Below are 144179 nucleotides of genomic sequence, written 5' to 3' on the forward strand. Positions count from 1 at the left end.
CGGATCGAGCTGAGATTTGGGAGTTTTAGAGACCATCCCTTCCCGACCATGGCCAAGGTAGCCTTTTTCTAAATAGTGGGCCCCACACACGTGCGGCCGGGATCACACGCACGTCCGTCTGGTCATTATTGTTGTCCACACACGGGATCATCTTTTAGGTCAGGTTTTTATCCTCTCATAGCCATTTTTCATGAATCTTAATTCTAGATTACATTTTTCCTAAGTTATTTGCCAATTTTCTTACCCTAGGGTTCCCCAAATTGAAATTTCTAAATCCCTTAGACTAGAGACTGAGTACTATTCATGCGTGGATGATTATTTCTTATCTTTGAGTATTGTTTGGTTCATAATTTTTATTGATCCAGCCCTATCATGTGTAGGCCTGGACCCACATAGATTCCCCTTAATTGAATGTTTGGACTTTCATGTGGGATATGGAATTTGTGTAATTGTTTCTGAACTAACGTGATCTTAAGCCTGAAATCTCGCATATCGTATTTAATTTTCATGTCCTGCATCCCCTTCACTGATGATATTCCACAGTTTGAGTCCCTATTGTTGTGATCCATCCTGTTCCAAGTCCAGTAAGAAATGAAGGTATTCTTATTTCTCTTGATGTGGGCTCATCTGTTCTGCATTTTTTCAGCTAAGACACATCATTCGTTCTCCGTCTTACAATTAGGATACAAAGATACTCCAAATAGTTAACATATTTGCATTGTATATCATCCTATACTTCAATTTCAAGTGTAAATATGAAACTCATGGCATATCAATGTTGCAAGTGGTACAATAGACCGGCCGGTGCCGTGTGTGAGGTTCCAAAGGGAGCCACATGGGTTGTTCAATGATTGATGCTATGCATTTCGGCAGTTGGCAGTTTCTTTCCAGCTGGCAACCAATCATGTCCAGAAAGCACTTGAATTTTTAATTGATTGTTTTGTTTGCTTCTCCAACTGGAAATTGGCACTGTTTATGGTCATCAATCATTATATAGCCCATGTTGCCATTAACACTTAAAGAAAGAAGGCAAATGGAATGCTTCAGTTTTGTCTGCTTCCCTAACTTTCAAAAAATGTTTGTGAATGAAGAGGCTCTAATCTTAAATGAAGGCAAATGCTCTGCTATGAAAAAATGCCACACAGTTTATGTGCAACTAAATTCATGGGCTTTTGTAGATTTTCTAAATTGATTATGTTTTTTTTTTTAATCTTCAGATTGTTTCTCTATTGCTTGAGGCTGGTGTTGATATTAATCTTAGGAATTATCGTGGGCAGGTAATATCAATCTCTGCTATTTCTGTAAATTACATGATTTTCTTTTCTATTTTTTCAATTTATTCTTTGTCAGTATGAAGTACTTAGAAGTAACCCTTCAACAACAACAAAAAAAAAAGTAAAAAAGAAAAGAAGAACGTAGAAGTTGGAACTAAAAATATTTCAGCATCAATTGATACTTCATTTTGAATTGCCCATCACCTACATTTTCAACTCGTCAATCTGTAATAAGAGGATTTCTACTATGACAAACAGTTCATGGACCATAATAATTATGCATACATCAAAATCTCTTCACTGTACCCATAACACATTTGTACAGTGATCAGGAACATTGACTTTCCGGGCCACCATGTGGCTAGCCATAGCCCAAAAATCAAGGTGATTGGACTTTGGTATCCATCCAACACTGGCTACAAATGGAAGGTAACTCGAGGTTGAGAAAAAAATGAGCAAATGTCCACATGCAACAGGCAGAATTTGTAATAAGCAGATGCTTGGGAACTTACAATCGCTGTAACGGCTATAGTCCATCCACATGGTGGTCCCAACAACTATAGCCATTTGCCACAGTTTGTAGTACTTCCTTGAAGTTGGTTTTGTAACCACATCTACATGCTACATGAAAGGAAGAACCTCTCTCTACATATATCTAATCTCTTCTAAAATCTACCTCTCATTTGTAGGGATATGAAGATATATATCAAGTGAAGAGGAATGCCAGAGCGTCCAATTAAGGTTGGTTTCTCAATTTTTTTGTTTTTTGTTTTTGTTTTTGTTTCAGGCAAGCATTCAGCATTCCATGCTAAGCGTCACTTTAGGTGGTCCCCACATTGTAAGGATTTTATTAGACTTTTGGCATGCAACTGGATGATGAATAGCATGACTTGGCTGTAACTTGGAACCAAATCTTTTGGTAGATGCAATTCTGACTGTATATGCACCTTTAGCCCACTTTGAACCATCTTGATAGTTTTGGAAGAAGTGGGCATCACACACATGTCGAAGGAAATGAACATAGAGAACTTTAAATTAAGAGCAATGCGACATTCAAAACTGTTCTTGTTGAATTTTCTTTATAACATGCAGAAAATGAAGAAATGATCACTCTTTAGATTTGGATGTTGAAATGCTTCATATTCTAATTGATGCAAACATCAATTTCTTTAGGATTAGACATGTCTCCATCTTCCTCCAATGGCTCAACTGCTTTATGAAACTTAGTTAATAAAGCAGGATTAGAAGGTACAATAGAGACAAGTATCCCTAGTGAAGAGAGGTCGATGTCGACCATGGCAATTGGTCTGATGATTCGCATCCTTCACCCTAGATTTGACAATCATTGTGTATCAATGGACTTTGTCATCTTCAGAGTAGAATGCTTATCCTTGAGCTAGTAAAACCATGCCGTGAGGACCATGGAAGAGGTACAAAGAGGGAATTAGAAATGTGGAGATACTTTTGTTATTAGGAAAGACTCTAGGAAACCAGATTGGAACCAGGTTGTAATTGAATGAATGAATGATTATGCAGGTGGTAATTAAATGAATGAATGATTATAATATTTTTTTAATGTAGGCAATAGCTACGGATATTGACCATAGCTGTTATTAAATTCGGCATATTGCTACGGATCCAACATTACTTTTAGCTACCAATACTATTCGTAGCTATAGGTACTTTTAGCTACAGAAATAGTTGCTACGGATTATATCTCTAGCTATTGTAATCTATGGCTACGGATTAAATCTATAGCCATAGGTTTTAGACCTATTGGCTCGGATCTTACGACAACGGTCGTGCTGCAGACAAAAACTGTAGTCATATGTGTATGGCTACAGATTAAATTCGTAACGTTTGCCCAATTTTCTGGTAGTATATGATGCTCCAGAGATGAGCTAGATTGATATGTAGATTGGTGTGCATGAGCTGCATCTTGCATATGACATTGGTTATGTAGGCCTTGCATCGTATGGCCTTGGTATGGACGATAGCATTCATGTCTTGCATTGCATGGCCTTGGTATGGCCGATAGCATTCATGCCTTACATTGTATAACCTTGGTACAACTGTTAGCATTCATGGACTTAACTAGCATATTTTCTCATTACTCTGATATTGTATTCTTGCATTGATACCTTGCACACACACTTTCACCACCCTCTAAAGCTTTCTATAAGCTTATGAATGATTGATGCATGCAGGTGACGTCAGGATGTCACAGCAGCATTGAGCTAGGAGTGTGCCGTAGAGCTTCAGGAGTTTTTGTTATTATTATCATAGTGGATTTTGTGATGGTATTCTTGTTATTATTCATGTGTTATGCTTTATGATTATGCTTATTATAGAACAAATTTACATTGAAAATGCTCCTTATAGGATCTCAGGATCGGAACCAGGTACATGGGTGCAAGGAGCCGAGAATGGGGTACTACAGAGGCTGTTAGCGCCAAATTCGAAGTTCAACATAAACTTGAATTTTGTGAACCCGGTTTTCGAGTTTGGGGCGTGACCAAAAAGTTTTTAATTAATAAAGATAAAAAACTAAGGATCCAGGAATTCACTTATAACAATTTTAATATTAATCTACTTGATTCAACGATAACTCGATTGAAATCAAAGTTCTATCCAATTGGATGATGGAGCAGTTAAATTAGAATCTGAACTTTCATTTGTTTAGTTTCCTCATAAAGTACCAATGCAATGATCGTAGGGAATTCTAGTATCTACCATGCCCATAGATGATGGTAGATCTCAAATTTTATAAACCACATAATTGCAAATCAGGTAAGAAGATATCAAAAGCTTCTCGAGCATCTACTATAATTGAAGTCATAATAAATCATAAATACCGAAAAATATTCCTTCATTCAAACTAATAATAATGCAAGTTCAACATAAACTTGAATCAAGGATTCATCCCTTATCTTTAGATAAGAGATTACTTAGTCATAACTAACTCAAAAATAAAAGAAAAACTAAAAAGATTTACTATAACCCGTGAAGAAATCAAAGAAGAAGAACATTGTCGACACTTCACATAGGCCTTCTCTCCCTTTCCAAACCCTAGAAGATTATTTGGAATAACTCATGGACTCATTTAAATAGTTTTGCAACTCAATCTTTTGCACCAGCTTGAAAAAGTTTGCAAACCACCTTTGAATTTAAGCAGGTACCACGTCTTTGATGGCACCTTTGATGACATCGAAACACCTTCGATGACATCAAAGCTCCTTCGATGTCATAGAAGATCGTCCAAAACTATCCAGCAAGTTAAGCTCAAAATTCTTGAAATTATTGATGTCATCGAAATGGCTTCTATGTCATTGAAGTCTGTTTCTAAAATTATTTCAAGACTGTCTTTTTAGCCCTGGAATTTCTGAATATGATTTTTCTGGCCAATTTTCAGGATTCCTTTTTCTCATTTTAAATCTTCGACTCTCTTCATTCCTCACTTGGTTTCCTTAGATCTTTGGCATGTGAATTCTTCATTAATTACTTCTAAATCTCTAATACTTCATGATCTTCTTTTGAGCTTGTTTCAAATAAGAAACAAATGCATTTGATTTGGGAAATTATCTTATTAGAACATAACAAAGAAAGAATACCCAGAACAATCATTGTATTAATAATACATAGTTCATTTATATCCTCTAATATCCCTTGATTCTAGGATAAATCATTTGAAATACATAAATTGACAAAGTTCGAATGTCGAATCTCCAATTCGGAAGTATTTCGACTTGTGCTTCAATCATCTCCTTAGGAGGAATGTTATGCGAGTTTGATCATTTGATCTTTCCCCTTTTTGATCTTGTCCCTTATACAAAAGGAGAGCTTAAAGTGACGAAAGTCGAACTTGGTGATTTCGATAGAACCTTGGCCCCTTTCATTACTGGCCATACAATAGCCTGGTTGCGCGACCCGCGTAACCAACTTGCCACTGCTCTCACTCACCTTCAATCTTCCTCTGAAGCGCTGCTCTTCTTCCGAAATTCTTCTCTCTTAAATGAGAGGGGGAGTGGGGTATTTATAGGCCTCCACACGTGCGAACCCTCCATCTTTGTACGATGGGACCTACCTTGCATCAGATCTAATTGTCCATAATAAACTACCACTGATCTTAGTTGCGCGACCCGTGCAATGGAGGAAGTCGATTGCACGGCTCGCACAACCAATTACTGGTTGCGTGACCTGCACAACCACTGAATAGGATACTTGATTTTCTTCTTTCTTTCTTATTTCTCCAATTCCCTTTTGATCTTCTACCCTTTCAATCTTTCTTCATTATTTTTATGCGCCAACAGATGTCCCCTTGATCCTTTCTTTATTTATTGGAATCAAAGAATTAGGATCAATCATGTTTAATTTCTGATCCCTGAACGTGTTGCGCGAACCACGTAGCAACCACCCTAGCACCGTATTTGGCCTAATTTTCAATAAATAGCTGGTCTCAACTCATTTCTTCACTTCCATTCCTTGCAGCGAAGCTCCGTCTCGCTTTTTCGTCCCCTCGCAACGAACATCGGTTGCGCAACCCACGCAACGACTTTCTATTCGCGTAAGTCAGAATTGCATTTCGCTACCCATGCAACAAGATATCAGTTGCGCGACCCGCGCAACTGACCCTTAGCCGATTTTCTAAACTTAGCCGATTTTATGAACTCTTGCATTTTTGCCACTATGGCCCACACGAAAAGAACCTACATTCCCGTAAATCCTGCCACTGATCATCCTTCTCACCAAGAATTGCCAAACCCTGCACCTTTTCAAGCTGCAGAATCTCCATCATCCTGTATCCAGCCTTCACGTAAGCACTTTAAGACAACCACTAAGTGCCCTGGTTACATCAAGGAGCCAGTACTTCTTACTTTCAACTTCACCGAATGCATCAACACGCTTCTATTCCCCATCCACAGAGCCATTGCCATAGGCGATCTTGAAAGACCTCCTAAACATGTTCATGAATACGACTAGGAGCAATGACTGAAATCAACAACGCATCATCAGACCATTAGCCAGAAACCTCCTGCCAAGGAAGACACTCCACCCCCTTCCCGACCGAAGAAGACTCGCCAGAATAAGGCTCAAGAATTCCAGGAGAAAATTAAGGAGCACAACCGGAAGAAACTATAGAACTCTTGGGAGTCAGTTCGCGCGATCGAGGGTGTCATAAAATTTGACAACCTTTATAAGCAAGGTATCATGGTGATTCCAGTCAACCTCCATCGTCACCAGTCATTTTTGAACTGCGAGCTTAGTGATCATTTGGATGGAAAAAGGCTAGCTGGAAGGCATTTTGCAACTGACGAAACCGAGACAGCAAACCGGCGATATTCATTCTATGATCTTTCTCACCCCATCTTACGATCCCCACAACCTGTATCCAACTTATTTTTACGAGACGCTCCAACAGCGTTTCAGTGAACATCGACTCATCCGGAGTCCTGAAGAATTCAGAACAAGGGGTCTCTTGACTCCTCACAATTATTATTCTGAATAGGCCACGACAATTCTGGCGAAGCACAGCAAGATCTTATCCCAGAAAGATATCTACACCGTGATTGAAGCAACATCACGTCCTGTCTATAAGGAGTCTTCCATTCTGAAGGCCTTCCTCAATTACTGGTGCCCTTCCACCAATTCTTTCCATTTACCCGAAGGCGAAATGAGCATTATGCTCTGGGATATTCACAGAATTGTCGGTCTACCGATAACCGAAAAATTCTTCGATGAATTTGTCCCCACCAATGACGAATTAGCCTTTGTCTCTTCGCCCGACTATATCGCCTCTATTTCAGAAATGACCACTGAACTCTTCAAAGAGATGTCCAAGTTTCCAAATATTCACAAAATCCACCCTATGCAATGGCTAGCCCATTTTAGCAGAGCTCTTCGGTAACCTTTCTTCTTTTCAAATTAGCATTTTATTGCGTCTTGATACATATTAATCTTGGTTTCACCTACCTCTCCTTTTCTTCCAGGTTTAATGGTAATCACTCGCGTGAGCTGGAAGGCCTTCGTAAGAACATAAAAGAGCGCGTTGAATTTTCTCTTTATGGAGAAATCGCAACATTTATCGCTTACTGGCTAAGCATAGTAGCTTTTCCCCGCTCCAAGTTAATAGATGCTATTCGCCCCTCACTATTTGTAGTAGCCGGTGCCATGGCCGAAGGGGTCAAGTACTCCCTTGCTCCTCTTGCTTTATATTCAATTTATAGAGCTTTCGGAGATATCGCTTCTCACATAAAAAGTCCCTCCATCAGCTCTGCTTCTGCCTACATGCCATGACACTACTTCATCGACTGGCTCGGCGTATATTTCCCTTGGACCTTCGAAGTTCCAGGGAAAGCTTATGTTCATCCTTCTCAGATTCCCCTCTGGTTCTTTCAAAAGAGAGCCATGGCGAAGAGGTCCTATGACTGGGTGAAAGATGCCATCTCTTCCAATGCCAAGATTAATTATTTTCATTTCTGCCTCCCCCGCTATACAACAGACACGGACAAGTCAGACACATGGTCACTTACTCTAGGAGAAAGGGCATTCTTTTTGTCGATTAGATCATGTAGTCTCCCGTTGAGGGAGGGAATAGAATTTTGGAGAGAATCGTACTATCCTACTCGTTTTGCTCATCAATTCGGCTTTGATCAGGAAGTTCTTGAAGATTACGGATTAGTGACCCGAAGGATGCAAAGTTATGGTACCGGTCCATTTAATTGGGCGATGGTATGGAAACAATTGCTAGGTTGCTGAGTTAATTCTTCTTTCATTATCCCGGGCGGCAACCGTATTCCTCGGGCTTCATATAATCACATGAGATGGTGGGTTCACCAGTCTTATCTGGTAAGGAAAGGTCTACCAGTAGCTAAGCCCATCTGGCTTCCACCACCAAGGCTTAGGGGTCGTACAATAGAAGAGGGAGTAGGCTTCATAGCGGAGACCAGTCATGCCCCTTTTGTTGGTCATCTTTGTGTCAAAATATCCGTAGATGAACCTATTTGTGAGAAGAAGCCTAATAATACCCTAGAAGGGTGGATAGCTTACAGTGTCATTCATGAGTTTGAAAAAGTTCCCCAATGCCGTTCGAAAAAAGAGGGAATCACAGAGGCTGCTTCCCCTATGCCAGAGAACGTTGTCAATCTTTAAGACCGGCCAACCTCTTCTACTCATCTTCAAAATAATTCGATCTCTTCTCCTGCCCCCAGGGCTGTTCACCCCAGTCCTTCTTCACCAATGACAAGATCTCGAACGCATGCCCAAGCTTCTCTCCCTTGACCTCAAGAAGGGATTGTTGCTTCTGCTTCTCCGACTTTAATTAGCGCAGATCCTCAACCAGGAAGCAGCCGGTCTCTTCTTTCTAAAGGGAAACAGGTTGTCATTGAAAAAGTCAGCGAAGGAGATTCGGAGAGTGAAGGTTCAACTTCCTCGTCTGGAAATACTGTTTCTGATGAATATGAGGTAGAAAGAGAGGATCAAGATGATGACTATGAGGAGGGGGAAGTTGATATTAGCGGCGAAGAAGACATCATTGCAGAAGATGTTCCTGCTGATGAAGAACATATCCCTTTGATCTCTGAGGCTGTTCCTGCAAAAACTTCACCCATAGTGGGGGAAGAAGAAGATGAACCCCTAGACTACGGGGAATATGGTTACTCACCATGTAAGAAAATCTTACTATTTTGTTTCCTTTCATTCTTTTCTCCTTCTCTATCTTACATATTTTTATTCCGGGTGATCATGTTGTCAATACTGGGGCAGATAGTATTTCCCCTATAGATTTACCTCCTATTATACCAGCGGCTTCACTGAGATTCTCTCTGGCCCCACGGGCAGTGGCGTGCAAATTTATTTTTTCGGTAGAATCAACTGATCTACTAACTCCCACCACCACTGATTCAAGCACTGAAGCTAGGGCTCCATCTTTTGCTGAAATGGTGGAACCTGATCCCGCTCTCAGTAGAGATATGCAATCTCCCACTATTCTTTTCCTCATTTATACTTTCCATATTATCTGCACTTATGGTTTTGCTATAACTTTAACCCTTTTATTTCTTAATAGGGAACTTACCTCAAAGTGGCACGGCGAGTACTGGTTCTGTTGCGACTTTACCAGATGTGTTATCTTTTGAGAAGATTTCTGCGTATAAATTGGCGTTGATAAGGAGCCCCGTGTTAGCCATTGTTGAGATGTTTAAAGACCTTGATCAATGGTCAGATCTAGCTATTGCTCTAGATGTTCTAGACAGTGTTGCACGGATGGCTAAAGTCAACGTTTCTTATGTTCGCAATGCTCTCCTAAGATTCCATATTTCAATAATCGCTTTGAAATCAACTGAAACTCTGATTGTCCCGCCCGAGATTTTGGAGTATGGGAAGTAACTTGCATACTCTAGAGAAAAGGTTTCTCAGCTTGCTCCCATCATTTCTCATCATGATCAAGAACAACTATATTTGCGAAAACAACTAAAGACGTGCTGATAATAAGGTGACTATCCAGAGTTGTATTGCCCTTTTAAAGCAAGAAATCGTTCAGCTGGAGAAGCAGGATGTAGAGGAAGATCTTAACATTAAAAGAGTATAGGAAAATAGACAATATAGCCTTCATTCTGTGGATGCCGTGTAACGCCCCGTACTTTCGGTACTTGGGTGCTACCAAGTAACCCTACCTAGTATAAGTACGAACCTAGCTCAAGTAAATGTTCACATGCATTCCAGTCAAAATCCAACCGTTGAAGAACGGTTCCCATCCATATGTCAGGCTATCCATCCATTATTCCTCCCTTAGGATTCTAATTTGATTGGTAAACATGTCCATCCAACCATTGTAGATAGCTTGGGGACACTTAGAAGATCGATGAAAATATCAGAAAGCAAATGGGTGCGCTTGAGATTAATACTGGAATTTATCCGATCAGCAAATTGGTCATCCAATTCAGGATGTGCAAATGTAATATATATATATATATATATATATATATATATACATAACTTAGTATATGTTACATGATCTAACTGTTTAAATAAATACTAAAATACAATCTAAATACATACACTACAAAATGTTACTTATACACTTCATAAATATTTAAAATTTCATAATAAGTTAATATGTAATCACAATCCATATTATAAGTATACACTTGTGACATTATTTACATGAATTTCAATCATAAAAATCTATATTACATAAATTAATAAAATTTATAATAAATAACATATGTCAAGTAATTTAAGATTTTATATAAAATTTAAAACTTAAAACATATATAACCACACAAATAATATACAAAAATAATAAAAATTATATTAATACTAGCATTGGTTAGTAACATATGATGAAAGCCTTATAAATGGCCCATTAGGACCTTTTAACCATTGACGACCGAGTTCGGGATGACTCGACCGTCCGATTGACGTGAATCCATAAATAGGACCCAAAATCAAGATATGAGGCCCACCTAAACTTTAGATCTGCTTGATATTTGGTTAAAGGCCTAAGTGGACCCCTAGAGCCTAATGGACGGAGTGGATTTCATCCAAACATCATGGTGGACCCCACACACATGTTGCATGTGCACCAGGGGCGTGCACTCGCAGCGCACTGAGCTGAGAAGCTCGGTCTGACTGCACTGACCCGTGCCTCTCAAAAAAAGAGAGAAATTCTCTCTCCCTCTGTTTCCAGCGGCCGAAGGACGGACGTCCGTTTGAGACGTCCATGGCCCACCATGTGGGACCATCTCAATGATCCAAACCGTCTATCTGATTTAGGGGGCAGGCTCAACGAAAACCCAACTATCAAAACTGGATTTCATGCACGTGTGGGCACACGAGAACCTGCGCAAAACAGCCCCAAAAAACACAAAAATTCCGAAAATGGAAACTGTCCATTGCCAGGTGAGCAATCCGCGTGCGCCCTCATCCTTGGATCTCAGTCGTCCATGGGAAGAAGATCCTATCCGTCCAATGCCAGCTGATCCAGCTGTGGGAATAAAAGAAAAGAAAAAAAAAGAAAAAAAAGAAAAGAAAAGAGAGAATGAGAGAGAGAAAGGAGCTGTTTCCCTTCATCGTCCGAACCCACCACTCGAACCACCTCCAAGCTGCGTGGGAGATCGTTGGAAAGCTCTCTAGGGCCGTCACAGACGGCCTGATGGAGTTGGATTCGAATCAGGGGTGGTGGTGGTGAAGACGCCATTAATGGCAGCCACCTCCTCCGCCGTCCAAGCTGAGTCCAGACCATAGCGAGATGGATTGGCGTCCTCTGAGGGACATTCCTACCTGGAAAGAAAGAAAAGAACAAAGAGAGGAGTGAGGGAGAGAAAGCAGAAGAGAATGAGGGGGAAGAAAACAGGGGGAAATCAGGGTGAGTGCAGCCGTTGCACTCATCACCGAGTCGACCGCGACCTGGGTGCAGGTCGAGTTCAGAACTGTTGCTGGGCGTTCCAAGAAGAAAAACAGAAAGAGAAAATGAGAAGAGAAGGAAGAAAGAATCGGAGAGAGAGAGAGAGAGAGAGAGAGAGAGAGAGAGAGAGAGAGAGAGAGAGAGAGAGAGAGAGAGAGAATGAATGCGGGTGGTGTGGCTGCACTCTGCGGCAACTGCTCAAACCGAACCGAGTCCGGGGCTGAGTCAGGCCGGGTTGGGCGGTCACAGCTAAATATTTCCAGCAGCAACAACAGAAAAAAAAAAGGGGGGGGAAGAAAGAAGAAAGGAAAAGAAGTAGACAGAGAGAGAAAGTCATTGCCGAGTTGACTCGCCAGCCGGACTGAAAATCCAGCGAGCTGCTGGTCACTTTGTCAGCAGTTTATGGGGTTGAATAGAGGAGGGAAGAAAGGAAGGAAAGAGGAAGAAGAAGGAGAGGAAGATAGGGCAGAGGCCGAGCCAACTCAGCTGGAACCGAGTCAACTCGGTTGAGATCCGAGTTCAGCTGATGCTTGGGCCTGGTCCGGGCCGTGCTGAAGTCGAATGGTGCATAGTTGGATCGATGTTATGAAGGAGATCGAGTTGGACCACCTAGTCGGGTAAGATGCGCTCGCATTCTCCTCCCAGGTTGAATTTATTTCAATTACGATCATAATTGTCACCACTATTATCATTAACTAGGGTTAGTAGTAGCCATTAGTTAATTACATATAATGATATCGATTATTACATACGGATTTCAATGATTGAATAAAAGCATTTTATTCTTCATTTTTAAAAATCATCATTAATAGTAGAGCATAGTATTTACTTCCATTACAATGGTTATTAACGTCATGTTAGTTTATAATATTCATATATCGCTAGTATCAATGGCCATCTTTGTGAATATTAATATTAGTAGAATTGTGATTAATTGTACAATCATTTGACATATTAAACCCTATGATCTAGCCTAGACCTAGACTCTAAGATAAAATTCTGGACCCAAGTAACTTAAACCCTAGGCCTATACTTAAGACATAAATGGTAAGTTAAAGTATGAATGTAATTGTAGAAATTCAAAATAATGGTAGAACATAATACCTATCATTATGACTAAATCCACTATTGATAGCTACTATTATTATTATTATTATTATTATCATTAGAAAATATTTATCGTTCTCCTTGTGGGATTAGTATAATCCTTGTTAATATGATTATAAGTGTAAATCCTTATTATATTAGTGTTAGTAAAGAAATTCTATTATTAGTACTTGCCCCATTAATCATTACAAGAATAATGGATAACATTGGTATGTTTAGATATGAACTTGTGCACCTTCATCATTAATACGAATGGATTGATACTCCGATCATGAATATTATTGGTTATGGTACAATGATAATAATAATAATGACATTAACAATAATCTAGGACTCAAATCATAGAAACTAAGCATTTAACTAAACTCTAGGATAAGACCCTAATTCTACACTAAAAACCTAAAGATAAGTAATTTAAAACCCTAAGCTATAATCTTAAACCCTAGGCAGTTTGTAGGTCTTGGATCTAATCGTACGAGTTCCTGATTTATGGTAAGACTTGATTTTAAGGGCACACGCTTCCTAGCATCCTTAGTTGGCATTGGCGGTTCGACTAGTCAGGTGATGATTTTTCCCCTTGAGCTTTCCATCTTCTCATTACCTTAAGTTATAGTTTGTATTTTAATTTATATCTTCCTTTATAATCACATGTGTTATCTGATAGAAATTGAATTCCTATATTACCTGCTTAATGTTCAACCTGTATATCTGTCCATGCTTGTGGATTAATTGTGGATTGCTTATGGAATTTAAACTGGTACATTAGTGGAAAACCCCCACTTATAAATGTACACCCATACTTGGGATGTAACTCGATTGACGGTGATTGCAATAGACCTTCGATCTAGTGGTTATTGAGTGGTGGTCTAGAAGGATCATCGATGTGGGCCTACCATCCAGGGTTGTTGTGTCTAAGTGGTTTTCAAGGATGATCTTTTATTGCATGGTTTTGATACTTGCCCTATATGGCTTATTTTGATATTTGCCTTATGTGGTTTGTTTCAATATCGCCTTATGTGGTTTTCTTCTGGCATTTTCCCTGTATGGGTTCGATGTTTTATACTGTACAACCATACGATGGTAAGCCCCATATATTGTAATATGATTGGCCACTAGTCGATGGGGTTCCATTAAACATCCTAAGATGGTAGTGTCATGAGCCGGGGATGGTGGTATGGGACCTATGCCAGAGCTGTCGGCCTACGCTGGTGACAAGCCCCCGTAGTGACCTTGAACTTATTTAAATTGGCTGATTGTAACTGGACTAATAATGGTTTGGCTAATCATGCATCCATAGCATATTGCGATTATGGGTGGTTAATTCTAGATGTTATAGCACGTGCCCTTAGGGTCATTGGGGTATCATTTCGCTAGCTCCTAAATCACCGACTATCGATTTGTTCCGACTTGATGAGTATTCCCAAGTCGATGATTGCATGGGTGACGAGCCCAAGTTCCAACTGGATGAGCATCCCCAGGTCGATGTGCATTCACGCATCCATGCATTTAAAAAGATTGCATCATGTGTTGTTTTGATTGTCTTGTTGTTTTATAACTATGCTTACCTAATGCGGCGGTGTATAATCTTGAGGAAAATCCACACTGAGTTGGCCACTCATCCATCAAATATATAACTGTACAGGTAGCACAGGTGGCTTAAGTAATTTTCAGGTTCAGACTAATGAGGAGCCGTTATAGTGGTCATGGACACGTGGTTGTACTTGTCAAGGAAGCTGCACGATCTTGCGGCTTTCGTTTATGTTTCATATGCTTTTAAATTTCTCATGTGTGTAATCTTGTATTTGTTATTGTGGAGACATTGGTTTGTATAAGTCATTATGGGCAACCTCTGTATATTTTAAATGTAGTTGCAATTTTTTCTTTATGCTTACTTGTCCATTCTACGCTCATTTGCTTACTCTGATAAATATAAAGAAAAAAATGTATACTCGAATTTGACCATCATTTGAGGTTAACACTTGGGTTTTTGAAAAACGGGTCAAATACTCGGGTCCTGAAAACATGGGGCGTTACAGTTGGTATCAGAGTATAGTTTGGACAAACTTGGCCTTGGGAAATGATCTTATACAAATTTTAAATGTCTCAAATTTGGATGTTTGGAATTAGAAATTGAACTTAAGTGAATCTCCCCGAGGCTTAGAGAATTTTTGAAGAATGTAGAAATGTAAACTTAGTTTCCCCTCATAAATAATTAAGATAGTCAGTTGAAATGATGTGGAATTCCTTATATGTAGAAGGAATTGAGAATACAGGAACCCAAAACTTTAGGTCCCGTAGATATTTATTTGGAGGACTGAAGAACTTAGGTCCCCCTTAGAAATTATTAGAATAACCATTTGAACTCATTTGAACTTCCCCTATAGTTAGGAGAAATTGAGAATATAGAAATTCCAGATCTTAGGTCCCTAGCACATTGTTTGGATAATCTTAGGACTTAGAAATGGAGCTTAGATTCCCTTGAAAATTTCATGTTTAGTCATTTGAACTGGAAATTAAACTTAGGTACCATGGGAGGATAAGTTCTCACTAGGATATACGTAAGAACAAACAAGAACATTCTCTAGACTTGACTCCCAAGAAACGATTCTTAGAGACCTAGAGTTTGAACTCTTCTAGAAATTTCATTAGCTAGAAATAACATTGTTACAATATTTAGCAAATGAAATGAACCTAGGCATTATAGGAAAACCTTTACTCACCTTGGTGCGCGTTAGATCAAACATAAGCGCTCCCTAAGCCTAAGAAATCGTTGCAGGGATCGCAATTTAAGTTTCCTAATATGTATCCATACCTAGGAATAATGTTTTCCATAAATTCCAGTACATAGGAATTGAAGTATAAATTTTGAGGTAACTTTTCAACCCTATGTGAGCCTAGGAGGACTAGATTTCAGAATTGGGGCAGAATCTAACGAATTTGAACTTGGATTTCATGAAGAGAATATCGGCCCTAAAAATTTCAGATAGTGCATTTAGGTAATCTGAATGCGCATTAGAAGCATGACACTCATCTGGGCTGCTTCAATTGGATTTCAAGCACTCGTGTTGTGAGATTAGCAGATTATGTAATATTTCCCCAAGAGTCTAGAATCATCGGGATCACGGGTTGATGGAACCATATGTGAATGAAGTTACGTTGTCCAAATTCTATATCCTAGAAAATTCCAATGATCTCAATGCCCTGATCAGGCAGAAGATCTAGATTTACCAGGATTAGGAAATGATACAGTAAGTCCTCTGTTCTGCGCAGACAAAGGACCCATGCATCGGGCTCAAACCCACTGCAACCACCTACCCGTGGCAGTTCGAACACTGAAAAACCAAGAAAAAAATTATATTATGCTTTAGACGGTAGGGAACTATCACCCAAAATAAAGGAAAACATAGAAAGATGAAATAACATTATTAGCCACCTAAGCGAACTTGAAACTTTAGTAAATCTTAAAATAAATTCTGATGTTGATAGGCATTAGAATATTTCCCTAGATTTGGTTGATACTGGAATAGTTCCTAACTTTTAGTAAAATCCATATGCATTGCTTGATCTGCTAGACCATAGAGGACTGTGGCAATTTTAGTCTTTTGCGATTTCACACTTAGACATAAATGAGACGGTGTACTCCACTAGGACAAACCCCCTACTGGTAACAGTAATAACTAGGATGAGTGTTAACAAATCCCAAAGATAAAACCTTCTTTAAGGGGGGTGGAATGTAATGACCCTCGTTCTAGTAGTAAGACATGAGCGCTTGCTTGTACAAACAGATTTAGAGTAGAGAACTAGCGGATGCATATGGATAACATAAGATAGGTTGATGTCCATACTCATAATCGAAGTGCGGAATTTCGGGAGCGAAATTCTCTTTAAGGGGGGTAGATTGTAACGCCTCGTACTTTCAGTACTCAAGTGCTACCGAGTAACCCTACCTAGTATAAGTACGAACCTAGCTCATGCAAACGTTCACATGCATTCCAATCAAAATCCAACCGTTGAAGAACGGTTCCCATCCATATGTCAGGTTATCCATCTATTATTCCTCCCTTAGGATTCTAATTTGATTGGTAAACATGTCCATCCAACCATTGTAGATAACTTGGGGACACTTAGAAGCATCGATGAAAATATCAGAAAGCAAATGGGTGCGCTTGAGATTAATACTGGAATTTATCCGATCAGAAAATTGGACATCCAATTCAGGATGTGCAAATGTGTGTGTGTGTGTGTGTGTGTGTGTGTGTGCTCGACCTCACGAGTCCGTCCCATGAGGTCAAGCTGTGTGGGCCCCACCGTGATGCGTTTCGAACATCTAACCCATCAGTTAGATGCACCATTCCATCGTGGGCCTAGGTCTCAAATATCAAGTTAATCCGTGACTTGTGTGGGCCACACCACATACAGAAGTGGGGACGGGCCGTGCACCATTAAAACATTCATAATCAGTTTTTTGGGCCCACAGAGATGTGGTTTGCAAATCTAACCCATCCATTATGTGTGTCCCACTTGCATGCAGGTTCAGACCAAGTTTCAGCAGAATTCAAAACTCAGGTGGGCCCCACCAAGTGCTTTTATATGTTTTAACGATGTTTCACATGATTTTAGATGGTATGGCCCACCTGAGTTCCGTATACGGCTGATTTTTGGGATATCCCATAATTTAGAGGGTACCCATCAAATGCACGGTGTTGATGGTCGACACGCATCACGGTGGGGCCCACACAGCTCGACCTCACGGGAGCTAATCGTGAGGTCGAGTGCATAGTACCTTTTCCATATATATATATATATATATATATATATATATATATATATATATATATGTTACATGATCTAACTGCTTAAATAAATACTATAATACAATCTAAATACATACACTACCAAATGTTACTTGTACACTTCATAAATATTTAAAATTGCATAATATGTTAATATGTAATTACAATCCATATTATAAGTATACACTTGTAACATTATTTACATAAATTTCAATCATAAAAATCTATATTACATAAATTAATAAAATTTATAATAAATAACATATTTCATGCAATTTGAGATTTTATATAAAATTTAAAACTTAAAACATATATAACCACACAAATAATATACAAAAATAATAAAAATTATATTAATATTAGCATTGGTTAGTAACATATGATGAAAGCCTTACAAATGGCCCATTAGGACCTTTTAACCATTGAAAACCGAGTTCGGGATGACTTGACCGTCCGATCGATGTGAATCCATAAATAGGACCCAAAATCAAGATATGGGGCCCACCTAGACTTTAGATCTGCTTGATATTTGGCTAAAGGTCCTAAGTGGACTCCTAGAGCCTAATGGACGGAGTGGATTTCATCCAAACATCATGGTGGACCCCATACACATGTTGCATGTGCACCAGGGGCGTGCACTCGCAGCGCAGTGAGCTGAGAAGCTCGGTTAGACTACTGACCCGTGCCTCTCCAAAAAAAGAGAGAAATTCTCTCCCCCTCTGTTTCCAGCGGCCGACGGACGGACGTCCGTTTGAGACGTCCATGGCCCACCATGTGGGATCATATCAATGATCCAAACCGTCTATCTGATTTAGGGGGCAGACTCGACCAAAAATAAACTATCAAAACTGAATTTCATGCACGTGTGGGCACACGAGAACCGACGCAAAACAGCCCCAAAAAACACAAAAATTCCGAAAATGGAAACTGTCCGTTGCCAGGTGAGCAATCCGCGTGCGCCCTCATCCTTGGATCTCAGTCGTCCATGGGAAGAAGATCCAGGCCGTCCAATGGCAGCTGATCCAGCTGTGGGAATAAAAGAAAAGAAAAAAAAAAAACAAGAAAAAAGAAAAGAGAGAATGAGAGAGAGAAAGGAACTGTTTCCCTTCATCGTCCGAACCCACCACTCGAACCACCTCCAAGATTCGTGGGAGTTCGTTGGAAAGCTCTTTAGGGCCCTCACAGATGGCCTGATGGAGTTGGATTCGAAGAAGGGGTGGTGGTGGTGAAGACGCCATTAATGGCAGCCACCTCCTCCACCGTCCAAGCTGAGTCTGGACCATAGCGAGCTGGATTAGCGTCCTCTGAGGGACGTTTCTACCTGGAAAGAAAGAAAAGAGAAAAGAGAGGAGTGAGCGAGAGAAAGCAGAAGAGGGGGAAAATCAGGGTGAGTGCAGCCGTTGCACTCATCACCGAGTCGACCGCGACCTGGGTGCAGGTCGAGTTCAGAACTGTTGCTGGACGTTCCAAGAAGAAAAACAGAAAGAGAAAATGAGAAGAGAAGGAAGAAAGAATCGGAGAGAGAGAGAGAGAGAGAGAGAGAGAGAGAGAGAATGCGGGTGGTGTGGCTGCACTCTATGGCAACTGCTCAAACCGAACCGAGTCCAGGGCTGATTCAGGCGGGGTTAGGCGGTCACAGTTGGATATTTCCAGCAGCAACAAAAGAAAAAAAAACGGGGAGGGGGGGGGGGGGGCGGGAAGAAAGAAGAAAGGAAAAGAAGTAGACAGATAGAGAAAGTCATTGCCGAGTTGACTCGCCAGCCGGACTGAAAATCCAGCGAGTTGCTGGTCACTTTGTCGGCAGTTTATGGGGTTGAATAGAGGAGGGAAGAAAGGAAGGAAAGAGGAAGAAGAAGGAGAGGAAGATAGGGCAGAGGCCGAGCCAACTCAGCTGGAACCGAGTCAACTCGGTTGAGATCCGAGTTCAGCTGATGCTTGGGCCTGGTCTAAGCCGTGCTGAAGTCGAATGGTGCATAGTTGGATCTACGTTATGAAGGAGATCGAGTTGGACCACCTAGTCAGGTAAGATGTGCTCACATTCTCCTCCCAGGTTGAATTTATTTCAATTACGATCATAATTGTCACCACTATTATCATTAACTAGGGTTAGTAGTATCCTTTAGTAAATTACATATAATGATATCGATTATTACATACGGATTTCAATGATTGAATAAAAGCATTTTATTCTTCATTTTTAAAAATCATCATTAATAGTAGAGCATACTATTTACTTCCATTACAATGATTATTAGCATCATGTTAGCTAATAATAGTCATATATCACTAGTATCAATGGCCGTCTTTGTGAATATTAATATTAGTTCGAATTGTGATTAATCGTACAATCAATTGGCATATTAAATCCTATGATCTAGCCTAGACCTAGACTCTAAGATAAAATTTTAGACCTAAGTAACTTAAACTCTAGGCCTATACTTAAGACATAAATGGTAAGTTAAAGTATGAATCTAATTGTAGAAATTCAAAATAATGGTAGAACATAATACCTATCATTATGACTAAATCCACTATGGATAGCTACTATTATTATTATTATTATCATTAGAAAATATTTATCGTTCTCCTTGTGAGATTAGTATAATCCTTGTTAATATGATTATAAGTGTAAATCCTTATTATTTTAGTGTTAGTAAAGAAATCATATTATTAGTACTTGCCCCATTAATCATTACAAGAATAATGGATAACAATGGTATATTTAGATATGAACTTGTGCACCTTCATCATTAATACGGATGGATTGATACTCCGATCACGAATATTATTGGTCATGGTACAATAATGATAATAATAATGACATTAACAATAATCTAGGACTCAAATCCTAGAACCTAAGCGTTTAACTAAACTCTAGGATAAGACCCTAATTCTACACTAAAAACCTAAAGATAAGTAATTTAAAACCCTAGGCTATGATCTTAAACCCTAGGCAGTTTGTAGGACTTGGATCTAATCGTACGAGTTCCTGATTTATGGTAGGACTTGATTTTAAGGGCACGCGCTTCCTAGCAGCCTTAGTTGGCATTGGCGGTTCGACTAGTCAGGTGATGATTTTTCCCCTTGCGCTTTCCATCTTCTCATTAGCTTAAGTTATAGTTTGTATTTTAATTTATATCTTCCTTTATAATCACATGTGTAAACTGGTAGAAATTGAATTGCTATATTACCTGCTTAATGTTCATCTTGTATATTTGTTCATGCTTGTGGATTAATTGTGGATTGCTTATGGAATTTAAACTAGTACATTAGTGGAAAACCCCCACTTATAAATGTACACCCATACTTGGGATGTAACTCGATTGATGGTGATTGCAATGGACCTTCGATCTAGTGGTTACTGAGTGGTGGTCTAGATGGATCATCGATGTGGGCCTACTATCCAGGGATGTGGTGTCTAAGTGGTTTTCAAAGATGGTCTTTTATCGCATAGTTTTGATACTTGTCCTATGTGGCTTATTTTGATATTTGTCATATGTGGTTTATTTTGATATCGCCCTATGTGGTTTTATTCTGGCATTTTTCTTATATGGGTTCGATGTTTTATACCGTTCAACCATGTGATGGTAAGCCCCATATATTGTAATATGATTGGCCTCTAGTCGACAGGATTCCATTAAACATCCTAAGATGGTAGTCTCATGAGTAGGGGATGGTGGTATGGGACCTATGCCCGAGCTGTCGGCCTATGTTGGTGACGAGCCCCCATAGTGACCTTGAGCTTATTTAAATTGGCTAATTGTAACTGGACTAATAATGGTTTGGCTAATCATGCATCCATAGCATATTACGATGACGGGTGGCTAATTCTGGATGTTGTAGCACGTGCCCTTAGGGTCATTGGGGTATCGTTTCGCTAGCTCTCAGACCACCGACTATCGATTTGTTCCGACTGGATGAGTATTCCTAGGTCGATGATTGCATGGGTGACGAGCCCAAGTTCCGACTGGATGAGCATCCCCAGGTTGATGTGCATTCACGCATCCATGCATTTAAAAAGATTGCATCATGTGTTGTTTTGATTGTCTTGTTATTTTATAACTATGCTTACCTAATGCGGCGGTGTATAATATTGAGGGGAATTCACACTGAGTTGGCCGCTCATCTATCAAATATATAACCGTACGGGTAGCACATGTGACTTAAGTGTTTTTCAGGTTCAGACTGATGAGGAGCCGTTATGGTGGTCATGGACACGTGGTTGTACCTGTCAAGGAAGCTGCGCGATCTTGCGGCTTTCGTTTGTGTTTCATATGCTTTTAAATTTCTCATGTGTGTAATCTTGTATTTGTTATTATGGAGACATTGGTTTGTATAAGTCATTATGGGCAACCTTTGTATGTTTTAAATGTAGTTGCAATTTTTCCTTTATGCTTACTTATCCATTCTACACTCATCTGCTTACTCTGATAAATATAAAGTAAAAAAAAACGTATACTCGAATTTGACCATCCTTTAAGGTTAACACTCGGGTTTTTGGGAAACGGGTCATATACTCGGGTCCTAAAAACACAGGGTGTTACATGCCGAAAGATCTGAACTGGCTAAGAATGAAGAATTAATTGCCTCCTTGGAAGAAAAGTTAGCTGGTATCCCGAATCCTACCAGAATCATCTCAAATGCTAAACTGGAACACGTAGCTGCTCAGGTTAATCTTTAAGAAAATTTTCAAAAATACTTAGCGGTATTAGGCATAGCAGGAGAACTATGAGATATAAAAATTTGACATACTTTCTTTTGTCATTACATGTACTCTTGGAATTGTGGGTTATATAAGTATTTTGCGATGTTCTTGATAATGGTTCTCTTGTATGTTTCTGCAATGTTTTGATTAATGTATTACACCCCCCCCCCCCCCTGTTAAGCATCTCTTATGACTTGTTAATAAGGGATTTCCTATATGATTTTTTTTAGTTGGCGGTGCTAAGTTTTAGTTTAGTCAGATAATCATACACAGTTTATCCTCTTGAGTAGTGGAGCCACGCAGTTTTTTAGACTCTTGAGTAGTGGAGTCGGGTCTCACCTGATAGTCTCTGTAACTCTTAGGAGTTCACTAAACTTCTCACAGTCTGGTGAGTTCACAAACCGCGATCCATTAGAGGGACCCAATAAAGCTACCGGGGCCATAAACTCGGTTGGATGTACGCACAGGGTTTGTCACAATAACTCTTTAGAGTACACGGGGCGCACAAGGCGACCTTTGGGGTACCAAATCTAAGGCCGTCAGTCCATTAATGAGTAGGTTTAGCCCTTCCTTAGAGTTACTGAAAAGGTCGAGCTATACGTCTTAGAAGGGGGTGAATAGGACTATGTCAAATTAAAAAATAAATGCGAAATTTAAAACAAGATAGCACAATCAAATAATACAGAAGCACAAGTAAATAACAACCTCAAATATACTAGTATTGAGAGGTTGATACAAACTTAGTTCTAAGGACAACCTACCACCAAAAACCAAATGCTTATGGCAGGACAACCTTACTAAAATGTTTGTAAGTATCAAAAATTCAAACTAATAAAGAGGCAAAGGAAATAAACTAAGTTATTACAACATTCTCACAAGTGCATAAAATAAATTACACCATTCACCACAAGTGCTGAAAATAAATTACAACATTTACACACAGACACATTCAATCATCCACCACAACACCAGAAATTATAGTAGTTTGCTTGGGTGTACATCAACTATTAGAAAATAGCCACACAACTACTCCACTCCTAATATCCACTCCCTTGGGATATTTGTGTTCACTATGAACAAGGTTTTCAAAGGTTCACCTTAAAACCTTCACGATTGTGTCTTTGATTGGGCTTACACAATTCCAAAAATCCCACACTCTAAGATTTCTTAGATCACCTCAGACAAACCAAAAGAGATATACAAAATGTAAATGTACTTATCTAGAAATTCTCCTTCAAAGAAGCCCAGTAGAACCGATCCAATGAAGACAAAGATGTTCAATGTCTAATCTCACAGATGACAAGGTGAGTTCTAAATGATTTTTAATTAAATCAACCTGGGCTAGCGTGATTTGATTTTGATCTCAAGAAAGGGGAAAACACAAATCCCTTCTTAAAGTAAGATTGGAATAAAGATCTCAAAATCAAATAACAAAAGCTAATTAAAGAGAATATTAAATGAGTACAAAATAGCTTTTAAATATCACAAACTTATCTCTCAGAGTGGTGTCTTAATTTTGCTTTATGAATGAATAAACTCTGAAATTCGTGCTCTATTTATAGGTGAAAATATTATTCACTCTACTGGTCTAAGAGTCGATTTGATTGGCCAAAGGACCAACAAAATTTTAAAATTTCTGGCGCGATAAGATAAGGTCGTTACTCGACTGGTCGAGTAGCCTGCTCGATTGGTCAAGCCATGCACTCGACTGGTCGAGTGGGACCCAAAAATGTTGCTGGACTTTGAGTCGAGCCTGCATGACCGGTCGAGCACTGTTCACTCGACTGGTTGAGTAGTCTCCAGGACTGGTCGAGAGTCCAACAGAAAATTCTGAAAATTCACAACAAACCTTAGACTGGTCAAGAAAACTCTTAGAGTAGTCGAGCCAATACTTAGACTAGTCGAATAAGGTTTAAGTCTAGTCGAGAAAATGACCTATAAACATATGAAATGAACCACAAAGAATATGAAATGAATATGACACAACCTAGGGTCAATCTAGGGTCATCCAAATCTATTTGTGAGTAGGAACTCTTGAAACATCATTCGCTTCAAATTCTTGAATACATGTGATACTTGAAGCTTGAGTTCGATCTCTTGAACTTGAGCTTGAGTTACACTTCAGTTCTTGAATCTTTAGCAGTTAAACTTCAAACTTGAACTTGAGTTCTTAAATTTGATATTGAAAACATGAATTTCAACACGCTTCGCTTCAACTTGAAGATATAGGCTATTTCGATGGAGATTCACAGAACTTAAAAATGTACAAACCTAATCACTTCAACTCAAAGCATGATGTAAGTACTAAATGGTTTGGCATAACAAAATTTGACAATACAACGAGTGCTCGGTTTACACAATAGCATTTACAATCTCCCCCTTTGTCAAATTTGTGACAAAACCAAATAATGAGAATCATGCACAATAAAGAATCATGCACCATACATGCTCAATAAAGAATCATGCACCATTTGAGTAATAAATGATCAACAAACATATCTCCACATCTCCCCACATTCCATTACTCCCCCTCAATTCAGAAGATGTAATCTACAAAACTTGAAAAAATTTCATATACATACTCCACATTCCACAATCACACAACTCAACAAATTCTCCCCATTTTTGTCATAAAAAGACAAAGGAAGGAAAGATAAATATAAGAGAAGTAAATGAAATGAGATAGGAAATAGTATCACCATGATAATCAAAATAACAATGGAATGCACAATATCATGTCTACATAAAAAGTAAAATCATGTCTAGAAATATCTCAACACACATGAACCCAACCCAAATCCAAGAGTAGAAAATAATAATACATGTCCAGAAAGAAATAAACATGTAATCAGATCCAGATGGAGCATGAATAGAAGGATCTAACAGATGTAGTCTGTCACGCCCCAAATCCGGGGACGGACAGCTTCCGTGATGCCCCGAATTCGGCACTCGACTTCCATACACCAAGTCCCGAGTTCGGTGCACCACAAGAAAGATTTTTGACTGAATTATATATATATATATATATATATATATATATATATATATATATATATATATACATAGTAATACCTGAGCATAAAGATCCATGATCAAATTACCAAGCAACACTCTCCAATAGAAATCCTGATTATTACAAGTACAATGTTTTTCAAAGGTACACAACGTCAACATTGCCAAATCGAAAAATAGATGCAATGCATCGAGAAAGCAAAGTCTTCCAAGCTACTCCAGCCTTGAAAAAAATGGGAAATAAGAGGCTTAGGCAAAAAGCCTAGTGAGTACACACGTGTGTGCAGTGTGTCCTACCTACAAGCAAGATAAATATGCTACAAGAAAATCATACCACAGCCATAACTATATTACATACATCCGTAATCACATCATCATCATCGTATTGTCATGCCATAATTATACAATATCGAAAATACTGACAAGTCCATGAGTCATACAATATCAGAGTACGCAATATAAATCAACTATGTAAATGAAGAGTTATAAAGAGCCAAATATCAGATGTCGAGGATGCAATGCAATATACAGTTCCGGATGAGTTCATGAATACCGTCAGCCGTATCTAAATACTGAAACATAGTAACCTAAAATGCTAAATGTTACTAATGTAATGCAATATGTGGTGCGAATGAAATGACTATGCTAGTTTGAAGTCGGGATGATAGTACGTAGTATCACAGACTATGGGATCTATCACAAAGGACTTCTATCCAAACTAGTCTCATACCTAATTTGGATAGTCAGACTCAATGTGGTAAACTCCTGATCTCAGGTTAGTCGCGCGCCCCAACCGAAATCCTGGCCATTACAAAGGTACACGTAACAATAGTTGCGCACCACCAGCCCGAGTGGACCGTGAATGAATGAATGAATGAATGAGTATGCAACTCCTACTCAATAAGTCTACATATTAGTACAGTTCATTTCTGGGATCATCACCGGGGTCTATTACACTCTACACCAGCTTGCCGCCCCTATCCGAGCGCACAACTGGGTAAGTGGAAGAGATCTCACTATCTGCCTGCCAATATCGGGCCCGGCTCGTCAATAGCGGACCCATTCCTGAAGCTGGTCAAACTCAACCTAGACATTGCCCCCTCACTCAGGCGGGTAAGGTCACAACCCTTCCCAACCGACCACGACACAGTGGGAAACGCGGCCTACTGATATATGGCCCTCATGCGCTCATATATCCACTCGGTCTCGACGTTGGGGCGTCTCCTGGCCACAGAGGTTTAGGAATTTTCACCCAGGGACATCTATGGCGCCCGTATGCTAGAACCAAACATTTTCGGTGTCCCATTTGGCCATCCACGATATGCCTGTGGAGGCTACGGCCTTGATGTTGCTAGGGCATATAGTAATCATAATGTGAGATGCATGAGTCATACAATCTAGTTATGCATCAATCCTACGCATACCGCGTGCTCAAGTGAAATAACCTCCGCCTATCAGGGAGTCTCATAACAACATGCTCGATGACATATGCAATGATCAATCACATCTCATAACCAACATACAGATGATGCGTATGGGCATGTATCATGATGTTATGCTGTCACATACTCATAATCAGTATCAATAACCGACCTCAATAATCGGCTTCGACAATGTGGACATTTAACCAACAAAGCCCCAAAGGAATGGCTCACATAAACATCAATACATACATTATGGTGAAATCACACATCACATCGGTCCTCAGATACATCGCTTTGGGTCTCACACAAGGGCCGCACATTCATCGCATTGGGCTTCACTCATGGGCCGCATATACATCACATTGGGTTGTATCATATGTGCAGTACACATCGCAATGGGCCTCGGCTTATAGGCCATGAATACACCACATCAGGCTTCACGATCCATGGGCTTCAAATACACAATAGGTGGGCCCTACACATGGGCCTCAAATACATCACAATGAGCCTTGTCATATGGGTCGAAAATATATCTCAATGGGCCTATGATCAATCTGTCATAAGTCCTAAGTTCATGTACCCAGGAAGTTACACCATCGGCATAGTCCATGAGTCTGAGTGATCACACAATTTCTCATATGCCCACATGGTCTTATGGTCACTCCATTATCAGAAGTCCGTATGGTTGAGTAGCCACACAAATGTTACTCTACTTTGACATAATAAGGGACTTAAGGTGAGATAGTTACTTATTATTATTATTATTATTATACCATATTTCGTATAATGGGGCAACCGCCTTACTAAATTTTCACGTAGGCGGGCGGCCAGTACCACAATTTCACATAGTTTAGTAATCACCAAAGCACTACTTGATCATATGGTTGGGCTACACATTCCCCACATAGCCACATGATTTACGGCTATCCACATCACGCATGATCACAAGATTTATGAGCTACATATTTAGCACCATTTTGTCAAATCTAGTTATCACTCATCCCGTCAGTGATCATATGGTTAATGGCCATAACAATCATAAATCTACTTAAACAAGTAGTCACACGATTGCCCCAATTTTCATACAGTTAGGTGGGCTATAAAAATCAAGCACTCACATGTGGTGGTCCACACAACTTCCACCAATCCACACTACTAGTTGGGTCACCCAAGATCCCAAATTCTTATAGTGTAGTGATCCACATGATTCCTACCAACTGGCGGACTAAATGAGAAATAACTATTACAATAGGCACCATGAAAACGACTTAGATTGCCGTAAATAAATAGGTAGCCTCACACTCTAAAATGATCTAATCAAAACAGATGAATGGCTGGTAAAACATGTATATTAGGTGGTCCATGATCGATTAAAAGGAATAGATGGATAGATTTCTCACCAACATTACTGTAACTCTAGGAAATATTTAACGGTGGACAAGTGATCAATATTGCTCCCGTGGCATGAGATTTGGATCTGACTAGTCTATGGAACCATACCCTAAAATGATGAGGATAAACCGATGAAAGGCATAGATCTACATCATACTACAAAGTGGAGTCCATGGCCAAGGAAGCATCCCAACATATAAGGGCATACTAGAGCATAAGAATTTCCAATGGTTATTACACTGTTTCTACTTGTGGCATGGCCTGGCCCACCTAAAATTGAGTTCTACTTCATCTTGTGTCCACGGGCACGAGGTGGGCTCACTTCCTAAGTGACTGGAAAATATATAGGCAGTGTGGGTATACAACATATGCACCTAGGTGGGCTTCACATGCATCACATTATGTCCAGGGAAGCTTTCATTGGTAAGCATGCAATTCCCTTTCCTTATTATTATTATTATTATATTTTGTATAATTGTGGGTCTCATTGACATGGTGGGGTTCACCCCATGAACAGTTCATATAACAAACAACATCATAGCTGATACCACCCACTAGATGAATGACATGGATATAAGGTACATACGTTGAGTGGGGCTCATAACACATGGATGGTCTAAATGATGGACGACTGGGATGTAAAATACATGTAACGAGTTGGCTCCATGATCTAATGGCTAACTCAACTTTTGTGGCAGTCACATATCACAGTAGAACTCAAATGATTTAATAGTAGGAATTTTTTATTCCTACTGTTTCTTATAGTGTGGTCCACCTAAGTTGTAGATCTGCTTCATTCTTTTACTCATGACTTAAAATGGTCTGAAGGAGTGAATGAATGGCCCAGATATACCTTTCATCACCAAGGTGGGCCCCAAAAAAAAATCTAAGTATTTTGTGTACAATTTTCACTGTCCAAGTGGCATGGCCTACATGAACTTCTAATTGGCCTGATTTTTGGGACCATACAATAAATGGTGCTAGTAAGATGGATGAATGGTGTGGATTTAGCACATACATCATGGTGTGGCCATGATCAGCCTACAAAATTTTACCCCAAATGTGGACGTCCAGTGAGGACGTCACTTCCTCACACCATTATTTTATTTTGATATATTATTATTATTATTTGTATATTTTCTCATCAAGGTAGTCACTTGAGAGATCCAGTCCATCCATTGTGTGTGTCCCACTTGGTGGAGGGGTCAGTCCAAGTTTCAAATGCATCAAAGTTTCAGGTGGGCCCCAGCAAGTACTTCGGTATATTTTAGTATGTCTTTACATGATTTTGTATGGTGTGGGCCACTTGAGTTCCGTGTATGGCTAAAATTTGGGGTTGAGCCATTTTTAAAGGGGACCTATCAAATGCACGGTGCTGATGTTTGACATACATCAAGGTGGGACCTGTGGTGGGGCCACATTCTTCCAGCGTCCAGCAGTAGACGCTGCTTGCTGTCAGCGTCATATTTTGACGCTGACAGCAACAGCGTCAGGTGTTGCCTTTTTTCTTCTTTTTTTTTTAAATCAAAGTTTTTCAAGTATGGGGCCCACAATAGGACAATCCAGTCCGTCTGTTATGTGTATCCTACGTGGTGGATGGGTCAGTCTAAGTTTCAAATACATAAAAATTCCAAGTGGGCCCCCAACAAGTACTTTTATATATTTTAGCATGTCTTCACTTGATTTTTAATGGTGTGGCCTACCAGAGAACTGGATTAGTTCCATTTTTTGGCTCAACGCCTAAAATGAGCTGGAAAATTGGATGGACGGTGTGGATTAAATACATACATTATGAGTGGGGCCCGTTGTGGACCCACAGCCCCTGCCCCTTTTACAATGCGGCTAGGACGCTGCTTGCTGCAGCATCCGCCGGACGCTGGCAGTAGCGTCTCACTCCCTCTATATAGTTTTTTTAAAAAAAATTCATTCATTTATTTATTTTCTTTTATATATATATATATATATATATATATTTATTTATTTATTTTTTTGTGCACATGTGTGCATGGGGGTGTGTGTATGAGAGTGTGTGGCCAGCCTAATGGGCCACACTTGGATGATTTGAATGTCATGCAAACATTTTTTTGTGGGGCCCACTATCAATGGGTCCCACATGAACTCTATAATAAATTAATTTTATTTTTTTAATATATTTTCTCCTATCCATCCTCACCATCAATAACATCATCATCATTATTACAATTTTCTTTACCATCAATCATACTATTTTCATCATCCACACCATTCCTAACATTTATTGCAATTATCATCACCATCAATCATACTATCTTCATCATCCACACTATTAATCACATTATTATGATCAACATCATCTCCACCATACAAAAATACAACAAAACAAAATAAGAATGAGTAGGGTGGGTGTACTCACTTTCATGAATTAGATGAGTGGTTGAGATAGATGGAAGGGATAGGATTGATGGAGTTGATGGCCCACTAAGATCACTCCTCTCTCTCTCTCTCTCTCTCTCTCTCCATGGAAAATGGTGAAATGCTAAGGGATAGAGGGGTATTTATAAAGAAATGGATAAAATATGGTTAAGTTAGGCTAATGTGATTAATCTTACTTTATGCTAGGATTATGGTAATTAATTCATGCTTTGTAATTAATGTTGGATTAAAGGGGAATGGGATGGCATGGTGTGATGATGTCATACATGAGGTGTAACATGGAAGAGAGTTGACTTTTCATGCATATGAGAGATGAGAGGTATGGGTGTGTGACATCACACACATGGGTAGAGATTCTCTCACCCATGTGTGGCATGTGCATGTGTGTATGACATGTGTTGTGCATATGTGTGGAGGGGAGTACATGGCACCATGCGCACATGATACACTTATTATTCTTCACGGCGTATCTCACAAGCAGAGTATCGTACAAACGCACGGGTTGTACCTCCATGATTGCGGCGACGGGGCGGTCGATATGAGATAGGTTTCGAGGTCTCGGGATTCTAGTCAGTTGGGTGTGTACTATGAACGGCCAATTCATGTCTAGCTAAGGGCATCGATCATCATGTACATAAGCATAGAAAGTCGTACGGAATAGACGGGGTCTTATATAGTCCCTTGTTAATAAGCCTAAGATATTTGCGCATGTATTTAAATTGAGTTTCTTGGGACACATGCAAACCCTCTACTTTTTTCTCAAGGGATGGAAAACGTTCATCAAAATCAGAATCAGCCACAGAGTCTGACTAAATCTCATCAAATAAATCATCCATATTGACATCATCTGGAAGCAAAGCATCCTCCTCTTCAGTTGCTTCAGTAGCTCCACCAACACCCACATCAACTTGGCCAGGAGCCAACCTTAGATTCATTTTATTTATGTTCGAGTTGTTAAATGGAAGATGGTTAATGAGAGCTTCTCCAATAGGCATAGCCACTAGACTATGGGTGGCTAAGACAGTCATAAGATAGGCAAATGGAATATCACTATGATCCGGATGAAGACGAGACTGAATAATGATGTAACAAATAAGAGATGGAAGACATACAGAGACACCAGTAATAGTAGAGTGAAGGATGTGAGCCATGAAAGTAGTGAGCTCAGTCTTGTTACCAAACCTAGGATAGACATTAGAAATAAAAATACGATAGAAAATCCTGTATCTAGGTAACATAAATTTGGAACTAAGCGCATTTTCGGAACTTCATTCTGCATTCATGTTACATAACACTCTAGTGAGCATTCTTTTTTCAAACTCAGATGGTTTTGCTACAAAAGTAGAAATAGGAATATTGTCATCATTAACTGGAAGATCCATCAATCCTGAAATTAAGTGACGTTCCACATAAATTGGACCTTCTCTGGTTGTAATGGTCAACTTCAAATTCTCAGTAGAGAAGTCACTAATGCAAGTAAACATGACCTGTGCAATGGAACGGTATGTCAGACCACCCTAATTTAAAATATTATCTCATCCTACAGATTGAAGGAGTGAAATAATACCAAAAGGTGTCAAATGATCAGAGTTGACCGACCGTTCAACAATCACGTTGCGTAAACGAATATCCTGCACATACTCGGGATCTTCTTCAGGTGACTGAAGATGGCACACCGTGATTGGAGCAGAACGAGAAGAAGAAGGACTACGAGAACCTTTCTCCTTATTTCTACTCTCCATTGCAACAAGAAAGATAAGGAATACAAGCAATGCAAGAGAGGAAAGAAAGGTTTTAAGTAAATCAATTTTTTAGCTAGAAAACCCAATAAATCACCATAAACCTTGAAATAAACTAAAAAAATAAGGAAATCAAAGTGCAAAGAACTCAAATCTATAAGGAAATCGAAAAAGATGCACTAACCATGGAGGAATCGAAGGTGGGTTCGACCAGTCGTGCTAGGGTTGGTTGGGGAAGATGAAGCAAATGAAAAAAGAATGCTTTTAAGGCAATAAAAACCCCCAAACTCGAGCGGGTCGAGTGGTCGAGTACATACTCGACTAGTCGAGCCACGACTGATCGAGTGTGTATTCGACTGATTGTGCACCTCAAAAATTTTACAATTTTCATATTTTTGAAAATTAAAAAATTTACAAAAATAAAATAAAATAAAAATATGCAATATAGTACAAATAAACACGCGCAATTTAGATCCTATTTTACATGCCCATATCCAATTTCAACTTAGCAAACCTGTTTTTGTCAAGCGGTTTTGTAAATATGTTTGCAAGTTGATTTTCAGTATGAATATAATCCACAGAAATAATCTTATCTTCTACCAAATCACGAATATAATGATATCTAATGTTAATATGCTTAGTTCGTGAATGTTGAATTGGATTTTTAGAAATGTTAATTGTACTAGAATTATCACAATACAAAACCATAGTATCTTGCACAAATCCGTAATCACTTAACATCCTTTTCATCCACATAAGCTGGGTGCAAGCATTACTGGCTGCAATATACTTAGCCTCAGCTGTAGAAAGATATATAGAACTCCGTTTCTTACTACGCCATGAAACCAGACAGTTCCTAACATAAAAACATCTACTGCTAGTTAATTTGCAGTCATCAATATTACTAGCCCAATCAACATCCAAATAACTGGCTAATTGAACATTAGTATCATGAGGATACCAAAGGCCAAGTTCAGCCGAGCTTGCGACATATCGCAAAATGCACTTTACAGTAGTCAGGTGGGACTCTTTAGGGTTCGATTGATATCTAGCACAGATTCTTACATTGAATGCAATATCAGGTCGACTCGTAGTTAAATATAATAAACTACCTATCATGCTGTGATACAACTTAGGATCTACACTTTTACCTGTTGAATCCTTAGAGAGTTTAAGTGTCGTACTCATATGAGTATCATAATTTTTTCTGCTCCCAAAGCTAAATTTTTAACCAAATTTAGAGCGTATTTGGTTTGAGAGATAAAGAACCCATCAGGAAGTTGTTTTACTTGCAACCCTAAGAAATAGTTCAGTTCTCCAACCATGCTCATTTCAAATTTGGACTTCATTAAATCTCCAAACTAAATAGTCATGTCAGAACAGGTAGATCTATAGATAATGTCATCAACATAAATCTGTACTATCAGTATGTGATCATTGTGTTTCTTTATAAACAATATCTTATCAACACTTCCCATTATAAAGTTATGACTTAGTAAAAACTTAGTCAATTTCTCATACCATGCCCTGGGAGCTTGTTTCAATCTATAGATTGCCTTTTTCAGGCAATCAACATGATCAGTATGTGTAAGGTCTTCAAAACCCTTAAGCCATTCAACATATACTTCCTCATGTAAATCACCATTCAAGAACGCACTCTTAACATCCATTTGATAGATTTTGAACTTTTTGTAACAAGCAATGGATATAAACAGTCTGATAGATTCAAGATGAGCTACTGGGGCAAAGGTTTCATCAAAATCAATGCCTCTATCTGAGTGTACCCTTGTACAACCAATCTAGCCTTGTTTCTTATAATATTACCAAGTTCATCAAACTTATTTTTAAAGATCCATTTAGTTCCAATAATGTGTTTATCTTTGGTCTGGAAACTAAATACCATACATCATTCCTTATGAATTGATTAAGTTCATCTTGCATAACAACAATCCAGTTTTCATCAACAAAGGCTTCTTTCACATTGGCTGGCATAATCTGGGCTGTGAAGCACACATAATTACAAATATTTTCTAATTGTCTACGAGTGTGTACACCAGTGAGAGGATTCTCAAGAATTTGATTAGTTAGATGATCTTTAACTGACTGTAGTTCAGTGTCATTTTGACTAGATGAAGAGTCAGGTTTATCAAATAAATGGACTTCATCATCTTCTGAACTTGAGACAGGTGTATTTAAGTGATCATTTATAACCACATTAATGGATTCTTGAATAACACCGGTCCTCTTATTGAGAACACGATACACTCGACTATTTAGAGTATATCCTAGAAAAATACCCTCGTCACTTTTAGTGTCGAATTTTTCTAGATTTTTTCGGTCACGTAGAATGTAGCATTTGCTGCCAAAAACTCGAAAGTATTTAACAGTAGACTTCTTATTGAACCATAATTTATATGTAGTCTTATTATTAGACTTTCTCGTATAAACACGGTTAGTGATATAACACGCCGTGTTCATAGCTTCAACCTAAAGATTTTTAGGAAGTTTCATACTATTTAACATTACATTGGTCATTTCTTGAAGTATTGTATTTTTTCTTTTAATAACCCCATTCTGTTGAGGTATTTTGGGTGCAGAATACTCATGCGATATTCCATGATTGCTACAGAACTTCTCAAAACTGCTATTATCGAATTCGGAACCATGATCACTACGGATTTTGGTTACATGTGATTCCTTTTCATTTTGGATACGCTTAAGTACCCTTTTCACTTCATCTAGAGTCTTAGATTTCTCTCTCATGAAAACTACCCATGTATACCTAGTAAAGTCATCTACTATTACCAGAATATATTTCTTACTACATCGACTCTCCATTCTATTTGGTCCAACGAGATCCATGTGGAGGAGTTCAAGAGGTCTGGATGTGGCATTGGAGTTCACTTTTTTGTAAACACTCTTAGTTTGTTTTTCAATCTAACATTCGCCACAAATTTTATCCAATTATTTAACTTGGGTAGACCTTTTAATTACTTCACTTTTGTTCAGTCTATAAAGATTACGGTAGTGTACATGTCCTAGGCGTTTATGCCGTAGTTCGGTCCCATCGGTTTGAACTATGTAACACGATAATTTAGACGAGCTTGAATCACTGACTATATAACAGTTTTCAGATGTTCTGCAACCAGTTAATATCACAGAACCATTCTCATTAGAAATCTCACACCCTTAGTGAATTTTACGCTATGTTTATTATCCTAAATTTAAGAAATGCTTAAGAGATTATGTTTAAGGCCCTCTACAAACAAGACATTCTCAAATGAGGAAAGATTAAAGAGTTAAACCGTACCTTGGCCAATAATTCTGCAGTTGTTACCATCACCAAATGTGATTGAACCATCAATCATATCTTTAAGATTGGTGAACAAGTCTTTATCACCTGTCATGTGTCTGGAATAACCACTATCTAGGTACCACTTTGATTGACTCGAAGTCATGAAAGCGGTGTGGGAAACCAAACAAGCAACCTTAGGAACCCATTTCATTACTGTTTTAGGTTTTAGAGTATAGTTGGTCTTTCTATGCTTGTAGTTGTTGTATATTCTAACATTCGAGTTAGATTTTAGAATCTCCTTAAGTAGATCCAAAATTTTCTCAGCTAAGAGGTTATGATTCTAATTTCTATAATTGATATGATTACTTTTATGTTTCATAGCCTGAAAAGTTTTAGAATTTTTAAAACTATTTTGATTTAGACTTTTCCCTTTTGAGTTAGAGGACTCTCCTTTAACAAATTTAATAAGAGTAGTCTTACTTTTGGGAGGGATATTTTTATCATAGCCTAGACCAGATCGATCGCCACATTTTCTCGATCTGATTAGTAGTCTTTCTAGTTTAGGATTACCCTAGGCATACCTCCAAGTATCCTTCATACTCAAGAGAGAAGAGACTTCTAGTTTTAGTTTTTCATTTTCAGATTTTAGGTTTTTAATTTGGAAAATTTTGAAGTCTAAATCACATTTAGCTTTTTCAAAACAATCTGAAAAATGTGATTTTTCTATGACTAGATTATCAAAATTTTCTTTTTGAAGTTTTAATTTTACAGCTATCTTACAAATTTCCCTGTATAGGGCATCATAGGCATCTTGTAAATCTTCATCATTTTCAGGATCACTTACTCATATTTTCTTCACTAGTTGAATCATAACTATCTGAGACAGTGAATTTAGCTAGACTCATTAAGGCTTTGACCTCATTAGTAGACTCAGGTTTAGTAAACTTTAAAATTCTTACTCTATTTATAGGTGAAAATACTGTTCACTCGACTGGTCTAAGGGTCGGTTCGACTGGTCGAATGACCAACTAAATTTTAAATTTTCTCGCACGATAAGATTAGGTCGTTACTCGACTGGTCGAGTGGCATGCTCGACTGGTCGAGTAATGTACTCAACTGGTCGAGTGGGACCAGAAAAGCTTACTGGACTTTGAGTCGAGCACTACACGACCGGTCAAGTACTGCACTACCGGTCAAGCACTGTTCACTCGACTGGTCGAGCAGTCTCTGGGACTAGTCGAGAGTCCAACAGAAAATTTTAAAAAATTATAACAAACCTTAAACTGGTCAAGAAAACTCTTAGACTGGTCGAACCAGTACTTGGACTAGTCAAACAAGGACTAAGACTAGTTGAAAAAATGACCTATAAACTTATGAAATGACCCACATACAATATTTAATGAATACGACTCAACCTATGGTCAATCTGGGGTCATCCATACCTTATTTGTGAGTTAGAACAATTGAAACATCATTTGCTTCAGAACCTTGATTTCTTGTGATATGTGAAGCTTGATTTCGATCTCTTGAACTTGAGCTTAAGTTCTTGAGTCTTTAGCATACAATATTTGAACTTCAAACTTGAACTTGAGTTCTTGAGCCTTAGTTCTTGAATTTGAGCTTGAAACCATAAACTTCAACAATCTTCTCTTCAACTTGAAAGTGTAGGCAAGTTCGACGAAGATGTGGACAACTATAAAGTGCATGAACCTAATCAATTAAACTCAAAGCATGATATAAATTCTAAATGGTTTGGCACAACAACATTTGACAACTCTTTGGGTGCTAGATTTACACTATAGCATTTACAATAATATATGCCTTTGGGCTGAGATACATAGGAGACCCACCATGATTGTCGGTGAACCCCACATGTTGTGCCTTTCCAGGCTGTTATGAACATGCTTAGGTTGTAATTAGATGATATGACTGGCACCCATCTTAGACTCTTTATGTGCCCACATAGCTTGCTATGAGTGGGCCTTTTGATTATAAGCCTACCTATGTAGGAGCATGCGGGGCCCATTACGGGTAGATTTAAGTGGATCCCACCTAGTCATATCCATGTTAGATTTGTGGAGCCTATAGTGATTTTATTTGCAATCCAACTTAATTATGGATCCTCTTTAATGAATAAATAATGTCCACACCATGGGCTGCCTTGTTGTTCATGTTGTGGCTGCCCATTAGGCCTGCTTGTATTTATATATAGCGGTCGTACCATGGACCAACCCTATGGTTTATGTTGTGTTTCCACCATTAAGCCACCGTTTAGGTTCCACACATTGCATGTATTGAGCCCATTATAGGCCTATGTTTGGTTGGTTGTGAGTTACCCTCTTGGGCCTTGCTTAAGAATAGTTGTAGGACCCACTTTGATGACCATTTCGGGTCCACTATGATTGTGTGTGGATCTTACAATTTGTTATCCTGTTTAGACGTCGATAGTTGTATGTTTTGGCCGCTTTGGTGTGGGCTTGTTGAGTGGGCCCATTAGCTTGAAAGACCACTTAAGTATAGTCCTATGGGCCTCGATAAACTTGGTTTCCAAGTAGGTTCCACCCATTATAAATGATGAATTTCCATTATCATGTGGTGCGATATTTTACATATGTGTTGGTACAATACTTGATAATTTATGTAATATTAGCTTAGTAATTTATGCGATGTTTATGCTCATGATTTCTATAACACTTCCTTTATGTTGACATGGTGCTTTCTTTATATTGATGCGATACTATTTTATGTTAGATGTAACATTACTTTCACATCCGAGTTAACATTGCTTTATATTGATTTAGCTTTGCCTTATGCTTGATATAGTATTACACATCTCATGCATAGTGGTTATGATCGTATGCTATCATATCTCATTCGTATCATGTGTGCATGACTTGGATGATGGCTAATTCATGATTTTTGGCTTGCCCATGTGTGGCAAGGCCGCATTGATGACTTTACAACTTTGGACATGAGATGGGGCCACCTTACATGTATGCACGACTTGTATGAAACGGTTGCATGACTCGAATGATGGTCTCATGCATTCAAGCATTGCATGATGCGTTTGCATTCACACCCTAGCGACATCAGGGTTGTGGCCAAAACAAAATTATCATGGTTTGCAACTTAAATATGGACATCGGAAATCTGGTTACATTTACAGGGCATGTAGGATGTCCCTGGGTGAAAGTCCCTAAACCCTATGGACCAACAAGATGCTCCAACGTCGAGATTAAGTGAATAACATGAGTGCCCAAGCGCCGAATACCAATAGGCTGTGTCTCCCACTATGTCGTGGTCGGTTGGAAGGAGGTGTGACCTTGCCCGCCTGGGTGAAGGGGGCTATATGCTAGGTTGAGTCTGACCAGCTCATGAAATAGGTCCGCTATTAGCAAGCCGAGTGGATATTGACATACAACTGACGAGGCGGATAGTGAGGTCTCTTCCACTCGCTATGTCATGCGCGCGATGGGGTGGCAGGCCAATGTCAGAGTGTACTAGACCTCGATGATTCCAGTAATGATAACTATACTGAAATGTAGACTTACTAAGCAGGAGTTGCGTGTTCAATATTTGACTCTTTCATTCATTCATTCTCTATGCACTCAGGCTGGTGGTGCGCAACTAAATCCTTATGTGCACCATTGCAATGGCCATGATTTCGGTTAGGTTCGCGAGTAACCTGAGATCACGAGTTTACCACATTGAGTCTAGCTATCTAAATCAGGTATGAGACTGGTTTGGATAGAAGTCCCTTACAATACCACGTGCTATCATCCCAACTACACACACCAGCTTTGTCATTCCTTTTGCATTACATAGCTTGGATATGGTTGATGGTATTTATAGACTTATTAGGATTTGCATATTGCATTGCATCCTCAGCATATGACATTTGGCTTACTATGCCTTTGCATCGCATAACCTGGATAAGGATGATGGTATTTATGGATTCATCAAGATTTGCATACTACATTGCATACTCAGCATATGACATTTGGCCCAGTATGTCTTTATATCGCATAGCCTGGATAAGGCTGATGGTATTTATGGACTTGCCAGTTTGGCCTCCATCTTTCCTCTTACTCTAATATTTGTATGCTTGGTACATGCATTGTGCACATATGCACGCACTCTCTAAGCTTTGTAGTAAGCTTATACACATTGTTACATGCAAGTTATGCTAGACTGTAGCAGCATTGAGGCAGGAGCATATGCCCGATCTTTTGGAGTTTTTTTATATCATGTATTTTCCTTTTAACACTGTACTCAAAGGTTATATTAGTGATATATGGTGATAATGTTTTGTGACTTCGGTACACTTGTGGTTATGCTCCTTTAATAATAATAATAATAAATTCACCCTGAAAATTCTCCTTGTAAGATCCCATGATCGGAACCTGACACATGGGAGCTGGGAGCCGAGAATGGGGTACTATGGAGGCTGTCAGCACCAGATTTGACGACCGAAAATTTTGTGAGTTCGACTCCCAAGTTTGGGCCGTGACAACTGTCGCTCTACTTGTTGAAGGGTTCCTGATCAACCTGTAAAGGTTTTCATGCCTTTGCGCTCTCATCACCACAAGTGCCCCTTTTGAAACTTTAAGGACACTATTAATACCAGTGAATTTACACCCTATAGCCTTGAGTGCACCGAGAGAAATCAGACTTTTCTTCATATCAGGAACGTGCTTGACATCAGTCAAGGTACGCTTCATCCCATCAAACATCTTGATGCTCACCGTACCAATAACCACAACATTACAGTCATTATCATTGCCCATAAAGACCTGTCTACCATCACATTCCTTGTAACTGGCAAACCAAATCTGATGGGGAGTTATGTGATATGATGCTCCTGTGTCAAGGATCCATTCATTTTTATGATTGTCGTGCAAGTGACCAATCATGGACACAAATAGAACATCGCCACCACTTGTCTCTTCATCAGATGTGACAACATTGGCCTCTCCTTGGAAGAAGCCTCTGAGTTTTCTTTCTTCGCTTTAAGATTGGTACATTCCTTTTTCATATGTCCAGTCATCCCACAGTTCCAGCACTTTAGTTTTCCTTTGCCCTTGCCCTTGGATTTGGATTTAGGTCTTGAGGATCTTGTACTTCGATCAGTATTCTTGCACCTCGTAATCAGTGCATCAAAAGATGTCCCTATGCCGTCGTTTAGCTTTCACATGGCCTTCCCTTGAAGGGCTGAGATAATGGTGTCATCACTAAGGGTTTTATTTGTACCGCACATTTTGTCCTTGAATGACTCATACGATGCCGGAAGAGAATTCAACAACATACATGTTTATTCCTCATCTTTGATCACTTCCTCCATATCTAGTAGTTTGCAAACCAATTTATTAAAGTTGCTGATGTGGGCCTCCAAATCTCCACCTTCTGTCATCTTGAAGGTGTACCATTATAGCTTCAAGTGTAGGCGATTTTCAAGGGATTTTTTTGCATATATATTCTCTAACTTCATCCATAAACTAGCCGCAGTTTTCTCCCTCAAAACATTGTAGAGAACCTCATTCATGAGATATAAATGGATGGAAGCCAAAGCATTCATGTCAAGAGTATTCTAATCTTCATCATTCATAGTCGATTTTTGCTTCTCAAGAGCCTTAACTTTGCCTTGCTTGGTTAATAAACTAATCATCTTGATCTTCCATAACTCAAAATTATTTTTGCTTAAATACTTCTCAATATCAAACTTGGCATTTCCTATTGATGTTAATCTTGCAGATCTAGATCTGTGCCCCAATGATTGCTCTGATACCACTTGTTAGGGATTGTGTTGTGGAATCACATAGAGACGGATCTACGATAACAATCCAAGAGTACCAATCAAACACAAGAGAACACAAAGATTTAACGTGGAAAACCCTTTCGGGGAAAAACCATGGCACGAAGCGACAGATCTTCACTATGAAAGCAGAAATTACAAAGAGAAAAGACTTATCAGACTTAAGCAATCCTCAAATCTCTCTTGCTCTACCCTTTTAGAAACCCCATAACCCTTTTAGAAAGCTTTGGAATTCCTTAAAATACCTCCTAATCCTGTTTACACCCATATATATAGTTTTAGAAAGAATCATCAACAAAATCATAAACAAATCCCACACTTTCGCAATTTTGTGAAAAATCTGCGCAATGTCTAATCAGATTTAAGACATCCAATGCAACAGAGAATACTCCTATTTATGGACTCCTTTAATAGGAAACTTGTTAGTTAAATTTAAAAGGTATGTTTAAAATAATAATAATAATGATAATAATAATAATAATAAACTTATTCTTATCCATTAGATGGAAGGATAAGATTGTCATTGCCTCTTTTGAATTAGATAATTACGAAGGAATCCTTTTAAAAGTTGTTTAATTAGGCATTTTTAAAATTTCCTTAATTTATCCTTGGGTTAGGAGTTAAGAAATGACTTTTTATTCATTAATTAAGCTTGTGAAAAAGAGACCTTAGATTAGACTTAGAATCCTCTAAAAGTTATTGGAGATGACCTATAGCCCTTTTCTATAGCCATTTATCATTGCAGACTATAGATCTTCTGATCCCGAGGCCCAATCCCATGATCTGTTTACTATCGGAAAGTTCTTTTGATGTCCATTACGATGATAAGGTAGATCAAGAAAATTGCGCCAATGATCAAACTATAGTCGTAACTTTTGGGATTGTGTGGCCCATTAAGACAAAGTTATTATAGATTCGTGCGCTTGTTCGACGAAAGCTTCCTGAGAGGTTATAAATCTTTTTAACTTTTAAGTACTTCACAATGGACTTCAAGATAATCTCAATCAGGTTAAAAATAAGGAAGTACTGGACCACCTTCAATCATGGTCGGAGTCTACTCGTTTCAAGGGAGATGAGTCTTACTCGCCCAGGTTGAGCCCACCTTGTTGGGCTTTTATTCCGCAGGACTTACTGGGTGCTATCTTCTTATTTTTAAGCTTTGCGTACAAACCCAGGCCATGATTGTCAATGATGTTGGTAAATTTGGTCATAATAGAGTAGGAGGGTGGGCATTCTTCTTCCCCAGTTTTTCTTCCTAGTTGGCAATCATGTTCAAGTCCACATGAGCAACCAAGGGAGATTTGCTACCTTATGAACATTAGTAAGCTCCTGAGCCAGTGTGGTCTTAGCCACCGGGCTATGAACCGCATAGACCATGGATAAGAGCCAACTGTTATGGAGATCTCACTTGTCTATTAGGATGACATGGTAGTATACTAGGAGACCCACTCATTGATTGGCTAGATTCCACTTGTTTGGTCAACCACATGGTTATATAAATTCTTATCCAGAATTAAGCAAATTTTGCTAATAACATTCGACTTGTTTGCATTCATCAAGTACCTAAACACTAGAAAAAGCCTGTTTTTTAGCTCCTTCAATTAGGATTATATGAATGGGTCAATGGATCCAATGGGTACCCATGCTCGACCTGTTGTTAGATAGTACGGTTCTAGGTCTAAGAACAGAGCCAGTTGCTAAATGGATCTGGATCTAGTTCCCTTTATATTAGGCCCGACCCGAACCCATTTAGTAAATGGGTGGGTTTGGTATATGTTGCAAGGGACCCATCCAAACCTGAACCTATCCAAGCCCGATTTTAAACCAAATAAAAGTGCTTGCATACCATGACAAGTAACATGGGAAAACGAGAAATCCACCCCATTTCTGATTGAGAATACGGGGCACCATGGAATCTAAATCGATGCGCCCAAGATGGTGGGATTAGTGAATTCAGATGCATGTGAAAGGTTTTTGTAGGGAGTTCCTATGCTGGGATGCTAAGTGGGACCCACCATAATGTTTGTGAGAAATCAGCCCTGTCCATCCACCTTGTCAACGCAGTTTAGGACATGAGACCAAAAAATGAGGCAGACCAAAAACTCAAGTGGGCTACACGAGGAAACAATGGGCATTGAACAACCACTATTTAAATATTCATATGGCCACAGAAGTTTTATATTAGACTAAGTTTTATGTGTTTTCAGTTCATCCCAATGGACACGACCTTATAAACAGTTTTGATGGCATATAAGATGGACCCTAGCAAAGTTTCAAAGGTAGGCATTTCTTTTCAAACTTTTCCCTGGCCCACTTGAGTTCTTGATCTACCTCATTTGTGTTAATTGACATTAATTAATTTTAATATAAAGTCAATGTGACCCAGACCCCATTAAACCTGTTTATAAGTGGGTCTGGATATTCCTTAACAGACCTGTTAGATCTAACCCATTTATAAATGGGTATGGGTGGATCTCCCTTTACTAAATGTAAACCCATTTATAAATGGGTATGGGTGGATCTCCCTCTACTAATTTCAAACCCATTTATAAATGGGTATGACTCAAACCCAACTTAGACCCCATTTCGTAAAAGTTCTGGGCGGGTCTGATTTTGACTAAACCTACCTCAAACTAGCATTACCTTTAACATTCCACCCTTGTGATCTTCTTGTCTGCTGAAGGATTTAAAAGGTTTACATGGGTAGACTGAGCAGGCTTGGCTTCTGTCCACTGGTTCTTTGTATTGTACCAAACCTTAGGGGTGACAATGGACGTGGTTTGGGCTTCCCAGCCGGCTCTTGAGACCCAAGGCCCATGTCCAATATGGACCTAGAACAGTAGACCCAAGCTTAATGCCAAAAAATTGATTGGGCCGGGCCCTGACCCAACCCGAGCCGTCCTGCCCGAAATTTGATAAAAATCTTATTTTACCACTTGAATTTTCCAAATCAATCCGTTGATCAAGTGGGCCGCACACGAAAATATGAACAATGGTGTACATTCAATATAAATGGTTTGCCTAATGGAGGAGTAGAATGGCATATTTTTAAGATATAACACATGTACATATAAAATCAGGTGGGACCGTGTTGGATTGGGCTAAAATGACTTGAACCCAAACCCAACCCAAAATTCATTAAGCCAAGCATGTGAGGCCCAAGCCCTGCCCCCAACCTAGCTAGTAGGTCAAATCCAGGTTGGGCAGGCCACCCAGTCCATTGTAACCCTTCCAAAAGCTCCATGGTTGGCTCCCTAGTGGTCGGCATTCAGAACTCCAAGATAGTGGTCCTTGACACAGACTATAAGTTTCAGCCAAGCGGCCATACAGCCAACTGAGTCAACACGGTGGTAGATACCAAGGGAATGGAAGCATTTATGACATTGGAAATTTTAATTACTGTTGGAGAAATTTTAAATATGAGATTAGGAAGGTTGATTTTTCCTCTCTTTTATTTTTAGACACTCAAACAAGGAAGATTGTATGCGTGTACGCCTGTGATTATAAAACTCTCACCAACTGGGGAAAACACTATGAAAATGATGAAGATGATGAAAACTACAAAAGGGACAAACATACTGGCCAGATAGAGAAAAACATAAAAATTAAGAAGCTCATGCTGTAGATGATAACATCTATTCCTCACATTACAATGAATAGGATTTCCTTAGGATCTCTATCACCCAGTAGCATTCCTCCAGCAAGTTCGATAATCCTCTACCTCTTGGCTGGCTCAAAAATCCAGGAAATATGGTCTGATCAGGCCATTTTTTTAGACCATTTGTGGAGATTGTATAACAATGAAAAATGCCCATTGATAACAAAGGATCATCTAATCCACTTAGGGCCCGTTTGGCCGGTCGGATTGGAAGTTAAATCCCGGGATTGGCCTAGGTGCCAAACAGAGTCGGTGATCTGATCCCAATCCCATGGATCTTAAGGGCCCGTTTGGCCGGGTGGATTGGAAGGGATTGAATGGTACTAGGGTGGATGGCATGGATTTCTAGGTAATGATGGTGTTGTCAATGGATTGTCTTGAGATCCATGGTATTGCTCTATCCCTGGATTGCTATAACCAGGCTGTTTGGCACATCCGGCCAATCCCGGGATTAAACCTTCCCATCCCTTCCAATCCCTCCTACCAAACACGTCCCAGGCAAATTTGAACGGATTAGGTTAGATTGGATGGGATTTAAAGGTAATGATGGTGTTGCCAGTGGATTGTCTTAAGATCCATGGGATTGGGATCAGATCACCGACTCTGTTTGGCATGCCCGGCCAATCCCGGAATTTAACTTCCAATGCCTTCCAATACCATCCAATCCCTTCCAATCCGACCGGCCAAAAGGGGCCTAAGACAATCCACTGACAACACCATCATTACCTTTAAATCCCATCCAATCCACCCTAATCCTTTCAAATTTGCCTGGGACGTGTTTGGTTCGAGGGATTGGAAGGGATGGGAAGGTTTAATCCTGGGATTCGCCGGGCGTGCCAAACAGACTGGATATAGCAATCCAGGGGTATAGCAATCCCATGGATCTCAAGACAATCCACTGACAACACCATCATTACCTAGAAATCCATGCTATCCACCCTAATACCATTCAATCCCTTCCAATCCACCCGGCCAAATGGGCCCTTATTGGATGGGACAGGACAGTGGGCAAGTGCAACAAGTGGGTGATACGGCCTTTTCATTCCTTCTCGATTTCCTACATTATCAATAACCATTGATTAGCTGCATTGATCAATCACACAGAACCGGCTCTACAAATGCAATACCAATGGCACTTTCATTTTTTAAGCCATCTCAACTTGTTATTCATACACAATCACCTTAGTACACAATAAAATAAAATAAAATAAAATAAAAAATCATCATATATTGAATAGGAAGAGAATATAGATGCAAATCAGGAGACTGCAACACTATCCAACCCATCCATTACATCCAAAACCCTAATCCTTTCACATTCCAAATCCAAAGCCAGACTGAACTCCTTGACGGGAGAATTACCAATACTCCGACTCAATCGCCATTCTTTGTAGCCTTTCCTCTTCTTTCCTGTATCAAACTCCTGGCTCTTGCTTATTCCTGGCACCAGTTTCCTGTAACTCACCTCTTTCAACATCTCCTTGTCTTCTTCAGATAGTTGAATAGCTGTATCGGTTCTACTGTTACATACTAGAGATGGATTGTTCTGCACTCCAGGTGACAATGAAAAGCCCTTCCGGGTTGGGGAACGAACAGGTGCTTGGAATTTGAAACCATGATCCTTGTATTTTACCTGGCTAACAAGACGGTGAAGCCATGTCACCAATTCGAGTATGTATTCATCCATCTTCTCCTTATCAGCGTGATAGAACGTCTGGAGGCGGATCAGGTTGTTCTGTGAGGCTGTCTTCTTGTTAAACTCATTACTGTGAAAAGACATAAAAGGCCATGTTTGCAAACCATACTTCAGACAATGACCGGTGGAGATGTAGAGAAGTGCACAAATGCAAATGCAAAAGCAAAGGAAAGACGGAGATAAAAGAAAAAAGAAAAAAGAAAAGAAAAAAAAAAAAGAAAAAAAAAGAAAAAGGGAGGAAACAATTAAGGATGGCTCCACTGACCCAGTGTTTGCCCATTCTCCAACCCATCCGAAGCCTTGATGTGCTCTGATTTGGATTGCCATCAAGTACAAAAGATGAAAAGAAAAGAAAAAGTCCATCAGTGAAAGGTTATAATGAGTATTGACTAGTGAACAGAAGAATTTTGGACTGCTCAAAAGAAAAGGACATCTGCATAAGGTAAAACAGTTTCACAGTCCACAGAAAAAAATGCGACAAATACACTCCTCAACATACTTGGTTGTATTTGTGGCTATGGGGACGATCCACTGGAGGGTTTTCTCCATCTCAGCTTTGATCTGGGGAACAGCAAGCTGCAGAGATGCATATCATGAAATAGTTAGGATTCAAACCAGTGTTCGAAATATCGGTATCGCGTTACATATCGCATTCTTGGGATACGGATACATATTAGTTATCGCATGGGATATATCGGTTGTATCGCATAATGTATCGTTGTTGTTGGAAACATGGGGAAACATTGAGAAATTGGTCGAATTTTTAATGAAACTTCAATGATTGTTAAAAAAAAGACATCAATACACACTTATAAATCAAAACATTACAAAAAACAAGTACACATAATAGGTTTTCTTTATATGGGGTCCTAATCTATGCAATCTAACTGAATTGATGCAAGTATATTCAAAGTTTATTTATATAATTCGTAAATGTATGAAGACGTGGAAACACAAGCAATACTTTCAAAAGCAAAAGAAGAATTCACTAGATCAGGTTACATACATGTTTGATTTTATGTTTGGACACAAAGATTGAAACCAATTTGCAAGAAATTGGGAAATTTTGATTTATTTATTTTTTCAATTTTCCGCAACTCAGCTCATCTCCTCTAAATGTTGAAATCAAAGCTCCCAATCCATGATTTTTCATGCAAAACATGAAAAATTATGGATTTGTAACAATTTGATATCAATTTAACATGATTTACAGGAAAAAAAGGATCGAAAATCGAAAATGCTCATCGGATTGAACATGTGGGATATATCGCACTACTTGTGCGTTTCGTATCGCACAGGTGGGATACAAGATATATCGTGGGATGTATCGGATGATATCGTCGATATTTAAAACAATAATTCAAACCAATTAGTTCTTGCTTCTTCTCATGAAATCTCTGTAAAGCAGACAGCTAATCTGCCTCAAGGATCAAATGTATTGACTCAAGGTATAATTAGAACTTTCTTTGTTTTTGTACCTTCTCACATTTCACAGGTGAAATGAAACAATAATCTACTTGATGAATTGGAATCAAGACTTTTAGAAAACTTAATGTGGATAGTGTATTGCAGACAGTCAACACGATATCTTCTCATTATTTGCAATTTGTTCACCAAAAAAAGTACTTGTGCCATTGTTATGTCTTGAACTTAAAAAGTGAAAAGCACGAAAGATTCCCAAGGCAGAATAGATAATGCTCTGCATGTAAAAGGTTGAAATGGCTAAAATCTGACAAGATTACTTATAGATGTACAGACCTGCTTACCACTAGACTTATTATGAAATAAAGCCCTTCAAGGTAAAATATATGAGAGCAGGAATACGTTTTTCACTAGATATCAGTTTCTTGAGATCTCCGCACTATGAATTTTGAAATTATCACAAAAGGACTTTAGTTGAGAAAAATAAAACATCTGAAACCAGATGCACATGCCCTTACTACGCAAAGATACAGATACTGATATGGATGAGGGACAGAAGGATTGCAAGTTGTCATTTTCCCAAGCACAGGATAGTGATGCATGTATCCCATTTGCAACATGCTATTCATAATCAGTTTTATGATTTTATTTTATTTTTTTTCCTTTTTTTTTTTCTCACTCGAAACAGTTTTCCCACACTACTAACTCAGTCCATTGAACAAGATCTTCTTTTCAGAATTATACCATGCCAATTTTTAACAAAACCAATTAATCATCATCATCATAGTCTAGTCCCAGACTCCCAGCAATTTAAGCATGGGTTTTACCAATCCTGTTTCAACATATCTAAGCCCTATACTCCAAGTGAACAACCATTTATGTAACTTATCACCTCCCCGACTGAAGTCCTTCACGACCTTCGTCTCATCCTCTTTTCAAGCTCTTCCACCTAAATTGATGTTCCCATCATTACTGCCATCACAGGTGTTTGTTGCATACAACTGAACCATTTGTCTGCTCTCCATCATTGTCCCTAATCGGGACTATTACAAGCTGCTTCAGATGACCTTGCTCTAAATATCCTTTGCAATCTTCACACACATCCATCTCAACATCCTTTCTTTGCAAGTAATGTCCATCTCCAGTTAATGTATCCACCCTTTTAAATGACACGTGGGACACCCAATCATCAATTGGGATGGTTCATTCAATAGTAACATAGGGAACAAGCAATGGTGCAAGAATCACACAGGCCGGATGATCCTAACCCTTTAAATGGGCCAATTCGTTACAACTATCTGTTGTTTACGAGCCACAGATCACATGGTTAGAATCATCAAACCAAAGTGCTACTTTAGAATCATAAGGATATATCAAATAGATGTTTCAAGATGATGATTAGACCTATTTTTTCTCTACTAAAATCTTGACTGTCCATTTTTAATGCTAATGATCAAATGTTTAGGATCATTCAATTGGCATGATTTTTGCACCATGGCAGGCTCCTAGTTGTTCGAATGAATGAACGGTTTAGATCCATGATTGGGAATCCCGCATGTGATTTAAAAGTTTAGGAACATTGCTAATGTCCCCATCAGCAAAACCCTGTCTGTGTGGGTGTGTAACAACAACAAACATGGTATAGAGTAACATTTCTTACAAGTATCTGTAACAACAACAAACATGGTATAGAGTAACATTTCTTACAAGTATCAATAGAGTTCTTGTGTCAACACAGATATGATAATATCCAGTGTTTGAAGTATCGTTATCGCTACAAGTTTCGTTAGCCGAGCATATGGAAACAATATCGATATTGCCGACAATCAGAAATGCAGGGAAACATTGAGGAAACATGGGGGAAATGGTGGAATTATTCAATGAAACTTCAAGAGATGCTAAAATACACATATTTGCATAATTAGGAAACAAAAAATTGCAAAAAGAATGCATACACAATAAGCTTCCATTTAATGTGGGCTTAAAAAATATATATTGTCATAAGAAATTAGTCCAACCATCCCATCAATCTCATATATCATCCAAGGATCCATCCAACAATCCAACCTTCCATCCAAACATCCATCGGTATTTTAGAATATCGACATACAAGATATTTCGCTGAGAAATCGTCGACAATTGGAAAGGAAACAAAAGACCGTGGTCATGATATTGCCCATATTGTGATAATGATAATATTGAAATATTATTGATATTATTATTGATTATTTGAACACTGCATACAACCATGTGCCTACAAAAAAAAAAAAATTTTGAAATATAAATTTTCTTAATAAATAGATTTCTTTGGCGATATTATTGAAATATCACTGATAAACTGGCAATACAAGTGACACCTGGAATTTACACAATCAAAAATATTGGCGATACATTGGCAAAATCGATGCATTGGTGATACTTAGAGATACATCATCGATACCTGGAATTTCTAATGCTACTTGTGTTATTGGTATCACTACTAGTGTTATCGGTTTCGCTGAGCTAAAGATACGGATGATATCGTGTGTTATCGGTTTCGCTGAGCTAAAGATACGGATGATATCGTGGATACTCTAAACAATGCTAATATCTACATGCATCCAGATATCTAAATGACCCTCTTTAAAAAAAAATGACTAAATATTATTTGAGACCAATGAAATGGCAAAATAAGATCAACAACAGCCCCTGCCTATGTGTGATCCTCTCATCACAACACTCCATGGAACGCTGAAACAAAACAATTGTAGAACAAACAAGACACCCATGCAAATCCCACCCTAACATAAGGAGCTAAGGGGTGGGTGGGTGTGTTGTGCATGTGCATGTGTGGATTTGTGGGTATGTTCATCTGAACTTTGCTAAGCCCACACACATGTGCAATAAAGCTCATGTATCATATGTGCAAACCGGAAAGATAGGTAAAAGATCCAAGCCATCCATCAGATAGACACCACTATATTGATCGGGTTAATCCACTGGTCAAGTGGGCCATAATTTACAAAACAAATTATGACTCTAAAAAACTTGGCTGAAGTTTTCTAACCCATGCACGTTTCAATTATTGTGGCCCACTTATGAGGACATCCGAGTAATAGTTAAGAGTATACCAGAGGAGCTCCCGTTTCTTTATGGCTAGGTGATGCCTACATGGGGCCTCATGGACCCAATCGAGTGCCTAGTCCGTTGAAGACCCCACATGCATGATTATGCATCCTTGAAAGCCCCACACTGAGAAGATGCATGTGGGCTGCTTAATTGGAAAATTCCGACCGTTGAATCATCGTCATTGGACATCTTGATCACGGGCCACGAAATAGTTTAGTTTATTTAGTTATTTATATGTTTTGTTATTTTATTTTATTTTTTCGTTTAGCATATATTTTTTATGAGACTGAGTTAGGAACAAATTTAATTTTATCAAGTATCTTTATGTGAAACTTTTTTCTGAGAGCCTTTTTTTTCTTTTTTTCTTTTTTTTCTTTTTTTTTTTTTGCAAAAAGTCTTTCTTTAGACTATATAAGGCTTGGACGTCCATACCCTATATAATAATAATATTAGTATATATATTATATATATTTTTTTATCTTTATCTATGCTTTGTGATGAAGTAAAACTTCCTGTGATTGGAGTGGTGTGAAGCCATCGAGTGATTCCATCTTATATATCTATCTTATCTTTCTTCTTCCAACATAATATCTACACTTTTCTTTTCTGTTATCTCCTTCTACTTTCCTCAATTTCTCTCAATCCTTCTCCACTTCTTTATTTTCTTTGTTTTCCCTAAAACTCATCCCCAATCTCCTCCAAAACTCATCTAAACCTAGGTATACTTACGCCGTACCACCGAACAAACCTCCACATGTGAACGTACGACCGATTCCATCTTATATATCTATCTTATCTTTCTTCTTCCAACATAATATCTACACTTTTCTTTTCTGTTATCTCCTTCTACTTTCCTCAATTTCTCTCAATCCTTCTCCACTTCTTTATTTTCTTTGTTTTCCCTAAAACTCATCCCCAATCTCCTCCAAAACTCATCTAAACCTAGGTATACTTACGCCGTACCACCGAACAAACCTCCACATGTGAACGTACGACCGTACGGCCAACCCATCTCCTCCCTATTTCCCACTTTGATGCTTGCTCATTTCTCTCTAAAATCCATAACCCCAAGCCCAAAACCCTCAAGTCCAATCCTAGAACCTAGATTTCCCAAAACCCTAATCCTAAATCATCCTAAATCTCAAAACCCTAAAATCCCAAACCTAGTTTCCTAAAAATCCTAACCCTAAAACCTTGAAACCCTAAAATTCAAAATTCTCAAACCCCAAAACCCTAGTTCTTAAACCCTTTAACAAACCAAGAGATCCCTTTAGAATTAGATCAATTCCTATGCTGGATGGAAATCCTACCTTCCATAGGTTCTATCTAATCATGTTTTATAAGATCTAACCAACAGGTTGTGATTTAGTCTTGAATCTGCGCATAGTTAAATACTTGAATTTGTTAAGCTTGTGATTGATTAACATTATTTTGTGCTTTAAATTGTTCTAGTTAATACATTGATGATCTCATTGCATCATTCTTAGGCCAGGCCACCCGTCCTACTTCAAATTTTGGTATCAGCAACTAGGTTTAGCATAGGGTTTAGTGTGGTCCTCAAATTAGCATAGGGCTCTCATGTTGCATTTCGAGTAGGCTTTTCATATTGACACATGTAGGATCCGAAGCCTTCCTATTCTCCCCCATTCTTATATAGAGTTTAGCTCCTAGTTTCCCATAGGGTCCCTGATTTATGCACACTAGTACTAGGTGTGGTTTTGGTCTACACCTCACAATGAATTCGGAACAGCTTGCCGAGGCTATCAATGCTATCAATAACTGTCTTGTAGCCATTAAGGCCCAAAGTAGAACCACCAGTCACCAATTGGCAACTCTCAGGAATGGGACCCATACTCACATGAACCAGTTGGAAGCTTCCCCCCCGGCAAACCCTGACAATGGGGAAGATGGCCAATCTCAAGTGGGAAGTGAAGTTGGAGGACATGAAGAGGTTGTGGTCAAAGTGTTGGTTGTGGTGGGGTGCATACCAAGCCACCCCGTGGAGAGCATCTAGATCATGATCCTGATAATTGAGTAATGAAAAGTGTGAAGATTGAGGCTCTGAACTATGCTAGTCGTTTGGAACCCAAGGCCTTCCTCAATTGGCTTGTGGACATGGACTACTATTTTGATTGGTATGATATATCCGATCGCCATCAGGTGAGGTTCGTAAAGATGATGTTGGTGGGCCAAGCCAAGTTATTTTGGAAAAATGTCGAGTAGAAGATGGAGAGATCTAGAGATGAACCAATCTCACTGTGGGGCGAGATGAAAGAAATCTTAAAAGGAAAATTGCCTTCATCTTTCTTACCGCCAGAAGCTTTTAGATCAATGGCAAATCTTTTGTCAGGGATGTGCATCGCCAAATTTGATGAAATTATAATGCGTTGTAACATTGAGGGCCTGTTGATAACCCTTTCCCATTTTAAGATGGGCCTCCGACCTGAGCTTTAGCGTGAGCTTATTCCGCACGATGTCAGCACCTTAAAGCACACCTATCAAGTGATGCAAGAACTTGAGCAATATCTGAAATCGCAATTCGTGAGGCAATTCGACTCTCGTGAATCAAATGTCAGAGCCACTCCCCAAGAAGTTAAGCCTAATTTTGGGAGTCAATCCAAAACACTTGTTGATACTCAATCCATCAATAAGGACGTGAAGAGCAAAGGTTTAGTTAGTACTAGCTCAAGGGCAAGTGAGCAAATATGGTGTTACAACTGCCAAGGATATGGTCATTTCGCGCACCAGTGCCCCATGAAGGAGCGAAATCTCATGATTGGCAAGTTTGATGATGATGCGAATGATCAGGGCGATTGTGAAGAAGAATATTAGCCCAAAATCAGTGCTAGTGATGAAGTTGAAGGAGTTGAGACCGCGCCACTTACAGTTGTCAGATGCACCTTAGCACAGGTTAAAGAGAGTGATGATTGCGCATGAATTCAATTTTCCACACTTATGTTAAGTGTGATGACAAAAACTGCAAGGTAATAATTAATAGTTGTAGTTACACTAATGTGGTCTCCGCTAGCATTGTGAATCGTTTGGGTTTGAAATGCGTTCCTCACCCTCAACCCTATCAAGTTTCTTCGGTTGATACGTCCTTGATTCTAGTTTCTCAGTGGTGTCTTATCCCTATTCGGTTTGCTTCCTACAAAGACGTTGTGGTGCGATGTTTTGCCCATGGACATATGTCACATCATTTTGGACAGACTTTGACTGTATGATCGAGATGTGACACTATTCGGTTGCTCGAATATGTGTTCATTTATATATGAAGGTAAGATGATTAAGTTAAATCCTCTTCTACCCAAACGCATCCTAAAGAAGAAAGAGGACATCAAGAAGGGTGATCTTAAAGAGGTGAGGAAATCCCAGCCTAAATCTCTCCATATAATAAACGCCAAAGAGTTTGAGAGGGAAACTACGGCTGATTCGATGGTATATGCCCTCGTGGGACAAGAGGTTACACCCGAAGTTAACATACGGTTGTTGACTAAGGAGAATCCGGTATTGGAGGAGCTTAGAGGTGTTTTCCCTGAGGACCTACTAGATGAGCTTCCACCCATGTGGGACATTCAACATGCTATAGACCTTGTCCCCCGGTTGACTCTACCAAACCTTCCTCATTACCGAATGAATCCCATGGAGCATGCGGAGTTGAAGAGACAAGTTGATAAGCTTCTTAGGAAAGGGTTCATTCATGAAAGTTTGAGTTTATGTGATGTGCCAACCCTCCTTACACTCAAAAAAGATGGCACTTGGCATATGTGCGTGGACAATCAGGCCATCAACAAGATCATAATCAAGTATCAGTTTCTGATACCGCATCTTAACGACATGTTGGATATGATGGCCAGTGCCATGATTTTTTCCAAGATCGACCTTAAAAGCGAGTATCATCATATACATATTCGCCAAGGAGATGAATGGAAGACAACCTTCAAGACGAAGGATAGGCTATACAAATGGTTAATCATGCCTTTTGGCTTGACCAATGTTCCGAGTACATTCATGAGAATGATGACCTAGGTGTTGAGGCCATTTATAAGTAAGTTCCTAATGGTATACTTTGATGACATCCTTATTTATAGTACCTCCATGGAACAACACCTCCACCATATGAGGCAAGTTTGTGGGGTCCTTAAAGAAGAGTAATTATATGCCAACCCAAAAAAGTGTTCTTTTATGTCTAACAAAGTTATCTTCGTAGGGTTCATTGTTTCATCTGAGGGCATATTTGCAAACCCCGAGAAAGTCAAGGACATAGTAAGTTGGTCTGAACCGCAAAACATTCATGAGGTGTGTAGCTTCCATGAGTTACCAACTTTCTATAGGCGATTCATTTGAACCTTTACTTCAGTTAATAAGTCGATACGCACGAGTCCTTTTGAGGTAGTACATAGTTACAAGCCTAGGAAACCTATAAGTCTTATTACTATGTCAGTGTCCCATAGACCTTCAGAGTCTACAAATGCGTTGCACGCCATATCCATGATTTGCATAATGAGATTAGAAAACATATTAATATGAGTAACGAAAAGTACAAGATATTTAATATTTATTGACTCTAATCTCAAGTTTAGAGAATTTCAAGTAAGTGACTATGTGATGGTTCGTATAAGGCCAGAATGGTTTCCGCAAGGGGACATTAGGAAATTACAAGACCGTAGTTGTCGAACTTCCACTTGATATGGGTATGAGCTTTACATTCAATGTAGAAGATCTTGTATCTTTTAAAGGTCTAGTATCTCCATCCACTAGCATTTCCCCCGACCAACACAATGACCCAAATCCTAATCCATCCCATGACCCATGGCTCTTGCCAGAACCTTCTTCCCAACCTTTGCCTTCTCTACCATTCATACCCAATAAACGATAAAATATTGAAAATATCTTGGATGAGCAAGTGGTTTCCACCAGACACAGGTTTCTAGAAGTATCTCGTCAAGTGGAAGAACAAGCCAGAGTCAGACTGTACGTGGATCACAGAGGCAAAGTTTCAGAAGTTAGACCTGGATCTCCTCGAACATTACCGTAGCTTTATTTCACCAAAGGCTAACTCTTCCTAGCTGGGGAGAGTTGATGAGGACATCCGAGTACTAATCAAAGTATACTAGAGAAGGAGGAGAGTTCCCGTTTCTTTATGGCTAGGTGATGCCTACATGGGGCCCCATAGGCCCAATTCGAGTGCCTAGTCCATTGAAGACCCCACATGCATGATTATGAATCTTTGAAGGCCCCACGCTAGAAAGATGCAAGTGGGCTGCTCAGTTGGACCATTCTAACCATTGGATCATCATTATTAGACATCTTGATCACGAGCCACAAAATAATTTAGTTTATTTAGTTGTTTATGTGTTTTGTTATTTTTTTGGTTTAATTTATATTTTTGTTTTAGGAAGTTGGGACCAAATTTTATTTAATTGAGCATCTTTATGTGAAACTTTTTATATGAGTGCGTTTTTTATAAAAAGTCTTTCTTGAGACTATACAAGGCTTGGACATCCAACCCTAGCCTATTATGGCATATGAAAAAAAAAATAAAAAAATCTCTCTCTTTGCTTTGTGATGAAGTAAAACCTCCTGTGATTAGAGTGGTGTGAAGCCATGGAGTGATTTCATCTTATATATCCCTCTTATCTTCTTCTTTCAACGTAATATCTACACTTTTCTTTTCTTTTCTCTCCTTCCACTTTCCTCAATCTCTCTCAATCCTTCTCTAGTCCTTTATTTTCTTTGTTTTCTCTAAACCTATCCCCAATCTCCTCCAAAATCCATCTAAACCTAGGTCTACTTACACTGTAACACCAAGACCTCCACACATGACCGTACAGTCAACCCATCTCCTCTTTATTTCCTTATTTGATCCTTGCTCCTTTCTAAAATCCATAATCTAAGTCTAAAACCCTCAAGTCTAATCCTAGAACCTAGATTACCCCCTAATCTTAAACCCTAACCCTAGATCGTCATAAATCTTAAAAACCTAAATCCCAAATCCCAAACCTAGTTTCCAAAAATCCTAACCCTAAATCCCTAAAACCTCAAAACACTAAAATCCAAAATCCCAAAACCCTAGTTCTTCAACCTTTTAACAAACCAAGAGATTCCCTTTAGAATTAGATCAATTCCTATGCTAGATGGAAGTCCTACCTTCCATAAGTCCTATCTAATCATGTTTTATAAAATCTAACTAATGGGTTGTGATATAGTCTTGAATCTGAGTATAGTTAAATACTTGAATTCATTAAGCTTGTGACTGATTAATATTATTTTGTGCTTTAAATTGTTCTAGTTAATCCGTTGATGATCTCATTACATCATTCTAGGCTAGGCCACCCGTCCTACATCACCCACACATTGAGTGGACCAAACTTATTTTCGGGAAAACATGTGAAAGGTCGGATAACCTAGTGATGGATTGGATGTCACGCATATGTGCCATGCTGGCACATATGGGGCATTTACATGAGCTTTATAGCACACACATATGCACTTAACAAAGTTATATGTATATGACAAAGGCCTCAAATCAAACCAGTTGAACTATACATAACGTTCCACCCAGTGGATAACTTCCAACCTTTCATGTGTGTGCGACATCTAAATTGTCCAATAGGTTGGTCCCTTCATGACAATCACCTTGTGCAACCACACTTGTATTTTGTTATTTAAAAATGGCTACACATTGTTTTCATTGTGTGGCCCACCTAATGTGTAGATAAGGGTGATTTTTACACTAGGTGATCCTCATGGTGGGGCCAACCTATTGGAAGGGTTAGACTTCACATGCACTTAACAAGTTGGAGTTATCGACTAGGTGGATCATACCTTGTGGTTCAACTGGTTGAACACAATGTGTGTGCGCATGCATAGAGAGAGATCCCCTACAATAATATATCCCTAGAGGGATTGATCCCACCTTGTCATCCAAGATCATGGAATTTGTCTCTATTGAACCCATAATATTGTGAATGGAGCATGTTCCAAGTGATATTGCCATAGGGAGGAAATGGGCCGGAGGTTCAACGCCCGATAATCTTTCAAACCAACCCATTTAGGACCCCAAGAGATGCCAAATAGCTTAAAAGTGAGACCAAATGGCTACATTGATCTAGCAACACAAAAATAAATGATCAGTGGATCGCTCATTATTCATGCACATAACACATCTATCGAATCACAATGTTCTTCTTTGGGATGCCAATCACAATGATTTTTTTACTTTTTTGTTTTGTTTTTTCTTTTTCTTTTTTTTCTTTTTTTTGGTAGCGATCCAAGTAAATGCCTGAACCCTAAGTGAGATAGGGTCCTTAAATTTTCTTGGGAGGATAAAAAGGCTCATCGTTCATGCACATAAAATTGAAAATAGATTTAGAAGAGGAACACCCATTAGTCGACCGTTACCAAACGTTCGATAGTTGATGGAGAAGTTCAAGGGGAAAAGAAATGATCTCTACATGGTCTTTACTGACTTATTGAAAACATGCAATGGGGTTCCTAAAGGGATAATCTGGTTGGTATTGAAACCCACTTCAACATTACTTTCAAGATCCACACCAGTAAGATATACTTCCAAATATTCCAACCAAATTTATCCAGTCCCAACTATAATCAACATTACCCAGGGTGAATTTCATATACACATAGCGGTTCATTTTTCCTTTCTTAAAGCATGAGAACAAATATATTATTGCTTCACACAATATCCTCAATAGCTAACCCACTTATCTTTGCTTCCCATCCCTTTGACATTCTACAAAGTCACCATCAGCTTAGAATTATTACCAAATTTGTTCAATTCCTTGCCAGATTCTTTACTCCTAACCGGTTGTCTTAATTAACGTTTGATGCTATGTTCTGGAACTTTGACTAGCCTTTATGCTTCATTGGGATCCCTTTCCCATTGTTAGACTTAGAAATTCCTTCACCTCAATACACAAAAATTGTGCTGAAATTATCTTCTTCTCCCTCAATATCAACTCCTTTAGTCTGAGCAACTTTCTCTAGTTTTGTCTTAGCAATGGAGAATCCTCAAAAACCAAAACCTTCCCACTATCTCTAGTTCCATTTTCACATAATAATCATTGGACGCTAGAGGAACTGAATCTCTAGAACCAAGCACAGGTTGCCTGCTTAAGTGTGTAAATTGCCTTCTCGAGCTTGCAAACAAAGTCCGGTCAAGACTTATCCTTAAAGCTTTGTGGTTTCTCCATGAAGAACTCTTCCAGTATATAGCCAAGCAAAAGGGCATTTTTGACATCGAGTTGCATAGAAACCCCATCGTCTAGCTTGAAATATTTCTGAATAGCATGGCCCTATCTCCACCTCTATATTGCATTAAACCCTACAAAATCATGAATCTCGAGCCAAGGTACTTTGTATCGATAACAGTGGCCATATCGGTCACCACTATTATCAATACGGATACTGGCCATAGCGGCCAATATGAGAGCATAAAGACCATTACGGCCATCATAACGGTTGAAAAAACAAATTGCCTGAAAATTTCTTTAAAAAATATCTAGAAAATTCAAAATAATGTAAATATTCTAAATATGAATTCAGTTTTTGTTTTAAACATGTTTATGCTAGAGTAACGGTCCACACTTAGGTGAGAGTGTTGTATTAGGCTATCTGGTGAATTTATGAACATGGTTATATGTCTCTAATGTTTACACATTACAATCAAGCATTAGAACTAGAAATCAGAAAGAACAAAAAAAAAAAAAAAAAAAAAGGAGCATAAATACCACGTTTTCCAGTGTTTTGAAAAGAAAAAAAAAATGGCCCTCGAAGCTTCTATTTGCTTAAATCGCTTCAATATGTGGTTTTAATCCTAAAAACTATAGTAAGAGTGGTTGAAATTTTCTATAAAATTATCTAGGAGAGTTTTTGGAATGAGAAAAGTGGAAAAATGAGGAGAATGGATTTAAATTTTATTTTTTTTTAAAAAAAAGGTGACCGTTTTAGGGGCAACGGTCGTTGTGTCCCGTTATAGCCGATACAGTCTCAAAAAACCAACCACCCCGTTTCACCCTCATATCGCGTAACAATCACAATTGTTACCTATACGTATCGGTCTTTATGGCCGTATCGTAACGAATATGGAACACCTTGAATACAAGCAATTCATGCTGCACAAAGGGCTGGCAAAACCAACCTCCTAAAGACAAACCATTCCCGCCAAGTCACATAATGCATGTCACTGAATTTGAAAGGGGACCAGAAGACTTTCCCACCAAAACACTAAAATTGCTAGGGGAGAGGGCATGAATCAAAAAGAAAGACCCACCATCACAACGAAGAAATGTGTCTAGTAGAGGTGGATACACATTCTAATTTGACCACACCATACCATCTAGCATAGTGAGAGGACTAGTTGTCTCATTTAACAGCACCATTGGTCCCTCTCTCACATACGAATTGAAGTCCTACATGTCCAACATTCTTAACGTCAATTAGCCCAAGGTCCTTTCTGACCTTGAAAAATAAGCCCTTTTCATTGCCACATAAGTCACCAATATGATAGTAAATCCTCACTTGCTACTCTAAGCCAAGACAAGCTGTCATTGTTCACTGGAACATCCTGATTTGAAAATTTTCAAAATCTAATCTGACAGCAAACTTGGAGAGAGATTGTCCGAATGGATACAGCAAGGAAACACTAAGGAGGCAATTGGGGAAAAAGCATCACAATCCAGCAAGGAAACACAAAGGAGGCGATTAGGGATCTATGACCATGTACCACATGTACTTAATCAAGATCAACATTTGAATTTCCAGAAACCTTCAGTCAGACTGCACCTCGAAAAGAACTGTTCCTCTCTGTGGTGGCAAAACCCTTACCATTGACTTCCTATCTGCTCGAGGCACTACCAATGAGTGACTACCAGGTTAGTGGTGAACACAATTTTATTTTTTAAAACCCCTTTCAATTCATTTGACTAAATCACTCTACCATCTGGATTTTTGCCCATTCATCAAATCAATGGCTTGTTGACTATCATCAATATACCAAAAATCTTACAAAACCAAAACCCTACTCCTTATTCTCCTATAGTGCAGAATGAAAACATGCGATCTAACCAAACTTACTGAAATCCTCAAACGGATCATCTAGAGATAATGAAAATGGGATGCTTCTAACAAAAAATGTTATCCAATCCCTTTCTCAATGATGTATGAGCACCATTTGCCATATCAAAAGACCTGACAGCCAGGAAGGCCAAGAAAGAGAGTGGTAGTTAGCTGGAGATTAGGGCCTAATCCCTTTGATTGAAAACAGTTGGTTGATTAATTTATTTATTTGAATCTCGTCATCCTGATTATACATGCATCTAGGGTTAAGCCATCACATGTCCCTGCATCATGCTGGGTTCAAATAATTCCAACCTTGATGCTGAAACAGGCCCTTAGTAGTATCTTCCGCTAAATTGTGCAAGCACAAATTCTTTATATGTTATCTATAACCATTAGCAACATGAGAGATCCTTTTCTTTAGTAGCATATGAAAAAATTAATGCTAGCAAGATGAGGCACTTGGAAAAGAGCTAACAGTGTAATACACGAAGCTAACAATTGCCAACTGACTGATTTGTTTGAGGGAGATGCCAGTTATCCGGACCACACATACCTCTTCCTTGACATGATGTAATTGTAACCGGAGACGTAGAGCTGCCTTAACACCACTTGGTAGTCCATGATATAATGTATCCCTTGTATTAGGAGGAATGGAACTTGGTCGAGACACCTGGGCTCATATAGATGATGAGACGTGCAAGCAATCAATGTCAAGATGTCAACTTAAGATATAATATCAACAGGTTTTAATACAAATATATGCCAATCTACCATTAAGAATGGAATTATTCATATACAGTTGCATCTTGTTTAACAGAATATCAAAGAATAGCACAAAATCAACACAGAAAACCACAGTAAACTAATGGATTCTGAAAGACCTTTTTGGGGTCGCAAAATAAATCATTAACAAACGGTAGAAACGTTATGAGTACTGCAGAAAGAAAAAAAACTAAGAGGTTCTTTTTTATTTCTTCTTTTAAAGTAAAGGAAAAAATAAGGAAGTTCCTAGAGACTGACTAATAAATCATCAAACGTGTTAAAAACATTAAGGAAAAAAAAAAAAATGAAGGTTGAAATCAATGAAGAACATGATGGGGTTATCAGTTAATTATCAACAGCAATTTAAACATTACAGAAACTAATTAAGAAAAGAAAGATCCAATTAAATTAACAATAAAAATTACAGGTTTGAGGCATCCACCTGGCAAAACCAACCAAGATTGAGTTTACTCTACCTAAAGCACTATAATCTGATCCAATAAATAAACATTTATTTTGACATTTTTCCCTTTTTGAAAATGAAGGCATGACACCCCGAATCAATCACTGAAACATGCACATGTATGGAATCAAAATGCAGCATTTCAAATGTCCAAAAAAAATAAAAAATAAAATCTGTCAGAGTAGAAATGTGTTATTTAGTTAGTCTGGCAATGCAAAAAAAAAAAAAAAAAAAAAAAAAAAAAAAAGAAAAAAGAAAAGAAAAGGGGAAAAAAGAAAAGAAAAGACAAAAAAAGAAATGCCTACGTAAAAAAACAAAAACAAAACTGGTCCCTTCAAATTGAAATCGGCCAGTATTCCATGCATGAGAAGAATGCAACTGAAGAAACTTATTCCTATTGGTGAGACCAAGAATAAAAACATCTATATCCGCTTTAGAGCTATAGAAAAACAAGAATCTTAAGAAATAGATTAAAGAAATGACTCACAAGAAAAAGCAAAACTATCTACAAGAACTATGCGTGTCATTTTCTTTTCTTTTCTTTTCTTTTTTCTTTTATTTTATTTATTTATTCATTTTTGAATGATAACATGGTTTACGGCTTTGGTTTTTGACTTCTCCAAAATGGGTCCCAAATGATAAAGATTGGGAGGTTCAAAGGTATGTACAAGTCAGGAAGTCATTGACTGATATCAAAGCCACAATCTTTGGATCAAATATGAAGTTAATGTTATCTTGTGTATATTTCACAGATGAAACATAATAGACATCAATATGCTTCATGAACTTGCCTGTATGTATGAAACATGATAGACATCAATATGCTTCATGAACTTGCCTGTATGTATGAAACATGATAGACATCAATAGTAGCAAAGTCATTTTATCATATAACTGCCCATGCTGAATACTAGCAATTAGAAACAATCAACTCCATTTAGTAGATGCCTCTGCTAGAACTGGCAACAACACAATACTGATATCAGCAAATTAGCATGGATTAAATCTAAATGACCAACTGGTAATATCAATGGGCTTCAAGAATCTCCTCTAGAACACCCATACCTTTCAAGCTCTATTAGGTAAATGCCCATGGAGGTTCGGGTTGGAGGAAGGAAGATCGTGGAGAGTTGCAGCAAGTATAGTGTTCAGGAAAGGGGTTGGTGAGTGGATTCGTTGCTTTATAGGGCTTCTGCTTTGTGAAAGGGGGTCTCTTCATTGACAAACAAGGCGGAGATCAGCTTCTCGATGGGCGATGGGAAAAGATTTAGATTCTTGAAGGACTTATGGATCGGGAATGTCTGTTATTGGAGGCATTCCCACTAGCCAGAGTTGTGGTAGATCAGGACGTGGCTGTAGATCGATGCTTCACATGGTCCAGCGATTATGTGGTGTGGACACCCCTCTATCGCAGAGATCTATTGGAAATTGAAATGGAGGGACTTCTTTGTTTAATGAATGGTTACGATCGGTTACAGGTGGTCCTAGGCAACAAGGATTCTATCCTGTGGTCACCAGAAAAATTAGGATGATTTTCGGTCTGGTCTTTTTACGGGTCATTTGCCCAATCAAGTTCGAGCGAAGGATGCAATGTTCTATCATTTGTATGGTCCAGCAGAGTTTCTCTTAGAGTCACGGTGTTCACATGGTTTGCGGGAAAGAATAAGATCCTCACTATTGACAAATTGCAGAAAAGATCACTAGCAATTCCTAACTGTTGTGATATGTATATGAGGGGAGGAATCAGTGGATCAACTCTTCATTCATTGTTCCTTTGCAAGAAAGGTGCGGTAAAAAATTTAAAGCCTTCTTCAAGTCTCCTTGGATGATGTTGGGGTCCATGGCATGTCTCCTATTAGCAGCTTCACCTAGAGGTGGACTAAAGAAAAAGGAGGGGACTGTGTGGAAGCTAGTAATGATGGTGGATTTCTGGGCTACTAAGGGGGAGAGAAATAGGAGATGTTTCAAAAACAAGAGTGGCTATGTGACAGATGCATATAAGAGGGCAAAATTGTAGATAATGGGGTCGGCTTCTCGTCTTAAGGATTTCAACCATAATGAGTGGTAATTATTAGGTGGGATGTAATGTATCTCTGTTTCTAAGCCTTTGTGCTCTCCTTAATAAATTATCATTACCCTTCAAAAAAACATATATCGATAGGCTTCAAAATCCCCTCTAGAACACCCATACCTTTATTGGTTTGATTGGTTACAAAAAGGAAAAGGTTTAAAAATCTAAGTTACTTCAAAGAGAGTGTTGAAACAAAAACATATGGCACAAGTTGCAAAAAATATGCATCTAACTTGAAACAGTTCTCAGGAGAAACAAAGCTACAGGCAGTTTCGCAACCTATAGATATAACACACCTATTCAACACTTGCTTCCAACAAAGCCATGATAATTATTTAAGAAACTTTGATACTCTTATCCAAGAGAAGTGTATTATAATTACTTGAAAATGCAAGACTTCTTATTAGTTACAATCATATAATGAATAGTTTGTAATGGAGGACCCTTGCATGTATCAGTGTGCTCCCTTGCATGCTGAGCGGCTTGTCTGCCAGTTCATGCTCTAAAGATTGTGGCCCTGTTTGGTAGACTACTAAATATAAGTTCATCTTATATATTAGAGATCTTGATCTCTAATACATAATTAATGTTAGCAAGAACTCATTATGCATTAGAGATCAAGATCTCAAATACATAATTATTGTTACTAAAATGAGGTGAAATTGGTTTTGAGGCGTCTACCAAATAGGGCCTAACTGTTTGCAAATTCCACTTTGTGGTTAGCGTTCAATTGTGCTCAATGTTCGAGTTGTCGGTATCGCTACAAGTTTCGCTAAGTGAAGATAAAGATATAATATCGTTATCGCTGATAATATCGCTAATAACCGGAAATGCGAAAAAAAAATTAAAAAATGGCGAATAATGGGGAAAATGATGGAATTTTTTAGTAAAACTTCAGGGCATGCCTAAATACACATATTTGCATATTTAGGAATAAAAAAATTACAAAGAAATGCATTAAATAATAAGTTTTCATTTAATGGGGCACAAAAAGCATATGCTGCCATAAGAAATCGCTCCAATTGTAATCAAAATGAGTTCATATAATACAAATGCAGCTAGCATATAATAATTAGGACATGTAAAAGTTAATGAACTAAAAAAGTACACCTTTCTTAGGACATGGAATCTATATATTGGTATACTTGGTGATTGATGGCTTGGATATGGCACTTGTTTGACATATTGACGCATCCATCCAATTTTCCAGATCATTTTATGGTATCAGCCCAAAAAATAGATAGATCCAAATCTCAAGTGGACCACATCACAGGACAGTGTTGATTGAATGCACACCATTAAAAACTTCTCAAGGGCCACAAATTTTGTATCAAACTAGTTTGTATAACCTAATCAACAGGTTGGATGTCAAATAAACATTACACTGAACCCTGAGAGGTTTTTAATGGTGGACATTCAATTGCTACTATTTCTTGTGGTGTGGTCCACCTGAGAGTTATATATGCCTGATGTTTTGGATCAAGATCTAAAATGATCTGAAAAAATAGATGGACAGCGTGGATCAAATAAATACATCATGATTAGGCCCACATAGCACCAACCACTAGCCATCTTGACAGTGGCAACGTCACTAGCCAAATCACGTCCTGGCAGTGTAAGGACTTTGTGGTACCCACCGTGTGGCATGTGTTTCATCATGCTGTGAATAACGAAGTGGTTACTGGATAGTGTTCCACGGGCCCACCATGATATATGCAAGAAATCAACCCCATTAATACATGTCAGCATATCATTTTAGTACATGGTCCCAAAAATGAGGTAGTTCCAAATCTCAAGTGGACCACACCAAAGGAAACAGCAGCGATAAATCCCACCATTAAACTGGAAGCGGATTCCATTCCCTTAAAACTGGAAGCGGATTGGCTGGTGTACCACACACCAGCTATAGGTACGTGTCGTGTGAAGACAAGCACTGACGCTCCTCGAGCTCCAAGTTGTATGAACGGTTCAAAGGAGATCAAAGTTACATGGGCCTCACAGTGATGTATTTATTATATCTACACCGTTCATCTATTTTTAAAGATCATTTTAGAGCATTATCCAAAATATGAATCATATCCAAAGATCATCTAGACCACACCACAAATAGCAGCGGAGACAATGATTTTCATCATTAAACCCACCATAACATTTATTTTCCATCCAATCTGTTCATAAGGTCACAAAGACCCAACTGAAGAGGAAAAACAAATTTCATATTGATCCAAAACTTTGGTGACCCCAAAAAGGGTTTCAATGGTAGACGTTCAATCCCCCACTACTTTTTGCAATGTGGTCCACTTGATAGTTAGATCTGTCTTATTTTTCGTCTCAAGCCTTAAGAGGAGCTCGCCAAATTGATGGACGGTTTTGATCAAGGTGTCCCGTATCGGTATCGGTTGGCGTAACGGTGACCTCCAAAACCGATACGGATACGGGGGCGTAACGGCCCGTAACGGTGCAAAATTTTTTTTTTTGTCAAAAAAATATGAAAAAATATGGATTAAATCCGGAATATTCTAAGCATTCCAAATATGCATTCATTTATAAATTGGAACATGTTTATGGTGGTGTAACGGTCCACTCTTTAGTGAGAAGTTGTATCGGACTGTCTGATGAATTTATGAACCAGATAACCTGAATTTGACTACAAAATTCATATATTTAATTTTCTAACTATCTACTATCAATGATAGATATATTAGAATGAATGTAATATGAAAATATCTTACATTTAGGTGTTTGCAATTATTTTTGAGGGCCAAAATTCATGCGTAAATAGAAAAAAAATATAAAATGGCACCCCAAATATGTAAAATGCACATTAACATGTTCTACTATGATTAACACATCATATGGCATCATTAAAACAGAAAAAGAATTATTAAAAAATGATTTTTCGAATTTTCAAAAAAAGGGCCGAAATAAATGCGTAAATAGAAAAAAATTTAAAAAAATATAAAATGGCACCCCAAATCTGTAAAATGCATATTAACATGTTCTACTATGATTAACACATCATATGGCATCATTAAAACAGCAAAAGAATCATTAAAAAATGATTTTTCAAATTTTCAAAAAAAGGGCCAAAATAAATGCGTAAATAGAAAAAAATATAAAAAATATATAAAATGGAACCCCAAATCTGTAAAATGCAGATTAACATGTTCTACCTTGATTAACACATCATATGACATCATTAAAACAGCAAAAGAATAATTTAAAAATGGTTTTTCGAATTTTCTAAAAAAGGGCCAAAATAAATGCGTAAATAGGAAAAAATATTAAAAAAATATAAAATGGCACCCCAAATCTGTAAAATGCACATTAACATGTTCTACTATGATTAATACATCAAATGGCATGATTAAAACAGCAAAACAACCATTAAAAACTGATTTTTCGAATTTTAAAAAAAGGGACCAAAATTCATGCGTAAATAGAAAAAAATATTAAAAAATTATTAAATGGCACCCCAAATTTGTAAAATGCACATTAACATGTTCTACTATGATTAACACATCATATGACATGATTAAAACAGCAAAATATATTAAAAAAAGTATAAATACCTATTTTTGACGACTTTCTGAAAAATGGCCCACCGAGCTTTGATTCAAAAAAATCTATAATATAATGTGTTTTTCTATCAAATACCTAGCTAAGGTTGGTCAAAATTAGTAGTAAAAGGAGTTAGAAACAGTTTGGAAGCAAGAGGTTTCAAAAAAACAGCAAAAACAGAGCTTTAAAAAAAAAAAAAAAAAGTCACCGTTTCGGGCCCGTATCGGCCGATACGGGTACAAAAAATCGAATCGGCCGTTTCGGCCCCGAAACGGGTAACGGTTCGCACCGTTACTGTTACGTATCGGCCGATACGGCCGATACGTAACCGATTTAGCATACCATGGTTTTGATATAACAAATACCTCATGATCAGACCCACGGAACTTGCTGATGTCAATACGGCAGCTATACAGCTGGTGTGAGGTACACCAGCCAATCCGCTTCCCTTAAAAGCGAGAGGACGCAGATTAGATACTAACAGGTTGAGTAGCGAGTCGACTACTAAAGTGACGTCACCAAGTTCTGTGGGCCCCACTATGATGTATGTGTTATATCCACACCGTCCATCTATTTTTAGATATCATTTTAGGGTATGAACCAAAGAATGAAGCAAATAAAAATCTGTAGTGGACCCCACCAAAGAAAACAATGGTGAGAGTGATTCCCACCGTTGAAACTATCCTAAGGCCCATCATAATGTTTATTTGAAATCCAACCTGTTCAAAAGTTAAAAAAGACATGAAATAAGGGAAAACACAAATATCAGCTTGATCTAAAACTTTTGTGGCCTTCAGAAGTTTTTGATGGTGGGCGTCACTGTCCCACTGTTTTCTGTGTTGAGGTCCACCGGAGCTTTAGATTTAACTCGTTCTTTGGATATTGCCCTAAAATAATCTCTCCAAATGGATGGAAGGTGTGGATACAAAACATACATCATGGTGGGGCCCACGGAACTTGCCGACATCACTTCAGTAGCTAGACTCGCTACTCAACCTATCAGTAGCTAATCCCCGCCTAGAGCAGATGCAAGAGAGCTTTCGTTTTTACGAAATTCTCTCTTCTTCTCCGAAAAATCTGCAATCAATCTCATCTTTTTCCATAAAAAATCTCTTCAGAATTTTTATTTTTATTTTTTTCCTCTTCAAATCCGAACCGAAATCTCCGTAAATCTTGGTGAAATCAAGTTCTCTTTCAAATATCTTTCTTCGAAGAAAACAAAAGGGTTTTTTTAAAGGGTTTTCTTATCTTGGAAAATTCAGAGCTATCAACAACGATTGGCCCACTAAATCTAGCCGAAATCCACTTCCGCGGGTAGATCTTGAGAAAAAAAAAGGTAAGAGAGCTTTTTTTCTATATATTTTTTTATATTTATTTCAATTTTTTTTCAATAATAAGGAGAACGATAGCTATTTTTTCAATAAAATTGAAAATATCGCCGATATTTTGTCGACATTTGGAAGAGAAACGAAAACTTGGGGTTTCGGTATCGCCGGTTCAGTGACACCGATAATATCGCCGATATTATCGACTTCTCGTCGACAATGAAAACACTGATTGTGCTAAGGTGGCATGTGTAGAATGACAATGTTAGCAAGAGAGTCATGTTGTTAAACGAGCATTATGGGTTCCATATGACATCATTGAAGCCAACTATTCAAGAGTGATTTTTCATGTGTGGAGTTGATGGGTGAAGAGTGAAACAAGAATAGGATATATGAAACACAATAGTGGACTTCTACTCTAAATATACAAACTGCAAAAGGATGGGTTCATCCTAGCTTGGATAACTTGGATTTTGGGTGTATTTGAAAGGAAGATGCGGCCTAGGTGGAACGGCTTATGGAGAAGAGTGAGATGTTCGATTCAGTTTCTAGTTGGGCAGTGATAAGGGTCTTGGGCCCGAGGGCTTGCCGACTATGATCTTGCAAGCATTTTAGGACACTGTAAAAGAGGACCTCATGGACAGGGTATGCAAAATGGTTATGTAATGGTCATAACGGTAACAGTGGCCACTGTTATGCATTTCGAGGTTGTAGCAGGTGTAACAGCCGTTACTGAAAAACCTACCCATAAGCCCCCATAACTGCCATAATGGGCTGTTACAGTTTTTTTTCTTTCTTTTTTGAGAGAAAGATATTGAAACGGCCGTTACGGGGTTTCGTAATGGTAACGGTGGTGGTTGTTAGCCTGTTACAGTCATGGTTACCATTACGGAATACCTTGCTCATAAAGTTTATATCTAAATTTTATAATAGGAGCAGGATTTCTAAAGGGCGGTCTCTTTCAACATCCCATTCCCAAGAAAAGGAGAGGTGTATGTATGAAGGATTTTAGGACGATCAATCTCATTGGTAGCTCATAAAATAATGGTGATGAATCTGGAGACTAGATTTATACCCATGGTGGGGTCATTTTCAGCCTCATCCGGCATGGTGTGCAAACTGGATATAGATTAGAGCATATGATTATGTGGACTGGGATTTCCCATAGTATATGTCTCATCAACTAGGTTTTGGCTTAAAATGGTATCATTGGATATCAACACGTGCATTTTTGGCCCACTATCCAGCCATAGTCATAGGATCCCCTATTGTTTTTTCCCAAGGGGTTAGAGAATCCAGCTATATTTATCAATGGCCTAGCAAACACAAAATTTTGAATAGGCCCAGCCTGACGGCTTGGTCCGAACAGTAAAATCAAGACAACCATAGGCTCGGCCCATTGACAGCCCTAGATCTGGCAGGGGGATCCACTCTCACTCCTTGTTCGTAGTGGTAGCAGAAACCCATAGAAAATGATCAACAAAGCGGCAGAGGATTTGGTTAGTGGCTTCCCAGTTAGCAGTATTAGCCTCCAAGTGACTCATAATATGCTAATGACAATGCTATTTTGAAACACCAAAGAGACACAGGTGGTTAACTTCAATAAGGTGATAAGTTTTAAATAGTATCAGTGCAGAAAATTAACATGAGCAAGAGTGAGATGCTCAGCATTTGCATCTCTAATGAAGGCATGCAAACCATGGGTAAGGTGCTTGGATGCAAAGCAAGATCTTTTCCTTCCTTTTTCCTAGTTTCCACGGCTTCCTGTTGTGTGTGGGTAGACTAGCTAAACAGCTATGGGACTCAATGATGGAAAGAGTCGAAAGAAACGTATCTACATGGAAAGTTACATACCTCTCACTGGGAGGTTGCATTACCCTTATCAAAGTATCAAAACTAATGGTGTATTTTATATCCCTATTTTAATGCCCCATGGCTGTTATCCAGTGCATTGAGAAAAGTTTCTCTTGGTTGAGGGAACCGAGATATGCAACCCACATGAGTTTGGGAAATGGGTATCAAAGTCCTCAGGGAGATGAATCGATCCCCTTATTGGGAAGTAGCTATGGAGGTTCATCTCCGAGGAAAATCCCCACTAGAAACAGGTTATCTGCTGCAAGGTACTCGGGTTGGAGTTTGGTACGCCCTCGGTTCTCTCAATCGGACATCAAGTATTTGGAAGCCGTGACGGAACTACTCATGGAATTTTTGAAAGGGCTCTCGTTTGAGTTGGGAGATGGATCTTGGATAAGATTTTTTGGAAGATGCATGGCTTGACGATAGAACAATCTACTTGGAAGGGATGTGAAGATATGGTCCCTATCAATCAAAGGTGTTGAATAGGCTTGAAGAGGGGACTCTTTGGGAAAACAAAGAAAGCATTGTGGAGTTTATCCCTGTTGTCCAGTCTGTGGTCCATATGAGAGAAAAAATATAACCTTTTAAAATAGATCTGAAAGTCCGTACATGATATTTCCTGAGGACAAAAGAGAGCATCCTTTTGGGCTTTTAGGAATACCCCTTTCAAGTGTTGTAAAAGGGAAGATATTACAAGGAACTTGTTTGCCGTCATAGATGCTGGGCAAGGGAGGTGACTCATCATCCCTTTCCTCCCTTTTTTCTACTTTCTTTTATTTGGTATAAGGAAACTAAATTGTTATCATTGAAAACAAAAGTGTGTGGGGTTGCTTCATGCTTAATGGTTTGCCCAACAACTACTCCTTCATGACACTACTTTGCTTGCTCGCCTTTTGGGGTGCGAGTGTAATACTTGGACTGGGGTTACTATTGAATGGAACCATGTTGGTACATGAGTCATGTCAGTATAAGCCTTTTCCATGACTGGTTCCAAGAGACCAGGTAAAAGACAGATTGATGTCTGGTGGGCAGGCAATCATAGAACTTTTTGCCAATCTACCATTTAAATGCCAACACCAAATGGCTGGGAGAAAGGCTAAGATTATAATAATAATACAATTAACAGTTCATATGATACCATAAATTAACATCATCTCTCCTGGTAAGTGTGAAAACAACCAATCGAGCATTACTAAATGCAAAAAGGATATTATACTTACTATACTGTCAATCTGATTGATGATGTTTGCATAGTGCAATGAAAGTCCAGAAACACCAAGTCTTTGAGAACAGCTAACCGATCCCTCATCAACCGGTTTAGAATCTGCCATAACTTGTTAAACATCATCAGGCATATACATCCAAAGACAATACAAGACATCGGATTAAGATAAAGCAAATACATTGTGAGCCCTAACGCTCAAGGCATACACCCATAACAGTTTCCAAACAATGTGCTTGATCCAATTGAAGAGCATAAACATATGAACTTTTCATTTGCTACTTTATGCATGCATGATCTTTGTCTTGAGATAGTTAAGTTTGTATAAATCATGAACGCACATATTGCTAAAAGCCCTCAAGAATTACATATGAGATTTCAAGTAGAAAACTGAACAGTTCAGCATATATAATTATCGGATGCCAGTTTTGCAGTCAACTCCACTCAACAAGTAATTGACATTCTGGTGTCCACATGAAGCTAACCTACCAAAGAAAATTATGATTGAATGACTGGCAAGTCGTGTTATAGAATACATAAAATAATTTGGTTATAAAAGTTGGCAATCCTTGTTCAAAATTTTGTTTCCTTTTTTTTTTCTTGATCAGGGCCAAAGGGACAGGTCACAAGACAGACTTGCTTTTGTCTCTCCAACATCCAAAAGATTGTTAGTGAGAGTGGGAAGTTGTTGAGGGTTGGGAAGTGCATGCTGGTTAGAGTAAGGATAATGCGGAAAACTTAGTCACTGCTATTATCAAGAGCCTCCGGAAAGGAGTAAATTGGAGTAACCACTTTTTTTTATATAAGATATTGGAGGTCATTATCGACTCAGCAGGAAGGAAGATTTAAGACAATGTCAATGTAGGTTCCCTCTCCATTAGACCATAGGAAACTCAATTTCAATGGTGCTATTGTATCTATTTACCTAACTATTCCACTAATTATTCCTGTAACAAACAAAAAGCCCTAGGAAAATAAAACTCCATCATAAACACACCTAAGACAACCATCTACCTCAGACTCTTAAAATAGTTTTCCAAAACCAAAATCTTCACACCTATAACCTTGCTGGCTTTAACAAGTCAACACACACAGGTGCCTTCATTAGTTTATAAAACAAATAAATTGGTTCATTCAGGAGGGAACAAAGCAACTTCATTAATGACTGGAGCTTTTCACAGCAGGCCGAGAATGTGACTTTGCTGTGTGCAGGAAGCAATCTATGAGACCAAACATGGTAGATCAACAGGTCCAGAGCAGAATCCAGATTGGACAGCACATATGATCAGACTAAGACAATCTTTCTTCTGAGTATCTTTCAAAGGATGCACTTTTCTGAGACTTTGGATCCATTTTGTACAGGCTTGCATCTCAGACCATTGGTTGGTGGCACTGGCACTAATAATCAATGGTAGACTGTCATTTTGTAAAGCCAGGGGGATCTGGCGACAGATCCCCTTGTCAACTGTTGCTGGAACACTCTTCTAAGTGAAAAGAAAGCTCAAACGAATGGCTGCAGACAACTAAAATATGGACTGGATTAAGGCTTAAAGCCTTTTGAACATAAAAAGTAGGCGCTTATGCCATTTAAACCTGAAACTACTTGCGTATGGCATTTCCAGCACTTGTAGGCCTCATACAGGATACATCACTTGTGTGGGGCCTACCATGATGACAGAACACCCTACAATTTGAAATCCATAACTAGTGTGGGGTGCTGGTTTGAACCTGATAGAAGTAAATGAAAACAAAAAAAGGGCTAGGCCTTTCATGTTTTACCATGTCATTTTCTTAGAAAAAGTTCTATATTTTAGGACAAGCTTATATCGTTTTAAATAATTCAATTTTTGGTAGCAATACAATTGTGATTGTTCAATGCCCTTTTAAGTTGTGATGTCTCGTTAACAAACCTGTTGATTGTAATCAACCTCTGTAATAGCCTATTAGATAACGCTTTATTGGAATTGACCTATGTAATAGTCCACTAAATTATGCCTGTGGGAGTTTTATGCTCTCACTGCACATTCCCAGCCCGGATAAAGGAGGGTTGTGTCAGGTCGGCAGACTGTGTCAAACCTGTGCCATGACTTCCAACATAAATCCAAACAATCTGCCATTCCAATGATAAGAGTAGAATGGTAGAAAAGGATTTATGCAGCCGACCCCAATAAGTTGGGAATCTGGGATATGGCTTAGATGATGATGATGACGACAACGACGACTACAATGACGTCTCATTAACAATACACATGGCATACATGCATGCCAATTTGCAATCTTTGACCATCCCAATCATAGAGCCCACCGGCCATTTTGGGTGGAGCATAGCCTAGACTAATACTAATCATCCGAATGTTGCTATCAATGTGCAGTAAAAAATAAAAAATAAAAAATTAATGATTTAGTAGTTTAAATTCAAAGATATATATATATATATATATATATAGATGTTGGGATTATTTTATTAGTGTGTTTTTTGGTATATTCCCCATCCATAATGGAGCTCAAAATTTGCACAATCCATATTGTCGTGCGTGTATGCCACCTAGAGGGTAGAATGAGACGTAACCAATGTTTTCAATATCGACGATATCAGCCGATATATCTCAGGATATATCTTGTATTCCACATGTGCGATACGAAACACACAGGCAGTGCTGACATATCCCACATGTTTGATCTGATGAGCACTTCCAATTTCCGATTCCTTTTTTTTTTTTTTTTTGAAATTATGTTAAGTCAGTGTCAAATGTTTATATATCCATTGATTCTTCATGTTTTGCACAAAAAATCATGGGGTTAGAGCTTTGATTTCGATATTTATTAGTTGTTCATGTTCTCCATTTTTTTTTTCCTTCAAAATTTTCCTTCAACCAGCTGCCAATTGAGACTAATTTGTTTTTAGGAGTATTGGATGAAATGATCATCACATACACTCTAATTTCGAAATTTGAGAGTAGGTGGTCCAATTTGTGGAAAATTAAAAATTTCTCCCAGATTACTTGCAATGTTGCACTCCAAACATGAAATCAAGCATGCATGAGGGCTGATCTATTGATTTGTTACGTCCTTGTCAATTTTTAAAAAATAAAAATTATTTTTACTTAAAATTTATTAAAATATTTTTTTTTTTCAAAATTTCCCTTCAACCAGCTGTCAATTGAGACTAATTTCAAAGTATTTAGGTGTGTTTGATAAAATGATCATCACATACACTCTAAATGTTATGCATTAAATTTGAATATCGTTGCGTTAGTTCAGTCACAAAGCACATAGCTCAGGACCCTAACAAAGGAAACCTATTATGTGCACTTCTTTTTTGAGAGTTATGATTTAAAAGTGTGTATTAAGGTCATTTTTAACAATCCCTGAAGTTTCATTGAAAAATTCAACCATTTTCCCAATGTTTCCCCATGCTTCCCAAAAAGTGCAATAAATTACCCGAAACAAACGATATATCCCGTGCAATAACCAATATGTATATGTATCCTAAGGATGTGATACATAACATGATACCAATATTTCAAAGACTAGACGTAACCACTCACGATACCAATATTTCAAACACTAGACGTAACCACTCAAAGTTAGTGGTAAACTATCACCTGGACACCCTTTTTTTCCTCAACATGCAGGTTATTGCATGACCGTCCATGAGAATTTACATAGCCGCGACACATGCAACATACATGTACCTAAATCCAAACTACTCAACCATGGTTCTGCACATATCATTGTCCCTTTACATTTAAGGTAAGCTATAGTATGTAAAACTAAGCCATAAAAACCTCTTGAACTTGCATCCTCCAAATTTGAATGATTGATAGTGTGTGCAACTGAGGAAGGGGGAGCACAAACCACAAACGTACATGTGGCCCACCCAATAAGTCCACCAGCCTGAAATTTACACCAAAGATCTTCATGTTGGACCCACCTTACGCATGGAATGGATGTCCCACACACATATAGAACTCACAATATACAAAAACATTGTTACGTAATGGTAATCGTGGTTCCCATTACGTGATACCGGCTCACAACACCCAATTTAGAAAAAAATGGCCCGAAACAATGGGCCGATGTAAGGCCCATATCCTAAACCGTACTGTTCCTTAGACTCTCGCGATCCTCCCGATCGAATTTCGGCAACCCGCGACCTTTAGACGGTATTTGCACGCAACCTTAAGTTGCATCCTAAAGATCTGAGTTGACTCAACTCGAAACCTATGCCCTAGCGACCGCGCCGTAGCCACGGTTCCAACACCACGTCTCACGCACCAATGTGATACCTAGGCTAGGAGTAGTGGGCCCGCGTTTATCTTGAGGAAAACGCTGCGCATTGTAAATCCCGAGAGAATCTCTACCCAATCTATCACATCAATCAATCAAGTACAAGTCAAGTGCAACCCATACCTACCCCATCCCTCTCTTACCAACAAGGCATGGCACCCATCCCTCTCTCACCCAAAAGTCAACACAACTCATACCTCTCATGTCATTCTTCTTACACACCCATACCTCTCTCCTTACATCTCCCGTCTTTCACTCATTCCATTCTCTATCATTTTTCCTAGCAACCAAGAGAGAAAAAGACTAAGGACAGAAAAGAGAAAGAACCCAAGTGTATGGCCCACTTCCTACCCCAAATCTCCCATCCCAACCCTTCAACCTTCATCATCCTCCATCAAACAAGAAGCCAAGGAGCTTAGCATTCCAAAGAACCAAGAAGAAGTGGAATCAGTGGGTGTTTATAGGACTAGATTTGTGATTTTGATGATGGGCCAAGTGGGGCCTACCGATTGATGGTATGGATCTCACTTTGGACCTTAGGTGTGGCCGATGGCCCATATGTTCATCCCATAATGGGGCCATTCTCCATGGACCCCATCATGATGCTTATTTTCCTATTGTAAGAAGGTCATCTAGACCTTGATCTTGTGGGTGGGAAAGGGATTTCCACCGTTGATTTTTATGATTTGAGGGTCCACATGTGATGGGACCCATTTAATGTGTGCTTTGTATCTTGTAAAAGGAGCTCATAGTGGCGGAGCTCCCTTCACCACTCGATTTTCTCTCTCCCTATCTCTCTCTTTCCCTATTGATGGCTCACCTTGTCAATACATGGATTTTATCCACGCTGTCCAACCAAGTGGAGCAAATTGAGGCCCACATTGCAGCCGCCTTGCTGCCTGTTTTTAAACAGGCCTAGATGAAGGGAAAACACAAATATCAGCTTGGTTCGTAGGGTGGCCCGCCCATGTGGATCCCACCTATCCACGTTGTCCGTTCTCGGACAAACCTGGATGAAGTGAAATTACAGATATCAGCTTGATCCAACTCTAGTGGGCCACTCAGGTGGACCCCACCATGATCTATGTATCATATCTAGACTGTCCAGAGCGTCCAGCATGCTTGAATGGTAGGAACCTCTATAGCAGCTGGGTCTCCCAGCTGGTGGGCCACCCACGTGGCTCCACCTGATGTATATGTTTTATCCTGCACCGTCCAGTACGCTGGACAGTGGGACCCCACCATGATGTCAGTGTTCTATGCATGTCGTCCTGTACAGGGACGCGGAACCCCACCTTGTTGTATCTATGGGTTACATCCAGACCGTCCATCCAGCTTTCCAGATCATTTAGGGCCTGAGCCAGATGGGCCAGGTGCTGCTGGACGGCCTGCTGTCCAGTAGCAGGCCCTGGCGTGAAGGCAAAACACAAATATCTATTTGATTCAGAGCTGGTGGGCCACACTGACGTGGACCCCACCTTGCTATATGTGGTCCACAACCACACCGTCCACCCAGTTTTCAGATCATTTCAGGGCATGGGCCCGGATTTTGGACAGTCACAGCAGCAGGGGGTGGCTGACCGCTGGCCCACCTTGTTGTATCTAGTTGGCCGCTCGGCCCACCTGATTTCATGGGGAATTGAGGTCGGCCCATCTCCTGGGTGGTCCGCACCCAAGCAGGGCCCACCATGATGTAGGAATCCCACCTCTATAGTCGTTGGGGCTGACCTCAACAATCAGCAGACTCACCTGCTGCTGGACCAGCGTCCAACAGCAACTGGGCTGAAATCCACCTCACGTATGTGTTGTATGACCCTGTTGTCCATAGCGGGGCCCAATTGCTGAGGTGTGAGGCCCACCAGGAGTATGTATTTCAGTCGGGCCATCGATCAGGGGGCCGTCCAGTAGGCAGCCACCAGGCGATATGTTTTGTTACCCATCGTTGTGGGGCCCATTGATATCGTGTGGGGCCCCCAACACCATTATGTATGTGTTGTATACGCAGCGCCCATCCATTTTACCAGTCCTTTAGGGCTGTGGACCCCATTATCTTGTGAGATCCACCATGATATATGTGTTATATACACACTGTCCATCCATTATAAGGACCATGGGCTGTCTTATGCAAGCCCACTATGATGTATGTGTTACACACACTATCCACCCATTTTTCCTAGGCCATGGGGTGTTTCATGAGGCCCACCATAGTGTATGTACTATAAAGTACGTTGGCCATCCGTTTTCCAGATAGTACAGGGCCATGGGCCCCATTATGAGATGGATTCTAATCCCAAGTAGACCACACCTTAGGAGCAATGGTGGTTAAAGGTCCACTATTGTAAACCTTCCTAGGGCCCATTGAAAGCCCACTCCCCATCTTCCTTGCTGGGCTATCCCAAATCATTGGACCCCCATTGGTATTAGTATGACCCATCTATTCATATTGGGCTAACCCCAAAATGTTGGGCCCCCATTGATGCTAGCCCACCTTGTGCTTGTCGGGCCCCATTGGAAGCCCAGCCAGCTATATGATAGGGTGGGTGAGGAAGCCCATTTGTTGTATGATTCACCCCTTGTCATAGATGGAAGAATATGTGGTATCAGATTTTGTATATCCACTATTGAACCCTACCGTGATATATGAACTAGATCCGTCGTCCTTCCATGGACCCCACCAGGCGTTCAGGCCGATTGTTGCCTCCTATGTTTGATAGCATGCTAGCGTACTTAGTCTAGTAGAACATGTTTAGTATTACATCATAATACATGCCCATACTCATCATTTGTATGTCTGTTATGAGAAATGATCGATCATAGCACATGCCATTAGGCTGATTGTTTATGGGACTCCCTGAGAGACGGAGTTGCCCCACATGAGCGGGCGGTACGCGCAGGATTGGTGCATGACTGGATAGTATAACTCATGCATCTTGCATTTGTGTGATATGACCACTATACACCCTAGTGATATCAGGGCTGTGGCCTCCACAGACATATCGTGGATGGTCAGATTGGATACCGAAAATATTGGTTACTCCAACGTCGAGACCGAGTGGATACATGAGTGCCCGATTGCCGAATACCAGTAAGCCGCATCTCGCATTATATCGTGGTCGGTTGGAAAGGGGTGTGGCCTTATCCGCCCGAGGTAAAGCTAGGCTGAGTTTGACCAGCTCAGAAATAAGTCCACTACTGACGAGTCGGGTAGATATTAGCTGACTACTGGCCAGGCGGGTAGTGAGGTCTCTTACACTCATTTAGATGCGCGCCTAGGAGAGGGGCAGTCCATGTGGAGCGCACTAGACCCCGGTGATATTTCAGAGATGAGCAATATTGATATGTGGATTTAGACGATGATTAGTATGCTTGAGTTGCATCTCGCACATGACATTTGGCCATGTAGGCCTTTCATCGCATAGCCTTGGTACGGCTGATAGCATTCATGGACTTACCAGCATGTTTCCGCATTACTCCGATATTACGTACTTAGTATATACCTTACACATACACTTACACCACCCTCTAAGCTTTCTATAAGCTTATGCGCGACCGTTGCGTGCAAGTGACGCAAGGACATAGTTGTGCTGTGACAGGAGCGTGCAGTCAATTCTTTTGAAGTTTTCATTATTCTTGTATTTCCCTTTCTGCATTGTACTCAAATGATTTATTGTAGTGGATGTGTGGTGATGTTATTTTGTGACATGGTTATGCTTGTGGTTATGCTCCATTACATATATATATATATATATATATAAACTGAAAATCCTCCTTGTAGGATCCCAGGATCGAAATCTAGCATATGGGTGCTGGGAGCCGAGAATGGGGTACTATGGAGGCCGTCGGCGCTAGATTCGGCAATCGGGAATTCTGTGAGCCCGATTTCCGAGTTTGGGGCGTGATAGCCGATACGGGGCTGATACATTTTCTTCCTTGAACAAAAAATTTCAACCGTTACAGCCCTTACCATAATAGCCATAAGGTTAGCTGTTATGGCCACCATTACCATTATTGAATACCATGATAGCACATGAGCTAGATTTGTGTTTTAAATATTGATGATAGAGGCTAACATATTAGTTTCTCCACAAGTGTGATACAATATATGACTAGAATACTAGTTTCAAAAAAGCATATAACTGGAATACATATTTTATAATATATCATTGATATTTGCCAATGTTCATGATATTGACAATATAGTATTGTATCAGTACACCTCTAGTCATAGAATTGCACTGATTCAATCAAAACTTGCAAAAATAACCATAGATTAAAAATTTTCGGGATTCCCTTTGTAGTTGTGTTTTAACCAATTGTACTGAAATTGCCAAACCCCCTCCACTTTCCATTACAAATCCCACAATACGTGATTATGGGTCACTTGCAATCCAAATCACTATTTTTGCTGATTGGAAATTATGGTTCTTTATTCCTAGTGTAGACTACCTTGTAATGTCAGTCTATATTAAGTACATAAAGATTTATACTTTTGATATATGATTATTGACTCCAATTGAGTTGTTCCGCATCAAAACATGGATTTAGTGGAGAAATCATCATCAGAGAGGGATTCCAAGCCAAAGGTGAGAACAATGCATCTTTTTTGGTTTGAATTTGTTCTATTCAACAAGCTCATAACAAAATGTTTTGAAACCACTTCAATGCATGACTTGGATGCATTGAAATGGATTTCAAGCAAGTAATTGGATTTCCAAAGTGAAATGGAAGAAATTGGGGAAATCTGAATTTTTCTGGTTTTACCATTTATTTTCCCTTAAACAATGGATAAAAGTTATGCATAGTGCTTTCTTTCTTTCTTTCTTTCTTTCTTTTGTAATGATTTGAATTTTCTAATCTTGTGTCTTTTAACATCTCCTGAAGTTTCCCTGAAAATTCCACCATTTTCCTAGAGTTTCACTCAAACTGCGAAACGTCATGCAATGTGTTATATTTCCCAATGTATCACACAATAGTTTCCCCTTCTAGAAGGTGATGATATCATCTCTACTATATATAATGCAAGGAGTGAACGAACATTTTTTCCCATGCAATTAGTCTTAGGAGAGTTGTGGCCTTAGAGATTTTATGGGGACATTAAATGAGATTTTCTAGATAGATAAGGGTATTTGTGGAATTTTGAAAATTTGTATGCTTATAAACTAACAATTTGGATTTATCCATGTAAACAAGTAGCTTGGATTTTACCTATTTTTTACGTGCAGATAGCATTGTATCATGTCCGCATCATTTCCCTCTGGTTTTTTCCCTCCAAAAATCTCTCCCTTCCTCTCTCCACGTGCATTGCACGTGCCACTTCCCCTAGTGTGTGAAAACGATATTTAAAACCTTGAGCTAAAATGCATGTCAAAAGTACATGTAATTAGCAGTAGGTGATTGTTACTCATAAATATCCACATTATACACAGTTTATAACACATCTATATACCTAGAGTAATCATCTTAGAGAAATGCTCTAGTACTCCCAGAGCACTAGAAGTTATAACCTAATCCATTGATCTAGGCAAGTCCAAAGCACATTTCGCAGGCTAACATGCAAACACCACACTGATCTAACAAATATTAACCATTTGATCAATGGCCTTAAATATGGACACTCGAGATTGTTTATGCAAAAATGGTCCAATGATCAATTTGATCCATCCAACATTGTATGAATGATATTATTGATAATATCACCAATATCTAGCAATACACAAAATATCACTAGATATCGGCCACATTCCTTCACTATAAATGCAGAGTATCAAGTATGGTTGACATCGATACAACTTCCATAAGTACCGCAAAATTCGAGAAAAATTGAAAAGTTGGAGAATAAGAAAGTAAACCTTTTCTTTTTTAAAAAATTTTGGCAGATCACTTTCCAGGACTATTTTGACCACTTTCCTTGAATCGTTTGAAATCAAATCTCGGATTTGGAATAGAAAAATTGCAACTCGATGGCAGAAACAGGCAGAAACTTCAAGGTGAGAAAAATATAATTTATTTACAGATGTGATCAGAGATTATCGTGCATTAACATGGATTTGAGGCGAAAATACCAAATGTTGTGGAAGAAAACGAAGGAAATTGGGAAATCCTAATTTTCACCATTTTTACCCCTTAAATTGAGATTGCAAGTAGGGCATTTCATAAATTCATTATGTTTTTTTATGTATTGCGTGTGTTTTATTACTTGCATTTGCATACATGATATATGAATGATATGAACTCACTTTGGATATAATTGCATTGCTTTTCTCTAGCAACACATGGTTTAGGCCTCTATAAAATGGAAACCTATCATGTATAGTTGTTTTTGGCAATATTCCGAGTCCTAAGCGAGTAACATAAGCATTTTAAGATCTCCTGAAGTTCACTAAAAATTCCACCTTTTTTCCTAATGTTTCCCTAAGACAACAATACATTTCCCGGTGTGTACAACATCATAACAATATTGATACATGTTTCCATATCCCAAGTCATTGGTGCATGCAACGACAGCAATCCTCTGAAAGCTGAATGTGCCAATATGGCAGACGTTTACATGAGCCAACCTTTCCATGACATGGGCCATAGTGCTGGATCATTTGGCCCAAAAATCAGCCCTGTTCACTCAAAAGCTGGGAAGCAATATACAAACAAATGGATGGCTAGGAAGACAACAAGTTAGGTCTTCCATTAATTTCATACACTCTAGGTTACCCAAGCAGTCAATAGCCTGATTTTTGGACCTGATGATCTTAGAGGCATGGTCCATCTCAGGGAAGGCTCATATCTCATAAGCATGTGCCCCATTGAAATTGCATCCACATGTACATGAGCAGGCTAGTGCACATGCAGACATTAGCAAATCTGCAGGTTTTTTGATAGACTGCCTCAGACAAAAGAATTACAAATTTGCTAAATCAGTTAAATGAGCATTGCAAAGAAGGATCTGAAAATGAGAAAAGACAATGCAATGGGAATGTTAATCCACCTCTCTGAGTACTTTTACTGCCAAAGATCTCCGCAATCTCTTGATGTAGAAAGGTAACAATGTCGACAAGTTTCTCCATGACCTACAATGAGTTCAAGTCACTAAGATTTTCAGAGCTTCATTAGACGCAAACATGGAATACTACATAGCAGATGTTTGCTAGGCCTACAGACTTATGGAGCCCTGCCCATCCACAAGCAAGCTCGCATTACAATATCGCACATATGTGAGAGATCCAAGCTTTCCATCAGATGACCACACTGTTTACAACTTCTCAACAAAAAATCAGGCCATTTTCCTCCTCAGCTGGACCACATGCAAAACAAACGGATGGCTGAAATGATCTTCTCTAGTCATCCATTTATTTTGTACACTGTGACCCACATGAGAGAAACACTTAATTTTTAGGCTAGAAGATCTAAACAATTTGACCCACCTCATGGAAAGCTCAGATCTCTGCAACTTGAATTTTTCGGTTTTTGTTGATATTTTACATTGTTTCCTATTGTGTGATCCACCGATGAGTGGCTCTCCCTCCCTCTCTCCATATGTGTGTGTGTGAATGCATTCCCTTTTGATGCATCCCGGAAGCAATAGATAACAAGTTATCGTAATCACAGACCTCTTCCAAATTTTTAGACCAAAGAGATTTCTTTCTCAAGCTCCTTACAATCTTTCTTTGGCGTTTTAACTCACTACGTAACATCATGAGACCCTCTCCTGCAAGCAAAAGGAAAAGTTCTTGTTAAACATGATATTATACTAAATATGTCAGCAAAGTATAGACAAAAACTTAAACCAAAAGAAAGTTTCAACAAACCATATGCAGCGAGAATTCCCTGCATGAATGGCATGTGTGTAATTAGAGAATGCAAGTCACAAGCCATTGTCAAATGAATATTGTAAATAAGAAGGCGAATGATAGGGAAAGTTTGACAATAAGCCATGATCCTTTTTATAGACTCAAAAGATATCATGATATCCCTGCCAAAGTACGTAGTTCTTCGAGCGAAGATTCCCCGTGAAAATTTGAGGTACATTATTCACTTCATACAAAATGGGACAATTAAAGTGTGGTGAAAGGTTTTCATGGATTGCTACATGACAACAAGCGGCCTACAAGTTTCTCTTTTGTCCCATTAGGGAGAAAGATTCCGATGAAGCGGAGCAAAGAACTCTTGGAGGGGTTGAAGATTTTAATATTATCTTTATAAGGTAAGCTAGTTGAATCGTGGAAGTTGAGACTTTCAAGGCTCTTCATCTCTAAGGCACACAACATTACTTCTCATTTGGGCTTCCCGCCATTGGTAAGCCTGCTAAGAATTTGTCAGAGAAGGTCGTAGAGAGAATTGAATGAGAACAAGATTTTGTCATTTGGTGGAAGGATTACTCTAGAAGACATGATGATTACAAATGTTTGTGGCATATGACTTCGGGATGCCAAGTTAGTAGATCAATTCTTTATGCCTTGCATCTTTGCTAGTGTTGCATTGGAGAGGTTCTTTGATGTATTCCAGTGTTGTTGGGTGATGTCATCTTTGGTTGCTCCTTTCTTCTTGGAGTAGCATGGGTGGAGTTGGTCTTGAGGATCTTGTGGAAACTCTTATTCTGGGTTTGTAATCAATTTGGGCCGAGAGCAATAATAAATGATATCGTAATTATCAACATAGTCCTGATGAGGTGTTTAGGAAGGCTAAATTGGATATGATTGCTGAGATATGACTCTTAAGCCATTTTGAAACTGTCCCTTTGATTCTTTTGATTCCTTTTGATCTGCTTCGCTGTAATTTGCAGGGCGTTTACTCCTCACCTTCACCCTTGTTTCCTTTAAGAAAATTGTATCACCTTAAAAAACAAAAATCTTTATAAGCTAAGCTAGTAGTCAATGGCATTCCTTTACTGTCATTCTTGAGTATTCAAAAGAAGCATTGATCCATCATGGTAAGCAAATATAAGAGACAAAATATTGGATTCAGTTACAGATCTTAAGGTTTCTATTTATCATTTACCTCTATGGCCAAAGAAGAAGTTGATATCATGCTAGGTAAGGCACCCAAAGACCATTGCCGCAATCTCCACACACCTTTTGTGTACCGTTCTTTCAATGTAGTAGTTTACTTAAAGTTTGCAATGGAAGGGCATTCGTTTTAGGTCCGTCCATTTTCAGGAGATTAGTTTTTGTAGGTAGTAGGGCACCCAACACAACATAGGCAAATATTAGTCTTACCGACTTTTAAGTAGCAAAATTGTTGTGATGCATTAGGGCCAGTTTGGGAGCGTGGATTTGGAACCCCCTGGATTGGAAACCTCCTAGATTTGAAATCCTCCTATTGTGTTTGGCACCCTGGATTCAGAATCCCCTGTAATCCAACAGTAGCTATGCATAGTATATTTACAGGGGTTTGAATTTAATCACTAGATCAACTTTAATATCTCTAATTAGTGTACATATGTAATGTTTGACACAATGGTTGTAATATGCCCATCGAAATATATACTTTGCTTGAAAATGATGAAATTCCAAGTCTCGGATGGGCACAAGCACAAGATCACATCTAAGTGACTAACAAACGATTTTCAACCGTTGATTTACATTTATAATGTTCAGGCAGCGTAGATCATCATATTAAAGTAATTATAGTGACGCAATTGTTAATCTAATTCTTTTGGGATATCATCAGTGGGCAAGGTATTCCGTACCGGTAACGGTGGCTGTAACGGTCACACCATTACCGATATGGGGGCGTAACGGCCGTTATGACCCCCCATAACGGTAAAAAAAAATGCCCGAAAAATTCTGAAAAATTATTAAGAAAATCAAGAATAATGTAAATATTTCAAATATGTATTCATTTTTTGTTTTGAACATGTTTATGGTAGTGTAACGGTCCACTCTTTGGTAAGAGTGTTGTATCGGGCTATCTAGTGAATTGTTTAATATGATTATGTCTCTAATGTTTACACATCACAATAAAGCATTAAAACTAGAAATCAGAAAAATGCATAAATACTGCTTTTTCAATTTTTTGAAAAAAAGGCCCTAAGAGATTCTATCCACTCAAATCACTTCAATCCACAATTTTAATCTTAAAAGCTATAATAAGAGTGGTCGAAATTTGTTATAAAATGATATAGGAGAGTTTTGGAATGAGAAAAGTGAAAAAGAGGAGAAATTTGAATTTAAATAGAAAAAAAAAAAAAAAGGTGACCGTTTTTCGACCATTATGTCCTGTAACAGCCTCTACGGCCACCGTAACGGCTGATACAGTCTCAAAAAACTAACTGCCCATTTTCACTCCCGTATCGCGTAACGGTCATGGCCGTTACCTATATGTATCGGTAGAGCTGGGCATCGGACCGAGTCGGATCGGATTCGGTCCAACTCGACTTGATTCGAAATTTGTAGGGTGCGACCCGAACTCGATCAGAACCGGTACCGGATCTGGATCATCGGAGTCGAACAGACCCGAATTCTGCTAACTTAGAACCGATCCGTGTTCAACCCGGTTAGGAAAACTGGGTCGGATTGGATTGGGAAAGGTTCGAGTCCTTCATTTTTTCAATGGTACGAAAATCACTATTCTCATTGTTTCCTACGATGTGATTTACTTAAAATTTAGTATCAACCCTTAAAATGATATGGAAAAACTGATGGACGGTGTGGATGAACCAAAAAATTCAAAACAGCCCTCACACAAGCTCACACCAGATAGCACGTCTCATGGCTTCTCAAAGAAGTTTCAAGTTGGCTTTCCAAAGAAATTTTAATTTCAAGTACAGTTTTATCAATCACGTATGACAAGCTGACAAAAGAAAAGAAAAGAAAAAAAAAAAACATATAGCTTACCTGACACCAGCTATAAGTAGCTCTAGGCACGTGTCGCTCGAAAACGAGCACTAACGCTCCTCGAGCTCCGAGTTGTACGAACGGCCAGCGGTGGATTAAGCTACTGGAGTGACGTCACCAAGTTATGTGGGCCCACTATGATGTATGTGTTGTATCCACACCGTCCATCCATTTTGAGATATTATTTTAGAATATGAACCATGGAATAAAGTAGATAAAAATTTGTAGTGGACCCCACCACAGAAAACAATGGGGAGAGTGATTCCCACCGTTGAAACTATCCTACGGCCCACCATAATGCTTATTTGAAATCCAACCTGTTCAGGAGTTAAAAAGGGCATGAAAGAAGGGAAAACACAAATATCAGGTTGATCTAACACGCTTACGACTTCTTGAAGTTTTTAATGGTGGGCGTCACTGCCCCGCTGTTTTCTTTGCTGGGTCCACTGGAACTTTGGATTTAACTCATTCTTTAGATTTTGCCCTAAAATGATCTCTCCAAATGGATGGACGGCGTGGATACAATACATACATCATGGTGGGGCCATGTACCTTTGATCTCATTTGAGCCGTTCGTACAACTCAGAACTCGAGGCGCGTGCGCGGTCGTCTTCGCACGACACGTACAGCGTGTCAGCGCAGCTGGCGTGAGGCGGTGAGGGACGCGGATTAGCTACGTTGGAATGGAAGCGGATTGCGTACTGAGTAAGCTCTGTGGGGTCCACCGTTATTAATGTATTTTATCCACTCCGTTCATCCATATTAACAGATAATTTTAGGACTTTAGCCCAAAAAGGAAGCATATAAAAATCTCAAGTGGACCACACCACAGGAAACAGTGTGATTGAACCTCTACCATTGAAAATTTCTTGGAGGCCACGGAAATTTTGGATCAAGCTGATGTTTGTGGTTTCTCTTTATCCGTGATTTTTTAATCTTACCAACGTGTTGGATGACAAATAAACATTACTGTGGGCCTTCAGAAGGTTTCAACGGTGGAAATCATCATTTCACACTGTTTCTTGTGGTATGGTCCACTTGAGCTTTGGATTTACTTCAAATTTGGGATCAACCCTTAAAATTAGCAGGAAAAATTGATGGACGGTGTGGATAAACCACATACATTCACAGTGGGCCCAACTGAGTTTACTCAGTACGAAAAACGTATACAGGTGTAACTCCGTACGCAATCCGATTTCTGAATTCTAATAATCACATATGCAGGTCTTAAGTCCAGCGGGTTGGACCGTAACTTACGGTACAACTAGTAGATAACTTTCAACCCTTCATGTATTTTCAACATCCAAACCATCCAATAGGTTGGCACCAACATGATGATCACCTTATAAGTAAAAATTCCATATCCAATCATCAGGTGGACCACATTTACATTTTTCTATTCATCAATGGCTACACATTGTTCTCATGTGTGGCCCACCTGAGGAGCAGATAGGGTTGATTTCTACACCAGATGAACCCCGTGATGGTTCTAACTTCCAATCTAGTAGATCTGATTATCTGACTTAGGTTAGGATTTGGAACCATTTGGTTATGGACTTAGGGAAAAGGAAAAAAAAAAGAAAAGAAAAGAAAGCGTACCTGTCTTCTTCGAATCAGGGACGACCGAACTTGTTGCCGTGGGGTTAGAAGAAGAGAGGATCGAGGGATAGCAGGACTTATTGCTCTAGGGTTAGAAGAAGAGAGGATTGTTAACGAGTAGGGTCAGAAAGAAAGATGGTAAAAATTCATTCGATGGGTAGGGTAAGAAAGAAAGAGCGGAAAGAAAGAGCGGTAAAAGTACGAAGGTAAAAAACTTAAAAGTTATATACAGGAAGTACCCGTTCCGAATCGGGTAGGATCGGTTCGGGTCGGATCCATTCGGTTCGGGTTTCGGGTCGGGTCTGTTCGGATGGACCACGATCCGGCATCGATCCGAAAGACGATCGGATCTGATTGATCCTACTCAATCCGCACCGATTTAGGCTGTCGATTCGGTTCTGATCGGGTCTGATCGGGTCGGATCCACCGGATCGGGTCAAGAATGCCCAGCTCTATGTATCGGCCTTTACGGGCGTATCATAACGGATACAAAACACCTTGTCAGTAGGCCATGTGCCCAATAGATTAAGAGTCTAGTGACACACATGTTACACATGCAACTCTTGGAAGGATTTTAGATGTAATCCAAGCTTTCACCTTGGATTTCAAACCTCCTCTTTGAGGGGATTTGAAACCCCCAGTTACTTTATGGTGCCAAACATACCAATCCCCTCAAACCCCCGTGCCAAACGACCCCTTAGAACTGTTCTTTTATGCAATTCCAATTTTAATAATCTAGTGATTTAATAAATATTAGGAATCTCCAATGTCGTTCTAAGTAGCCACTCAGACAACAGCAAAAGTAAACAAACATGTGCTTGAGAGTGTTTGCATGTTGCACCCTGTTAAAGAAGGGAGACGCCAACAAAATGGAAGGAAATATTATGCTTCGAATTTTGCATGTCTAACACTTGGAGACATACATGCAACACACAAAACCTTTTTGGCAGTGGCAGGTGTTATGAGAAATATCCAAGGAGAAAATTCAGCACATCTGCACTTGCTTGAAATAAATAAAAAAATATAAAATATAAAAAAAAAAGTAATAATATTGAGTAACCACTCGAAGGTTTTATAACCAAAGCCTTTGAAATGACATAAATTAAACATCCTAAAATATTGATGTGACCAACTACAAAGAACCATAGGACTTCCTTAAATTCTCATTTAGTCAAAAGGAAAAAAGAAAAAGGATGATGAAAGGAAAACCATAGATTCTTGCACTAATTCTAGTCGCACAAAGCATTAAGTGGCACAAATTCAGGTGTGGGTGCAAGGAAGTGTTTATTTCAAAATGTTCTCAAGCATATAAGGCCAAGAGAGGAAGAGCAAGTGCTAGCACAAGCCCAAAGTGTGATTCAAAGTAAGAGAAACACCTGGTAAGAAGGATAATGCAGGGGCATTTTCACATCGGGCTCGAGTGGGGTGGCCTGTGGGATGCAGGGGCACACTCAGGGTTGGTGGCCTGTGTGAGGCGGGTGGCTCGTGTGAGGCAAGCCCCATCCATGCCAAGCGGGTGGCTCGTGTAGCGGAACCCATGTGAAGTGGGGCACACAAGGGGGGTTCGACCGAGGTCCTAACTCATGAGATGTGGAGCCTAGGCTATGAGATAAAGGGATTGATTCGTCATGCTCTATCAGTTCGAGCTTTTAGAGCAAGCGGTTAATTGTCCTATATCAAAGTGGTATCAGAGCGGGAGGTCTCGTGTTTGAGACTCCTCACCAAGGGTGATTAATACAGGGGCATTTTCACACCGAGCTCGAGTGGGGTGGCCCGAGGGATGTAGGGGTACACTTGGGGTGGGCGGCCCATGTGAGGCGGGCCCCATCTGTGTGAAGCAGGTGGCTCGTGTGAAGTGGAACCCATGTAAAGTGGGGCCCATGAAGGGGGTTTGGCCAAGGTCCTAACCCATGAGATGTGGGGCTTGGGCTATGAGATAAATGAATTGATTCGCCATACTCTATCAGTTCGAACTTTTAGAGCAAGCCGTTAATTTTTCTGCATCAAAGGATCCAGCAACTAAGAACTAATCCCACAATATTATTTTGTGATGATATCCTACGAGCCATGTGTTGAAAATCCAAATTTGTGTGGGCTTGTATGGACACAAAGGAATAGACACCTGGGTTTCTTTTTATGAATAACTAAATATTTTATTATAAGAAAAAGAAGATGATACAAAGAAGCAAGGGAAAGCAAACATCCCACATATGGCATAACAACTGGCAACAACTAATCCTGCTTGGGAAACAAAGTACAAAAAGAAAAATCAAAGCCCTTTCTCTGAGTGAATGATTGTACTTAAAAGAGGTCTTATTGACCCCTTCTTTCACCAGGGTGTCTGCTTGAGAATTAACCTAGAAATGAACATGGGAGAATGAGATAGAAATTGATGTGCACAAGTCAGAACATTCCTTGATATTTGCAACACCAATGGACCATGGCCAGATTTTGCCCATTACTCAAAAAGGTCCTCATGTATAAGTATAAAACAGAAAATGAGATTTTGCTTCCAAACATGGTAGATAGCAGCATTTCGATATGAAAAAATACATTTCGTTGAATAAAAAAGCTCCAAAAGATAATGTGCTATGTAATAGAATTTTCTTCTTATGTTGTTGTCGATTATTCAATTCTCAATAGACCTAACAACATGATTTCTAGTAAATGCAATCAGTATTAATTAATCTATTTGCACATAGTCATTCAAATCATTGATTCAGTGCAACCACTAGAAATGATAATTGAGGAATATGTTGAGAATGATGAATGATGACAAACACACATTTTGTCACATAAGAAATGTATAGTTTGAGAACAATGTGGAAGTGTTTAACCTCTATGGTTGACATTTAAAGACTCTTCTTCCTGAAGCTTACGCCGATAATCTTGATCAAATCTGTCCAATGTATTTAACTCATGGTACAATTCCTATAAATGGAAAATGTGTTAGTTTTTCTCTGCAAAAGGCCAAAAGCATAATGCCTAAATAAGTTCTCATGACTATAAAATCAATATGCTGATATTGAACGATAGACATAAATCATACTACAAACTTAATGCATCCACAGATCATACTAGTAATAATGTTGGCCATCGTTAATAAATTATCCAAACAAATCAACAAGCTCTCCATGAATTTGACTTTAAAAAATAGAAATTATAAGGAAAATTAACTTGAGTAAAAATAAACACCATTCATTTTACTTTTAACAATATGAGACACCTAATCAATTGCGTAAAATAAATAAAGATATAAATAAATCAGAAAAATAAAAAATCCAAAGGGAAAAAGTTTAAAAATAAAAAAATAAAAAAATAAAAAATTAACTCATCATTTCATACAGGAAGAATAATGTCCTTGACACAATGACTTGCACACAACAATTGATCCAGACCATTGGTCTGTTGGGACCCATCGTGGATGGAATCATTCGGTTATGAACTTAGGGGAAACGAAAAGAAAAGAAAAGAAAGCGTACCTGTCTTCTTCGAATTAGGGACGACCGAACTTGTTGCCGTGGGGTTAGAAGAAGAGAGGATCGAGGGATAGCAGGACTTATTGCTCTAGGGTTAGAAGAAGAGAGGATTGTTAACGAGTAGGGTCAGAAAGAAAGATGGTAAAAATTCATTCGATGGGTAGGGTAAGAAAGAAAGAGCAGAAAGAAAGAGCGGTAAAAGTACGAAGGTAAAAAACTTAAAAGTTATATACAGGAAGTACCCGTTCCGAATTGGGTAGGATCGGTTCGGGTCGGATCCATTCGGTTCGGGTTTCGGGTCGGGTCTGTTCGGATGGACCACGATCCGGCATCGATCCGAAAGACGATCGGATCTGATTGATCCTACTCAATCCGCACCGATTTAGGCTGTCAATTCGGTTCTGATCGGGTCTGATCGGGGCGGATCCACCGGATCGGGTCAAGAATGCCCAGCTCTATGTATCGGCCTTTACGGGCGTATCATAACGGATACAAAACACCTTGTCAGTAGGCCATGTGCCCAATAGATTAAGAGTCTAGTGACACACATGTTACACATGCAACTCTTGGAAGGATTTTAGATGTAATCCAAGCTTTCACCTTGGATTTCAAACCTCCTCTTTGAGGGGATTTGAAACCCCCAGTTACTTTATGGTGCCAAACATACCAATCCCCTCAAACCCCCGTGCCAAACGACCCCTTAGAACTGTTCTTTTATGCAATTCCAATTTTAATAATCTAGTGATTTAATAAATATTAGGAATCTCCAATGTCGTTCTAAGTAGCCACTCAGACAACAGCAAAAGTAAACAAACATGTGCTTGAGAGTGTTTGCATGTTGCACCCTGTTAAAGAAGGGAGACGCCAACAAAATGGAAGGAAATATTATGCTTCGAAATTTGCATGTCTAACACTTGGAGACATACATGCAACACACAAAACCTTTTTGGCAGTGGCAGGTGTTATGAGAAATATCCAAGGAGAAAATTCAGCACATCTGCACTTGCTTGAAATAAATAAAAAAATATAAAATATATAAAAAAAAAAAAGTAATAATATTGAGTAACCACTCGAAGGTTTTATAACCAAAGCCTTTGAAATGACATAAATTAAACATCCTAAAATATTGATGTGACCAACTACAAAGAACCATAGGACTTCCTTAAATTCTCATTTAGTCAAAAGGAAAAAAGAAAAAGGATGATGAAAGGAAAACCATAGATTCTTGCACTAATTCTAGTCGCACAAAGCATTAAGTGGCACAAATTCAGGTGTGGGTGCAAGGAAGTGTTTATTTCAAAATGTTCTCAAGCATATAAGGCCAAGAGAGGAAGAGCAAGTGCTAGCACAAGCCCAAAGTGTGATTCAAAGTAAGAGAAACACCTGGTAAGAAGGTAATGCAGTGACATTTTCATACAAGGTTCAAGTGGGGTGGCCTGTGGGATGCGGGGGCACACTCGGGGTGGGTGGCTCGTGTGAGGTGGGTGGCTCGTATGAGGCCGGCCCCATCCGTGTGACGTTGGTGACTCATGTAATGCGAAACCCATATGAAGTAAGGTCCAAGAGAGAGGTTTGGCTGAGGTCCTAACCCATGACATATAGGGCTTGGGTTATGAGATAAAGGGATTGATTCATCATGCTCTATCAGTTCAAGCTTTTAGAGCAAGTAGTTAATTGTCCTCTATCAAAGCGGTATCAGAGTGGGATGTCTCGTGTTTGATACTCTTAACCAGGGATGATTAATGCAGGGGCATTTTCACTCGGGCTCGAGTGGGGTGGCCCGAGGGATGTAGGGGTACACTTGGGGTGGGCGGCCCATGTGAGGCGGGCCCCATCTGTGTGAAGCAGGTGGCTCGTGTGAAGTGGAACCCATGTAAAGTGGGGCCCATGAAGGGGGTTTGGCCAAGGTCCTAACCCATGAGATGTGGGGCTTGGGCTATGAGATAAATGAATTGATTCGCCATACTCTATCAGTTCGAACTTTTAGAGCAAGCCGTTAATTTTTCTGCATCAAAGGATCCAGCAACTAAGAACTAATCCCACAATATTATTTTGTGATGATATCCTACGAGCCATGTGTTGAAAATCCAAATTTGTGTGGGCTTGTATGGACACAAAGGAATAGACACCTGGGTTTCTTTTTATGAATAACTAAATATTTTATTATAAGAAAAAGAAGATGATACAAAGAAGCAAGGGAAAGCAAACATCCCACATATGGCATAACAACTGGCAACAACTAATCCTGCTTGGGAAACAAAGTACAAAAAGAAAAATCAAAGCCCTTTCTCTGAGTGAATGATTGTACTTAAAAGAGGTCTTATTGACCCCTTCTTTCACCAGGGTGTCTGCTTGAGAATTAACCTAGAAATGAACATGGGAGAATGAGATAGAAATTGATGTGCACAAGTCAGAACATTCCTTGATATTTGCAACACCAATGGACCATGGCCAGATTTTGCCCATTACTCAAAAAGGTCCTCATGTATAAGTATAAAACAGAAAATGAGATTTTGCTTCCAAACATGGTAGATAGCAGCATTTCGATATGAAAAAATACATTTCGTTGAATAAAAAAGCTCCAAAAGATAATGTGCTATGTAATAGAATTTTCTTCTTATGTTGTTGTCGATTATTCAATTCTCAATAGACCTAACAACATGATTTCTAGTAAATGCAATCAGTATTAATTAATCTATTTGCACATAGTCATTCAAATCATTGATTCAGTGCAACCACTAGAAATGATAATTGAGGAATATGTTGAGAATGATGAATGATGACAAACACACATTTTGTCACATAAGAAATGTATAGTTTGAGAACAATGTGGAAGTGTTTAACCTCTATGGTTGACATTTAAAGACTCTTCTTCCTGAAGCTTACGCCGATAATCTTGATCAAATCTGTCCAATGTATTTAACTCATGGTACAATTCCTATAAATGGAAAATGTGTTAGTTTTTCTCTGCAAAAGGCCAAAAGCATAATGCCTAAATAAGTTCTCATGACTATAAAATCAATATGCTGATATTGAACGATAGACATAAATCATACTACAAACTTAATGCATCCACAGATCATACTAGTAATAATGTTGGCCATCGTTAATAAATTATCCAAACAAATCAACAAGCTCTCCATGAATTTGACTTTAAAAAATAGAAATTATAAGGAAAATTAACTTGAGTAAAAATAAACACCATTCATTTTACTTTTAACAATATGAGACACCTAATCAATTGCGTAAAATAAATAAAGATATAAATAACTCAGAAAAATAAAAAATCCAAAGGGAAAAAGTTTAAAAAAAAAAATAAATAAATAAAATTAACTCATCATTTCATACAGGAAGAATAATGTCCTTGACACAATGACTTGCACACAACAATTGATCCAGACCATTGGTCTGTTGGGACCCATCGTGGATGGACCATGCCCAAAATTTCCCAAATACAAAGATTGAAACCACCAATCATTGGCCTTTGAATGTGGAAGATAATAACAACCATTCTTGGGCCATTTCACAGTTGGTGTACCTATTTTATTTTTATCAGTGAGTTGTTCTATTTATCTTCAACATCTATTGGCATACAAGAAATTGAAATATTAGGATTGTTTTGTCCTGGAGACTTTTGGGCCAATGTTCATCCGTCGTAGCGCCAGACAGATCAATGGTCAATGGTCCTTGACACATGTTTTTCTTTAGCTTCCAATATATTATCCCATAAAGCATGGTTGGTCTTATAGCTATCCTATAAAATTTCCCTTTCAGTTTGAGTGGTACACAACAATCGCATAATATTCCAAAGGCACATCTCCCTTTCTTCCACACGGCTTGAATTATATGGGTAACATCCTTCTCAATCTCTCCACTCTCATGAATTATTGACCTAAGGTATTGAAAGTGGCCATTTTGGGAAACTTCTTAGTCAACAATGTTAATTAATTCCTTGTTTTCACTATTATTACTAAAATTGCACTCCATGTATTCTGTTTTAATCCAACTAATTTTAAATCACTCAGATTCTCAAGCATCCCTCCATAAATCTAGTTGTGTTTACACCCTCCTTCGTCACATCAATCAAAACTATGACGCAAACAACATACACCATGAGATCTCTTACTGCAAATACCTCGCCAACTCGTCCATAACCAATGCTAAAAGGTATGGACTCAATGCCAATCCCCGGTACATGCCATGGTAGTTGGGAATGATGTTTTCAATATCAGTATCGACAAATGTATCGCACCTCGAGATACAGAAGCATATCATGTATCACATGGGAAATATCGAATGTACCGTTGTTTTTGGGAAACATTGGGTAATTGATCGAATTTTTCAATGAAATTTTGAGGATGTTAAAAAAGACATCCTTACACCCTCAGAACTCAAAAGATTACAAAAATCAAGTACACACAATAAGTTTTCTTTGTATAGGGTACTAAGCTATGTGCTATAAAATAGAAGTGATGCAACTGTATTAAAAAGCAATTCATATAAAATAATAAATAAAGAAATCACTAATATTTCTATAATTCGTATCACTTATCAGCACATTCAATGTACTAAATACTAACACTAGATATGTTCTACAATATATGGCGCATTTATTTTAAAAAATATTTTTTAATTAGTTTTTCATAATTTAAAAATAAAAATAAAAATAACTTTTGGTAATAAATAAACAAGTGTGGCTGATGTTAAGATCAGTATACACTCATAAATACAAAATATTAGGCCTGCAAAACATCTAGTCAATCTAATTGTTTTCAAATAAAATTATTTTTAATTAATTTTCAACTGTTTTAATTAAGAATATTTTTTTTAAAAAGTTCCGTCAATTTGTAGATCAGCCTCAAAGCACTCTAATGTGATTTTTTTCAACCTCTAATTGCAAGTTAAATGGGTGAAATTGAGGAAATTTCGGATTTTCCCAATTTTTCCAAATTCAAAAATCCCACAAGACAGATTTTTTGGGATTTTTGGCGATTTTTCCAATATTTTTGTAAAGGGGATTGATGCAATTAAGGTATCATCAACACATTGTGATACATTATTTGTGAGACGTTGCGATACATAGTAATACATTGTGATACATTATGATATATAGCAATACATTGTGATATATCAACCAATACTAGGAAGTTTCCCAACTACAGCCCAGTGTTGTATCACTACTATGCTATATTGATAATATCGGCCGACATCAATCATAGGTTGAGAATTCACTTGTCTCTCCACTTATGGACCTGCGGTCCTCACATCTGTTACCACTCCCTGATACATAACCTTAACCACATCAATATATCCTTATACATTTTTTACGAATCAAGTACCTCTTGTTTCTTTAAAAAGAAAGGGACTAGAAAGAATGAGCGTACAAAATAAACGAGCAATTTGATATGTTTGGGATTTTTTTCCAATGCAAAGAATTTTTTTTCAGCAAGGAAACCAAAGATACGGCACCAAAGAAATAGTAATGCAAGGGAAACTGACGAGGGATTAACAGTCGTAGAATAAGGATGCTCTCCTTCCACCACAACCATCAAAATCTTATGTTTTGATTTTGCAAATGGGTGTAAATCTGGTCAAAATTGATTTATAATAATACCATACCGCTAAAATGAGGAGAGGAGAAAGTGAACACACCCACCCCCGAACACTCGTGCACATATCGCAAAACAGCCCTCAGAAAGGGTTTGTATGCATGTAATGGGCCTAAGTCGATACATCAAAGAAATAGCTGTGCAAAGGAAAGAGCAAGAATGCTCTCATTCCCCTACAACCATCAATATCTCATGTTTTAATTTTACAAATGGGTGTAAATCTGGTAAAGTGAACACCCCTGCAAAACAGCCCTCATAAAGGGTTTATGTGGATGTGATGGGCCTGGGCCAATACAACATCAAAGAAATAGACATGCAAAAGAAAGATCGTGGTGGCACACGCACGCATGCGCACACACATCACAAAACCGCCCTTGTAAAGGGTTTATATGCATGTGATGGGCCTGGGTCAATACAGCATCAAAGAAATAGACATGCAAAGGAAAGATTGTGGGGATTCCCACACCACTAAAATGAAGAGAGGAGGAGAAAGTGAACACACGGCCCCACACGTGCACACATATCACAAAAGAGCCCTCATTAAGGGTTTATATGCATGTAATGGGCCCAGCCAATACAACAACAAAGAAATAGCCATGCAAAGGAAAGAACGTGGAGGATTAACCGTAGAACAAGGATGTTCTCATTCCCCTACAACCATCTAAATCTTATGTTCTGATTTTGCAAATGGGTGTGAATCTGGCCGAAATTTGGTTTCTAATAATCCCCCACCACTAAAATGAGGAGAGGAGAGGAAATTAAAACAAAGATCAAACCATTTAAATAAAGATCTCACACAGAGTTAGGATCGCTGCCACATTTAGGAGTCTAGGGAGCAAGGATCGTCACTGTTAGGCCCATTAAATTTTTGTTTTATTTTCTTTTTTCTTTGTTAAGAAGTTGGAACTATTAGATTAATAATCTGGATCTCCAACAGTGAGCCCCACATGTTCAATTCAGAGCTCGAGGACACTACAAATCCTTGGGTGAGGATCATATTAACTCTTTAATTAGCACCATTTTAAGAGACCCTTCCAAGCTGTGAGCAAAGATCAGATCTGCAGAAAGAACTTTAGCATCTGCCAGCAAAGAACAATTACATATGAGAAAGAAAACTGATTTAAAATTTAAGTGAATTAAGATATTCCTTATTTCATTTGAAAATTAATTGAGCATCCTCTTAATAAAATAAAAGTAAAACTTTCATTTGTAGCATGTAGCACAGATGTAGGACAAGACCACAGGCTAACAAGATAATTTTTTAATTTCTCCTATTCAACAAGTTCCACATTTGGAAACAAAGAAGGAAGAAGAAGATCATAGAGCAACCATTCAATTACCAAAGCAATAATGAGGAGCAAGGAAAGCAGAGACCCTTCAGTTGGCATTAGAGTATACTTACTGAAGTATGCTGAGCCAACATAATCAGTTGTTGCATTGTTGCTTCTGCCTCTTCTTTAAGCTGCTTATGGGATGAAACATCAGAATCCAATCTGACAAACCAAACAAGTATTTCAAAATTTTGAACTTCTGTCATAAGTGAATGTTAGGAACCAACATATTTGTGAAAGAGATTTGCTAGAACCTCTTGGAGATGTGCCTCACTCGTCAACAGCATCCTTACTGAGACATGACACTAAAAGGAAATCAGAACTGTCAACGTGATGGGCAACCACCAGGTAAAAAAAAAAAGGGGGGGGGGGGGGGGGGATATATAAGATATTGACAGCAATCAGACTAGGCCCCCCATAAGCAGTCAAGAAAAGACAGGTTGAAAGAAGTTGAGAGAAAAACAAAAAAGATCAATGGTTCACTCTCAACGGGTGAAAAAAGTAACACCCAGATCCATAGCTCAAGTGGTAGACTGAATGAAAGATACCTCGTTTCAACACTGAGGTCTTGGTATCGATCCCTAGTGGGGGTGGCTAACAGTGAAGTGTGAACTAACAGTGGGGTGTACTAACAAGCTAACAAAAAAAAAAAGAGTGAAAAAAGTACACAGTTCCTTGGATTTTTAAATCACTGTTACTTTTAGATATGGCCTGCCCAAATGGTTGCCCATCATCAGATGAACAATTCTGATTGCCCAAGATGTGCTGCATGTACAGTGGATATGCCAAGAGGCTCTCACGACCTCTCTAGCTTCTCTCTTAAAGGAATAACTCCTGCCCAGTTAGGACATGACCTTTTACATTATGACGAAGTACACTACAAACTGTCTACCTTACTTTTGAAAATAGCGACCAAGGTTGTGCCACTGAGGATCTTTGCATAGGTCCCCAAACCTAACTACTTCTTTGGAAAACACATCCAACTCCTCCCTGTAGAAAGCAAATATGCAAAGTGAGCTCTGAACAAATAGAATGCTAGTGCTATGGACCTGTTTGGTAGACACCTAAAGATGAGTTCATCTCATTTTAGTTAAAGTAATTTTATATTAGATGTCTTGATTTCTAATACATAATGAGTTCATGTTAATAGTAATTATGCAATAGATATCTAAATCTGTAATACATAATTACTGATAACTAAAATGACATGAACTCATATTTACTCATCTACTAAACAGGACCTAAGACTAATTCCAAGGTGCTATAAGTAAACAGGGGTAAGATCAGTCCACAATATAATTCAAACTACAAAGCTTTGAGCATACGCAAGTTACTCTCTGAAGCCACCTTTTGTCAGCAGCAGCAATGCTGAGAAGTTCATCCATATCTGTAGATACTAGTCGTTGTACTCCCTCTGAATGTAAAATGTCTTTCATCAAGAACTGGATGTTTTCCGTTGAAAGAGATTGCAACAAATTTGCTCCTTTGGCTATTGTATTAGCTACTTCAAATGCCAAGATAAATATTTTATTTCCTCGTGTTGCCATCCCAGAAACAAATCCACTGCTAGTGTGTAAATTCGACATGCTACTTCCGAGCGTATCTAGAACTTCCATGGCCCGCTCTAGACCGACGACGCCAGCCCTTCCCAGACGTGAGCCTATTTCGGGTGCCTACAAAATGCAATTATACTTGAGGCTAACACAGTTACAGGCTAAAAGAGATGCAAGATGAATCAATAGTTATACTTCTCAATCAGTACAAGCCCATTCTATAAAGGTCAATCAAGTACTTCTCAAAAGTCAAATACGATATGTATATATACATACATATGTATGTATGTGTATTGTCCAGATGAAGGAAATGTCTCATGATAGTAATTACCAAGGAGCATCAACACTTAACCCCACTGAACTGCCAATACAAGGAAGATTTCACTTGATACTGAAAATCCAAATATGAGCTCAATCAATTATGTGACCCTGTGAATTATCCACCCTGATAGGGATTCTTGGCAGTAGACAAAATCACTGCCATCTTTCTCAGCACAGTGTTATAACCAGTAGAAGATAATAACAATACAATGAGAAGTGCTAGAACACTCACTTCGCACATTAGTGATTCAGGACAGAACACATAAGAAGAGAATATGAGATTTTGCATGAGGTTCAGTTTTTAGACCATACAAATCGCAATAACTGTGCATCTACATAAATAAAACGACCGAGCAATTGCTCGGTGAATGTTTTAAAGCCAGGTAGTGTCTCTTGTCTTCTTTCAAGCTAAGCAATCAATGCATGATGACAATTGACAAGTTCATGAAACTCCTTAAAAACTGTGTATTGATTTGCGAGAACAGATATGCCAGCCACAGCCACACAGTGCCATTTTGAGTGATGGTGGCAATTACAGTGACTATTAACTATCCGCAGATCGGCGTGCAGTGCATTACTAAGGATGAGTACCATTGATACATTCGAGAGTACATGGCTGGGTATCATCATCTCATGAGCTGGACAACATACTGCAGTTATGTAGAATAACAGTATTATCACCTCCCCAGTACAGATAGGGACGAAACTTTGGGCTGCCCCATAACTCCATGTGGATCTAAGGCCATGGTCTATTGGTTTGTTCCTTTTAGTATTTGGTCATATTGCTTGTATTTTATGATATTTGAATGATATTAACTCATTTTGGATATAGTTGCATCACTTATGGCAAAAAACACTGTTTTGTCCCCTAAACAATGGAAAACTATTATGCCCAGTGTTTTTCTTTCTTTCTTTTTTTTTTTTTTTTGTTCTAAGAATGTAAGCAATGTTTCTTTTAACATCTCTTGAAGTTTCACAAAAAGACACCACCATTTTCCTAAAGTTTTGGCTTTGTTTCCATTAGACCATGATGCATTACACGAGACAACTTACAAGCAATATTTCCCTACGTTTACCATGACATTTTCACATCCCAAAGGTGTGATATTTAGTGCAATACTGATAATTTGAACACTGGATGGACAGCTATTTGAAGGAAATATTCCCCACCTTCCTTGTGGAATAGAAATAGTGGGAAGCATTAGATGTTGCACACAAGCAATACAGTTCATCCATCATGGAGACAAGCTTGAGTTTTGGCAAGGCCCAAAAATAGTTTTTTTTTTAAAATCGCCATTTCAGCCTATCTCCTTTTCTCTTTCATAGGAAATGATTCCCCTTCTTCTAGAAAGTGCACTCCATCTACACTCTAGAATCCTGACTCAAGGAAGATCAATATTCATTATTCATGAGCACTCTGATTCTGACTTAGTGATTCTCAAATTAGACAATTACAGTCTTATCTATTCCCTCCATATTCACTTCAAGAAAAGTTTCTTCCAACACCTAGATCCACAGGACTGCCACACTTCATCACCGTCAACTAACTGATATGTCATCAACTTCTGCCTGCTAGGCCTGAGCCTCTCAGGTTGGGGACTTGCTCTCCCAACCCTCGCCTTGGAAAAAAGTGTGCCATCTTCTTCCTAAGCACCTAAGAGGGCAATTTCACTGTGTATGTCACATATTATTATTTGAGAACTGATAATATACAACTGGCCATATGGTACAACTCATTTTCTAGGCCTTCTGAAAAAGTTAGATATTTTCTCTTATTACTTTCAAGTTCCAAAGCAACCCCTTACTCCATTCATTGTAAGAAGCACACTTTTAGAGCCTTTCATTGTTGAAGAAACTTACTACCAAGAACCCTTCAAAAGTATAATGATATGGCCAATTGATAATATCGATGAAAATCTAGATATGTGCATCAATGGAATAGCCTTATACCATCTAAAGGCTAGAAGGGCCCTCACTTAACAGGAGAGTCACTCCCTCGACAGATGATCAAGAATCCAATCAAACCATTGAGCATCCACTGTTGTTCCCATCTTCCAGCATGATTCAATTTCACTGAAGAAAGCTTGGATTCAATCAAAAGGATGCAAGAGTAGAGAATGGCATAAGCATTTTTTTTAATGAACTTCGACAACTAGCAAAATAAATGGTAATATGTGTTCCATATTCCTGGATACTAATCTAGACTTCATTGTGCCCCATCATTTCACATTTGCAAATACATATTTAGAATGGCTTCCGCCTCACTTGTCTTTGTTCTTTCTTTTCTCTACTATTCCCACATCCATGTTCTAATTAGATGTTCTAGGAAAACCTTAGGCAACTCACTCTGTTCTCTCAAACAACTAGAGACATCAGATCAGAGTGGAGAATCTTAACACGAGTGAATCACTGCTTTTGTATACCTTTTCATACCATTGAAGTTGAGTCATCAACCTAGTCTTTCCTCAATCCAATTTTATACCCATGAAGTTGAGTCATCAACCCAGTCTTTCTTGAAAGAAATCATAATAAGACCAAGAACTGAATGAGATGTGATAACATTTTAACACCCAAACCAGGGCCCACAGTCAGCCCGGGTTGGATAGGAACCGGCCACAAAATGGACTGGATGACTTAAAACTCAGGCGTCGGGTTAATTAGCGTACACACAAACATAAAAATTATTTGTTAATCACTATGCAGTTTTTAGGAAAAAAAAAAGATCTGTTTCTCCAAATCGCTAATTATTCCTACTTTCTCGTGTCTTATTTTCCAGAGCTGCAGCTAAATGCAGTCCCAACCTTCCATTCCGAAATTTGGTAACACCACATGGAGTATGGGTTTAAATTATTAAAGCAACGTCCCATTTCTATCTAATAACTAGCAAAAACCAAAACTGCAAGAATTCAAGAAAATATTACCTTAGAAGGCCCGGTCTGAGCCGGAGTAGCTCCGTTAGACTCACCAGGTTCAGATAACGCCAGCTCCCTCGAATCAAACTCATGGGTAGATTTCACGAAATCTGGCGGAAGATGGACATCTTTCAACTGCTTCTTATTGATGTTCTGCACAGTCCTGAGATTAGGTGATGGATGTTGAAAATCCTTGCTAGCGATGGTCGGAATTATGGGATTCCGTTCCAGAATTATTCCCCTCGAGCAAATCCCGCCCATTACAAATCACAAATTCCAGATATTTTTCCTTTAAAAAAAAAAAAAAATTCTAGATGAATCCTACGGAATTGATGAAAGATAGGGGAGATAGGAAAGATGGAGAGCATGGGGGAAGAAATCCCGTGTGTGGAATGAATGCATTTGCAGAGAGAGAGACGAGAAGACTTTCTCTCAGACTCCCATCTTCTAGATGAATGACGAATGGATGGATTGGATTTTGGCGATAGTTAGTATGAACGGGAAAGCGGGGCCCACCTAGCCGTCGTGGTTAGGTGAAGGTCGTCAATGCTGTTAACTGAGGAATAGGTGGGTATTACGAGAATACCCCCGGAAATGGGCGAAAGTGGCGGGATTCAAAGTTGGAAGGTAGTGCGAAAGGCAGTTGAGATTCTTGTCCGGCTTCCAGTCTCCACTCCACCTGTCCAGGTTATGTTAATCAGCCTGCCATGTTTATGAGGATTCTGACCGATTGGACTTCTCTATGCTTCTGTATCGTGATGAAATTCAAGTCCATCTAAGAGCCCGTTTGGACGGGATTCAATTAGGTGCGGCACCTATCGTGTGCCCACCTTCATGTATGTATTCTAAATCTACGCCGTCAATCCGTTTTTTTTTTTTTTTTTTTTGAGATTATTCTAAAATATGATCCCAAAAATGAAGCAGATCTAAATATCCTTTAGACCATATTATACGAAACAGTGTTTATAGAACGTTCCACCGTTAAAAACGTTGTAGGGCCCATCGTAATGTTTATTTTCCATCGAATCTGTTGATAAGGTTAAAAAATACTGGATGACTGGAAAAAAAATAAATATGAGATTTATCCAAAACTTTTTTGGCCCACAAGAAGCTTTTAATAGTAAATCACCACTTTTTCCTATGGTATGATCCATCTGAGATTTGGATCTGCTTCGTTTTGGATTCATGCAATAAAATAATCTGAAAAAAACGAGTGGACGGCGTGGATGTAGAATAGATACATCAAGGTGGCCTCCACTGTAAGGGCCGCACCGTCCGGGGTGAGTCTGCGGCCGCACATGATCCGCTCTGGAAGTCACCTCAAAGGGATGCTTTTTGCCACCTCAACGCGTTTTGAGTTTTGAGCCAAATAAGTCTTACGTTATGTTCAGTAAAAGAAACATTAGAAAGCGGACTCACCGAAATCGACCTGTTTAATAAACAAAAAAAAAAAAAAAAAGGGTCGCGGTTCCTGCGACGGAAAGGTCGGTGGGGCCCACCGTAATGTTCGTGAGAAATACACCTGCCCATCCATTTTACCTGATCTTGTTAATACATGGGCCCAAAAATAATCAGATCCAAAAACTCAAGTGGATGCGTGAAAGAAAAAGTGGTTGTTGAAGCCTCCCTGATCTACCGTGATGTTTATATGTCATTCATACTGTTTATAAGATTATTTATACTGGGATGAACTGATAATATAAAAATATTAGACTGATCTAAAACTTTTGTGCCCTTACAAATGCTCCAACGTGATGTCAGACATCATTATTCCCTGTCATGTGGCCCACTTAAGTTTTGGATGTGCTCTATTATTGAGCCATGTTGTAACATGGTCTGAAAAAAAGAAAAGAAATGGACGTCATGGATTTATGGAGGAAGTTCCTGTGATAAGGTTTGGGCAGGCGATACCTATTATAATAATAATAATAAACTACGGTTGTGATAACTCATTTGGCATAAACCTCGTTTTCATAAGAGGATGATTTTGCCTGGCCTATGGAGTTTCGTTTCGAGCGGACGCGGATTTCCCGCAAGAGCGTTTGGCACGAAGTTCCTGCTCAATGATGATGGGTGGGGTCCACAGATATTCGTGAAAAATCCACTCCGCTTATAAAATTTTCCAGCTATTTTTAGGATATTCTCAAAAAAAAGGAGGTTAATCCAAAACTCAAGTAACTCACACAAGAGGGAAAATTGGGTACCTTTGAAACATTCATAAGATCCACCTTGATGCTTATATTCCATCCAAACTGTTTATAAGGTAATTCCTACTAAGATGAAGTGAAAATCTAAAAAATTTGGCCTTATTTATAGCCATAAGAATGTTTCAACGGTGCTCACTGAATCTTCACTATTTCCTCTAATGTAGCCAACTTGAGTTTTGGATCCACCGAAATTTTGGTGAGATGGTCCAAAAATGAGTCCACAAAACTGATGAACGAGGTGAATTTCTCACAATCATCTCGGTAGACCCCACCTAGCATCCTTGCGTAGGAACTTGTACGAAAGCCTTTGGCAGGAAATCTGGGTCGGTTTTTTACGGCCGGTCCATAGCTTTAGAAGTCTGTTGTATTCACTTTTTGCCCTCGGTTCCTTGATCCATGCTTAAGCTTTCTTGTAAACAGCTTTCTTGCATTTTTTTTTATTTTTTTTTGGTTCATTAATAAAATCTTATTTACTTAGATAAGAATGTAGGCCTTTACAAACCTTTGACCTAAATATCTTAGCCACCAACTTTTCATATCTAGTTCTTTTAGTATAACCTTCATGTGTGCTGCACATACTTTCCATGTGCAAATTGAGGAAAACAATTTGCATAGATGTTGAATGCATGCCTACAGCTAGCAAAGGAATGACTTAGTCCATATGAGAACCAACCCCCAATTCATAAAAAAAGTCCATGGGCCCCCACTAGGCCAGTGGGATTTGTAAGCGAATTCGGAAACCATTGCTCAGGCAACTCGTGTCATCACCCACGCCATCTACAATAGACAACAGCACGTTACAAAATTGCAATATGCATCGAGGGCGACAAAGCTACCAATCAGGCCCAAGTCAATAATAAACAGTGCCTCCCAAGTCGTTTGTGAGTAAAAGTGCAAAAACTGTGTACAAGGGGGCAATTCAATTGCCGCCCAAATTGCAAATTTTAATAGATCTTAGGATCTCTCTGGAAATTTTTTTGAACAACGGTGAACCAAAAAAAAAAATATAGCACCCAAGTGGCAATCTGATTGCCGTGTAAAGGTATAACATGCATTTCATCTTCCTTAAGAGGTGAAATTACATGTTGTACCACTTATCAAAGTAAATCCATGTTGCCTGGTGTTTTCCAACTGTTTAGATCATGCCACATGGTTTCTTTGCCCTCTAATTTACTACAAATCACAAGATCACCGAGCCAATCTCTATAAATAAAAGCCCACCTCTCTCATTTACACAGACAATATACACTTGGGACGTATTTGATTTTTTGTAAATACACAGAAGCCGTAAATGCAATGCTAATTGCAAGACTCAACTTACACTCGAATGCAGGTGTAAGTGTTTTTAATTTCCAACGTAATCGAAGAGGGATTTTAAATTGCATCAAAATGATCGTTTATAAATACGGTGCTCCACTGTAATCCCACTTTCAGTAACCATCCAACCTTTGTCCTATATACGGTGAAACAACATAAGTCACCCTCCTCTCTTTGGAAGGTCCTTTCTCTATACGCGCTCTGTTAGAGAAACACACTTGGGCTCCGTGGGACCCAATACGTATTCCTATATTAAAAATTAAAAAATTAAAATAAATTAAAATATATATAAATATAAAAAAAAAAAAAACAAAGTCAATAACCTCATGTATTTTAACCTTATCCATCATCATCTTTGCCACCATATACTTTATCATATGGAAAATACGCGGATTGAATAATGATGAAAGGTCAGGTTGGAACTTTGCACACTTCCACAGGTTGGACACAACAGCAGGTTCAATCCCGTGCTCAGAACCCGAGTAAGAAATAAGATTGAACTCGGCATCTCGTTACCAGATCAGAACACCTGCCCAAACACTTGAAAAAGCACTACATCTGTCGATTTCAAGATCCTCGAAGTTCATCAAGAACATCCAGTCCCACTGCTCGACTAAGTAGATAGGTTGGCTTAACCCAGATCACTATGACTTAGGTCGGTGTAACCCAGGTCGACATAGCTCAAAGCGGCACGCCACTCCAAGGTCAGGTCGGCCAAGGCCACCTCGCCCTTCCATTGAACATCTCCACTGGTATAAGATAATTAGATCTCACCCAATAGAGATTCGTCTAAGACCTTCCGGACCTCGGAAGATATCTATGACATGCTCGAACCCCTAAGATCTTTGCCAAGAATCTTGGAAGATCCTCCTGCTAATCCGAGATTTGAATCCACCTTCAATACGCACCTACTAAATAGGAAGATTCCCTCTATGCCACTACCTCTCCTAAATTTGTAAATAAAGTACCTCTAATGGTGAAAGGTATGCACTATCTTTAACCCTAAACCTTCAAACTCTACTAGACCCAGATCATGTTCCTAACTTAGGCATCGGAGGGTCCCCTGCTCTAGTCAAGGTCTTCCATGTCTATTCCTTGTGTAGGTAAATAGGTCCAAAAACGGGTTAACCAGATTTCCGCATCAACAGTTTGGCGCCATCTGTGGGAACGACATTGAAAGCCGTTCTCAACCTATCATATCTCAACAATGGCGAAGGGGAAGAAGAAAGATCCCACCTCCTCTGCTACGCTCGATGTCGCGCCGCCAGACCAATCCGCAAGCCACCGGGATTCCTCTTCCCAGCTACAAGCTAATTTTGCACTTGTATGGCCAGCGCAATGATCCCGGAGTCGAGGAGGACGACTTGTTTCCCTCGAGCAATGAGTTGAGATGATTAATAACAATATGAATTCCATGAAGCAACTGTTGGAACAGCTACAACCCCGCCCCGCACAAAAGGACGGGCTAGTGGTAATGCCAACGATTCGAGAGCTCCTCGAGCCGTTTGATGTGCCCGCTGTCTCTCGTAGGAGCTAGCAACTCGGAACGTCAAGGGCGACACCCTCCCACGTTTCTGAAACTGCAGCATTGGTCACTTCCGACTTATGTCTCGAATTGGATAGGAAAAAGAGAGACAAGACACCCGAAGCCGCAGCTGAAGTCATAACTGAAAGCGCTGACCCCTGGGAGGCTGAACTCAATGACTTTTGATGTCAGATCGGAGACATCCAACAGGCCTACCACTCAAATGTCCCGACCTCAGTGGAAGTAATGCTAGAGGAAACTGAGCCTCCGTTCACTGCCGACATCCTGCACACACAACTCCCGCCGAGGTTCCGTATGCCTTAGATCACCCCGTACTCCGAAAACACCGACCTAGCCAAGCACCTAAAGTCTTTCAGGGCTTGGATGGAATTGCACGATGCATTAACCGTGATCATGTGCCGGGCATTTTTGCTAACCCTGGTAGAAGCAGCTCGGAAGTGTTTCTGACAACTGAAGCCACAATCGATAAGCTCTTTCATACAGCTTAGCAAAGCCTTCATCACCAACTTTATTGGGGGAAAGAAAGCCTCAAACCGACTTCCCAACTCTTCCATATCGTTAAGAAAGAAGGCGAACTACTCAAGGATTACATCAAGCATTTTAACTTGGAAAACGATGCAAGTGCAGGCACATTCGGAGGAGATTGCTCTAACTGCCATGATGGGAGGGCTAAGAGAAGGAAGGTTTCTCTTTTCACTTGACAAAAGTCCTATGACAATGGCCAACCTCCCCAACAGATCCCAGAAACACTCCAACACCAAGGAAGTCGCTAGCCTGCGGAGGGTGTCAAGACACAAGGATAACTCAACCAAGGAAAAGCAGCCCAAAGAGGAGCTGACCTCGACCAACAACAATAAGAGGAGGAAAGACAGCGAACCTCCTAGAGGCCAATACTCGGGCAGACGACCTAACAACAGGTTTAATTCATACACCCCTCTCAACGTGATGGCCGAGCAGGTTCTTATGGAAGTCAGAGATAAACGTATCCTCCAATGGCCAAACAAGATGAAATCTGATGCGGATAGATGGGACAAGCAAAAATACTGCCACTTTCACTGAGACCACATCTACTCAACTAGTAACTATTTCGACCTGAAAGAGGAAATTAAAGCTCTCATCCGTAACGGCCACCTGCACAAATATGTTAACAGAAAAGAGGAATGAGCTGACCTGAAGAGCGAACAACCCATCAACAACGAACCAACTGGGGAAATTCACACGATCTTCGATGGACCTACTGGAGGAGGCGACTCGAATCAAACTTGGAGAGCCAACGTCAGAAGTTTCAGGTGCTCCAGCTCGGAGCACCAAATCCTCGTCACTAGCAGACCCCTGAAAGAGCAGAAGGTAATGCCTGGGAATCTAACCTTCATCGAAGAGGACACCCAAGGTGTTCACGACCCCCATGACGATGCACTCGTGGTAACTATAACAATAGCCAGCCACAAAGTGTTTTCGTATCTTAGTGAACACCAATAGCTCGACAGACATCCTCTTTGCTAAAGTATTCAACAAAATGAGAGTTAGGTGACCTTGCCTCCGAGCCATCAAAACTCCCCTGCTCGTATTCGCAGGGGACAAGGTCATATCAGAAGGATCGGTTCAACTCCCAGTCACAGTTGGAGAAGGGCAGAACTAGACAACGACCATGATCGACTTTTTAGTGGTAGACTGCCCCTCCATTTACAAAGTCATTCTCGAACGACCTTCACTCAACGCTCTTCAGGCTGTCGTGTCAACGTAACACCTCGCGATGAAATTCCCTACCAAACATGGTACCGGACTGGTCAGAAGAGACCAACAAGAAGCTCAACAATGCTATTCGATGGCACTAAGGACAAGGTCACATTAGAAGGATCGATTCAACTCCCAACATCATGCAATGGCAATCACATCTCTCGATCCCTGAGAAGACTCCATTGAAAGAGGGTGCCCCATGGAAGACCTCATGCTTATCTCTCTTAACGACTCTGATCCGACCCGAACGATACAAATCGGCTCATGCCTGACACCACCATTACGAGATGAAGTTGTGAGCCTCCTTCGACGATATGCCAACATCTTTGCATGGTCTCATCAGGACATGCCCAACATTAGCCCAAAGGTTATGGTCCACAGGTTGAATGTCGATCCCGACTATCGACCAATCCGACAGAAACAAAGAGCATTCAAAACCGAACGATATGCTGTAATTAGAGAAGAAGTCAAAAAAATCCTCAACGCCAACTTCATCGAGGAAATTTACTATTTAGACTAGATAGCCAATGTCGTCTTGGTCAAGAAGTCCAATGGGAAGTGGTGGGTTTGTGTTGATTACACTGACCTGAACAAAGCCTACCCCAAGGGAAACTTCCCTCTCTCCAGGATCGACCAACTCGTCGACAACATGGCCAAGCATGAACTCTTAAGCTTCATGGACACCTACTCAAGCTACAACCAAATCGCTATGCATCCATATGACAAGCAGAAGACGACTTTCGTCACAGACAGGAGACTCTACTGCTACCAAGTCATGCCTTTTAGACTGAAGAACGCCAGAGCTACCTATCGAAGGCTCGTCAACAAAATATTTGCCTGCCAGATTGGGCGCTCCATGGAGGTTTAAGTCGATGATATGCTCATCAAGAGCATTAAAGTTGTGGACATATATCCGACTTAAAATAAATGTTCATGATCCTACGAGAATATCAGATGAGGTTGAATCCGAGCAGGTGTGCCTTCGACGTCAGCTCAGAGAAATTCCTCGAAGTCTTGGTCAGCTAGAGAGGAATCGAGGCCAATCCCAAGAAAATCCAAGCTCTGCTCGACATGAGCTCACACAGGAAGACGAAAGAGATCCAATGTCTTATGGGAAGAATATTCGCATTAAACCGCTTCGTATCTCAAGCAACCCACAAATGCCTTCCTTTTTTTAAGCAATTAAAAGAAAAGTAGAAAATAGAATGGATGGAAGAGTGTGAGCTCACCTTTCAGCAACTCAAACAATACCTAAGATTGTTAGCACAGCTCTCTAAGCCCAAGCAAGGAGAGCCATTACTGTTATACCTAGTCGTGTCAACAACGGCAGTTAGCTCGACCCTTATCAGAGAGCAAGAAGGGAAACAACTTCTAGTGTACTACATCAGCAAAGCACTGGTCCCTGTCGAAACCATGCATCCAGACATAGAAAAGCTAGCCCTAGCTCTAGTCATCTCGTCACGTCGCTTACGACCATACTTCCAAGCCCACACCATCGTCGTCCCAACTAACCAACCTCTCCACCAGGTGCTCCAAAAGCCTAAGATATCTGGTAGACTCACAAAATGGGCAATCAAACTAGGTGAGTTCGACATCGAGTATCAGCCCTGGACAACAATCAAAGGCCAAGCAGTGGTCAACTTCATCTCGAGCTTAAACCCGAGAACGACCTACGTCCTGCTAAGCTGAGTCATGACATTCAGTCTGAATCGACCGAACACCAGACGGCCAACCCAGGTCAGCCGACATGGACATTGTATGTTGATGTTTCATCCAATTCTAAAGGCAGGGGGGACGGTATAGTCCTGGAGGCTCCTAACCAAACATGCATACAATATGCCTTGAGATATGGATTTCAAGTATCAAATAATGTAGCAGAATATGAAGCATTGTTAGCTAGGCTCAGGCTGGCAGTAGCCATGAGAGTCCGACATTTGGAGATTCGCAGCGACTCATAGCTCGTCGTCAACCATATAACTAACGAATACCAAGCCAAAAAAGAACAAATGAAAGCCTATTTAGAGAGAGCCCGAGAGCTGATCAGTAAATTTCTGAAGTGCAACATCAGCCTGATCCCCAAGGCAGAGAACTCTAAAGAGGCCATGTTGGCAAAACTACCCTTAGCGGCCAAGGATGACATCCCAAAACTGATCGAGTTTTTAACCAAACCGAGCATCTGAGAACCCAACCCAAGTGCAGTTCTCCCAATAGACTCAGAGCCGACCGGATGAACCCGATAATTGATTACCTCAGAGATGGAAAGTTGCCCGAAAGTCATCCAAAGGCATGTAAGCTTCAAGTAAGAGTGGCCCACTACACCATGATCGGAGATACTCTATACAAAAAAGGATTCTCACTCCCATATCTCAGATGCCTCCGATCTGATAAAGCAGAATATGTTCTAAAAGAAGTCCATAAAGGTATTTGTGACAACCACTCCGGCGGGTGAGCCCTCGCCCACAAGGTCATCCGACAGGGATACCTCTGGCTGACCATCCAATCGAACACGCGAAAGTACGCTAAAAAATGCGACAAATGTCAGTGGTTCACAACAATACCTCGATAGCCTTCTAAACAATTGAATCCTATGACTGGACCATGGCCATTCACCTAATGGGGAATTGACATTATTGGCTCCTTACCAACCGACAAAGGGCAGATTAAATTCGCGATCGTCGCATTCAACTATTTCACCAAGTGGGCCGAGGCTGAACCAATGGCTAAGATCACCAAGCAGAAAATTATGGACTTGGTCTGAAAGAACATCATATGCCAATACGGAATTCCCCCACACTATCATCTCGAACAACAAAAAACAGTTTGACAACAAGCAATTCCGAGGTATGTGCGAAAATCTTAGGATCCAGAATGTCTACTCATCACCCAGGCACCCTCAGGCCAATAGACAAGTTGAAGTGGTCAACAAAATTATCAATAACCACCTCCGGACGAAACTAGAGAAGGCCAAAGGAGCCTAGGCAGAAGTGCTTCCCAACGTCCTCTGGGCATACCCAACTACTTCCCGAACAGCCAGAGGAGAGATCCCTTTCTCTCTGGCTTTCGGCACAGAGGTCGTTATCCCAATTGAGATCAGGCTACCGACAACTTAAACCCGCTCCTACGACGAACAACAGAATGATAAACAAATGGCACTAGATCTCGACCTTATCGAAGAAAGAAGGGAACAAGCCCGGATTAAGGTCGCGATCTAGCAACAACAGGTAGCATGTTTCTACAACTTCAGAGTAAAGATAAGAATGTTCCAAGCTGGAGACCTCATCCTCCCCAGAACCTTCTAAAATACCAAGCAACCTGGCTTGGGTACCTTGAGACCGAACTGGGAAGGACCCTACCTTGTGACGAGCATGAGTCGACCAGTATCGTATCGACTTAAAGACTTGGAATGACAACTCTTACCATATCCATGGAATGCTGAGCATCTTAAGATCTACCATGTATAAGGGCCGACCTAGCCCGAGCCCCCCAAATCTACTTGTACGGGAAGAACAACCCTCACTAATGGGCTAACCCTTCAAGGAGAGTTCAGGCCATGAACTATCACCATTACTCGAGCCGAACAACTTGTGGAGAAAATGATACTCTGAAAATACAGAAGTATCTGACCTACAGAAAGGCTCGGCCAAGAATCATATATTCATAAGGTTAAAACGACCAAGGGTTCAACCTCAGCATAGGATGCCAACATGCTCGTCACAAAATCTACTAATCTGCTAAAAGCGACTAATGCAATAAACCAAAAGTGCCATTTCATTAAAATAACTCAATAGAGTACCTTATAAAAAATCAAAAATTACAAAAAGGGAGAAAGGTAGAATCTTCAGCTCCTAGCTAAAGCAGAATCCTCAGAAGGGCTGACCTCGAAAGAGGACAAGTAGAGCCCGGGATATGCCTTTTTAATCTCTTCTAGGCACTTATCATACCTAGCACTGTAAGGAGTGTCCCTCTCTTCCTCCCACTCTTTCGAGGCCTTCAACTCCTCTGCCACTGCCTACTTAGCCCTCATGAGATCCGCCTCCACTTCCTTCGCCTTCACCTTAATGGCATGCTTAAGTTCGGCATTCTCAGATTTTCGTCGAGCAGCCTTCTCTTGAGCTTCATGAAGAAGTGACTTCGCTCCCTCCAGTTCGGCCTTCTTAGCCTCTAGCTCGACTTTCAACTACTCAGCTTGAGCGAGCAAAGTGACGTTTTTAAAATGAAGTTACTCAGACTCGGTGCTTCTCTGTAAGAGGGCCACTCTACCTCCCTACACTCCGTCTTAAGGTGAAGGATGTCATGACGAGCACTCACGAGGGAAGGGGCGAACTAAAAATAAGCCCACGATTAGAAAACAGAAGCATTGCTTAAAACAAGGCAACCACCGTAAAAGAGGACAACTTACCTTGTAAAAGAGTGCATCCATATGGCCCGTGGCAGCCTCTGGGGATATTTTCATTGCCTGGGAAAACTTGACATCGGGCACATGCCGAGCGATCTAGTGCATGAGGCTCTTTGTCGCAGGGACGATCGACTTCCAGGAGGCTGAGCTCCACGACCTAGGAGCCCAGCCGAGCTGATCAACTGAGATGGAGGCGGAGCCTCATAGCAGGAGGTCGCCTACGCCTCAAGAGGCTGAACCTCAACCATAAAAGCTTCCCCCGCATCGGCCTCTACACCTCCATAAACCTCGGCTTGCACTGAGGAGCGACAACAGGGGCGGAGACGGGCTTGCTTGTTGTCTTCTTCTTCGAGGCATGACTCGACTTCTTCTGGGTCAACTCAATCGTGGATGGAGCCTTCTGCTTGTTCTGACTCTACTCAGGCATCTCTATATGATGGAAAACAGCGGTCGGCAAGCACATAAGCAAAGGGAAGACCTATAAATCGGAATCCCTGAAAGAATGTACCTATTAAGGAGTCAAGACCTGATTTGAGTAATAGTTGAGGCATTATCAAATTCTTCCAACTCCTCAGCTTGGCGTCTAACGACCTCGCCCCAGCAATCCGAGCTCCTCCTCGCCACCCACCCCAGTAGGGTACTTTGGTAGAACTGCCAAAGACGATCACAATTAGAAATGAATAAAAGAAAGTAAACCAAGGAGCAACAGTTCAAATATACTGATATAGGGCAATGAAGGAGGTCAGAACCCAAGAGCTCAACCCGAATAGCCCTGGTGTCTCTTAGTCCCTCGACGCCCATAACCACTTATCATTCCAGTTCTTGTTCGAGGTAGGGATGCCCATGACTATTGCTCTGCCAGTCTTCTTCCAGGCAGCGAAGTAATACCATCCCTCATGGAAAGGGTTTGACTTCACTGGGTACAAATGAAAGAATTCATTCACTATCAGCTTGGGATGACCAAGCTCAGACCAGAGAATGAATGTCCCCACCAACACTCTCCATGCGTTGGGGATTAGCTGCCCAGGAGCTAACCCCAAGTACGCGAGGACTCATGTAACACCCTGATTCTCATAACCCGATGATGATCGCTTGAGTATGAGAACTCGAGGGTTATGTCATAAAATGAAACTATCATTCATCTAATTACCAACACATTTCATAACATTGAAATATAACTACTGTATAAAATAATAAAAAGAGTTCAACATACGTGAGTGGAAGTAAATAAGTAAAGCGAGATCCCACAGCAGGGGATTTTTAATTACAATTCTCAAACTAAAGCAAGTGAAAATAATGTCCGAAACATGAAAGTAAATAGATTCTATGTTATCAGTTGAGCTCCAACGGCTCAACCATACCAGCATACGGTTCCTCCTCTCCATACTCCTCATCAACTGCACCAGGGGTCCCATCATAGGCGCCACCTTCCTCCATCATACCTGTATCTATTTGGTGTGACCACACTATTGGGCGAGTGAAAACTCAGTGGGAATTTTCCATAAGGATTCATGCATATCATATCATTCCAAAACAGTTTAAACTAAACATAATTAATCATATTGAGGGTAATATGAATTTAAATGTAAATGTATAGATGTATGAATATATGCTCAAGTCACAGATCTGAGGATACACATCTAGCGGTCAAAATAAAGGGTTGTCCAAGGAGAACTAGCCACCCAGAAAAGTATACAAAGGTACGCCCAAGGAAAACTAGCCGCCCGAAAAAGACCATGAAAAAAAGATCACCCAAGGAGAATTAGTCATCCAGAAAAGTACACAAGGGTACGCCTAAGGAGAACTAACCACCCAAAAAAGACCATAAAATAAAGATCGCCCAAGGAGAATTAGTCACTCAAAAAAGTACACAAAGGTACGCGCAAGGAGAACTAATCACCTGGAAAAGACCATAAAATAAAGATTGCCCAAGGAGAATTAGTCACTCGAAAAAGTATACAAAAGTACGCCAAGGAGAATTAGTCACCCGAAAAAGTACACAAAAGTACGCCAAGGAGAACTAACCACCCGGAAAAGACCATATGTCATGCATGGATGTCATGCACCATGATACTCATGTACACTCCATAGGATTAACAAGATTTCTTTCATAAACGTGGTTAAAGCTCACGGTCTTTAAATAGGATATCAACCATCTAAACATGAGTTCAATATAAATTCATTTACTTTCTCTAGGTCCAAAGGAGGGCCCACAAATATGACATTTCAATCATGATAGATTAGTAACAAGTTCACTATACATCTTAAGAAAGGAGATATTCCACTCCTAGTATTCATTACACGTCTTATGAGATAGAAGGCATGTAAGCATCATGGTTCTTTTCTCCACTAATAAAACTATGTACAAAATTGAGCAAGTGCTAGGATAGCATAAAAATGCAATTCTAAATCCTAGTTACATAATCATTAATCATAGGACTTGAGTAATAGAAGTTAATGAAATAACTCATGTTCACCACATCCAAATAGAAAACTAGAGGAGCAAGTTATTATTTGTAATTTTCTAAGACTTCATTAGATTCAATTTATAACTAATCTAGCGTATATAGGGAGTTAATGGAGCAAACTTATCATGGGAACAAGATCTATTACCTCCTAGTGCAACTAGTAGAAGTATGCATGTACATAAGCAATTCCAAATATAGCATAATGATTGTAATACAATTTTATAAGATAGGTTAGAGGAATACAATTTAAGACATTCCTACATGATTATCAATGTCGATTCAAGACTAAAGGAACCACAATTAATATTTTCACAATTAGAATGTCTTTATACATTTAAGCTTAAACTATCTTAGAATTCAATGAAATGAGGAAGCCATGTGGGATATCCCTCACCTTGAATGAGTGTTCTTCTTGTTGATTTGGAATGTTTTTATGGTTGAATGTAAGGATCCTAAAATCCAAGTATGTGTAAGTTTAGAATTCTAATCCCAACACATATATAGCCTACTATTAATATAAATCTTAGCTTTCACTCACCTATTGAGACTTGTTGAAGGGAGGAGTTTCCTTGATTTCAGTTAGTTCCTGAATAAACGTTTACAAGATAATGGTGAGTCGTAACTGAGTTGACTCGGTTAGACGCCTCAACCCACAACTAGTTAAGTCTCCAATCTAGGAAAACATTTGCTGTAGTAATAGACTATTGGGTTCTGGATCTGTGGTGATATTTCAAAACTCTAGCAAACATCCAGTTAGAACTAGATTAGATTCAACCCATTAAGATATCGAGTGAGTCGACTCGGGACTGAGTTGAGAAGGATTTGAAACTAGGGGGCAGGTGTTGATTTTATACCTGAGTGGTGATTGCTCTTGGCTGATGGAGGAGTTAGGATGAGGTGCGATTAACTCTCCGTGTAGACAGATAGATGTACTCCTAACGGTGTAGAGATATGGAAACGAACTGCTGGGGTAGACGGAGCTCTCTAAACCTTCCTCTCCTTCTCACTCTCTTTCTCAGATAGGGAACGAGTCACGACTTACTTTACAAGGTGGCTGAATCAAGTTGCCACCGAGATGTAAATCGCTCTAGCTGCTTTCTCCCTCTCTAGCTTTCTCTTTTTCTTTCTCTATCTCACCCTTGTTCCTGCTCTCTCTCTCTCTCTCAGCAGGGAAATGAGTCAGACCCGACTGACTCACTATCTGGTATGGCTGAGTCGAGTTGTAACAGGATCTGCAACTCGTTCCAACAGCCGACCCACTGACCCTTTGTTTATCTCTCTCACTAACTCCTTCCTCTCTCTCAGCTTTCTCTCAGTAACTGAACGACCCAAGCCGATTCGAGTTGTTACCAGGCTTACAACTCGCTCCAATGGCACCCAAACTCTCTCTCTCTCTCAGATACTATTTCTTCCCTTTTTTCTTCCTTGGGATTCGCCCTAACACGCGGCTATTTATAGCCATTTTTCTTCTGAAAATATCGGCTGCTAATCGCAGGGATTAGCGCCTGTTTAATATTGAGAAAACCCATCATCAGGTCCTTGTAATTATTAGATCATGTGCATGGGTCTAAACAATTGTCCCTGATGGACATTAGATGGGGTGGGTCACACGATGAACGTCTCGGATTAAAGGGAGGACTCCCCCTTTGGAATGTGCTACCAACGGTCAGATTGAGGAAGATGACCCATTGGCCATGGCGGTTTTGCAACGATCGGCTAATTTGCTGATCTCATGCGTTCAACTAGCTCGGATGATGTCAAGAGGGTCGGTGTGGTTGAAAAGGCCGAGCTAAGAGTCCTGGGGGGGGGGGGGGGTGAATAGGACTATACTAAATTAAAAATTAAATACGAAATTTAAACAAATATAAATAAAGATAGCACTCAAACAATCCCACAATGCAGAAATAAATTACAACCTCAAATGTACAAGTATTGAGAGGTTGATACAGATGTTGTTCTAAGGACAACGTTACACCAAAAACCACTCACTTATGGTAGGACAACCTGATTCCTAGAAGGGTCTGTATATTAAAATCTCAAACCGATACAGATGAATAAAAAATCAAATCGTAAAGAAAGAAACTAAGTTATTACAACATTCTCACACTTGCATAAAAAGAATTATAACATTCTCCACAAATGCATAAAGAAAAATTACAACATCCACTCCATGCCACAATCAAATAATCACCACAAGACCAGAAGTTATAGTGGTTCGCTTGTGTGTACACCAACTGTTTAGAAAAATAGCCACACAGCTACTCCACTCCTAATATCCTCACACAGTGGATATTAGCGTTCACTATGAAAAAAGTTTTTCAAGGTTCACCTATTCAAGGTTCACCTAAAACCCTCACAATTGTGTCTTTCAAGTGGGCTTACACAATTCAAAAACCCCACACTCTGAGTCTTCTAGATCACCTCAGACAAACCAAAAGAAAGAGATTTTTTTGGCACAATCTCAAAGAAACCAAAAGAATAGATTTACAAACTAATAAATGTCACGCCCCAAATCCAAGGATGGATAACTTTCGTGATGCCCCGAATCCGGTACTCGACTTCCATACACCAAGTCCCAAGTTCGGCACACCATAAGGAAGATTTTTAACCAATTTTTTTTATATATATACATAAAATAATACCTGAGCATGAAGATCCACGATCAAAATACCAAGCAACACTCTCCATTATAATTCTTGATGGTTACAAGTACAATATTTTACAAAAGGTACATAACGTCAACATTGCCAACTCAGAAAATAGACGCAATGCATCGAGAAAGCTAAGTCTTCTAAGTTACTCTAACCTTGAAAAAATGGAAAATAGGAAGCTTAGGCAAAAAGCCTAGTGAGTACACACGTGTGTGCAGTGTGTTTTATATGCAAGTAAGATAAATATGCTACAAGAAAATCATATATGTGAAAGGTGTGTAGCATGTAAGGTATGATGTCAATGCCAATGCAATGCATATGCATCATCGTAATACTCCGAGTCAATGCTACTAGCATCACCAAGTCATGTTTTCATTTCTTCTTTACCACAGTCATAACCGTATTACACGCATCCGTAATCACATCATCATCATCATATAGTCATACCATATCATAATTGTATATCTCGGGAAGCACTATAGTTGACACCCATGCACCAGACACTAGTAATCGACCTCGCATACCCGCCCTGTGGTGGACTTCCATCAACTGTATATCATGAGAAACACCGTGGTCGACACCTATGCACCAAACACCAGTACTCGACCTCACATACCTGCCCTGCAGTGGACTTCCACCTGGCATGCCAGTAGTGGACTTCATTTGCGCTTCTCCTCTCCGGCGAGTCAGACTGGTCCCTGTTTACACCTCAGCCCTTTAAGCAAGTTAGACCCACCTCTTCTCAACCCGACCTCGTCAGTGGGAGTCAAATCCATGACCCATGTATCTACTTGGCTCGAAGGTGAGGCAACCCTAGCTAGCATAGGGGTTAGGGACTTTCAACCCAAGGGGCACATCATCCCCTACTATTTCCACACTTCCAGTGTCCCGTTCATTTTCAGGGATAACCCAAGTCATCATCATAGATGTACATTTCATCATCAAGATCCAACTCATGTTATACGGTACGACTGTGGTATTTCGATAATCATGTATGTCATGATTATACATGAATTCAAGCAACCATAATAAGGCATACGTTCAAGTGCGTGTGGTATGCATATATGTCATTAATTTAGGATCTACTTAACCTTTAAGGCAAAAATGACATATAATCATCATATGCCACTATTAACTATATCAATCCATGATCATGTGACTAAACTGAAGAGGACATATCTTACACATGAACAAATGTATTGAAGAACACTTGCACATACCATTATTCTATAGTACATGAGTATGATCAATATCAACATGGTTAAGTAGATGAATTTAGTATGTTAGGGAGTGGAACAATATTAATCAAGTATTAAATCACGTGCTTCTATTAACCACAGTTATTGACATCACTAATATCATCAATAACTATTACAATCACGAGTATTAATTGTAATAAGAGTTACACCATATCATTCGCAAGATAGATATTCCATTGGTGACTTTGGCTCGATATGATTTTCTTCTATTGGGACCACATGGTTATACCCTAACTGGGCCTTGTGGTTAATGAGTGGTGGTGACGCAAAGTACATGCACCAAGTGGTTATAAGATGAAAGGCTTAGACATAACATATAGTAAATGAGCCACATGATGAATAGTGCTGGTGAAACTTATATAATATAGTGAACTTCATCTTCACGTGGGTTGTTAGTAGATTGAATTTACAAATAATTAATGTAGTAGTTCTACAATGGTTTGGAAGGCACATGTAAACTTCATAAGATATAGTGAGCCCTAAGTTGAATGACTTGGTATATAATATACACATAAGAGTTAGTTACGGTTTGATAATGCAAGTTTGGTTTATACAACATAGTGGATCCTACTTCCAAATGGTACTACAAGTAGATAGGTCCACACATAAACATTACGGTGGGTCCCAACAAGTAGATAGTATAGGCATCTCACATAAATTAAGATAGTACAAGGAAGAACAGTTCAAATGTACAAGGCACACGTCAACGGGCTCCATCATCAAACTATTTGGTTGGCAAAACAATTGAATAGTGTTGATAAAATACATACATTAAGTGGATTCACAAGTGTTTGAAAGTTATACGTTCAATTAACACTATTTCATATCGTCTGACTTATTTAGGAATTTGATCTAAATCATTTTGGAATCATATTTTAGATTTAGCTAGCCTAATGAATAAATGATGAGATATGCAATACTCACATCAAGGTAGGGTCCATAATCAATCTGACATACGTCCTAAGTCTACGTACGCAAGAGGTTACACCATCAGCATAGTCTACGAGTATGAGTAATCACACAATTCTCATATGTCTGCATGGTGTTATGGCCACTCCATTATTAGAGGTCCATATGGTTGAGTGGCCACACAAATGTCACTCTACTTGTCATAATAAGAGACTTAAGGTGAGATGGTTACTTATTATTATTATTATTATTATTATTATACTATAGCTCACATAATGGGGAAACCACTTTGCTAAACTTTCACATAGTCAGGCAGCCAGTACCACAATTTCATATAGTTTAGCAGCCACCTAAGCACCACATGATCATATGGTTGGGCCACACATTCCCCATGTTCCCATATGATTTACGGCTATCCACATCACGCATGATCACAAGATTTATAATTTATATATTCAACACCATTTCGCCAAATCTACCAGCCATTTATCTTGTCAGTGATCATATGATAAAGGGCCACAACAATTATAAATCCACTTAGACAAGTAGTCATACAATTTCCCTAATTTCATACAGTTAGGTGGGCTATAAAAATCACGCACTCACATGGTGTGGTGGCCCACACAACTTCTACCAATTCACACGACTAGTTGGGCCACCCAAGATCCCAAATTCCTATAGTGTAGTGATCCACATGATTCCTACTAACTGACGGTCTAAATGAGGAATAACTATTACAATGGGTACCATGAAAGAGACTTAGAATGCAGTAAATATATAGGTAGCCCCACACTCTAAAATGATCTAATCAAAATAGATGAATGGCTGGTAAAACATGTATATTAGGTGTCCCATCATCGATTTAAAAAGGATAGATGGATAGATTTCTCACGAGTATTACTGTAGCTCTAGAAAATATTTAACGGTGGACAAGTGATCGATATTGCTCCCATGGAATGAGATTTGGATCTGACTAGTCTATGGGGCAATACCCTAAAATGATAAGGATAAACCGATGAATGACATGGATCTACATCATACTACAAGGTGGAGTCCATGGTCAAGGAAGCGTTCCAGCATATAAGGGGCACACTAGAGCCTAAGAATTTCCAATGGTTGTTACCACTGTTTCTACTTATAGCGTGGCCCACCTAAAATTGAGTTCTACTTCATCTTGTGTCCACGGGCAGGAGGTGGGCCCACTTTCCAAGTGACCGAAAAATATAGCTAGTGTGGGTATACAACACATGCACCTAGGTGGGCTTCACATGCATCACATTATGTCCATGAAAGTTTTCATTGGTAAGCATATAATTCCCTTTCCTTATTATTATTATTATTATTATATTTTGTATAATTGTGGGTCCCATTGACATGGTGGGGTTCACCCCATGAACAATTTGCACAACAAACAACATCATAGCTGATACCACCCATTAGACAAATGACATGGATATAAGGTACATACGTCGGGTGGGGCTCATAACACATGGATGGTTTAAATGATGGACGACTTGGATATAAAATACATGTAATGAGTTGGCTCCATGGTCTAATGGCTGACCCAACTTTAGTGCCAGTTACACATCACGGTAGAACTCAAAGGATTTAATAGTAGGGATTTTTATTCCCACTGTTTCTTATAGTGTGGTCCACCTAAGGTGTGGATCTGCCTCATTCCTTTTCTCATGACTTAAAATGGTCTGAAGGAGTGGATGAATGGCCTAGATATACCTTTCATCACCAAGGTGGGCCCTAGAAAAATCTAAGTATTTTGAGTACAATTTCTACTGTCCAAGTGGCATGGCCTGCATGAACTTCTAATCGACCTGATTTTTGGGACCATACAATAAATGAGGCTAGTAAGATGGATGAATGGTGTGAATTTAGCACATACATTATGGTGTGGCCATGATTAGCCCCACAAAACTTTACCCCAAAGGCGGGCCCGCACTCTCTGGACGTCCAGGGAGAACGTCACCTCCTCCACGCCCTTTCTTTTTATTTTATTTTATATTTCACATCAAGGTAGGTCACTTGAGAGATCCAGTCCATCTATTGTGTGTGTCCCACTTGGTGGAGGGGTCCGTCCAAGTTTCAGATGCATCAAAATTTCATGTGGGCCCCAGCAAGTACTTTTATATGTTTTAGCATGTCATCACATGATTTTTGATGGTGTGGGCCACTTGAGTTCCATGTATGGCTGATTTTTGGGAGATCCCATCATTTAAAGGGGACCCATCAAATGCATGGTGCTGATGTTCGGCATACATCATGGTGGGGCCTATGGCTAGGACCCACAGTCCCTGCTCGTTCAACTGTAGCGTCCGTGGACGCTGGACGTCAGCAGTAAGGGGCTGACGCCCCTTGCACACACACACACATATTGTTTTACTAAGGTTTTTCATAGGTGGGGCGCATATCAAGATGATTAAGTCCGTCTATTGCATTCTTTAGCTCGTGACACATCCAACAAGTCAAATATGCAGCACGTTTTGATGCACAGAAACCTCATAGTGGGCCCTAACAGCTTAACACTATTAAAATAGTATTTTTGATGGTGTGGCCTACCAGAGAACTGGATTGGCTTCATTTTTTGGCTCAATGCCTAAAATGAGCTGGGGAATCAGATGAACGACATGGATTAAATACATAGAACATGGTGGGTCCTGTGGTGATCCCATAGCCCTTCCCTTCCATTAATAACTGCTGGACACTGCTTGCTGCAGCATCCTCTGGACGCTGGCAGCAATCAGCGTCCACTCTCCTACTTTTTTTAAATTTTTTTATATTAATTTAATTTATTTTATTTTATAATGTTGTGTGTGTGCACATGTGTGTATGTGAGTGTGTGGCCAGCCCAAGGGCCACACTTAGGGCAGTTTGGATAGCTTACAAAATTGTTGTGGGGCCCACTATCAATTGGTCCCACATAAAGTCTATAAAATTATTTTTATTATTATTCTTTTTTTATGTATTCTCCCTTGAATCCACGTCATTAAACACATCATATCATCACCATTATTGATCATCTTTTATATGTACTCTCCTATGTATCCACACCATTGATCACGTCATTATCATCAAATTGTCACCACTAATAATCATACAAATAATTAAAAAGAAAACAAACCAAGAGTGGAGTGGGTGTACTCACCTTGATGAATTAGATGGATGGAAGGGATGTAATTGATGGTTGAGATGGATGGAAAGGATGGGATTGATGGAGTTGATGGCCCACCAAGATCACTCCTCTCTCTCTCTCTTTGTGTAGAAAAATGGTGAAATGTTAAGGAATGAAGGGATATATGTAGAGAAATTGTTAAAATGTGGTTAAATTCAATTAATGTGTTCTTAGTTAGCTTAGACTAAGATTATGACAATTAATTCATAATTTGTAATTAATGGTGGATTGCAGAAGCATGGGATGGCATGGTGTTATCATGTCATACATAAGGTATGAAATGGAGAGGTGTTGACTTTGGGGAGCACATGAGAGAGGGGAGGTATGGGTTTGTGACATCACACACATGGATAAAGATTCTCTCACCCATGTATGACATGTGCATGTGTGTATGACATATGTTGTGCACATGTGTGGAATGGAGTACATGGTACCTTGTGCACATGATACATTAATGATTCTTCACAGCGTATCTCACTAACTGAGTATTGTACAGACGCACGAGTTATTCCTCTATGATCGCGGTGACGGGGTGGTTGATATGAAATAGGTTTCGGGGTCTTGAGGTTCCGATCAGTTGGGTGTGTACTATGAACGGCCAATCTAGGTCTAGCTTAGGGCGTCGATTATTGTGTACATAAGCATAGAAAGTCGTACAGAATAGACGGGGTCTTACAGTAAAATACTTATTTAGATATTCTCCTTTGTTCCAGCCTGGTAGAACCAATTCGGAGTAGAAGTTCAACATAGATGTTCAATGTTCACACTCACTTATGAAAAGGTTCTAAGTTCTAAATGGATTTTAGATTAAATCACCTTGGGCTAGCTTGATTTGATTTTGATTCCAAGAAATGGAAAAACTTCAATCCCTTCTTCAAATAAGATTGGACTATAGAATACAAAATCAAATGTAAAAAGCTAATTAAAGAGAATATAAAATGAGCACTAAATAGCTTAAGAATTTTACTAACTTATCTCTTAGAGTGGTGTCTTGATTTTACTTGAATTGAATGAAAAACTCTGAAAATCATGCTCTATTTATAAGTGCAGAAATTGTCACGCCCCAAACTCGAAAATCGGGCTCACAAAATTCCCGATTGCCGAATCCGGCGCAACAGCCTTGGTAGAACCCCATTCTCGACTCCCAGCGCCCATTCGCCAGGTTCCGATCCTGGGATGCTATGAGGAGGATTTTCAACATCAGTTTGATTCGTAATAAGCATAACCAAAGGCATAACCCACAAACAACAACCAAAAACTCCATCACATTTCCACTATGATCAAAAACTTTACAAGTACAATAAGCATAAAGGGAAATACAATGATGATGAACAAAACTCCAAAATAATCTGCCACGTGCTCAAGCCTCAGCGCTACTGCGATCTAACGTCACCTGCACGCAACGGTCGTGCATAAGCTTATAGAAAGCTTAGAGGGTGGTGAAAGTGTGTGCTCAAGGTGGTAATGCAGTTATGCAGTATCAGAGTAATGCGGAAAATACTGATGAAAACCAAGAATACCATAGCTATACCAAGGCCATGCGGTGCAAAGCATGAATGATGGCGGCCATGCTAAAGCCGTGCAATGCGAAATGCAACTCAAGCATACAAATCCTCATCTAAGTCCACATATCAATACAGCTAAAAATCTGGAATATCACCGGGGTCTAGTACACTCCGAGCCAGATTGCTGCCCCATCGCGCGCAATAAGGTGAGTGAAAAAGACCTCACTATCCACCTGCCAATATCGGACTTGGCTCGTCAATAGCGGACCCATTTCTCGAGCTGGTCAGACTCAGCCTAGCATTGCAGCCTACTCTCGGGCGGGTAAGGCCGCACCCCCTTCTAACCGACCACGACACAGTGAAAAGCGCAACCGTCTGGTAATCGGCACTCGGCACTCATGCACCCACTCGGTCTAGACGTTGGAGCAACCTCTTAGTACCATAAAGGTTTAGGGACTTTCATCCAGGGATATCTATAGCACCCCATGTAGAACAATATTTTCGGTATCCAATCCTGCTAACCATGATACGTCAGTGGAGGCTACGGCCGTGATGTCGCTAGGGCGTATAGTAACCATATCACACAATGCGAATGCATGAATCATACTATCCAGTCATACAGTAATCCTGCGCGTATCATGCGCTCATGTAGGGCAACACCCCCTAACCGGGAGCCCCTAAACAATCTGCCCGAAGGCATATGCTATGATCAGTCACTTCTCATATCAAGCATACATATGATGCGTATGATCATGAGTTACAGAACTATACTACACATGTTATAAAGTAATGCATTATCCTTACAATGCAGATGGCCTAGACGGCCTACACACAACGAGTACAGGCCTATCAATGGGCCCTAGGGAGAGTCGTAATGTGGACGTTTAACCAACATTTAAACGTGCAATGTGGACGTCAAACCAACATTGCTCCCAAGGCACGACTATCATAAACATCATTACATAAACTATGTTGGGATCACACATTGCAATGGACCTTAGGTACATCCCATTGGGCCTTAAATACATCAAATGGGCCAAATCACATGGGCCTTATATCATCAAGTGGGCCACATCAATGGGCCGCACCAATGGGCCTTATGTACATTTCAATGGGCTATAACCCGTGGGCCTTAGAATGCATCAAATGGGCCTAATCTCATGAGTCTCATATGTATCATATGGGCCACACCAATTGGGCCCCATATGTACATCAAATGGGCCTCAACCCATAGGCCCCAATACATCTAATGGGCATTAACCCATGGGCCCCTAATACCTCAAATGGGCCTCAACCCATGGGTCGCAATTACATCTAATGGGCCTTTAAAATGGTTGGGTGGATGGGATGCAGCACATGCATCAGGGTGGGTCCCACTGTCATTGGATAGTGTGCATAAAACACATGCATCACCGTGGGCTCCACCATCCGCTGGACGGTGTGAATAAAACGTATACATCACGGAGGGTCCCACCGTCCACAGCCGTGGACGGTATAGCAACACTTACAGCAATGGTGGGTTCCACATGTATGGCCCACCATAAGGTTTTTCCCCACCATCCAACCTATTGACAAGGTCACACGGGCCTCAGTGAAAGGAAAAACACAAATTTCATCTTGGTCCAAAACTTCTGTGGCCCACAAAATAGTTTCAATGACAGAAATTCAATACCACTTTTTCCTGCAGTGTGGGCCACCTGAGCTGCCGATGGAGCTGAAATTTGGAGGGGGCCCACTACTGGGAGTGGCCCACCTCATGAACGAGTTGGATGTCAAATAAACATCAAGGTGGGGCCCACGGCTAGAGCCGTGGGTCGCTGTCCGTTTGCCCGTCTGCCCGGGCGCTGGTGCACAGGCAGCGCCTGCTGCCTTTCTGACAGCAGCAGCAGCTGCTGCTACATCTCTTCTTTTTTTTCTGCGGTATTTCACGTGTGGGTCCCATATTAAGTAAATCCACCCCGGCCATTGGTCTCTACAGACTGTGACAAGTCCATCGAGCCCAATATTGGACATGTCTTAGCGCGTAAGAAATTTTAAGCAAATTTGAAAGGTGAAAATCACCATTTTTACTGCTATGGTCCACCAGATACTCAGATCAACCTCATTTCTTGGCTTAATGCCTAAAATATCCTGAGGAAAAGGATGGACGGCGTGGATTGAACACATGCATCAAGGTGGGGCCTACATGAGTGGGTCACCCATAAGCTTGGAAAACAAGCTGATATTTGTGTTTTCCCTTTTTGTCCAGCGTCCAGGGACGCTGGACGGTCTGGCAGTGCACATGCCTTGGGGTGGGCCCTGTTTACATGGGCCACCAAATGATGGATGGTGTGGGTACTACACATATAAGGTAAGCTCCACTTGAAGATGGTTTGGATAAAATACCTGTTTCAGGGTAGGATCCATCCAAGTGGGCCATACAATCATGTTATGATCACATAAAAAAATTGAAATAGAGAGGGAGAGAGAGAGAGAGAGAGAGTGGGACACGCGTAATGGGGGCACCCCGGCACTATGGGCCCTCCCTTGCAACTAAACATACATCAAGTGGGTCCCATTACATGTGGGCCCATTAAATTGAAATCCAATGGTGGAGATCCCTTCTCCACTAAAATAGACGGTCTAGATGACCCTAAGTATGCAAGGAAAATAAACATCACGATGAGGTCCATGGAGAATGGCCCCATCATGGAATGATCATGATGATCCAAGTGGGCCATCGGCCACATCTTAGGGTTCAAAGTGAGATCCAATCCATTGATCGGTTAGCCTCACTTGGCCCATCTTAAAAATATTAAAACTACCCTATCAAAGCACCCACCACTTAATCTTCTTGCTCCCTTGGCTTCCTTAGCTCCTTAGCTTCGATTCCAACGGAGGAGATGAGGTTTGGATGGTTGAGATGGGAGATGAGAGGGTGGGAAAGTGGGCCACCTTTGTTGCTTAGGAAAACTTGGAGAGGCTCATACGTATGGAATTTCTCTTGCTTGGGAAAGCTTTGAAAATGAGAGAGAGACTTGTAAAGGGAGAGAGAGTGATGGGTGATGGAGTGATGGATGTGGTGGGTGATGGGTGTAAGGGACTTTTTGACTTTTGTGGCTAATGGTGTAAGAGAAGTATGGCTTGTGTAAGAACTTTTTGACTTTGGGGCTTGCTTGGGAAAGGGTGAAAGGTGATGTGTACTTAACATGTACTTGACCCTTGATGGGATTGATTGATGGATTGAGGTGACATGTTGTAGAGATTCTCTCGGGTTTTGCAACGTGCGGCGTTTTCCTCGTACCGAACGCTGGCCCACATCTCCCGACCAGGGTATCGCCTCGGCGCGCGAGTCGCGGCATCGGAACCTTCGCGACGGCGTGGTCGTTAAGGTAAAGGTCTTGGGTTAAGTTGACTCGGGTTGACGGCATGTGAATCAAGGTCGACCGCAAATATCGGTTAAGGGTCGAAGGTTGTCGGAATTCGACTGGGAAGACTGTGGAAGTTTATGGAACGGTACAGTCTAGGATACGGGGCTTACAGCTCTCTCCTTCTAATAAAAATTTTGTCCTCGAAATTTACACAATCAACGCAACTAAAGCATAACTCACAAGGAAGAAGAAATATGACATCATCATATAAAACCAGAGATAACATACAAAATACAACACATGATCAATCATAAAAAAAGATGGGGATAACGCTCTCGAATCTCAGCCTCGCGCTCCCAAGAAGCCTCCTCAACAGAATGGTGACCCCACTGAACCTTCACCAACGGAATGACCTTGGTCTGGAGGACCTGCTCCTTCCGATCAAGGATACGGACTAGCTGCTCGATGTAAGAAGCATCCTCACGAACCTCTAATGGCTGCCAATCGATAACAGGAACAATGTCTGACCTATACTTCCTCAACATGGAGACATGAAAAATATTGTGGACACTAAACAACTAAGATGGCAAGGCAAGCCGATAGGCCACGGCGCCAACGCGCCCAGTGATCTCAAAAGGTCCTATGAATCTCGGGGCAAGCTTGCCCTTCACTCCAAATTGAACTACGCCCTTCATGGGTGAGACCTTAAGATATACATGGTCCCCTACATCAAACTCCAAGGGATGACGCCGACGATCAGCAAAAATCTTCTGCCGGCTCTGAGTTGTGCGCATCCTCTACCTGATGATATCAATAACCTCTGACGTCTCCTGCACAAGCTCGGGACCTAGGAGACGACGCTCTCCAACCTCAGTCTAACAACTCGGTGATCTGCATGGTCTGCCATATAGCGCCTCAAAAGGAGTCATGTCGATGGTCGCCTGATAGCTGTTATTGTATACGAACTCAGCCAATCGCAGATGCTCATCCCAGCTACCCCCGAAATCAATCGCGCAGACCGAAGTATATCCTCAAGGATCTGGTTGACCCTCTCGGTCTGGCCATCGGTCTGTGGATGGTACACGGTGCTGAGCTGCAAATCAGAACCCATCGCTCTCTGGAAGCTCCCCCAAAACTGAGACGTGAACCTTAGGTCTCGGTCAGAAATGATCGAGACTGGAACGCCATGTAGTCTCACAATATCCTCGATGAATAATCTCGCAAGCCGGTCCAAAGGCCAAGTCGCACGTATCGTAATAAAATGTGCAGACTTCGTCAGACGATCCACGACAACCCAGATGGCGTCATGACCGCGCCGAGTCTTCGGCAAGCCCATAATAAAATCTGTAGATATGTGCTCTCACTTCCACATCGGGACACTCAACGGCTGCAATAGACCAGGGGGTCTCTGATGATCAGCCTTGACACGCTGGCACGTGTCACACTCAGCCACAAAACTGGTGATCTGGCACTTCATCCCCCCCAAAAATACTGTCGCCTCATGTCGTGGTACTTTTTCGTCGAGCCAGGGTGGATAGAAAACCACGATCGATGTGCCTTGGTCATAAGATCTCTATGTAACTCAGGAATATCCGGGACACATAATCGGCCTCTGAAGCGAAGCTCATTGTCAGAACCAATCGCCAATTTGCCTGACTCTCAGATGCTTCCTCTACTCGGTAATCCTGTAACGACTCGTCTGCCTGCTAAGCCTCGATTACCCTTGCGACAAGAGAGAGTTGAATCGACAGGCTCGATAACTGCAAAATAGAAGACTGTAAGCCAAACTCAAAGTCGTGCTCTGCTATATCCTCGAGCATCCTCCACTCCTGAATCATCATATGCGCCATCAAGCCTCATGGATGACGGCTAAGGGCATCTGCCACCACGTTTGCCTTGCCCAGGTGGTACTGGAGATCGAAATCATAGTCCTTCAGGAGCTCCATCCAGCGTCTCTGCCTCATGTTCAGCTCAGACTGCGAGAAGAGGTACTTCAAGCTCTTTTGGTCGGAGAAGAGCTCGAACCTGACCCCATAAAGATAGTGTCTCCACACCTTCAATGCGAAGACAACTGCAGCCAACTCTAAATCATGCATAGGGTAGTTCAGCTCATGGACCTTGAGCTGACGAGACGCGAAGCCCACTAGTCTCCCGTGCTGCATCAGGACAGCACCCAAACCAATATGCGAGGCATCGGTGAATACAATAAATCCATCACTCCTAGAGGGAAGAGTAAGGACAGGAGCAGACGTGAGGCGGTCCTTCAACTCCATAAATGCTCGCTCGCAGGCGTCACTCCAAATAAACTCTGCGCCCTTCCGAGTCAACCTGGTCAACGGGGCTGCAATACGAGAGAATCCCTCAATGAAACGCCGGTAGTAGCCCGCCAAACCAAGGAAACTGAGGATCTCGGACGCATTCGTGGGCTAGCCCTACTGACGCACTGCCTCAACCTTCGAGGGGTCCACTGCGACACACTCCCTCGTCACCACGTGACCGAGAAACTTCACCTCCTCCTGTCAGAACTCGCACTTCTCCAGCTTCGCATACAGCTGGTGTGCGCGGATGGCCTGCAATGTAACCTCCAGATGCTGCTCGTGCTCCTCACGGGTCCTCGAATAAATCAGAATGTCATCGATGAAGACTACAACAAACTGATCGAGATAATGGCGAAAGACCTCGTTCATCAACTGCATGAAGACCGCGGGTGCATTGGTCAGTCCAAAGGATATGACCTGAAACTCAAAATGACCATAACGCATCCTGAATGCTGTCTTCAGAATATCTTCCTCTCGGACCCGAATCTAATGATAACCGAAACGCAAGTCAATCTTCAAAAAGAACTGTGCACCCTGCAGCTGATCAAACAAATCATCAATCCTCGGGAGCGGGTACTTGTTCTTGATTGTGACCTTGTTGAGCTCGCGGTAATCTACGCAGAGCCTCAACGAGCCATCCTTCTTCTTCACGAAGAGTACCAGCGCTCCCCATGGTGAACTGCTCGGATGGATAAAGCCTAACTCGCGTAACTCGTCCAACTGCTTCTGCAGTTCCCGTAACTCCAATGGTGCCATACGATATGGGGCCTTTTAAATAGGCGCAGTACCGGGCACGAGATCAATATGAAACTCGGTGAGTCGACGAGGCGGTAATCCCGGAATCTCCTGAAACACATCGAAAAAATTACAAACCATAGGCAACTGGTTGATGCTCACCGCTATGGGCTCCTCTATGGCACATGACATCAAACAAGACAATGGCTCTCCTCCTCTGGGCTCAGCAATGAACTGGAACTGCGGCAAACCAGGTATACAAAACGTGACTATCCTCGCGAAACAATCCAATATGGCGTGGTACTCGGCAAGCCAATCCATGCCCAAGATGACATCGAACTTGGACATCGGCAATGCAAATAGGTCGGCAGGCAAAAAGATATCCCCAACCAAAATGGGGCAAGATGAGCAAAATCGGCCCAACACTGCAGTCTTTTCCAAGGGAGTCGATACTATCAATCCCTCACGAGCAGACTCCAATGGCAAACCAATCGATCGGCAAAAACTCTCAGCCACAAAAGAATGCGATGCACCAGAATCAAACAACACACGTGCAATGCATACAGATACTGGAAGTATACCCTCAACGACTCCTCTGGATGACTGAGGATCCTGCTGGGCTGCATAGAATCTAGCCTGAGCCGGCTGGGGAGGTGTCTGTCCCCTCTAAGCATGCTGGTGCTGCTGCTGTCGCTGAGGCGGTCAAAACTGCTGCCTCTGCTACTGCGGTCTCGGAGGCTGGTGCTGTTGCTGCTGCTACTGCTGAGGTGGCCTCGGTGGTGGGGGCTGCTGTCGCTGCTGCTGTGGGGGTCTCTGCTACTGCTGCGGTAGAGGCGGCTGTGGGCTTCTCTACTGCTGCTGCTACTCGGGGCGAGGACCCTCCCACATACGATGCCCCGTCACACCGCACCTAAAATAAGAGCCGGTGAACTGCCTCAGAGGTGGTGCTGGAGGTGCTGATGGCACTCGGAAGGCTGGGCGACCTATGTGCCTCTGCTGTGGTCGACCCTGCTGGGAATTACTGGAAGGAGCCTGCCTCTTTCGGTCTCTCCTCTGACCACGATCAGACTGAGAACCATCCCACTAGCCTAAAAAATCTGGGTCTTCCGTACCACTCCCTCGAAAGTCGAGAGCTCATGCCCAATAACAAGGCCTCGAAGACCGTAATGCAAGCCGCCCTCAAATCGGCGGGCTCTCCGTTTCTCATCATCTACCAAGTATGGTGCAAATCTGGACAGTGCTACAAAACGAGCGGCATATTGAGCCACTGTCATATCGCCCTGTACTAAGGCCTCAAACTCCAACGCCCGCTGTTGTCGGATGTGATCAGGAAAACACTGTCGGTCAAACTGATCTACAAAATCCTCCCAAGTCCATACAAAATCAGCTCCCGCTGCTCAGGAGACTGACGTCCACCAGTGCTCAGCCTCACCATGGAGAAGAAATACGGCTAATCGACTTGCCGCTCGGTCGTACATTCCATCATCTCGAATATCTTCTCCACATCGGCGCGCCATCTCTTAGCTACCGTTGGGTCTGGCTCATCCTGAAAATGCAGGGGATCGAGTCGTCAGAACTCTCGAAGGAGGGCACTGAAGTGCGGCCGTCACAGCCTACAGCATCTGCTGTAACTGAGAAGCACTCACGGATACGGTCGGATCCGCACTAGTCTCTGGTGGAGGAGCAACATCCTCAGGATGGGCGGTATGAATCTCTGGTAGAGGAGCGACATCCTCAGGCTGGGCAGTAGGAATCTCTGGTGGAGGAGCAGGGATCATAGGTGGTAGTGCGGGAGCCGTAGGTGGTGGAGCCGGAGTCTCAAGTGGTGGTGCGGGAGTCAATCGAGTCACTCTCCTGCGTGGCATGTCCTACAAGAAAAAGCGAAGGTGCCTATCAACTTAAAGGCTCGCAAAGGCACGCACGTTAAGGGTCTATAATAAAAGATCACCAGACTATCCAAACTTAAGACTTAAATCATTCATAGCAAACATGTAATGTTATCCTTAGTTATTCCCGAGTTATGCTCTGATACCAACTTTTGTCATGCCCTAAACTCAAAAATCGAGCTCACAAAATTTTCTATCGCCGAATCTGGTGCCGACAGCCTCGGTAGAACCCCATTCTCGACTCCCAGCGCCCATTCGCCAGGTTCCGATCCTGAGATACTACGAGGAGGATTTTCAACATCAGTTTGATTCGTAATAAGCATAACCAAAGGCATAACCCACAAACAACAACCAAAAACTCCATCACATTTCCACTATGATCAAAAACTTTACAAGTACAATGAGCATAAAGGGAAATACAATGATGATGAACAAAACTCCAAAATAATCTGCCACGTGCTCAAGCCTCAGCGCTGCTGCAATCCAACGTCACCTGCACGCAACGGTCGTGCATAAGCTTATAGAAAGCTTAGAGGGTGGTGAAAGTGTGTGCTTAAGGTGGTAATGCAGTTATGTAGTATCAGAGTAATGCGGAACATGCTGATGAAAACCAAGAATACCATAGCCGTACCAAGGTTATGCGGTGCAAAGCATGAATGATGTCGGCCATGCCAAGGCCATGCAATGCAAAATATAACTCAAGCATACAAATCCTCATCTAAGTCCACATATCAATACAACTAAAAATTTAAAATATCACCAGGGTCTAATACACTCTAAGCCAGATTGTCGTCCCATCGCGCGCAATAAGGTGAGTGGAAAAGACCTCACTATCCGCCTGCCAATATCGGGCTCGGCTCGTCAATAGTGGACCCATTCCTCGAGCTGGTCAGACTCAGCCTAGCATTGTCCCCTACTCTCGGGAGGGTAAGGCTGCACCCCCTTCCAACCGACCACGACACAGTGGAAAGCGCAATCATCTGGTAATCGGCACTAGGCGCTCATGCACCCACTCGGTCTAGACATTGGAGCAACCTCTTGGTACAATAAAGGTTTAGGGACTTTCACTCAGGGATATCTATAACACCCCATGTAGAACAATATTTTCGGTATCCAATCCTGCCAACCACGATACGTCAGTGGAGGCTACGGCCGTGATGTCGCTAGGGCGTATAGTAACCATATCACCCAATGCGAATGCATGAATCATACTATCCAGTCATACAACAATCCTATGTATATCATGCGCTCATGTAGGGTAATACCCCCTAACCGAGAGCCCCTAAACAATCTGCCCGAAGGCATATGCTATGATCGGTCACTTCTCATATCAAGCATACATATGATGCGTATGATCATGAGTTACGGAACTATACTACACATGTTATAAAGTAATGCATTATCCTTACAACGCAGATGGCCTCGACGGCCTACACATAACGAGTACAGGCCTATCAATGGGCCCTAGGGAGAGTCGTAATGTGGACGTTTAACCAACATTTAAACATGCAATGTGGACGTCAAACCAACATTGCTCCCAAGGCACGACTGTCATAAACATCATTACATAAACTATGTTGGGATCACACATTGCAATGGACCTTAGGTACATCCCATTGGGCCTTAAATACATCAAATGGGCCAAATCACATGGGCCTTATATTCATCAAGTGGGCCACATCAATGGGCCGCACCAATGGGCCTTATGTACATTGCAATGGGCTATAACCCGTGGGCCTTAGAATGCATCAAATGGGCCTAATCTCATGGGTCTTATGTGTATCATATGGGCCACACCAATTGGGCCCCATATGTACATCAAATGGGCCTCAACCCATAGGCCCCAATACATCTAATGGGCGTTAACCCATGGGCCCCTAATACCTCAAATGGGCCTCAACCCATGGGTCGCAATTACATCTAATGGGCCTTTAAAATGGTTGGGTGGATGGGATGCAGCACATGCATCAGGGTGGGTCCCACTGTCATTGGACAGTGTGCATAAAACACATGCATCATGGAGGGTCCCACCGTCCACAGCCGTGGACGGTGTAGCAACACTTACAGCAATGGTGGGTTCCACGTGTATGGCCCACCATGATGTTTTTCCCCACCATCCAACCTATTGACAAGGTCACACGAGCCTCAGTGAAAGGAAAAACACAAATTTCATCTTGGTCCAAAACTTCTGTGGCCCACAAAATAGTTTCAATGGAAGAAATTCAATACCACTTTTTCCTGCAGTGTGGGCCACCTAAGCTGCTGATGGAGCTAAAATTTGGAGGGGGCCCACTGCTGGGATTGGCCCACCTCATGAACGGGTTGGATGACAAATAAACATCAAGGTGGGGCCCACGGCTAGAGTCGTGGGTCGCTGTCCGTCCGCCCGTCCGCTGGTACGCAGGCAGCGCCTGTTGCCTTTTTGACAGCAGCAGCAGCAGCAGCTGCTGCATCTCTTCTTTTTTTTCTTTTTTTTTCTGCGGTATTTCACGTGTGGGGCCCGCATTAAGTAAATCCACCCCGGCCATTGGTCTTTACAGACTGTGACAGGTCCATCGAGCCCAATATTGGACATGTCTTGGCACGTAAGAAATTTTAAGCAAATTTAAAAGGTGAAAATCCCCATTTTTAATGCTATGGTCCACCAGATACTCAGATCAACCTCATTTCTTGGCTCAACACCTAAAATAGCCTGAGGAAAAGGATGGATGGCGTGGATTGAGCACATGCATCAAGGTGGGGCGTTCATGAGTGGGTCACCCATAAGCTTGGAAAACAGCATGATATTTGTGTTTTCCCTTTTTGTCCAGCGTCTAGGGACGCTGGACAGTCTGGCAGTGCACATGCCTTGGGGTGGGCCCTGTTTATGTGGGCCACCAAATGATGAATGGTGTGGGTACTACACATATAAGGTGGGCTCCACTTGATGATGGTTTGGATAAAATACATGTTTCAGGGTGGGATCTATCCAAGTGGGCCATACAACCATGTTATGATCACATAAAAAAATTGAAATAGAGAGGGAGAGAGAGAGAGATAGAGAGTGGGACACGCGTAATGGGGGGACCCCGGCACTATGGGCCCTCCCTTGCAACTAAACATACATCAAGTGGGTCCCATTACATGTGGGCCCATTAAATTGAAATCCAATGGTGGAGATCCCTTCTCCACTAAAATAGATGGTCTAAGTATGCAAGAAAAATAAACATCATGATGGGATCCATGGAGAATGGCCCCATCATGGAATGATCATGATGATCCAAGTGGGCCATCGGCCACATCTTAGGGTTCAAAGTGAGATCCAATCCATTGATCGGTTGGCCTCACTTGGCCCATTTAAAAACATTAAAACTACCCTATCAAAGCACCCACCACTTGATCTTCTTGCTCCCTTGGCTTCCTTAGCTCCTTAGCTTCAATTCCAACGGAGGAGATGAGGTTTGGATGGTTGAGATGGGAGATGAGAGGGTGGGAAAGTGGGCCACCTTTGTTGCTTAGGAAAACTTGGGGAGGCTCATACGTATGGAATTTCTCTTGCTTGGAAAAGCTTTGAAAATGAGAGAGAGACTTTTAAAGGGAGAGAGAGAGTGATGGGTGATAGAGTGATGGATGTGGTGGGTGATGGGTGTAAGGGACTTTTTGACTTTTGTGGCTAATGGTGTATGAGAAGTATGGCTTGTATAAGAACTTTTTGACTTTGGGGCTTGCTTGGGAAAAGGTGAAAGGTGATATGTACTTAACATGTACTTGACCCTTGATGGGATTAATTGATGGATTAAGGTGACATGTTGTAGAGATTCTCTCAGGTTTTGCAACGCGCGGCGTTTTCCTCGCTTCGAACGCTGGCCCACATCTCACGACCAGGGTATCACCTCGGCGCGCGAGTCGCGGCATCAGAACCTTCGCGACGCTGCGGTTGTTAAGGTAAAGGTCTTAGGTTGAGTCGACTCGGGTTGACGGCATGTGAATCAGGGTCACGCGCAAATACCGGTTAATGGTCGAAGGTTGCCGAAATTCGACTGGGAAGACTGCGAAAGTCTATGGAACGGTACGGTCTAGGATACGGGGCTTACAAAAATTGCTCCTTCTACTGGCCCAGAGGACAGCTCGACTGGTCGAAGAACCAACAAACTTTTAAAATTTTGGGCACGATAAGATCAGGTTGTTTCACGACTGGTAGAAGGGCTGAAAAGGCCAAGCTATATGTCCTAGAGGGGGGGTGAATAGGACAATGCCAAATAAAAACTTATAACAACGGAATAATAAAGAAAATGATAGCCAAATTAAATAATAATGCAGGAAAGAAAAACAACCTCAAAATTCAGATCTTGAGAGGTTGATACAAACGTTATTCTAAGGACAACCTTACACCAAAAACAGAGTTTATGGTAGGACAACCTTATTTCTAGAAAGGTCTTTGTATCAAGTCTCAAATCGAAGAGGAATACAAAAACAAATATGAACTGAATTGAAATAACTTGTAATTAAAGATGTATTGTTCTAGGGACAGCCATACACCATAAAAATGGCAGGGCAACCTTGCCGGAACAACTTTCAAAATGAAATTGAAAAACAAGCTTATAAAGGAATAGCAGAAAGTAAATTCTAAGCTATTACAACATTCTCACAAAGCTTGAAATAATTACAACATTCACCACCATACATACATCCCACAAAAAGAATAAAAATAATTAAAAGAATAAATCAATCAACCACAACTCAAAGGATTTATAGTGGTTCGCCTGTGTGTTCACCATCTGTTATCCAACAGCCACACAAAAAGCTACTCCACTCCTAATATCCTCACACAGGGGATATTAGCGTTCACTAAAGATAGGTTTTCCCAGGTTCACCCAAAACCCTTACAATTGTGTCTTTGTATGTGGGCTTACACAATTAAAAACCCCCCACTTCTGAGTTTTCCTGGCTTTCCTCAGATAACCAAAATAACAAGATTTTTCTAGCAAATCTTGAAAGAAACCAAAATAATAGAAAGGAATTTACAATATGTAAAATACCTGAATATCTCCTTCGTTGTAGCAGCCCGGTAGAACCAAATCAAAGTAGATGATTGAATGTCCAAGTTCAATGTCCAGTACTCGATTACAATGGTTCTAATTCTAATAGATTTTAAATTAAACCAAATAGGGCTTGCCTTAATTGATTTTGATTCCAAAGAAAGGGAATAACAATTCCTCTTTATCAAATCAGATTGGAATATAAGAAACAAAATCAATTAAAATAAAGCTAAGGAAAGAAGATATTAAATAAGCACACTTAGCTTGGATGGAGCGCAGAATTATCTCTCAGAAGTTCGACGAAGATTGGCTTGAATACTATAATTAAATCGATGATTTCTTCTGAGATTCGTGCACTATTTATAAGTGAAAAGATCAGGTCTTCGACTGGTCTAGAGTGCTCTTCGACTAGTCGAAGCCATAACAGATATTTGAAAGATTAGGCGGGATAAGCGCAGACAGTTCTACGACTGGTCGTAGGTGACCTACGACTGGTCGTAGGTTTCCTTCGACTGGTCGTAGGTTTCTTCGACTGGTCGTAGGTCCCGCAAAGGTTCGCCTTGACTTCGAGTCGTAGATTCTACGATCGTCGAAGATGCGTAAACACTTGTTCCTACGATCGTTGAGCATTCCAGGATCGGTCGAAGGCTAATGATTTTATCCGGAATTTGTAACAAACTTACGATCGATCCAGGATTTTCTTAGACTGGTCGAAGCAAGTCTAGGACTAGTCGAAGCAGACCTAAGACTGGTCGAAGAACAGACCAATCACATGAAAAATAACATTCGACTTATGTATCCGAAATGACCTACTTCTAAGGTCATCCTATGGTCAAACAAACCTCAATCATGAAGTATGGACATTGAAACAAGAGACCATGAAGAATGAGCCTTGAAGTCTTGATGTAGACTAAACCTTGAAGTAGCTCAATCATGAAAGTGGCTTGAGTTTCAGCTTGAGTCTTGAGTTCAGCTTGACTTTCAACTTGAGTCTTGAGTTCAGCTTGAGTCTTGCCTTGTACTTTCTTTTTCTTTTCAGCTTGAGTCTTGTGAGCAGTTCTTGCATTCAAGAGTCTTGTCTTGTGATCAGTTCTTTCATTCAAGATCCTGAGTCTTGTACTTGAGAGCTTTGCTTGATGTGAGCTTAGTTTGTTCATGAAGTCATGAATGTTGATCCTTGAGAGAGCTTCACTTAAGCAGGTTATATAAAACATAACAGAGATTTTGGCACCACAAATTTGACAACAAACAGGGATATAAACTATAGCACTTACAAGGGCCTGTTCGACCGGTCGAGTAGCCTCCATGATCGGTCGAGTCCTGCCTATGATTGGTTATGTGGGACCCAATTTAGTTGTTGGACTTTGAGTCGAGCCTGCTAAACTAGTCAAGCACTGTTCACATGACTGGTCGAGCAGTCTCCAGGACTGGTCGAGGCAATAACTAAAAATCTTGAAAATTAGTAACAAACTTAGGACTGGTTGAGGATTTCTTGGATTGGTCGAACCAGTACTAGGACTAGCTGAATATAGTCTAAGACTAGTCGAAAAATACTTTTAAAGTGACCCAATTAAATTATGTATTCAAAATGACCTATTCTATGGTCAATCTAAGGTTATTCATACCTTATAAGCGATATATGAACATTTAATCTTCTTTTGCTTCAGTTGATAGTTGTTCTTTGAAGTTCATGAAGCTTGATATCTTAACATATGATGAAGCTTGAACTTGAGACTTTATGAAGCTTTGAATTTGAAATACATTGAAGCTTGAGCCTGAGGTACTTGAGTTGTATTTCACCTTGAGCTTTGAGTACCAAAGTAAAGACTATTGTCTTGCCTTAGATGAAGCTTTGAAACCTTAAGCTTTGAAGCTTGAAGGAGTGAACTATCACATGGTGTTGTACTTGAGCATGTTTATGTCTTGTTCTTGCATTTAAAGTTCTTGAGGTAAAGACCTTTGTTCTTATACATGAGATGCATGTTCTGGAATATGTAGATGAGCTACATAAGACACAGATTCCAAGAGGTTTTGGCACTACGAAATTTGACAATTATAGGAGCTAGAAAACATAGCACTTACAATCTCCCCCTTTGTCAAATTTGTAACAAAACATACTTCATTAAAATAAGATAAGCATTACATGCACAATAAAGAATCATGCACCATATATGCAGAAGAAAGAATTATGCACTGGTTTACAACAACCAGAATAAACCGATACACATCAGCACCAATACTCCACATCCATACTCTCCCCCGTACTTACTCCCCCTTACTATCACAAAATGGAAATAAATGGAAATAAATGGCTACCTATCCACAATTCCACATTTTACAAGCAAGATAAAATTCTCCCCCTTTTTGTCACAACATGACAAAGGAAAGAACAAATAAAGGATAATGGAAGTAGATAAATAAGGAAGGAAATAAAAGAGTAATGAAAAAGAAATGGATATAAGATCAAGATTACCGAGTAAATAAAATCATAAAAAAGCATGTTCAAGCATGTCCAAGTCCATAAAACAAGAAAAGGTCAAGTATCTTAAAAGTTATTACAAACCACATATTCAAATACTAATCTGAACCCGATGAAGGAGCAGGTATGGTAGCATCAATTTGATGAAGTCGCTTATTAATGCGCTTCAGATACTTGCACATATATTTAAATTGCAAGTCATGGGACACATTCATATTTTCAACCTTCTCCTCAAGTGAGTCCAAACGCGCATCAAAGTCAGTTGGCTGATAATTAGGATCGGTGACAGAATCAGATTCAATTTCATCAAAAGGTCATCCATATTGACATCTTCTGGAGGCAAATCACCCTCTTCTTCATTTGCGGCATCAGCTCCACCAACACCCACACTCATTTGGCCTGGGGCCAACTTCAAATTCATTTTATTAATATTGGAGTTGTTGAAGGTTATGTGGTGAATGAGAGCTCTCCAACAGGCATAGCCACTAAACTATAGGTGGCTAACACAGTCATAAGATAAGCAAAGGGAATGTCACTGTGTCCAGAATGGAGATGTAATTGAATGATGCTATGACAAATTAGAGAAGGAAGACATATAGAGGTTCCAGAAATGATGGAATGAAGAATACGAACCATGAACGTAGTAAGTTCGATTTTGTTACCAGAACGAGGATAAACATTTGAAATGAAAATCATGTGAAG

General features: G+C 40.1%; 1 protein-coding gene across 1 annotated transcript; it reads right to left on the reverse strand.

The window, feature by feature from the left end:
- Positions 1-46231: 46231 nt before the first annotated feature.
- LOC131237287 (protein PSK SIMULATOR 2-like) lies at positions 46232-105194 on the reverse strand. The gene is made up of 12 exons (XM_058234984.1): positions 104522-105194; positions 101074-101399; positions 100624-100716; positions 99798-99888; positions 95631-95724; positions 84484-84581; positions 83862-83943; positions 72591-72703; positions 61885-62001; positions 47221-47297; positions 46987-47031; positions 46232-46791 (listed from the first exon to the last, which is right to left on the reverse strand). Exons 1-12 carry the CDS (start codon positions 104771-104773, stop codon positions 46284-46286), a joined length of 1896 nt encoding a protein of 631 aa, XP_058090967.1. The 5' UTR covers positions 104774-105194; the 3' UTR covers positions 46232-46283.
- Between the last annotated feature and the right edge of the window lie 38985 nt (positions 105195-144179).

This window comes from Magnolia sinica, chromosome 2, assembly GCF_029962835.1.
Source record: "Magnolia sinica isolate HGM2019 chromosome 2, MsV1, whole genome shotgun sequence".
NCBI lineage: Eukaryota > Viridiplantae > Streptophyta > Magnoliopsida > Magnoliales > Magnoliaceae > Magnolia > Magnolia sinica.

Excerpts from the sequence above, each read along its gene's own strand:
- LOC131237287 (XM_058234984.1), bottom strand. The coding sequence starts at position 104,773 with ATGGGCGGGATTTGCTCGAGGGGAATAATTCTGGAACGGAATCCCATA. Across the intron at positions 100,717-101,073 it reads ATTGCTGCTGCTGACAAAAG|GGAGGAGTTGGATGTGTTTT; the intron begins GTGGCTTCAGAG and ends TGCTTTCTACAG. Across the intron at positions 47,298-61,884 it reads TACATCATGTCAAGGAAGAG|CTTGCTGTTCCCCAGATCAA; the intron begins GTATGTGTGGTC and ends GCATCTCTGCAG.